The sequence below is a fragment of the Cornus florida genome, unplaced genomic scaffold, assembly GCF_030987335.1.
Source record: "Cornus florida cultivar Cherokee Brave unplaced genomic scaffold, ASM3098733v1 CherokeeBrave_3.0.0_Hap2_Chr01, whole genome shotgun sequence".
Taxonomy (NCBI): Eukaryota; Viridiplantae; Streptophyta; class Magnoliopsida; order Cornales; family Cornaceae; genus Cornus; species Cornus florida.
In genome coordinates, this window is record NW_026775571.1 from 97009010 (window position 1) to 97153188 (window position 144179).

General features: G+C 33.5%; 8 protein-coding genes, 1 long non-coding RNA gene and 1 pseudogene across 13 annotated transcripts; 2 read left to right on the forward strand and 8 right to left on the reverse strand.

Moving 5' to 3' along the window:
* Window positions 1–8761: 8761 nt before the first annotated feature.
* Window positions 8762–26998, forward strand: LOC132308180 (heat shock 70 kDa protein 16). 3 transcript variants are annotated; one of them, XR_009482395.1, is made up of 11 exons: window positions 8762–8998; window positions 9267–10511; window positions 18896–19108; window positions 20878–20973; window positions 21056–21208; window positions 23095–23295; window positions 23586–23732; window positions 23814–23942; window positions 24033–24163; window positions 25061–25318; window positions 26791–26998. XR_009482395.1 is itself a non-coding variant. In XM_059806202.1 (10 exons), exons 2-10 carry the CDS (start codon window positions 9342–9344, stop codon window positions 25161–25163), a joined length of 2343 nt encoding a protein of 780 aa, XP_059662185.1. In that variant the 5' UTR covers window positions 8762–8998; window positions 9267–9341; the 3' UTR covers window positions 25164–25490. The 3 variants fall into 3 exon arrangements, 1 of the variants encoding a protein (XP_059662185.1); XR_009482396.1 differs by lacking the exon at window positions 26791–26998 and adding an exon at window positions 26324–26763; XM_059806202.1 differs by lacking the exon at window positions 26791–26998 and having other exon boundaries at window positions 25061–25490.
* Window positions 26999–27084: 86 nt separating this feature from the next.
* LOC132308195 (protein DETOXIFICATION 40-like) lies at window positions 27085–34158 on the reverse strand. Its single transcript, XM_059806219.1, has 7 exons — window positions 33688–34158; window positions 32032–32663; window positions 30759–30815; window positions 30353–30591; window positions 28796–28914; window positions 28296–28382; window positions 27085–27326 (listed from the first exon to the last, which is right to left on the reverse strand). Exons 1-7 carry the CDS (start codon window positions 34003–34005, stop codon window positions 27252–27254), a joined length of 1527 nt encoding a protein of 508 aa, XP_059662202.1. The 5' UTR covers window positions 34006–34158; the 3' UTR covers window positions 27085–27251.
* A 15954-nt stretch (window positions 34159–50112) lies between these two features.
* Window positions 50113–51443, forward strand: LOC132308207 (uncharacterized). Of its 2 annotated transcripts, XR_009482402.1 has the most exons (3): window positions 50113–50269; window positions 50697–51011; window positions 51158–51443. It is a non-coding gene; the product is annotated as an uncharacterized LOC132308207 (long non-coding RNA). The 2 variants fall into 2 exon arrangements; XR_009482399.1 differs by having other exon boundaries at window positions 50113–51011.
* Window positions 51444–54153: 2710 nt separating this feature from the next.
* LOC132308121 (protein DETOXIFICATION 40-like) lies at window positions 54154–56918 on the reverse strand. The gene is made up of 7 exons (XM_059806151.1): window positions 56587–56918; window positions 55791–56422; window positions 55598–55654; window positions 55279–55517; window positions 54845–54963; window positions 54567–54653; window positions 54154–54406 (listed from the first exon to the last, which is right to left on the reverse strand). The coding sequence occupies exons 1-7, from the start codon at window positions 56902–56904 to the stop codon at window positions 54341–54343; spliced, it is 1518 nt and encodes a 505-aa protein (XP_059662134.1). The 5' UTR covers window positions 56905–56918; the 3' UTR covers window positions 54154–54340.
* Window positions 56919–60978: 4060 nt separating this feature from the next.
* On the reverse strand, window positions 60979–62155 carry LOC132278349 (protein DETOXIFICATION 40-like). The gene is made up of 4 exons (XM_059780146.1): window positions 62014–62155; window positions 61805–61923; window positions 61204–61290; window positions 60979–61041 (listed from the first exon to the last, which is right to left on the reverse strand). Exons 1-4 carry the CDS (start codon window positions 62153–62155, stop codon window positions 60979–60981), a joined length of 411 nt encoding a protein of 136 aa, XP_059636129.1.
* Window positions 61214–65077, reverse strand: LOC132308217 (protein DETOXIFICATION 40-like; annotated as a pseudogene).
* A 508-nt stretch (window positions 65078–65585) lies between these two features.
* LOC132308225 (uncharacterized GPI-anchored protein At1g61900) lies at window positions 65586–77279 on the reverse strand. 2 transcript variants are annotated; one of them, XM_059806246.1, is made up of 8 exons: window positions 76918–77271; window positions 74848–75027; window positions 74139–74744; window positions 73166–73411; window positions 73011–73022; window positions 71666–71809; window positions 71458–71502; window positions 65586–66024 (listed from the first exon to the last, which is right to left on the reverse strand). In XM_059806246.1, exons 1-8 carry the CDS (start codon window positions 76979–76981, stop codon window positions 65954–65956), a joined length of 1368 nt encoding a protein of 455 aa, XP_059662229.1. In that variant the 5' UTR covers window positions 76982–77271; the 3' UTR covers window positions 65586–65953. The 2 variants fall into 2 exon arrangements, 1 of the variants encoding a protein (XP_059662229.1); XR_009482406.1 differs by lacking the exons at window positions 65586–66024; window positions 71458–71502 and adding an exon at window positions 72679–72849 and having other exon boundaries at window positions 71681–71809; window positions 76918–77279.
* Window positions 77280–82771: 5492 nt separating this feature from the next.
* LOC132308238 (protein S40-5) lies at window positions 82772–83829 on the reverse strand. The gene has a single exon (XM_059806262.1). It carries the CDS (start codon window positions 83663–83665, stop codon window positions 83048–83050), a length of 618 nt encoding a protein of 205 aa, XP_059662245.1. The 5' UTR covers window positions 83666–83829; the 3' UTR covers window positions 82772–83047.
* A 41393-nt stretch (window positions 83830–125222) lies between these two features.
* Window positions 125223–127729, reverse strand: LOC132308248 (peroxidase 42-like). The gene is made up of 4 exons (XM_059806273.1): window positions 127459–127729; window positions 127083–127271; window positions 126228–126393; window positions 125223–125860 (listed from the first exon to the last, which is right to left on the reverse strand). The coding sequence occupies exons 1-4, from the start codon at window positions 127687–127689 to the stop codon at window positions 125451–125453; spliced, it is 996 nt and encodes a 331-aa protein (XP_059662256.1). The 5' UTR covers window positions 127690–127729; the 3' UTR covers window positions 125223–125450.
* Window positions 127730–134399: 6670 nt separating this feature from the next.
* LOC132308256 (peroxidase 42-like) lies at window positions 134400–137287 on the reverse strand. The gene is made up of 4 exons (XM_059806285.1): window positions 137013–137287; window positions 136630–136818; window positions 135552–135717; window positions 134400–135202 (listed from the first exon to the last, which is right to left on the reverse strand). The coding sequence occupies exons 1-4, from the start codon at window positions 137241–137243 to the stop codon at window positions 134793–134795; spliced, it is 996 nt and encodes a 331-aa protein (XP_059662268.1). The 5' UTR covers window positions 137244–137287; the 3' UTR covers window positions 134400–134792.
* Between the last annotated feature and the right edge of the window lie 6892 nt (window positions 137288–144179).

Consider the following 144179-nt stretch of genomic DNA (forward strand, 5'->3'; position numbering starts at 1 on the left):
CTTACCTCTCTGACAACAGGGACGAAACCGCAAGTATGTTCCACTTTCTGGGCAAAAAATGGATTCAACGTATTCTGCATGAAAAGACTTGGAACCTTCTCCAAACAATTGCAGAGCCAATTCTGGAATAAATCCTTACCAACATCTGAAGTCATGATAACCAATGATTTGGTAAAGTCAACTTCATTTCCTTGTCTGTCTATTAGACTACCATGTCTCAAGATGGGAAGAAGAATGTCAATGGCATAGTTATTGGCCTTGTCAACATTGTCAAACAAAAGAATACAGGAAGGCCTATTTCTAACAGCCTCTATAAGCTTCCTAACAAATGCATGCTCCTCATGGTTGAATCCACTTAAAACAATAAAAAATAAATAAATAAATACAGTAATATAATTGAATAGAAGTAAACAGATCAGTCAGCAAAGAGAATATTCCACAATTTAGCTACCTGGATCGAATACTAGGAATGCACAAGACACATCTAGCAATATGTAAATCCGTGTATTCTGACAGGTCGAATCTTATCACCGCGTCTCTGCTGTCAAACATGAGCTGCACAAGAACGCCAGCAATCACTTTTGACCTACCATGATGAGGACCCAGGAAGAGAAATGATCCAATGGGGCGGCGCTTCCTTAAATTTTGCCCAGACATCAACAAAGTATTGAAGATTTTATCAACAACATAATTATGTTCAACCATCAGTTTACTCAAATCTTTTTTAAGTGTCAACAACGGTGGCCGATAATTACTAAGAATCCAAGAAACAGGAAAGCCAAACGCAAGGTTTGCTACCTATACGGAACCATGGTAAAATCAATTTTTATAACAAAATAACATTAGGAAGCCATGCAAAGCCTAGGCAAGCCAAAGCCTATGCTGAAAAGGATCAAAGCTTATGCACTCTACAATCCTGCGTGAGCTAACAGTTAAGTCGAACTTGAAGTTATCAGTAGTTGTTTGAAAGAGTTTAGTCAAAGTGTCACAAAATTTTCTAAACTCTTCAGAAGAGGGAACCTTCTCCTGCGCTGATTCTAACTCCAGACGTTGCAGTAGCTCCATATGCACCTGTTTTAACATGCAAGTCTCCTCAAATCTTTGTCTTGCTGTCTCCTGCAACTGCTTCCACTACTTCAAATATCTATCCCACATCACTTCTAGATCTTTAATTTCTATCTCCAGCTGAAGCAGAGTCATGCATATAAACCAAACATATTAACTAAAGTTTGCTTATGCTTAATTTCAAACTAATGAGTGGTAATGTGGGGATAAAAGGACAGCTAGCAGGTACTTACATAACGAATAAAAAATTGGCTGGCATGATCCTTCTCTTTTTAAATTTCATTCAATTCAACACCTGAGCAATTGAGCATATATTCAACTCTATCCAAACAAGCCTCTTCACATTCACATTTGTGACAAACCCATGTCTGGGTCTCTCAGAGGCTTTCTCCAGCAGCTCAACTGCCTTCTTTCTCAGGGTCACCTCTGGGTTATTATCAAGGAGGAGGAGGAGAAGGGGAGGAAGGAGGAGGAGACAACGATGATGAAGAATTAATGTAAGCCCAGAAAATCAGAACACCTCCTAGCGGTGCTGCATGCTAGCACGCTCATCAATATGGACACCATACTCCATCTCTAACTTGACCTTCTCTTCCAATCGAATATTTTTAATAACTCGGTCCATCATCAGAATCGTATCAGGTGTGTTCAGCAGCTACAATAAAAGTTCCAAGCCAGAAATAGTTAACTTAAAGTCAGACTTGTTACACTGAAAGGACTTCAAGTTTCAGTACGACAATTATGATTGATCCAAAATTGTTACAGTTTTGAGAAGGAAATTTTCAGTTGTAGTTATTTACAACAAAAATACGTGAAGGGTTGGCAATTCATTTGGGTAAGCCTTGCAAAATGGACTTTTTAACACACAGACACACATATATATGTATAACAAAAACAGAAGAAAACCCCAACCCAACTTCTCATCTTCTGCATTCTTCCCAACAAATAAAAATCATACAAATATGAAACTAAATAAGAAAAGCAAAACGGCTATGACTAAGAGAAACTGTCAAACGAATGAATTGATAAAAAAATATATAGCGTTTCTAGTGGAAATACCGCGAGACTGAGCACAATCAGAAAACGACCGAAGAAACCCTAACACCTAATCAAGTATTGTATAACAAAAACAGAAGAAAACCCTAACCAAACTTATCATCTGTATCCTTTCCAACAAACAAAAATCATACAAATTTGCAACTACATAAGAAAATCTAAACGGCTATGACGAAGAGAAACTGTCAAATGAATGAACGAACTGAAAAATATATATATAGTTTCTAGGGGAAATACGATGAGACTTGGCACAATCAGAAATGACAAAAGAAACCCTAATACCTAATTAATTATCAGAAACGATGATGAACATGAATATACAAAGAATTACCGATTCTGCAGCCAGGGAACCCTAAATCGCCTTTACACTTCGGGTGACAGTGGAGAAAAGAAAGGATAATATTAGTCACGAGAGAAAAGAAAAGAAAAGAAAAGTGTTTGGATAGATATGGGAGAAAAGAAAAGAAAGGATAGTTATTCTTATTTAGATAAGATAGAAGAGAGAAAAGAAAAGAAAGGATAGTAAACAAATTACTTTTTTACCCTTTTATAATCATGGAACTTGAATGAAATAATAAATCATTGATTTGTGGAGGCTAATTTTGGTATTATTAAAATATTACTTAAAATTACTGTGTTTTCTCTCCCAGTATTCTCAAAATTAAAGAGAAAACAAATAAGAGATAAGCGGGGATAGTTATCTCTCCCTATCACTCCACTCAATACAATCTTACACTATCCTCTCTTTTCTTTTCTCTCCTTATTCAAAAAACCTGAATGGCCTTTACTCTTTATGCCTCGTTATGGTATATATATATATTATACGCGTCTGTGTGTTTTAACGAACATGGGCCCCTTGAGTGCTGAAACTATTGTGGGCTGCCCTAGTATTTTATTTTGATAAAACTTGGGTTGGTTTTCATTTGGAAATGGCTGTGAGCGGCCTGCCGCTTGTATAGTAAGGCCATTGGTTCAGCCACGTTGTTCAGTGTGCCAAGTCGGGTGGGTCCAGTCCAGACCGGCCTTTGGTATTCATTTGCAATGCAGATGAAAAATAATTGTTGAAATCTTTTATGCTTCTAATAGGAAGAAAACAAATAGATTGAAGGGAGAAAAAAAATAATGGATGAGATCTTCAGATTAGATATTGTCCTCATGATGAAAGCAGTAGAGGATTATTGACCGTCTTTCTATTAGAGATTGTATTATTTTCTCTTTTAGCTCAGTTGAATGGAAGAGAAGTAAATAAGTTGACATATTATTGTATTACTTAGAATAGAAGGGAAGAGAGAGTCGGGCTCTGAGCTAGGAATTTTACTTAGGGCCGAGCTTGTATTATGTAATTAATTTTTTTTAAAGATATTTAAAAACCAATTATAATATAGTTTTGTTTATAATATATAGTCTTTTTTTTTTTTTTTTTTTTATCCCGGCAAGAAAAAGTGTATAATATATAGTCATAGCACATATACCTTACAAACAAGGACGGAGTTATAATTTTTGGTCGGGGAGGCACATTATACACTAAATACATACAAATTAATATTTATGGAGTATATATAGATAAAGAAAAATAGGTGGATATATATATAGATAGAGATTGATATTTTTGGAATCAAGTAAATTAATAAATTACATATATAGAATATAATGAAATAATTTAAGAAAAAAAATTTAAAGAAACATATAGAGTATACAAGGGAAGGAAAAATTTAAGGGGAGGCATTTTTACACACTTTCAAAATATATACCTATTATTGAAATATATATATATATAATAATGAAAGGAAAAATTCCAAGAGGGACACGTGCCCTCCTGGTCCTATACTGGATCCATCCATGCTTACAAAAATTTAAAGTCATTTAAAGTCAGGCTTGTTACACCAAAAGGGCTAAAAATTTCAGTTTGACCATTATGACATTTCCAAAATTGTCTCACAATTTTGACAATAAAATTTTCTGTTGTAGTTAATTTAAAAAATAAACGGAGCAACATTGGGGAAAACCAGAAATGTTGGCAATTTGATCATGCCTGGAAAAATGGATTTTATAACACACACATAATACACACAAGTATAACAAAAACAGAAGAAAACCCTAACCGAACTACTCATCTTTTGCATCCTTTCCAACAAATAAAAATCATACAAATATGTTGGAAATGGTTTTATGAAAACAAACAAGACAAGTAATGATGCTTATTTAAGTTGAAATTTTATAATAGCACACCATATTTTTATATATGTTTGTTTTAAGTCGGGTATTAAAGTCGCCAATAATATCATTTTTCTATATATACAGAGAGAAAGTAGTGATCTATTTCTAGTTTTCAAATTTAATATTTATTAATACCACTGATTACAATGACAAAAGGTAAGAGCATCTCCAGCGGTATGTTAAAATACCCTTTTATGTAAAATATATATTGCTACTTATGATGTGTAAATTTTTTCCATCTCCCGGAGTCTGTTAAGATACATTGCCACATCACCAATGTGTAAAAAGGTTGTATACACGGCCAAATCAACATATTTCTTTTTTCATCCCTCTTTCTCATTCCATTAAAGAATCAACCATATATTAAGTAAGTTTGTAAAAGTCATGTGGGTCCTGGCATGATACATAATTGATTGTTATTAGAAGATATATTTTTACATAAAAGGTATAAAACAACAGTTGGAACTAAAATTAAATAATTCAAAATTTTTGTGGAACTAAAATTAAATAATTCAAAATTTTTGTGTAAATCATCATGACACATCAGATTTATACAAAAAAAAATATACTTGGAGATGCTCTAAGTACCAAAAAAAAAAAAAAATAGTATTTGAAAATCACAACTCACCACTAAATGGAAATTTTGTTTTCTATATATATATATATATAAAAAAATAAAAAAAAATAAAAAAATATTGTTACAAAATTGCCTCGGTCACTTAATACTAAAGTTGACATGGCCTAATCTTTTGAGTGAGAAAAAGAAATTGCAGAAGTCCAAAACATGAAGAAATCCTCATTTAGCCTCTCCTCTGGAGGGACACAAGAAATAATCATTGAATTTTAAACGAGTCTTTAGAAACAAGCATTTTTTTCTTTCAGACTCTACATTCATTCAATGATTTAAAGCATTTCTGTTCATATGCTAGAGTTGATAACTGGTATCTCAAAACCTAATAGTCATGATAAAATCTTTCAATTTGTTGTCTCCTGCAAATATTGTAACTTTGTAAAGTATACACAATCATTTGTGTTTTAAATATTATGTGTATACCCACGAGAATTTATGCATGCCTTTGATACAATATGTCTCTCTTTTTAATACAAGGGAAGGGTAATGTTGTATATTTTCTTTTAGATTTTTTTGTTATTTTGTTATATATAAAAATTGGGAAACAAATTTGCCGGAAATAAAACATTGAAGTGTGATTGAACATATGTCCCATATATCAGTAGAGGTCAAAATAATAAAAGCTAAACTATCCATGTGAGTATAATTTGCTCAAACCTTGTGGAGGTGAGTGTAATTTACTTTGAGATAATGTAGTAGTATATATATGATATCCACGTTGTTCAAATTTAAATAATCATTTTTCACTTAAAAAGATTTGTTATAATTTTGTTCTAATTCATTGTGAAAAATAGACACTGCACTTTGTCTGTTGCTCATTTTTCTTCAAACAGAAAAGCCCTTGGATATTCAAATAAGCCAGACTCCATATATCTACCTCTAGATCTTTTGGGTATCAATCGTGGTTGATGTGGAGAAGTTTTATCTGCATTCCCATTTGTTCATGGTTAGTTCTGGAGTTTACCTATTGTGTTGTCCATTGATTAGGGAAGCTTTTTACTTAGTACGAATTATATGAACCTTTATGTGTTGATGGTTTTAATAAAACCCTGCTTTGGTCTGTTTGAAAGTTTCACACATAATTTTTTTCGAACTCTCTAGCTAGACACTAGATAGGAAACCATTTGCATTTTATTTAAAATTTATTGTGGATGTTTCTGTGGTCAGACACTAAATTCCCTCCACATTTGTTTTTAAAAAATAAAAATAATAATTTTTTTATATTTTTTCCCAAGGGCTATATATAGCGGTTAAGGGTTGACGTATTTATAGATAATAAAAGAAAGGCCAAAAAAAAAAAATTACTAGTATTGTTTTTTTGAACCAATATAACCATTAAGACAATGTTTTTGTAAGGCAAACACACTGCCTTGACGGCAATAATATCAACATTGTGCATAAAAAGTAAACAAAATAATAATTATAATTATAATTTGTATTTTTTTTTCTTCTTTTGCCCAAAAATCCTTTTTGGCACTATTTTTGTTAACTAATCAATGTCTTAATGACTCTTAATTTCAGTATTGTTCATAGAAAATTGTTTTAAACACACACACACAAAAAAATAAAAATAAAATAAAATAATAAAATAAAACTAATTTTTGACAATTTTCTAACCCAAACAAATACTTATGCTCTGTTTGGTTAGAGGGATAAAAAAATTAATGGAAGGGAGAGGAGGAAGGATGGTGAGGCATCTCTAGGGAAGGGAAGATGTCTCCCTCAAATTTTGTTTGGTTTGATGGAATGGATAGTAGAAAAGATGGATGAGGTAATACATTATTTTTGTTTGGTCAGAAGGAAGTGAAATAGGGTTTTTATAATCTTTTTACCAATATACCCTCGTTATTTAAAATTATAAAAATTCTAAATTTATTTCAAGTTTATAGGAAGGTTAGAAATGAAAAATATATATTCTTGTTAATTGTTACTTTTTTCTCTCTCCTCTTCATCCCTCCTTGCTTCCTCCCTCTTTTCCCTTCCCTCCAACTAAACACGGAAAAAGTTGTTTTATCCACCCTTTCATCCATCCCTCCCCAATCCCTCCCTCCAAACAAACACAACATTAGAGTCGTTCTCTATGAAAAAGACGAATCGGAGTTTGAAGAAGGGGAAGGAGAAGGAGCCCTCGACCCGCAACAGATAGAGGAGGATTTATTCAATCACATAGTTTGGGCTCCTAGAATATGGCGCCCTTGGGGCTTTCTATTTGATTGTATCGAAAGGCCCAATGAATTGGGATTTCCCTATTGGTCCAGGTCATTTCGGGGCAAGCGGATCATTTATGATGAAGAGGATGAGCTTCAAGAGAATGATTCGGAGTTCTTGCAGAGAGCTCGGATCGAATCGGTGCAAGCTTACCATTGCAAGCTGGGTTGTGACCCATTATGCAACCCAAAAATTGGGCCCACAATTTGGCGACTCTCGTTGAACTAGATTGGATCGCCCAACTTCACCCTGGGCTGGCGTAAATTGGGATCCATAGCCCCATTGAACCTGGGCTTAGATGTCTTGATTCATCCCAATACCAATCCTCAACTAGGTAAGGTTTGGGTATTTATTTATTTTTACAATGCAAGAAGTGTTAAAAGTTACATTAGTATATGTAGGGAGTCGAAACTTGATGCTCAAAAATCCACTGGAGGCACTAATCGATTGGGCAATCGAGTCATCTGCAGGTTTGAATATTTATACAATTGATGTAAAATATGGCGCATCATTATTAAATACATTAAAAAATATATGTCAGGACGTTGGATTGTGTGTGAGAGCTACGCAATCTAAAGGCTAAGGAGTGACAATTTGTATTCTATAGAATGAGAAATTCATATCACTCATAGGGGTGCACTAAAAATCGATCAAGCCGAAAATCCAAACCGAACCGGACAGTTTAGTTTGGTCACGGTTTCAAATTTGTGAAACCATAAAAATACGGTTTAGTCATAATTTGAGGTCCTTTAGGACTGAACTGGACTAAATCAAACCGTTTAGTCATATATATATATATATATATATATATATATGTATGTATGTATGTATGTTAAATTATATATATAATATAATCTTACAATTCAAATCACTTAAAATTTTGTAGCAATTATCAATTTTACGATTCACTCTTAATTCTCTCACGTCTTTATTAGTTTATTAGATGGTTCTTATTTTTTAGTGATTTACAATGGTTGAATTTTGTTGGTTTTCTAAATTGTGGCTAAATATTTATCGTTGAATTAGTAATTCTGAATATATTAGGTTATTAACAATTCTGAATGTATTCACTTCAGTTTCAGAGTCAAATAGAAGAATGAATGAAAAGTTCTGATTATATTAGTAGTTCTGAATGTATTGATTAACTAGGTTTGTTGTTTTGCATTTGCGATTTTGAAATATTAATACTTTTGTAGGAGGAAAAAAAAAGGAACCGTGGGTTTAATTCGTTTGGTCAAATGGTTCGTTTAATTATAGATTTTTTAGAGTCGGATTAACTTGGTTCTAAAATTCTCAAATCGGTTCAAACCAAACTGTCTGCAACCTAATAACTCCTTAAAAATTTGGCAGTCCACACCTTGATGACAATGCAACACTACTAAACTCACATTTTCGTTTCTTCCTATAAATTTAGTAAGGTAAAAAAATTTACTTACAAAATAAATAATACTCCGTAAAAAATAAAAATTGACGCTATAATCCTTATTTTACCTTTCAAAAAAAAAAATCCTCAGGACGTCCCATGGTCCCACCATTACTTCAATGCTGACGTGCGAGTTCCCAAATCAAAAAGGGTGCACAAAGCACCAGACCCTCTCTTTCTCTACTCTCTTGTCCGGCCAACCTTTTGTGTTTACCTTTGCTTTTAAATCCAATAGCATCCTATACACAGATATATATAGACATGTATAGAAGTTTGTAGATAGATCTTCGAGAATTGTCCTCTTTAAATTCGCAACCACTTCGGAGACATTCTCTCTCATCCACCCCCTCATCTCCTCTCTCCGTTTCTAGGGTTTCCCTTTTTCTTTGTTCAACCAGGTATCTTTCTTCAATTGCTTAACTGATTTTGTCACAACATATTTTATTTTTTTTAAATTTTTAACAAATCACGACATATTGCTTGCTAAGTCACAATTATACATGTGTGTATGTGTTGAATAAATGTAATCTCTTACTCATATTACTGAAAAAAGGTAAATTATTTGATTTATTTAAGCAAATTCTGATAAATTTTATGAAATTCTTTGGGTTAAATAGGTTTTATCGATTCCTATGTGCTAATCATTGTGAAATGAATCCCTTATAGGTGTTGCCGTCATTTTGGCGTCTATTTTTGTTGTTTTTGTCAAAACTTGTGAGGTCTGTATTCGGTTCAGCTGAAATGAGTGTGGTGGGATTTGATATTGGAAACGAGAACTGTGTGATTGCTGTTGTAAAGCAGCGGGGGATTGATGTTTTGTTGAATGATGAATCGAACCGCGAAACACCCGCTGTGGTGTCATTTGGTGAGAATCAAAGGTTCTTGGGTGCAGCAGGGGCTGCATCTGCAACCATGAACCCGAAATCGACAATCTCTCAGGTGAAGAGATTGATTGGTAGACAGTTCAGGGAACCTGATGTCCAGGATGACCTTAGGCGGTTCCCTTTCGAGACCTCAGAGGGTCCTGACGGTGGCATTTTAATACATTTACGTTATTTGAATGAGAAACATACTTTTACCCCGGTTCAGATTTTGGCAATGTTGTTTGCACATTTAAAGCAGATTGCTGAGAAAAATATTGAGATAGCCATTTCAGATTGTGTAATCGGGATACCATCATACTTTACGGATTTGCAAAGACGTATGTATTTGAATGCCGCGGAGATTGCTGGGCTGAAGCCACTAAGATTGCTGCATGACTGTACTGCTACTGCACTTGGCTATGGCATTTACAAGACTGACTTCTCCAATGCAGGCCCAACTCATGTTGTGTTTGTCGACATTGGCCATTGTGATACACAGGTGGCTGTTGCATCATTTGAATCTGGACATATGAAGATACTATCCCATGCTTTTGATAGGAACTTGGGCGGGAGAGACTTTGATGAGGTTTTATTCAGATATTTTGCAGCACAATTCAAGGAACAGTACAATATTGATGTTTATTCTAATGCAAGGGCTTCTATTAGGCTTAGGGCGGCTTGTGAGAAATTGAAAAAAGTCCTGAGTGCAAATGCGGAGGCACCACTTAATATCGAATGCTTGATGGATGAGAAAGATGTTAGAGGTTATATTAAAAGGGAGGATTTTGAGAAGCTGTCGTCAGACTTGTTGGAGAGGATTAGTATTCCTTGTCGTAAGGCTTTGGCTGATTGTGGTCTGAGTACAGAGAAGATTCATATTGTTGAGCTTGTTGGATCAGGATCTCGGATACCAGCTATTACAAGGATTTTAACTACTATTTTCAGGAAAGAACCCAGCCGGACTATAAATGCAAGTGAGTGCGTGGCTCGTGGTTGTGCTCTTCAATGCGCAATGCTTAGCCCAATATTCCGCGTCAGGGAGTATGAGGTTTGTTTGTTTATACAATAATCAACTCTTGATAAATTATTTCCATATATGCATGCTGTTACTTGCTTTTGTTAGTATTTCCATAATGGATGATGAATATTTAAATGTTGATTTGATCTTGAAAATTTTAATGCCCTGCAGTATAGCTGAATTCATTCTTATTTATGTTTTTTTGTGCTGAATTCATCATCCTTGCCTTTCGGCCACGCGAATTCTCTTTTCCATTCTTTCCTATTATATACCATGCGTCTTCTAATATATAATTTTTTAAAATCATTTTTAATTACGTTATCCCACGTAAGTTTTGGTTGGTCTTTTTATCGTTCACCTTCTATGCAAATAACTCTTCCTCTTTTAACTGGTGCATCTTCGGATCTACTTTGTATGTGATATATATATATATATAGATAAGTCTATATGATTGTACGACCTAAGTCTAATTTCTCTAATTTTATCATTAATAGGCACTATTCCAAGTTTTTTCTCACCCGTTCATTACTCTTCTCATCTCTTCTACTCACTCTTATCATCTATCATAGCATCCTCATTTCCGCTTCATGAATGCGCTGTTCTTTTTCAACGCCCAATACTCTATTCCATACAATATAGCTGGCCTAATAACTGTCTTGTAGAAATTTTCTTTTAATTTATTTGATATTCCTTTGCCATATGGGAGAGAACCAGCTTTCCTTTTTAATTTATTAGGATGATGCTACTTCAAGGATAATTCAATGTCCATTTGCCATTACCAATGAACGGAAAATGTAATTTCATCATGCTCTTTGTTCCTAGTTATTAAATGTTAAACGTGAATCTTTTCTTTTTCCCCTACTTAATTTGTTTCTATAACCTGCAATAATACCCGCTATGCTGCCAGTTTGAGGGTAATTTGATATATCTATGGCATTCTAATTCTTTCCTTTATCATAAAAAATGGATGAAAGATGAAAAATTTGCGACAACCCTTGCAGCATTGATGAAGAAACCAAAGAAGTAACCTGAATCCGTGATTTATAAGACCAATTGGAAGTTAGCTGGCCTCAATTAATCTTTTGCAAGGAGTCCCATTTGTGGCACTTGATCTTTGCAGTTAGTACAATTATTTTCATACAGCTTAATTTGATTTTGTTACAACTTCTGTATTGGCATTGCACAACTCGTGTTCTCTTTTAATTATCAACATTGAAGTAACATGTTGAAATTTATTGTGGAAATTTTTACATCATTGTCATACTGTAGAGCACCTGATGTTACATCTGTGTTGGATTTCTTTTCGAACATCATGCTTTGGGTTTAGGGTCCTTACTTGATAGGGATTTTGGTGTCATTTATAAAGATGCACGAGAATATCTGGGATAATATACTGAACCAATAAATACTTGTACTATCTGTTGATATTTAATATTCTGGTCTTCTTGGCATAATAAATGATTTTTTTTTTGTGTGGAAGTTTGGATCGAGTGTAATACAGTGTTTGCTTTATTTTCAATGGTTGCAAGGATTTCAAAATCATTAATCATGTTGAAATACTTGTTTAAAGATAAATGACAAAGTCAAGAGGAGCATACAACATATCATCACTGTACCATTATAATTACAATCCAAATATGCATTTATTTTTTGTACCAATTTTTCTTGACATTGAAGTTACATTTTTCAAACACATAGGTTGTTTTACATGACATTGTTTAGCATTCAATGGTGGCAGATCTATATGCATATGTTTGAATTTATTGCATGACACAAAAGTAGTTTTTTATTTTTATTATTATATTTTGTTTATGTTTTGGTGTACATCCGCATGCAAGAGAACCTTAGAGAGTAACATGACGATGAAAATAACTTCAATATGATAATTTCCTTAATAAAGTCATAACTCTGTTGAATTTATTGAATAACACAAAAGTAGTGTTTTTTATTTTTATTTTTTTTATTGGGTAAATTGCAGTGACACCCTCCAGGTTTGCCTAAAAGACAGGTAGATACAACTTAGGTCATTTTTGGACAATGACACCTCCCAGGTTTGCAAACTTGAACAATGACACCCCATTCTATAAAAAAGAGCCAAACACAACTTTAATTGACATGAAATGTCTAATATGCCCTAAGATATATTTTAATTCTCTCATAAAATGACCAAACTACCCTCTCCTTATCTTTCTCTTTTCAATCCTATTTTTGCCAAACACAGATTCTCGTCTCTCTCTTTCGTAGCGAAGGTTGTGGTGAAGTTGCAGTGGTCGGGTGGCGGCGGCGGCGGCGGCGGCAAAGGTCATGGGTGAAGATGCAGTGGTCGGAATAAATAAATAAATTATAAACATAATATTTATTCATTGAAATTCCGAAACATATACCAGAATGGTGATTCTAAATTCTTCATTAAAGTTTATTAAAATGGAAGAATGATGATTGGAATGAGGTGGGTGTTTAATGAGTAATGTTGGGCAAATTTTGATATAGTTTCCATGGCTGTGGATCAATTTTATGAATTTAAAGAAGCTCAAAGCCCTCTTTCCAGAAATTTTAACATACAGAGAGTAATGGAATTGAACTTAAATATTTTTGAGTTGTGGTTTGACTGCTAAATATACACACACATCCATTTCCAGATTAAAAATTACATTAGGAAATAATAAATTCATTAAAGATATAGATAATTAAATTCTTACAAAAACTAATAGTAAGATCAGAACAGTTAGATCTAAGCCTGGGAATGATTAAGCCGAAAGAGATAATACCCAAAACATATAGTTTATTAAGATTGCAGTGCTGACAACTAAATATAGCATGGAAAAAAGAAAAAAAAAAAGACGGCAAATGGTGCTTAAACTGCAGTGGAGAATTGAGCAGCTAAGCCTAGCCATGACTTGGTTTCAGCAGGCTTGGAAGGAGGAGCAACAGATGAATTGATTGTCTGGTATGGCACTTGAGCTGTAATACTGTAAAAAAGCCAACACAGAAATATCAAGATCAATTTATGATCAATTTCGCCGCCGCCACCCAACCACCGCATCTTCACCCACGATAGCAACGTTCTCTGGAGAAAAAAAAAAAAAAAAAAAATAGCAACGTTCTCTCTCTATACTGTAAAACGTAATAATGTAATAAATAGCAACATTTAAAAATGTTGCTATTTATTACATTATTACGTTTTACAGTATAGAGAGAGAATAACATTTTTAAATGTTGCTATTTATTACATTATTACGTTTTACAGTATAGAGAGAGAACGTTGCTATTTATTACGTTTTACAGTAGAGAGAAAGGAGTGGGACGAAGGTGCTATAGAGAGAGAACATTGCTATTTATTACGTTTTACAGTATAATAATGATGCAATATTTTTTTATTACGTTTTACAGTATAAAGAGAGAATGTTGGCATTTATTACGTTCTACAGTATAATAACGATGCAAATTTTTTTTATTGGAAACTGTTAAAATATATATTTTTTAATTTGTAAAGGACCATTTTTAGCTCTTGTATTTAATATTATATTGTAAAAATACTAAATATAGCATATTTAACCATTTTTTATTTTATTTATTAATATAGAAATTATGATCCAAAATATTTTTATTTAAAAATTATAAACATAAAAATAATAACATTTACAAAACAAACAATAATAATAATAGGTAAACCGAAAACCCTAAAGCAAAAGGTAGGCCGGTAGGAGTAGGGTTGTTAGTTTGCCAAATCTACTTTTGCATTAATCCTTTATTTTAAAACTATAAAGAAAAGAAATTCAAAAAAATAATTAAGTAAACCTACAATCCTCTAGTAGGCTTGCCAAAAGCAGTAAGGGGTAGTTTAGGATGGCTGCAGGTGTGGTCAGGTTAGGTCAGACACATCAATCTAAGATCCGGCTGTAAATTGCCATAAACTTGTATCTGCGGCGTCACAGAGTTAATGGCTGTTAGTTCTTAAATTTACTCAACATGTAACGAAAAAATAATAAAACATTTTTATTTATCTTTACCAAACAAAAATAAATAGTGGTCTGTCCAATTGTAAAATAAATAACTCTAGGAATATTTCTGCCTTCGCTGCCACCACCGAGAAGAGAAGGTTGAAAGAGAGAGACGAGAATCTGTGTTTGGCAAAAATAGGATTGAAAAGAGAAAGATAATTTAAGAACTAACAGCCATTAACTCTGTAATACCGCAGATACGAGTTTATAGCAATTTACAGCTGGATCTTAGATTGATGTGCCTGACCTAACCTGACCACACCTGCAACTGTCCTAAACTACCTCCTATTGCTTTTGGCAAGCCTGCTAGAGGGTTGTAGGTTTACTTAATTAAAATATATCTTAGGGCATATTAGACATTTCATGTCAATTAAGGCTGTGTTTGGCTCCTTTTTTATAGAATGGGGTGTCATTGTTCAAGTTTGCAAACTTGGGGGGTTGTCATTGTCCAAAAATGGCCTAAGTAGTATCTACCTATCTTTTAGGCAAACCTGAGGCGGTGTCACTGCAATTTACCCTTTTTTATTTTATGTTTTGGTGTACATCTGCATGCAAGAGAACCTTAGAGAGTAAAACGACGATGAAAATAACTTCAATATGATAATTTCCTTAATAAAGTCATAACTCTGTCGTACGTTTTTGAATTTTTGAGAAATAAGTTGGACTGCTACAGCTTTCAATTTGAGTATCCAGCACAGGTAGATGGTCATGTTGACAGGTGTCTAGTGCCCCAATTCTATATGAGGTGAACTGTCCTATGTATGATAGGCTCAGTTATTTCTTTATTATCTACCAGACTCCTAATAGCCAAACATGTACACCTAATTTGATGACAAATTGTTCTGTCATATTTCTACATTTTTTTTTTTTTGTTAATACCCCCTAAATTGCATTGTAAATAATTTTTTCATATGTCACTGTAAATTAACGAACGAGAATAGTATAAGAACATGATATGGCTATTAGATGCATTCATATGCATGCAGATGCAAATTAATGATTATAATTAAATGCTCATGATTATTGTCTGGTTTCTGATCATTTGTCTTGTTCCAATTTATTTAAACCAGTTCCAATTTATTTAAACCAAAAACAAAGGAGACCAAATATAAAAAAATAAATTATCCTTCTATCTGCTAAAGTGCTCAAAGTTTAAGAAAACCTGTGTCAATTTCTTCAGTCATGCTATTTTTACTGAAAACCAATAGTCTAAGGTTTCAACCTCTTTTACATTTTTTTCTGCAATTTGTTTCCTCGCAACTTTGTAGATTGAGGTTGAAATGGTGTTTTTCATCCTGAGATCACAAAAAATGAGAAAAAGGAATTGGATAAATAGATCTTGGATGGAATTATTGGTATATCATTCCAGTCTTTGTTACCTGGACTCTCCTATTCCCCTTAACATACCCGTGTCGACATGATATGACATTGGTATCGGTATGGATGGGATGTGTCCGGCACACTTACCCAAATTGGACACCTGGATCATGTGTTCTTGATGATGGAAGAAGAAGAAAAGCTCAAATGTGATAGCAAAGAAGGGTTACACACTTCTGAGATAGATAGAATCTCTCCTTTTCACCGTATTTCATTTAAACTTCACTATTATTGAGTACATTTTTAAAGAATAATAGCCTCTTGCGTTATACTTTTATGTAACATACCATATTTTAAAGTATGTAATGTCCATGTACCTGTTTCCAAGTTTTGGAGGCATTTCAAGCCCTGTCGACTTATCTTAAGATTTGGGATTTGGGGAGGTCTGACATTTAGACACATACCTTGCTAATACAAGTATGTGATTCTAGGTTACATAGAGTCCAGTTATGTTACTGAATAGAGTTTATCTGGCTATATTTGCTGTTGGGCAATTAAGGATCCCATTACTGTCTGATATTGTCTAATAACATGCAATTTTATGTCGTAATGATATATGGCCAAAAAATTGGTGTTAACATCAATTTATACAAATCCGGACATAATGAATGTGTCAATGTCATAATTTATAAAACTACCATCAATAGCTATTCACACTAAATATATCAGTTAAGGCAAATTCATCCCCTAATGGCACATGTGATATTTAGATTAATGAAAATAATATTGCAGTCTTGTGCATTTGACACACTTGCATTTTCAGTAGATTGTTTATAATGTACTTTTACAAGCAGTTAAAAGTTGGAACCCGTATCAAGTTACCAGAAATGTTAATATTTTAGCAATTTTTGTTTTGGGACGCACATAAAAAACGTGATACACTTCTATACCAAAACATTATAATTAGAAATCCAAATATTATTTTCCTTATTTCTTCAACTAGTTTCCTTCTTTACGAGACTGAACTATGAAGACAAAGGAAATGAATTGAAATCTAATACCAACGGGCCAGTGGTCTAGCGGTATTAGCCTCTTACTTTCCAAAGGGAGGTCAGGGGTTCAAGTCTTAGTAGAGACGTGTGTGAGTACCAACTAGGAAAAAAAATAAAAAAATTGAAATCTAATAACTCTAATGTATTCAGGGAAAGCTTTAAAGGAAGGCCCATAAGACAAAAATAAATAAATTTATACAGGGTACACGGAGGTATTTTTTATTTTATATATATATATATTTTTGGGATTCCTAGAAGTAAATTTTCCTCTGTTGGAAGAAATTCAATCCTGCCCTTGGAAGTATTATAATACAACCTAACTACGTGATCCGTATGGTATACTCTTATCGTATCACATATTTTTTGTCTGTAGCTTGCCATCAGAGAAGGAACTACATGGGGCTGAGTGGGGGCATTCGCCCCCGTTGATTTTTGTTTGTTCATATTAAACACTTAGAATTTTGCTAAAATTCTAGTAATGGCTACAAATTGTTAATAAAACCCCCGTTATGGTAGTTTGACTTTTTATTTTTTATTTTTTTTTTCTTATTGTTTTTCAGGATTGCCCCTTCTCAAATAATTTTTGGCTCTGTCACTGCTTACCCTGCTTCCATTCCTCTTCCTTGTACCTCACCATCTGTGTTCTAAGTAACATAGGGCATTATTCTACAACTGTATTGTAAAATATTCATTCAAGTTTGCAAATATGTTACTATATTATAGAGATCTAGAGGCACTTCGAAGTTTGAACTTTGTCCACCCTGCTCTAGTTTTGAGCTAAAAATCCTGCTCAATCCTTATTTGATATGGATTTTGATCAGAGATATTCCTTTAGGTATTTTTTTTTTTGAGACACCTTTGGGCATCTCGTTGCTATCAATGTTTCCTGGATCATGCTTTTTTTGCTTCTATTTTTCTGAAATTGCTTATCATTTATTTTGTACAATTACCACTTAATCTAAAAAGCTTTAGATTTAAATATCTTCTTTAAAGTTCTTTCTGACTTGTTCTCTCTCTCTCTAAGTAACTAGTTTTGTCACTTTGAACTAGATCGCCAGAAAACAGTATATAAAATGGGGCGTATTTTATGACATTCCTGATTGAGAAAAAAGTTGAGTGCTCAATGTTGTTAGAGATTAGAGATTCACTTGCCTTTATTTTGATTTTTCTCATACTAGTTATTACTTTTTAAGAAAGTTATGTTTCTATTCGTGGTTGGATGAATTTGCTGCTAAGCTTCACCTCTGTATCTGAAGCTTATCCAGTTGCATGTAACAGAAGCAGCAGAAGCAATGAATATAGTGGCAGTGGTTTTGGTGCACATGAAGTTGGTACTGGTGGGAGTGCAAGATTTCTGTTTGAAGAATATATTTTTTATGAGTTTTGGTTACCTAGTATGGATGATTCTGTTCTGATTTCTAAATTGAAGTCAGTCCCTTTATGGCCATTATCTGCCTCCCCTTTACTGGCTCCTTTTTTGTTTGTTTCTTTTCCTTCAGTGAAAGGCAGTGATATGAATGATCCCTTGCTTAATAAATAACAGTTGGATTGAATAATATGAGGATATCTTAGAGGTTATGTCTTCAAATGTTTATAATGAAGTTCTTGTCTGTATACAGGAACAAGACCAAAACTTTTGGTTCTGTGAGCAACTAACATGGAACCCATTTCAAAATTGAAAAACTAGGGTTTTGACTGAAACAAAGTCGTTTCCAAAAAGTTTTTTTTTTTTTTTTTTTTCCCTCTTCTTTTCTGAGGAGGCAGTAACAAAATGCCGAACGAGATTTTGATCCTTGTCTGTACAGGGTAGAAAGTCTTTTACTTAGACTGAGACAACTAAAGTATGTGTTTTTTTTTGGATGTTTTAATTCTTTTCATTTCTCCTTTTCCTTGGACATTGGTTGAGTTTATTTGTATATACTAATACTCTACTTTTTTTTATTCTTCCTAGTTTAGTAATACTCTACTTGTTCTCATCTTTATATATATACATGTTGCTTTCTCGTATTTAACAATTCTATTTTTTGCATCTCATCATTTGCAGGTCCAGGATTCATTTCCTTTCTCCATCGGATTTTCGTCAGATGGAGGTCCAATCTGCACGCTATCAAATGGCATCTTGTTTCCAAGAGGCCATCCATTTCCAAGTGTTAAAATGCTTACATTGCATAGAAATAATACGTTCCAATTGGAAGCCTTCTATGCTGATCAGAATGAATTGCCTTCCGGTGTATCGCCTAAAATTAGCAGTTTTACGGTATGAATACCATTTATGTATGCCTTTTCTGTCAAATGTTTTAATCTGTATTCAGATTATTATTGTATTACTTTAAAGTATCATGCGTGTCTTTTGAAACAATTATATGTTTACTTTGGGTCTTTTTTGGTGTTGAGCAAATGCATAAAATTCTCTTCACATGATGATACTGAATGATTAGCATTTCTCAGTCATGTACTATTCCAATTCGTTTATTTATTTTATATTTTTTGGTAGGCGGATAATTTATAATATATTTCCAGATTTTACAACAATGCTTTGTTTTTCTTTTACAAAGGGGTTAGATGATTCTTAGAAAATCATCTGTAATGGGAGGTAATTGAGTTGTCTGCTTTGCACATGAAGGACCGTAATGTGTTGTTGTCTTGAAATTGTCTGTTAACAAGCTTTACTCTATGGATATGTCTAGAGAAAAGGAAAAGTCCTTTGGCATTGATGGGTTTCCTAAGCCAGGCTCATCTGATGAATTTGCTTTTTGGTTTAGTTTGCCTGGAAATTGACAATAGATTTTTAGCTTAGCAGTAGGGTTGCCCTCCTCGAAAGTGGATTTTGGTATTTTTTGGACAATGGTCAGGATTTTAATAATTGATTAGTTGCTTGGAAGAAAGTAGGTGCTTCCTTATAGATGTTGCACATGTAGGAGGAATAAAAGATCTAGATTCAATCGAGTATATGAATTGTATTGACCTAAGAGTTCTTAAGCGTAAAACTGATATAGATGCTCAATCAATGTCTATGAATTTTTTAAGTGAGAATAATTTTATAAATATAAAATTTGAGGTGCAACTTCTTAAAAGATTTTGTTTGATAGGCATGCAACGTAAGAAATGCGACGGTAAAGGTAAAATAAATCATGGTTTGAGCAGACACCAGTGAAACATTTTTGAGCTCTCCAAACAAATTATTTATTGATATGATATTGCTTTTAGCATTGGTCATCTGGAAGCAACATGTGTAACCTATTGGAGCTAGAACATAAAAATGAGTTGTTTCGACCAATAAGATGACTTTGAATTGGTCCTTTTATATTACGATGCCGAGTTCTGTGATATTGCATCATGCCTCTGAGTTACCAGAATGCTGAAGACTGCCTGTGATATTAAAAGTTGTTTTGACCAATAAGGATTGTTGGGATTTGATGCTTGGCTTGTTTGGGTTCCAGTGGGTCTCATTCTGCCAGAGAGCTGGTTGAGGCTTGGAGAGGGTGTTTTTGTGGGGGCCCATGTTCGTGATGCTTGGAGGGCTACGCCTCTCTGTGTGTGGACGTGTATTTGGCTTGACAGGAATAGGAGATATTTTGATGGGAAGGAGAGGCCTATTTCTTTTCTTAAGTTCTTTATTGTTCCACTCTTTTTTGTTGGGTCTCAGGTAGAGATTATATAAGTAAGAATTGTATAAAAAGCGCTCAAAAGGGGAGCACATCCCAAGGGAACAAACACAGGCCAAAACAGCCTCTACACTTTCAAAGAGGCCAAAAAATCAAGAATTTCTGATTAGAGTCCATTTATGTGACTCATTCCTTCCTCTCCCTTTCCGATTCATTTCATCTCCAAAAAGTTCTGATGATGATATATCAGCAAGAGACCTCTATTTTTGTATATTTCTTAAAATTTGACTATATCTATTTTTTTTTATGTAAAAATATTTTTCTTCCATGCGTTATATCTATTGGGCGTTGAGTATAGTTTGGGTACATTCTGCAATTTTCTTTTATTCGAAGTTAAGTTGATAAGTGACTGTTTCTGTAGATTGGCCCATTCCAAGTTCCCCATACGGAAAAAGTGAAGGTCAAAGTTAAAGTTCAGCTAAATCTCCATGGAATTGTTACTGTAGAGTCAGCCTCAGTAAGTATGGTTTTTGTTTGCCATTTTCAGTCATTTTTGGGAGATGGATGCTAATTCAACATGAATTTTATCATTCACTCAGCTTTTAGAAGATCACAGGGACGATTCTATTTCGAGGAGCAATGCTCACTTGTCTTCAGAGAAGTCAGAAGCTGGCAATCATGGTTCTTCTGATGTATCAAATAATGTTGAAGCTACCCATTTTGCACAATCCAGTGCTTCATCGACATCCACTGTAAGTTCTGTTGAAATTTACTGTTTGATATATGCTTCCAAATTCTATTTCGCATTTGATTTGTCATTTGTTTGGTATGTTGCAAAAACAAAGACACAGAGTACATACTTTATCAATATGGATTTTGCCTAGTTGTAAATGCTTCATGGAAACACATGGATTATGGTAATACATATCCCGGCAGTTCCTCTATTCAAAATCATTGTGTGTCTCACTATAGAAATGGATCAAGTTTCTTTCACAATTTTAAAATTAAAACTAGAAGTTTATATATATATATAAAATTTACCCTAAAAATACTATCATTCTAGGATTGAAGTGAAGATATTCTTTCCCAGACTATCCATTATGTGTATCAGCCAAGTATTTGTACACTGTCATCGTCATCATCTTTTTATTTTTATTTTTCCTGAATGGTGGTATTATATACAAAAGAAAATAAGTACAAGTGCAGAAGGAGGCATACCTCCTTTTACAATTCAAGAGCTACAAGAAGCTCAAATCCAGTACATGGTGGAAAAAAGAAAAACTGAATACATAAGCATGAATCTATTAAAACATAATTGTAAAATCTTCTAAACTAAGTTTAAGGTAAGATAAAACTTCCCAAACTATAGTTTTAGCAACAAAAGAGGCTTGATCTTTGCATCCATCATGAAGTACGGCATTTCTAATAGTCCAAATCTTCCAAACAGTAGTTGCAAATATAGCACTCAACACTTTTGTCTTAACAGATTTAGTGGAAGTTTGCAAACAAAACCAATCAACAACTTGCATCAATGACTCACAGATTGGTAGGTCCATTTGCAGCAAACAGAAAATTTCCTGCCAAATTGCCTGAGCATAAGAGCATTTGTAAAATAAATGATCATTTGCGTCCATATTCTTCCAACAGTTATGATAGATAGATGTTAATACCATCCCATGCTACTGCAAATTCACCAAAGATAGATTCCTGTTGTGAAGAATAATGCAAACCACCACAGCAACTCTAGGTCTGCAATATTTCCAAATTAAGGCACTCCGTTTCTGAACTTGACCTGTATATCAACAAGCATTCCAAGCTGCTTTCAAGGAAAAATTGCAATGTCTCCAAACAATACTATCTGTCCCAGAATTAATCTTAAGTCTTTGAACAGCCTCCTTTACTTCCACAGGCAAATACTCAGGTATCTCCCATCTGCCATCAATAATTATATCAGAAACCATAAGATTTCTGTCAACTTGTCTTAAGGTAGCAGCCCCAAATTTCTGTATCAGAGATTGATTCTCACACCAGGGGTCTATTAACAGTTTAAAACCCAGTCCATCTCCAATCTTAAACTCAACATTATCCAACACAATCTGTCGAACCCCTATCAACTGCTTCCAAATCACAGAATCACTATACTTTGTAATCATCATCTTAAGGCCACTCTCAAATTTCAGTTTTAGTCCAAATCTTTTAGATCAATTTCAATCCTTAACTAGGTGGGTCCTTTAGCAACTTACAGTGAGTGATAAAGGAGCCAAATGCTTTTCCATCAACATTTCTATTCCCATTATCAATATGTTCGGTACGTGGTGGGTGCATGTCAAGGGGTGTTGAGTGTTGGTGTCTGGTGCATTTCTGAACAGTCATGGCTCCTTTGGAGAAGTGCTATGCTACCTGGCATACTAGCTATTAAGGTTTCAGTTCAATTTTATGATACCCAGTCTTCCACTAGTGACTTGTAAATTCTGGGCAAGTTGGTTGCTGTGGTCCTCGTGTCAATTCACCATTTTTCATGTACAGTTATATCATGTGTGATAGTGGTGCCGTTGATCGAGCATATTTTTGTCAAAAGCAATCAATATAAAGTCTGAAGTTGGAAATGTAAATGACATGGTGTGATTTCCTTGTGCAGGCTGATTCAATGAGAAAGGACAAGGCCGTCCAGAGACAGGACGTACCAGTTAGTGAGAGTGTTTTTGGTGGAATGACAAAGGATGAGCTCGTACAAGCTCTAGAGAAAGAACTTCAGTTGGCCCAGCAAGACATAAAGATAGAGCAGATTAAGGATAAAAAGAACACCTTGGAGTCTTATGTCTACGACACGCGCAATAAGGTATGGCTTCAAATAATTTACTTATTATTCCTAACAAAAAAATATTTTACTCATTCAAGTCTTTTATGTCACTTTATATCGACTATGTAGTATTTCTTGAATACATTTGTGTGCACGCTTCCGTCATATGGAACTCTGCTTACTTTGCAACTCAGCATCACCTTTTTGTTTGTTTATATCCGTTTAAGGGCAGCTTGAATTGTTATTGAGTTGACTTTTTTTTGGTCTTTGGAACCACTTTTCTTTAATCTTATGCATTGGATGTATCAATGACAAAATTATATGAATAGCTCTTGAATACGTACCGAAGCTTTGCCACTGAATCAGAGAGGGAGGGGATTTCTAGGAATCTACAGCAGACAGAGGAATGGCTCTATGATGATGAAGATTATGAATCTGAACATGTTTATAATGAGAAACTGAATGATCTTAAAAAGGTGATTCACTTTGTTAATTTTACTTTTCGTTTTTTGGATTGTCTCCTAATCAAACATTTGACGTCTTCTTGTTTTCTCTAGTTGGTGGATCCTATTGAGAACCGATACAAGGATGAAGAGTCTCGTCCACAAGCAACAAGGGCTCTATTAAATTGTATTGTGGAACATCGGATGGCTGTAGGATCACTTTCAGCCATTGAGAGAGACGCGGTATATTTTTTCGTGTGGTTGATAATGATAATTTTTGAAAGATTTGATGGTCATAAATCAGTCAGCTATTTGGGCTTTTTTGCTTTGCAGGTTTTTCATGAATGCAATAAAGCAGAGCAGTGGCTGAGAGAAAAAACCCAGCAACAGGATTCATTACCCAAAACTGCTGACCCAATACTATGGTCAAGTGATATCAAGAGAAAAACTGAGGCTCTTGACGCGTAAGGCTCATATCACCAATTATCACCAATTTGTACAAAGATTTTAGAACTTCTAAATTGAAGTCTAACCTTGAAGATTCAATAGCAGAGCCTACTCATTTGAATGTGGAGAGCCGGAATTTTATATTCTTAGTTGTGGCGGCGGCGGTGGTGGTGGGGAAGGAACTAGTACTATATAATTAAAATTTAAAAAAATATAAAATTACCATAATTTATTTTTCTTGAAAATATGTCTTAATTAATATTCCCTCCCCCCCCACAACCCAAATTGTCTTAATTAATATTCTTTACAACATATCTATCATGAGGGTGCTCTCACTGGATTGCATCCTTGTAACCATTAGGTTGGGAGACTGACCTTTAAAGTCTTGCAGTTTAATGGTTATAAATGTAAAAAATGAGGAAAAACAACTTAAATAAATAGAGATGGAAAGTTAGTACGAAAAGGCAAAAAACAGAGAGAAGAACACACTAGCAGCAGATAAACGAGACTGTCAAGTATTGAGCTTCCTTCTCTTTTTTTTTTTTTATTTTATTTTATTATTATTATTATTATTTTTTTATATTGAATTCACACTGACACACATGAATGGAGCATTGATATGTTGTAGCAAGGACTACCACAATAATGGAATAAAAAGGCAATCAATGGACTTTGGAGGGTCCAAATGCAACTTTTTTTCCCCCAAACTCACCCTTAATAATTAGAACTAGGGTTCCACAAACTAGATTTTTCAAGAAATTTGAGGTGCCTCCGTCCCTGACCGAATGAATGATTCCAAAGGTTTGATATATCACATTTTGTGGCAGTGATCTAATTTTTTGCTCTTTCATACTAATCCTCTTCGCATTTCTTTCTTGGTGAGTCTCATGTGGCTTGATGAACTATATTTTCAGGATGTGCAAACATATAATGAGACCCAAGGCTTCACCCACAAAACCAGAGGACAGCGTGGACTCAGGGCAGAGAAGCAAGCAGGATGAGATGCGAGTAGATTGATGTACATAGATCTACAGAGACCTGTGACATGAAGGATTTTGAATTCGGAAACAATCAGATCAGATTCAGTAGATTGGTGTGGACTTTGCTCAAATTAGTAACCTATTGAGTTATCTTTTTCCTATCAACAAATGCAGAATCTCAACATTCTTCGGGTAAAGTAGCTTCCTAATCGTTGTCGGTCATAATTACCAATTTTGCCCGTTATCATGATCCCTCTCAACCTTTGTAGTTACTCTTCTCTACAATGTCTGTGTTCCGAGATGACGTTGTTTTACTTGCCGTCAGAGACTCTGTATTTGTTTAGTGTTTTTTTTTTTTTTTTTGCTCATAAAGATTTTTTTAGAGTTCTTCACATTTTCCTGATCTACCTTGTTTATACAGAGGATGAGAAAGCACACCATCTGATGTAACAAAGTGTTCTGTTGATTGTGCCTTTAGCACACGAAATACATCGACAAGTTTTTATTTTTTTGGTAAGGTTTCATTTAAAACTAAGGAAAGCCTTGTACAATAGGGGGAGGCCTGACCTCTGTACACCAAGGAGAAAAGCTAAAAAAAAGAAAAGAAAGGATTGGTCTACTAGTCCAATAAAGATTAGCATATTTTTTTGTGCTTCATGAAATTTATTATCTGTTGGCAGCGTCACTGTCAATTTTTTCATTCTGGTCTATCAAAATTGTACTCTACTGAATTTTACTTCTGCAAACCATTTATCCATCTTGTTCTTTTTTCTTTTTCATTTTCCTTTGTTGTGTTCCTCTATACATTTCGTGTGGTGCCAGCACAGTCTTTGCTAGATAGGATGTGCTTTCTGGAACGTCTTGTAAAGTGAGCTGGGTTTGGCAGGTTGGTTCTTCTTTGCACTCCTTAATTTTCTTTTTGGTTCAGTTCAGCCAGGCTCGTCCTACTCGGTCAAAATCTATGTTACAAAGAATGCTGCTTTGTCTGGCCTTGAAGGTGGGGACCAATGAGCCTGGCATGAACCAAAATAGTCAAATGCACCTTCTGAACCGATCATTGCTCATTGGTGCAACGGATGTATTTTGATGACATTGTAGCATAAACACATTTGGTTAAGAATAGACTGTTTTAGGTTTTATTATTCTGTTATATACTCTCTGATCTTTAGTAACCATCATTGTTTCTCCTTCAATTAGGAAGTTGCCACAGTTATGCTTGGAACAATTTGGCTCGGAGCCTGTGCTAGTGAATTGAGTGTTTGCTATATTCTTATTGTTGGTATAAACAGTTGTTTAACATTTATACAGAATATGTAAGCATTCAAGTATAAGGACTTGTCATTATGTCATGTTGATATCATGTTCAGTTAGTTCTTTCATTATGTCATGTTGATATCATGTTCAGTTAGTTCTTTCGAAAGCATATACCTTGAAGCTACATGAATGACTTAAACTTGATATATTTGCTTATTGGATAGTTTCTCTTACAATGTTGTCATTATTTATTTTGGGATGACAACATATAATTTTCTGTGCATGCAACATCCAATCGTAAAACCGCTTTTTCTATTCATCGATCATGACTTGTTTCTTTTGTGGTTTTAGTTTTTTAACGAGTAGTTGTTTCTCATCTTGTTCTTTATTTTCTGCTATGTAATCGCTAGGTGAAATTGTACACTAGGCAAAAAAGAGTCCACCTCTTCAGGTGAAATCCGAGGACCCTTTCGATTCGAGTTGGCTTGATGGCTTGATTTTAGTTGCAGTGTTGGATTTTTTCGGAGTATGACTTTCAAAAAGAGTTGATAGAACACAGGTTTTAAGTAACAATGCTTTTTGATGAATATAGAGTTGCAGATATGTTTTCCTAGTCTATTTTTGCTATATATCAACATTGATTTGTGAGTTGATTTGGTTTAGCTATTTATCTGTTTAGATCAATGACATGCAACAAAAGAACGGAATTCTTTAAAGAATAATCGGATTTTCAAATTAAGAAACTTATTAGAAAATTGCTTCTTGTACATATTATTTGCTTCATGAACTCTGAATGAATCAGAAATGACTCTATAATTGCTTAATGAATTTTCTAGTACGAGCGAAGTTTCAGATCCACGCAGTGGGTGTTTCAGTTCTTTAGAAGGGATTCCTCTTCCTCCGTCTTGTCTTCCCATTTATCCACTCGATTCCTTGCCTTCTCTACCTGAAAATTTCAAAATTTGTAACTTTCATGTCCAGTGATTTTACCATTTCACATTGACATTCTAGTCTCGTAGTGTTAATTGCAATAAGCAAAGCTAGGTGTTTCATTGAATGATGTTAAAAGCAACTACTATTATTGAAACAAAAACAATTTGAGGCTATCCTGTATTCTAATTTAAAAAATTGGATTTGATTTTGCTTTTTACCGCGGTTGGAGGTTTTCTCACCATACATTGTACAACAAAAGTTGGTGTATAAAAACGTACGTGTATGTATGTATATATATAAAACCTCTGCACACACATCACGTGCAACGTTGGCTGATTTGTCCATGTATCGTAACAGAACTATCAACTACAATTATATTTGCTATTGTTGTTGGGTGGGGGGTAGATAAAAATTGTTGGTTGAGTCTTTAAATTTTCAGTTGCCATTTAAATGTTTTGGGGCATAATAATGACCTTAGTGGAAGGAGACAATCCTCAATTTTGATGACTATTTGGTACAGAGTCTCACATTATTTTAACAGATTATTACATATAAATAGTGCTAATGACTCATATTTATCATTTAATGGAGTCAAAGTCTGATAGTTTCGAAAAAAATAAAAACATGAAAAAACACTATTTATTCTCACAGAGGTATCACATTTAGGCACATAGGTACCATTTTTTATGCATGCAGGTTCCACTTTTTGTCATCAGGTACTATTTTTTGTGCTACACAAAAAAGTGATACCTTTGTGAGAGTGAATAATGTTTTTCATGTTCACGTCAACATTTTGATTAATTATATTTTTTTGAAACTATGAGACTTTGACTTCATCAAATGGTAAATATGGGCCATTAGCACCATTTATATGTAAAAATCTATTATTTTATAGGTTGCTCTATGTGTATAGATATAATTATATATATACATATATCTAATTTCTTTACAATATTTTTTTGATTAATTTACTGGATGTTACCTCTTTGTCCCAGTCGGTCCGAAGAGTGACCCAGATTAAGATGATAGTCTGCATTCCTGTGCCCCCTATAAGCCCTGACCAAATTCCCTGCACAAAAACGTATAAAACAACCGCGTACATAATTTAAGTGTGATGAAAAGAGATTTCAACACGATTTAATACATTTGTTCTAAATTTTAACACATGTTAGAATTCTAAAACAGAAGTGTTGAAAATAAATTTAAGTATATTAAAAAATAACACTTAGGCCCAACATTCTAGCCGAAATGTTGGGTCCAAGTATCATCTGGCCTGAGATTGAAATAGCGGGATCGAGTTGTTTTAGGTCCAAACGTGGAGCCTAAGTATCACTACCTTAAGAAATTTTACAACATTCAACAGGAGAGGGATTAGATTTAATATGATTCATTTTGCATACAATGTATAATGTCTTTGAAGTTTTGTGAGAGAGAGAGAGAGAGAGATAGATATATATACATATGTATAATATATATATATACCTTAGCACCAAAGTCGAAATAAAAGCCAAGAAGTGAACCCAATGGAATTCCAACCACATAGTAACATCCAACGTTGACGTAAGCAACAAATGCTTGCCATCCACACCCGACAGCAACCCCTTCAATCATTTCACAAAAAAAAATCGAAAAATAATTAATGATATATCACAATCATAGACTTTGTAGTACTATGTGTATGTGTGTGAGAGAGAAAAAAGATAGATATGTCGAACAACCAGCTTGTGTACTTGGTAGCTAAGAGAAGACTATTAGCTAGCTAGATTGCTTAATTTATGCTATACTTTTATGTGATAATGTGGATTGTCTCTTTACTGTCTGCCAATTTCCAAATAAGCTGGACAAAACACATTAAAAGTGCTTTCCAAATTCCATATTTCATGTACTAGTTTTTAATATTTTACTAGTTAATTTTGGGGATTAGATGTTAAAGCACCGAGATCTCTTTTCTATAATAATTATATATTATATCCATGAAGTGCAGTGATAATCTATATATATATATATATATATATATATATGTCCTCTTCACTGCAATTCGTGCAAGAAAGCAAACACACACCACACACAGAGATAGGATATATATATTAGTACATTTGATGAATTTCATGCAGAAACTATAATTAATTATATATTGGAAAAATTCTTTTTATTTTATTTTATTAAGTTAACACGTGTTATCACGTGTAAGAGACTAATTAGACATAGGAAAAAAATTGTAAATTTTTTTAAAAAAACCTCTAGTTGAGCCACTGATTATTAATATAATAATTAAATCGAAACAAGTTAAAGGTCAGTGCGCTTGCCAGAGCCTGAACTTGACCTATTTGTCTGCGTGTCATGATTGAGAATCACAATGTTCAATGTCATGGGATAGCTAGCTAGACAAAACCAATTTGATCAGCTATTTACTTTTTTTATTAATTAAAGTAACATTTCAATCTTTTTCTACTTCACACACACACACACACACACACACACATATACACACACACACACACACACATATATATATATACACACACACACACACACTTCATTGTCCGTTCATGCGCTCATTGCATGTTGGAAAGTTAAATCTTTAATTAGCCATTAAGTTTTCTTTTATTATTATTATTTTTTAAATATTTTTTCAAAAATTAAAAGCAGGCCCACTCTGCTGAAACTCGAATTTACAACTTCCTCTTCGTAGATGAGACATCATCTCATACGGATTAAAGGCGTGATAAAATTACTCTAATTTGGTAATTGTAAATTTTTAAAATAAAATGCACGTGTCATATAGAAAAAAAAAATTATTTTATCATATATATATATGTGTGTGCATATGATAGGGTACTCTCGTAATACCGTACTATCTGAATCCTCCCAACCGTTGAATCATTCATTAAGTGAGTTTCACTAACACGTTTAACAGATAAGGTACTCGAAGGTACGATACTAGGGTATTCTAGAATTTTTCTGGATGCAAAAGTCAGATGTTAATCATTTGTTAGTATTAGATTGGTTGTATAAATGGTATTAGAAAGAAAGTCTCACCGGACAAAACAGGTTGAACACCATTGAGTATGATGGAGACGGCCAACAAAGGGGCAAGTTCGGCGACTGCATTGGCTACGGTTTCGCCACCGGTGAAGGCGTAACTCATGACATGGCGCAACATGAACGCAACAATGGCTAATATCACAGAGATGATGAGAGAGCTCATTGTCACCACCACAACCGAAAATGCAGCCGATTTTGGATGTCCAGCACCCAACTCATTGCTCACTCTCACACTGTATATATATATATATATATATTAATGCAATGTACAACATCGAGCAATTTTGATTCAACTAAATCATATTTTATATGACATAAAATTCAATAACACACAATAAAAATTATAAGAAAAATAATAATAATATCATATTTGGTAACATTTTTTTTGTTTGTAACTAACCTTGCGGCAGCATTAAATCCTACTGAAACCATGAACGCCCATCCAAGTATTGTCACGCTGCATTTGCAAATTATTAATACATTACATTAATTCATTACCATGTATCAAATTAAAGGAACAATCTAAAGCATTATAAATTGAAATTTCTTTATATATATGGCATTTACATAAATTTATGCTGTAATAAAGTCTAGCATTTATATATTAATTTTAACACGAATTTTATATATATATATATATATATATATATATATATATATATTTGAAGCTTTAAATTTTAAATTAATAATCCTTGTATATCAACTATGAAATGATAAATCCTTAGTTTTATGATTAAAAAGTCTTAAGAGACAAGTCAAAAATTCAGACGTTATGAATTTAACTCTTACCTGATGCATTTTAAAAGGCAAAACTTTGTGATGTTTAAATTTGTTATTATAAGACCCGAACAACATTTCATGTGATAATAATCCCAACACTCATCACAATCATCTCAATTTGCAAATGCAACAACATTTTCTAACAAATGCAAATGAAATTAGGATTGACATAAAGACAATTTGAATGTTAGTTGGCGGGATAACACCTCTGGCCTCAACCACGACCATATAAATACACTTACAGATTTTGTCCTCAAGCTATATATATATATACACTCTCTCTTTCCCTATAATTAAATTCTTTATGATGGTGGCATCTGTTCAGACTTCAAAGATAACATATATATAATAATATCATTATGCAAAAATTATATAACAAAATTTATCGCATTATATAATGCATGATCACAATTAACATGAATTATCACATGAAATGATTTTCTTAGGTGTGATTTCAATCAAATTTTGATACCAGCTAACGCGTATTACTTAAACACTTTAAAAAAAGAGAGATTATATCTTATTGATTAAAGTACAAGAATTCTTATGACACAATAATTATTGAAATCGTTTATAAAATCAATTTGACGTCGTAGTATTACTCTGATTCACAAGTAATGTGAAATATATTTTTGTTCGAATTTTGTAAAAATAAGATATCTTAATTAATGAAACATCAATTGAACAAACGGACTTTAATTCTAAATTTTTACAACATACGACGATGTTAATTAATGAACCATCAATACATAAAGAATTAGTTGATTGCTTTTTTTGTTTTAAATTTTACGTAGGAAGACAATGTAAATCAATTGATGTGTCATGTTTCATGAAGAAACTAAAACTAATGGTTCGTACATTCATGGAATGTAGAGAGAGAGAGAGTGTGTTACCAAACAGAGAGGGAGTCCAATGCCACCTCAGCATTCTGAAGCAACCCAGCAATCAACACCAATATCTGCACATACCAAGACTCCAGGCACAGCATAACCCCGGATGCAGTGGATAATTTCAAGAAATCCCACAGCCCAGAAAATGCCAACATCGAAAACCCAGTCCACGTGTGCTTACACCGATCACTCATCAGGATGTACACAAATTGTGCCACGACGACGATCCACCATGACAGGCTCAGCACCAGCGAAGCACCCAATAATCCCAACCCGAACTCGTACACCGCGAGCCACGTTAATAAAATGTTTACGAGAAGCGTGACCGTTGATATGATTGCACTCGGGGCCACAATGCTCTGTGCTTGCAAGAATTTCTGGATGGGAAAATTAGCGGCGTATGCGAATATTTGTGGGATGAGACCGTACACGAACAATGCTGCTGCGGACGCGATCTCCGTTGATTCACCGAGTAGTAGCAAGAGGGGCTTACAGAAAATGTAGATGATCATAAGTGGGACCCCAGCTACCATAAGGACGATCGTTGATCTCTGTAGATATATTCCTAACATATCATACTTGCCTGCTCCATAGGCTTGGCCACATAGAGTCTCCACTGCACTTCCCATTCCTAGCTGTAGAAAAAATTTATTATAACGTATATATATTTATTTATTTCACGAAACTCATACACATGCGTATATATATTTATTTATTTCACGAAACTCATATACTCACATTGTTCTTTTAAACACTTGAATTCTAGGTGTTTTAAGTGAAAAAAAGCCATTGAAATATAATCCTTGGTTTATTTTCATTTCTCGTGTCATATTTGATATCTTTAATAATTTTTGTAATAAGTCCATGATATTGAATGAACAGTTACTCCTAATTTGAATTACTTGATATATTTATATATATAGTCATTTAGATAAATAGGTGCGCGACCAAATACTCTAATCTAGAAAAAATTATTAGTTGGTTCGAGATTAATACCAATCAGAGCTTGTAATATAACTCAAATGTCTTACTAGCCAATGAGAGCGTGTCATGGACAGGTGAGCTTTTTGATTGCGGGGCGTGGTCTATAGGTGTTTATGGACTACGGATAAGGATTGTCCTATACACTCATTGATCATTGGATTGAATTTTTCCACTAATAACGATGCCATATCAATGATTGGTGAATGTGCAGAACCTCTCTTTTTCTGAAGAGGATCCTTGCCCGTGATCCATAAACATCTAACTAGTTATTGTAGTCTAGGGCACAAACACCTACAGTGTATAGAAGGTTGAGAACAATATATATATATATATATATATATATATATATATGCGCGCATGAACACTTATAGACATACCCCATAGATGTTTCTCATACACACACAGCCCATACATGTAAGTACTACCAACCATGTTAAACATTAATAACCTCAACATACATACATACATACATGAATACATACATACATACATACACACATACATATATATATATATATATATTAATTTACCGGGAAAAAAACTTCAATATATCTATTAATTGATATATTGATAATTTTCTTTTGTGTTGTTTAGTTAGCTTAGTTATTCAATCAGAGTCTTATACTTTACTACCATATATATACATATACATATATATAGGGAGAGAGATAGTACCATGACACCATAGGCGAAGACTTGGATGCCGGTGTTGCCAAGAGAGGCGCCGGCGAGTTCAAGATTGCCGAGATGGCCGCAGAAGATCTGAGTGGACATGGAGGTGAGATTGTTGACCAAGTAAACAGCGATTGCCGGAGCTGCGAGGCGGAAGAGGGTAACCAGTTCGACGGCGGTGGCCCGTTGGAGGCGCCGGAAGTAGGACAAGCTGGTATCAGATAGAACGTCTTCGAGGGCGGAGCTTACCGGCTCCCCTGTTGCAGATTGTTTGCGTTGCAACATGGGCTGATTGATCTCACCACCATCACTGTTCTCCATGCTTAATTCTCTCTTTTTCACTTTGCTAGCTAAGGCGTTTGCCTTAATATATATTGGCTTTTACTGCATGTACGTATAGGTTGTGTTTTATTTATTTATTTTTTAATAGAAAAAGAGTGACATGGGATCCGTTGGTTAATTTCAGCCTCTTATTATAGCAATGGGAATATAAAATAAATATTGATGAAGTATACAGGACAATTTGTCTATTCATTTTTTAGCATGTATTCACTCCTAATTATTAATGTGGTCTAATTATAAATGCATATCCTAATGTACTTAATCACCGATGAATAAGTATATTCCAATATTCATAAAATGAATAAAAGTCAGATCAATCATACTCACCGAATAATAGATTTTGTGCTACATTATACACACACACGCACACAGTGTGTGTGTCAATCACCTTATGGGGGGTAAGAAATTGGTGTGTTGAGAGCACCTTCTGGCCTTCAATTTATAGTTGTTAGGTTGTGTGGTAAAGAGATGATGATTCAATAGGCACGAGGGCACAAGTTTATTGATATATGTTGTGTTTGGAAATTAAAAGTACCTTTTGAAATTAAAATTTTGAAAAAAAATGGTTGAAACTTTGAACTAAGTTGTGTATTCAAAGTTTAAATTAATTTTTTCCTAATTTTAATTTTAATACACCAATTCAATATTATCAAAAAGTATATATATATATATATATAATTTTTAATATTTGTAAGACGCTTATATATATATATTATTTTTAATATTTGTAAGACGCTTATACAGTGCTGCCAAAATAACATGATGCTACTTGTATCGTTGCGTTCCAAAGTAATGCAGTCTATGCATGTGTGAGTGTGTATAGCTGTGGGAAAGAAAAACACAGAAAAAAAAAATAAGTGCGTGAATGGTATGTCATTTAGCTACAAGAAAATACAAATTTTTTTTTTTTCTCAAGGAAAGAAATATAATATATAATACAATTGAATTAGCTTGTGATTACGCCCTTCGAGAACAAAGAATATATGTGTTCAACCAAGGGGAAAAGAAAGTGGGAGTCAATGACCTGTGGACTCCTTGTCTCATAAAAAATAATTACTTTTTGTCTATGAAGTAAGTACACGGATACGAAACACAGATACGATACGACACAGATGTGGCGATACGAAAATCTTTAAAAAAATAGGACATGGACACGGCGGTGATACGCCTATAAAATGATATATATATAATTATATATTCAAAATATAATTACTAGAACCTTGCACATTCATTTTTCTAATAATAAACAGATATATATAAATATAAAATTGCAAATAAAATAACAACAAATAACATGACCAATTTTAATAATTTCATCTTTGTTAAAAGAAAAACATAAACAAGACAAAACAGAATATAAATGAAAAATAAAATTGATCCAAATTCCAAACGAAGATGTGTAGAAGAGACATAGTTGTAATGGGCTAAATATGTACATGAATAAACGTATATACTTTCAGTCTTTCACAAAGTCTTGTTCATGTAACTTTAAAAAAAAAAAAAAAAAAAATTGTTTTGTTCATGTACAGAGATAATTAAAGAAGATGAGAGATTGAGAGAGGAAGTGAGAGAAAATAAATTTACTGTGTAGTACTCTGTTGTCTGTAGTTGTTATTTTATTTTTTCAAAATTTTACTTTTAAACTTTAAAAAAATTACATTAGGTACCCCATTTATCTTAAAAAAAAAATACAAAATACACCTCACCGTGTCCGAGTTGTGTCCCCCTCGTGTCCACCTCGTGTCTGAGCCGTGTCCGAGTCGTGTCCACCCTGTGTCCAATAAAAAATAATTTTTGGGCACTTTACAGAAGTGTCGGACAAGTGTCTGTATCCGACATTAGTACGGGACCCCTGAGAGAAATGTTCGTGTTTCATAACTTTTTGGAGAACTAGCTTGTTATAATAAAGAGAGAATTTGAGTAGATTCTTTTCTATATCGTTACTGAATGACACACATATAAAGGGGTAATTACACTTATCTCTCTTAGGGTTAGGGGTAATTACAGTCGGTACTCCTCACGTTTAAAAAATTACACCGTCGTCCCTCAAGGTTTATTCCATCATAACACTTAGCCCCCTCAAGTGAAAGTCAACGCCGGTCAATGGCCATTTTTGATGACATCATCAAGTGAAAAACCACCTTTTCCCTTATTATAGTTGAAAAGACATTTGCACCCTTACTTTTTTATTTAAATTTCAATATAATAAAAATAAAAATAAATGATGAAGAAAAGTATTAAAACATCCAAATACATTGCCTCCTATATCCTATTAGAGCATCTTCTCTCAATCTACTCTCCATAACCTCTTTACCAGATTTATCAATGTACAATTTCCATCATAATTGATTACATATACATTTAATTGATTACAATTACAATATCGACAACAGTCATTATCCATAAAATGCAATAGCAGACCTTCACCACTGAACAACCACTTTGCAACTCCATCAACGATATAGTTGTCCATGAAAAGTCAGTACTTAGTTCTCACCTCACTGTCATTTGAAGCAAATTGTAAAGTGACTAACAATCTGTGCCCGCAATATCAAGGTTATAACATGATTGAATCAGTTAAATTAGAATCACCAAAACCAGTACAACACACAAACCTCGCAAGCATGGATTCGAATTCAGAACTCAAAGATTGGGGATTCAGAAAAAAAATGTCATCCGTCATCGCTGTTGTTTTCTCGGCCGCCGGCTTGCAAAGGAGATTTAAAAAATCATCGCATCCCTATCACAATTTATTTTTCTCTTTGTAATTTTGTAAAAGCCACCTCTTACAGTTGCATTACAGACACGTCTATGTTTCTATATAATATATATAAATCGTCGCACCGATCGATTCAATCAGAACAATCTGTCGAGCCAAACCCACACAGAGAGTATCACTCTCCCCAAACTCTCCATCGCCTCAACAACTGCCTCTCCAGTGGCTCCGACGACTCCACCGAGCTCATCGATCTCCGAAAAGAGAGAGAAATCAAGCCGAAACGCCACCTTACTTGCTGGAACCTGATTTGGCATGGATTCGTCTCCGTCGTCGGCTCTGTCATCTTCCCCTCACCTGAAAAGAAGCTCACAGTGCTGCCGAACCCCTCCACTGTGCTCTCGTACGCCGCATCTGGCATCTCTGCACTGTCATCCTATTATGTTATCCCTATTCTGTTAGGATAAAAGAGTAATTTACTATCACATATCATTAGTAATATAATATGGAGGGTATATTAGTATATTCACAGAAATCTCTAACACAACTCACCGGCAGTCACATTAGAGGGAGTCAGTGTAATTTTTAAGTAGAGTTATCCCCACATATAAATATATAGACATTCAATCGAATCAAGTAATGTATGTTTACAATCGCGTCAAAATGAAAGTTTTTAATGCGCTTGTAATTCAATTAGGATATAATTAATTCAATAATTAATAAAATATTATTAATATAAGTTGTAGCTTTGTAGGCCTACTGGGCCTACAATTCTTGCATAGATATAATATATTTGTGGATCCCACTATAATTTGTAATAGTTTGAATTTATTTCCTCACAAAGACCCACCACTTTAAAAAAACAGAGAAGTGAGGGTTGGTTTGAAATTGAATTTATTCTTCACAAAGACCCGCCGCTTTAAAAAAGATAAAAAGAAAAGAGAGAGAAGGGAAAGTGAGGGCCACAACTGCAGTCTGCCAGAATTGGCTGACTATACTGGCCTGTTTTATGGCTACTGTACATGACCAGCTGCCATGTATACACTGCAAATAGAAATTTATTTTAGGTTAACTTCAGGGACACTCTTTGACGTATGTCCAATCTTCAATGAGATTTTTTATGTTTGTAAAAATTCAATTTTTTCTCGGTCAATGGTCAAAGTTAGTTAGAGACAACTTTTACTGACATAAGCAAAAAAAATAAATTTTAATACCCAAATTAGCCCTGATTAAGTTTGGTTGTTGGAAAGAGAGAAGTCAAGCCACTTTTAGTTTTTAGAGAGATAAAGAGGTGGCCGGACCAATTGGCGCGGGTCAGCTTCACGCGACGGCCGGACTTGTCCACCACCATCTTGAGCTTGTTGACAGAGGCCATGAATGGGAGAGAGTTGCAAACAGGAAGAGAAAAGTTAAGAGGATGCTTGGAGCTGGCCGATCAGGAACAGCCAAATTACATGGCCTCGCGGATCACTAAACCACCATCTCTTTGTTCCATGGCCTCGCATATCACTACACCACCGTTCTCTTCGTTCATGAAACCCATTGTGGAGGCAATTTCAGTCGAACCTTTCTTCCTCGCTGTTTAGTCTCGGTATATCGGACTCCACCCTCCGCCGGTGTTTTACTGGGTTTACTTCTATTCGGCTACAGTCAAAGGTTAATTAGTTACCATGTCTTCGTTGCTTATGCATATGCAGTTACAGCTCTCCTTGTCCTCCCCTCACGTAATACCTTCTTTAGCCTACGCTTTTCGAATTTTCTCTTTCAACGATCCTATTTTACGTGGTCCAAATCATTCCCAATATAAGCGTCTCTCTCTCCTATAGGGTTTCAACATTCTCACAACCACCATATCCTCTTTACTCTCTCTCTCTCTCTCTCTCTAAAATTGATTTCTGGTTTGCCTTGTTCGTCTCCATCCCCTCCAATTCTCTGTGGTTTTACTTGAAACCTAATGTGTGTTTGTTAATTTGTCACAAAAATATGTGAACCCGTTTGGTCATTTGCGTTCTAGTGTTACTGTTTTCAATTGGGTCTCTTCATTTCCAACGATTTTGGGACCCAATTGTGTTATTCTCTCCTTGTTAAGTTTTGATTTTGATTATTGTGAGAAATTTACAATCTTTTGAGGCGATTTTTGTTCGTGTGAGAAATGCCATTAACAGATTATCAAGGTCCATCAGCTTCTTTGACTAATTTTGGCCGTACGATCCTGAGCATTCGTCGTGATCAAGTTCATTCCATGGAGAATAACTATGTTTAATTGGATGTGAGTAGGTATACATCTCAAATCATGGGATTCGTAGGCATTAATTACACTTCTCCAACACTTTCTTCGGCCATCAGCAACCTGCTCCTTGCTTTCACCTTTATTATTGCCATCATTTTTAGGTAATTTGTATTGTTGTTCATGATTGTAGACTCATCCATTTTCCTCGTCCATTTTTTTTTTTTTTCTGAAAATTATTTTACAAATACAATTCTATGTAAAATGATTAATTAATTTGTCACTTAGCATCGATTTCAATGGTTTGCCGGTGAGAGCTCAGAACTGAGCTTTGAAGTGGGTTCGTTCCGAGTTGAATCAAAACCCATCAAAGAACACATCGTTTAGGCATCGTCGCGTCGACGAGGCTCTGGCCTCTGGGATCAACCCGTGTCGTCCTTTTGATGCAATCATCGTCGTGAAGCTCGCCAGACCTATTTATGGAAATGGATTTTCGTTTGGTCACCAATTGGTTACGTAGGAAATGACAAAAAGGGTAAATTAGTCATTTCATTTAATTATTTTGCTTTGTCAGCCAACAATGTTTGACGGGGTCTGACTGAATTTTTACAAATGTGGGATATTCCCTTGAAGATTGGACATACTTGAGACGGTATAACTGAAGTTAACCCTTTATTTTATTATGGTGTGTGTATATATATATTTTATTTTGTTTAATTGGAAAAGGCTCACTTAATTTGTCTAGTAATAACTTATAAGCTACTACTAAAAAAGGATAAATCTCGTAAACTCTTCTCCTAATAACAAAGAAAGGAAACAAGCTAAGCATCAAAACAGGAAACAACAAATAGAGCCCTCCGCGCATAGGAGGGAGGGAAACGCAATCCAATCCTGGATGAAAGTCTCAGCAAGAAGAGCAATTCTACTAATAAGCATGCGCGCGGTGGTAACATTCTAAAGAATTTAATACCTTTGATTGAACAATTTTTGACAATATGTGATTAAAATAACAAGAACTATCTAGATTGGCAATTAAAAAATCCATATTCAAAATATCTAGTATCTAAGGGTGAATTCAGCTCAGCACATGAAAATCAATGTCAATCATAACAGAATTTATAAGGTGAAGAATGTTTGTTGTGGAACAACAGTTTCAACAAATATTGATGAAGTATACGCTATATATATATATATATTATTTTTAATATATGTAAGACGCTTATACAATGCTGCCAAAATAACGCGCTGTTACTTGTATCAGACTGACTTTGCGTTCCTAATTAATGCAGTCTATACATGTGTGTGTGTGTGTGTGTGGCTGTGGGAAAGAAAAACACCTAAAAAAAAAAAAAAACAAAGAAAGAAAGAAAAAAGAAGGGTAAAGTTCAGCCACACCTCTTAAGGTTTGACAGAAAGATATTTAGAGGAAACTTACTTATTTTTTGAACAAAAACACCCTCTGAAGGTTCAAAAATGGACAAAGACACCCATTTACATGAAAAATTGACCAAATTACCCTTTGACCAAATTACCCTTTGACCGTTTAGGAGACCTTTTTAATTTTACAATTTAATAAATTGGAGCAATCTACCCTCATGAATAATTTATGCATAAAAAAAAGTAAAAAAAAAAAATTTATTGTTTTTTTTTTTAACTTTATAAATGTCCCAACTTCTTAAAAATGTAGACGTCTAAAATGATTTTTTTATTCAATACATATATTTCAAATAAATTATATTTTGTTATTACTTCTTTTTTTCTTTTTTATTTTTAAATTAAGATGCTTAATTCTTTCATCTAAAAAAATTAAACCAATCTCTTTTCCTTAAAAATAAAAAACATGGTGCTAGTATAATTTTATGCATCTTAAATTATATATAAAATATTATGCATTTCTCAACATAAAAGAAAATAGGTACTAGTATAACTTTATGCATATTAACTTTTTTTTTTTTCTTCCTTTGTTTTATTATTATTATTTTTTTCCTTTTTATGTTGGGAAATGCATAATATTTGATATATAATTTAAGATACATAAAATTATACTGGTACCATATTTTTTATTTTTAAGGAAAAGAAATTGGTTTAATTTTTTTAGATGAAAGAATTAACTATCTTAATTTAAAAATAAAAAAGAAAAAGAAAAAAAGTAATAACAAAATATAATTTATTTGAAATATATGTATTGGATCAAAAAATCGTCTACATTTTTAAGAAATTGGGACATTTATAAAGTAAATAACAATTTTTTTTTTTTTATGCATAAATTGTTTATGGGGGTAAATTGGTCCAATTTGTTAAATTGTAAAGTTAAAAAAGTCTCCTAAATGGTCAAAGGGTAATTTGGTTACTTTCTTATGTAAAAGGGTGTCTTTGTCTATTTTTGAACCTTTAGGGAGTGTCTTTGTTCAAAAAATAAATAAATTTTATCTGAGTGTCTTTTTGCTAAATTTCAGAAGGTGTGATTGTATTTTACCCAAAATAAGTGAACGAATGGTGTGTCATTTAGCTACAAGAAAATAAAATTTTTTTTTTTTCCTCAAGGAAAGAAATATAATATATAATGTATAATATCATTGAATTAGCAGGCGATTACGCCCCTGCAGAGCAAAGATTATATGTGTTCAATCAAGGGCAAAAGAAAGGGCAAGTCGATGACTTGTGGACCCCTTGTCTCATCAAAAATAATTACTTTTCGTACAAAAGAGGGAGGGTTTCAACAGCTGCAGGGAAAAATCGAATTAGATTGTATACGTAAGTGGATAAGCAAGAGATGCGACTTACAGATCTCGATCTCAATCATATTGGAAAGTTAGGTATAAATGAGCTTTTTAAGTACGCTCTTCACAGCTTAATTTGTATTTGCCCTACATATACAGTCATACATACACACACACACACACACACATATATATATATACACTTTTGGGTTCTTTTCTTTCCTCATCTTCACTGTGTCTGAAAGGAACAGAAGATAGGATAATTTAAGAGAGGGAGATAAAAGGTGTAATTTGAAAGTCATTTCATACATCAAGAAAAATGAGTGGAGCTTCCCCTAAATAGCACTACACTGATATTTCGATAGAAAATATATTTTTTATAAATGACCCGCCGATAAGGTGAGAGACATCCACTTTCTTTGAAAAGAAACTCAATCATTTTCATTGTGACTGCAAGAGGGAGTGCCGGCAGATAAGATAGATCCTATTATTACTGGTTAAATTCTTGGGAGATACTATAAGATATTATGATGCGATCAAAGGGTCAAATCTGGTGATACCATTATTATTATTATTATTATTATTTTTTTAAAGAAGAGCGGACATTTTTATAAAATAAAATATAAAAGTATCATGATGTATTAACAAGTGTGCCCGAAATGATAAAATTTATTTTTGAATAACAAACATCACATTATGAACATGTATAAAGTGTTCGATTTCTAAAGGAATAAATGAGTACCTAGTAATCCTATACAAATTTCAGAAGTTCTTCTAGTTTTTTATTTGTAAATTAATATATTTGAGCTCAAACAATAATAGATTGGATTTTGTAGACTATGATATAGGGTTAAGTGTAAAAAAAAAAAAAAAAAAAACTCCTCGTATACGAAGTTTGTGCATAACAAGCCTTTACTTTCTAAAAATATGTATTTTAGTCCATAAAATTTGAAAAAGGTGAAAATAAGTTTAACTGACCACTTTTTAGTCAAAATTGACATATAATAAATTCAAAAACCCTTGCTCTTTTCTTTTCCTATTCTACCCTACTCTCCTACCCTCCACCACCACCACCACCCCACCATCACCACCACCACCACTCCTGTATATTTCTCGCCTCTCTTAATGGAACATTCAAATACTATGATTGAAACCCTAGGCCCACAACATTTTAAATCTCAAATCTTCCAAAATTTATATCCCTCTAAACTGTGCCCTTTCTACGACTTTAGACCACTGCCATCTTCTTGTATCTGCCATCCTCACCCTAATTTTCTCCTCTGGTTTTGTGGTTTGTGTCCATGGCCGTGATATAATGCAATTTGTGATCCACATGAATGGGTCATGTTCTTTCTATAGATAGGAGAAGACCCAGAACAACAAAAAAAATATATAAAATATTCAGGAATATATATATATATATATATGTGTGTGTGTGTGTGTGTGTGTGTGTGTATCAAACACAAAGCACCCATCGAATTGATCAAACTCAAAAAAATAACAAATTATCATACCCAAAACATACAAAAAAATCATAATTTTCAGCTCTAAAATCCCCCACCTTCAATTTTGTTCTCTCAGTAAAATACCCCATTTTCCATTGCTGAGAAAGAGTTACAGAGGTCACCGTATCCTCGTCGTCGTTGAGTCACAAATTGGGCTCCGACGATGGTGACTTACAGCGGGATGACACGCTGGTGATGCGTTTTCGACGTCGATGGTCGCAGACAAACTCTCTGGTTAACACCCATCTAGCATCGTCTCTATACTCTCTGCCATAACAAATCAAAGCCCATCCCCATTCTCCACTTAGCTAACTCCCAAATGCGCCTCAAATCACCGCCAACAATCCTGACGAGCTTGAGATTGATTGTCCAATTTCCTCTCTGAGGTTAGGAACAGAGGAGAGGGTCCGGCTACTCCCTCCCCTTCGAATTAGGCATTAGATGAATTCTAGGAAGCCCTGCGTATGTTGATGGAGTACTACCACGGGACTGTTCTGATAACTTCAGCACTAGAAGCAGAGGGTTCAAGTTCAAGGATTAAAGCCAGTTCTTCGCTGGAATTTAGTTCTGGTGTTTCTTCTACCTTGGCCCTCAATCAGCCAAGATAGAAAGGGGAAAAAAAAAGAATAAATTATTTAAAATGGTAATTTTATATTGCCTAATTTTTTTATATATTATTTCATTTATATTAGAGAGGGTATTAATGTTTTTTTATGTGAACATGGGTAATTGCACCAAATTGATAGAATAGGGGTTTTATATCACACAGGGACTGCTATGCACTATATCAACATTAGAAGGGGTTTTTTTTGTACTTAACCCTATGATCTATTGTCCCTAAATGGGTTTGGATTAAATTATTTGGATAAAAAGTTTAAAAAATATTTAGAATGAATGTCAACTGTAACTCCAAATATTATATAATTTAAAATTAATGAACTTGGCACTTAAGTTGGTTAGGAAACATTGAGAGAAGTTATAGGCCTGGTAGACAAAGGGTGAGGCGTCGATGGAGAGAGTTGATGATGGTGGTAGAGAGAGAGGGTGAGGCGCCAATGGTGGTGGTGGGGAAAGGTGGGGCATCGATGGTGGTGAGTAATATATGTGATCAACACACACACACACACATTAAGGGTGAGTTAAGAGAGAATTTAATAAGCACAACCCTTCCAGCATAGGATAAGAATCTAAATGTCCACATAGCCATTCTTGCTTTAATTCTTTGAACAAGTGTCTAACAGTCCCTTGCATTAATAAATGAAGATGACAGAGGTAACCTAAGGTAAGTAATTAGTAGTGTACCAGCTTCACACTGCAGTAGGGAAATGATTGAAGTCTTTTCTTGGCTGTTTACCCCTGTGAAAAAGACTTGGCTCTTCGAGCAATTGATTGATAAACCTGAGTATAAGAAAAATCTATCCAATGCTGAGGAGAGAATTTGAATAGAACCAAGAGATCCATGACAAAACAATAGAATATCATCTGCAAACATCAGATGTGTGAGTGACAGCTTACTGTATCTCCAATAATAGACAAAATTTGGATTTAGTTGAATGGCATTGTTGATGGATAAGGTTAGGACCTCCATGGCAAGGACAAACAACATTGGTGATAAGGGATCTCCCTGCCTAAGGCCTCTCTTCCTTTTGAAAAAGCCAAACATTTCCCCATTCAGTGAAATTGAGTAGGATGAGGTTGTGATACATTGTGAAATCCAATTAACAAACACCTCAGGAAATCCAAACAATAACAATAAATCCAGAATAAATTGCCAGTGGATAGAATCAAATGCCTATAAATCAAATTTAATTGTGCAATTGTGGACATGATTTGATCTGTGATACCCATTCAATAGCTCATGTGCCAAGATGATGTTCTCTGAAATATTTCTCCCTTTGATAAAGGCATTTTGAGGATAGCTAACTAGGGAAGGTAACACCTGGCTCAATTTATGTGCTAACAACTTTGAAATACATTTGTAAAGTAGATTACAACATGATATTAGCCTGAAATCATTCACAGTGGAGGGGTTAGGCTTTTTGGGCACCAGAGCTATGTAGGAACAATTTATTTCTGTAAGTATTCTCCCTGTTGTGAAGAAATCTTTGACAGCAGCAATGATATCACTTCCAATAATAGTCCAAGCATGCTTAAAGAAGCATGCATTGTATCCATCAGGCCCTGGACTCTTGTAGGGGTGGAAGGACAGTATGCAATTTTGAATTTCCAAGTCAGTAGGAATGGACATGAGAATGGATAGGAGGTGGAGGGGTGCTGACTTGGAGATGAGGTTGGAGAAAGAGTTCATACCTGGATACTCCAAGTAGCTTTGCCCCAACAATCCTTGAAAGTGGTTAAGCAATGCATTGTGAATATCCTGACCTTGAATCACATTCCCAAGTGAATCTTCAAATGCTTGGACCTTCCTCTTGTTGGCTTTAGAAGATAAACACTTCATGAAGTAGGCTGTATTCTGATCCCCTTCCTTAAGCCAGTGGATTTGTGCCTTTTGTTTGTAGAACATCTATTCTGCAAGACATAACTCTGAAAATTTAGCAGCAAGCTCCTTCTCATTCACTCTTAACTGGTCATCCACAGGATTGAGATCAAGGCATTTTTGGCAATGGTATGCATTGTATATGGTTTGTTGTGTTAAATACAATAGAGGATTGAACATGACAGATTGTTAAAATCGGCCTTGAATCTTCTACCTTTCACTTGGAGAGGTGGATCATATACTAACATTAAGTTAACGTAGTACAATTTTTGCTAAAATTATGAATTATTGATAACCGATAAGTTTAATATATTGTCGATATAATTAAATTTTGTATTCATTTTTATTAGTTTGTGACTTGGAGTAGACTTGATCAAGCCATTTATTTATTGTGGTACCAATATTAATCCTAAGCAATGGAACCATCGACGGATCTAGAAAATTTTGTGGGAGACAATAATGATATTTGTTAGTAATTTCAGTTGAAACAATAGTGGGATTTTATACGTGTGTATATATATATCAAAAAATGAAAGAAAAACAAAATGGTAGGGTATAATACTAAAAAAAAAAAAAAAAAAAAAAATCAGTGGGGGCAATTATATTGGGTCTGTCCCTAAATGGAATTATTTACGGTTATGATTTATTCACTATTGGTGACCTCTTTGTTCCACTCAATCAGGTAGTGACCCACAGAAAGATGATATTCCATGCACCAAACACATGCACAAACACCAAAGATTTTAAATTTATTTCGTATTTATGTTGTTTTTAGGAGTACTTAATTGATACTTAAGATTCGAAATTAAAAAAAAAAGAAAAAATTAATATAAAATTTAAATTAATTTTTTTTTTTTTTAATTTAAAATTCAAAACCTCGGTACTCTTAAATATTAGCATAAACACTAATCTAATGCAATGTAATTAGATTATTACTTTTACTGACCACTGAAACCGAAACAGAAAGAGATCCGACATCATGTATATATGTAATTACGTATGTTGAACAAATATATACAATGGACTTGGATACACACATTATGTATGTTTATTGTGTGCTGAAGAATATATTACACGTTTTGTAAGATTAGTTGTTCTGCTTCAGGTGCTTTGTCCGCATAAGCAAATTGCTTTAGAAAAGTTGTTGGTGGACTGTCATTCAAAGATAGTGTTACATAGTCAATAATACTATTTAAATATTTTGGATAGTATAGAATTGAAGTTTTAAAATTAAAATTGAAAAAAAAAAAATTTAGTTCAATTTTTTATATTACTTTTCTCCCAACTCCAATTTTATTAATTTTAATTTTAAAACTCCATTTTCATATAGCCGAACATAATCCCAATAAAATTTCAATTACTTAAAATCTAAAGATGCTATATAAACATATTTCTTAAGTCGATGTGTGTAACATGAGGTTTTGATTGTAAATGAAACATTAATTTATTTTAGGGCAAAGTCCAAAAACCCCCCTCTGACTTTCACCCTTTTTCATTAAACCCCCTTGACTATTTTTGTTCCAAAAATCCTCCTCAACTATAGAGGGGGTAACAAATTCAACTCAACCTTAACTAATGATGTAAAATGACTAAAGTATCCATTAGGCAAAAAAGCCATTTTTTCTCCTTTCCAATTCTGAGCTTGTTGGTGGAAAAAAATTCTGAGTTTGCTCTCTTTCATCATTCCTCTCTCTAATTGGGGTTCATAATCATCTCATATAACTAAAAAAAATGTGGACTGATCTATGTTCGCAACTTCCAGATAAATTATCTCTAGACTTTATTCTCAATGTGTTTTGCTCTCTCTTGATTAATATTTTTCTAGGATTTTTTTCTGTATGATTGATCTGGAAAGTTTTTTTTTTTTTTTTTTAGGTGTATACTTATTTATTTATTTATTTTCATTTGGTGATCTATTTGGTATCAATGTTGATGGAAGTATCAGTTTTCAAAAGGAAAAAAAGTCTGATTGTTTTTTTTTTTTTTTTTTCATTCCTCTATAGTTACATATGTATATTAATACTATATATAGGATACTCACAAATTCAATTTTTTGTTTCCGGTATGTCTTCATTTAGTTGATAGAAACAAAATATAAATTATTTATTTATTTATTTATTTTATTGCTACTCCTTTTTCTTCGGCCTCATTCAATTTAATAGAAAACCAAACCAATGTGAGCAAATCACACCCCTCTTTTGCTTCTGAAAAAAAAATAATAATAATAATAAATCACACCCATATAGCTGTTTTTTAATTTCGTATTCAATATGTATCTATATAAGCTTGTTTAATGCATTGTATTAGAATTATAGTTTTAGTCTATGTAAGTGCTTCAAACACTACCAATTGGTCTAATGGGTTTTGACTTTTGTGTACTAAGGTGTGTGTGTGGTTTTTTTATTTTTTATTTTTTTTATGCATTAAGTTGTGTTGGGTGTTTGTGATTTGTTGCAAAAGTTAGGGTTCATTTTTTTATACATTGTATAAAAGATCTATTCCATGTAGAACGTTATTTGAATTGGTATAAGATATTATTGTCTCAAAATAATTTGAAAAACAATTATGTCCACTTTTACATTCTCAGTTAATGTCCAGTTGATTCTGTCACCCCCTCTCTGAAAGTTGAGGGGAATTTTTTTGGAATAAAAATAGTTAGGAGTTTAGTGGAAAAGAGTAAAAGTCTTGGAGTTTGTCATTTATTTTAGCGCAAATTACACAAAGGATCCCTAAGACTTTCAACTTGTACTTATGAATAAAAGATGGCCACAATATAACAGAAAAGGTCCAAATTCACTACAACAAAAGTGACTTTTAGTGACGATATTTTAGCTATAAAATTTCTTTCGTCCCTAAAAATAGACTTTCAGGGATGAAATTCAAGCTCGTGACTATTTATGTATCTTTTTTGTGACGAATTAGATAATTTGTCACCAATTGGTGATAGGAAGGTCTATACAACGTCGTTTCGATTTCTTTTTATACTTATTTGTGACTAAAATCTCCCTAGGTAAAAAAACCAATTTCGTTTTTCCCCAACTATCTCCCCTCACTTTTCCTACTATGGCACTATTCTCTGTTCTAATTTCAATCAAACTCTATCATCCCGTCATTCGCTCTCATAGTATCTGCATCACCTTTTTTTTTTTTTTTTTTTTTCCCACTCAAACCCTAGCTTTCTCTCAATAAACAATTTATTATCCTGGAGTCTCCTCGTCACCAATCAGCTGCTCTTAAAGAGATAGAGAGAGTAGAACACTAGGTCGCCAATCGGTTACCCTCAAATCTTATAAATTCCACAATCTTTTTATGGAATCCCACTCAACTACTCCCTTCATATTCTCTTTTCAATATTTATTTTCTTGTATTAATTTTTCGATCTTGATTGCCTTCAATCTCTATCTAATATATGTTGAGAGAATTGCATAACTGAAATTCTACATGTGATTGGGTCCGACCATCATTTCATAACAGCCCAGGTTTGAAAGTTCCCAAATAATCTTTTCTAAAGTTCTAGTTTTTATATATTTATTTATTTTTATATAGTACGATATTCACATAGATAGAGTGATTATTACTGTAATTTTTTTCAATAAGTAAATAAATACAGTGATTATCTTGAAATTGGTTGTTCAGATTTTTTTTTCTTCTGATTTCATACCTTATTAGAGGCGATCAATAATTCTTGGCCATGGTTTGATCACAAGTTCTTAGCCCTTAAATCACTTCAGAAATTCCTCAAATATCTGTCAGTTATAATCTTCAAACTAAACATATTACTGTGGGACTTTACATGCTAGGGTTTTTTTTTTTAATTAGCTTTTAAACTCGTAATTTGGGCATCACATACCATTCAAATTTTTTTTTTTTTTTGTTAAATAATCATCCTTCACAATGAAATCCTATTGTTTTCAGTTTGGTATTCAGTATCAAGAATGCTTAACGAGAAATCTCAATGTAGCAATCTTGTAAGGTCAAATTACTTCTTCTTTCTTCTTCTTTTTTTTTTTTTTTTTTTTTTTTTTCTTTTCTAATAAGGCAGATTAGTTAGAGTTTTGCCCACAATTTCATGTGATTTTCTGAATGAGATTCACATAATGATTAGTTCTAGTGCCACGCAGTGACCGTACATGTGCAGTTTTGTGCTCAAGATAACTTAAGTTATTGGTTATGCACTTAATAGGCTTGTATCTTGTCTAATGTGCCTATTTGTGTGGTGAACTGAGTAGGCTTTTTTCACTTATATTTTACTACTGTTATCTCTAGATTTCATATTAATTTTAGTCCAATCACACAATTATTTTTATATGCATAGCTTCTTCTTCTTCTTCTTCGTGTTTTTTTTTTTTTTTTTCCAGCTAAAATGATGATTCTTTGCAAAGTTGGCTATGTTAGACTTGGTTTCCGAAACACAGGCAAGTAAAGTTTTTCAAATTCTTTTTATTTTATTTTATTTTTTGTCATTAATATGTTCTTTATGCAATTTGTATGTATAAATTTGATAACTAACGTCTTTGCAATCAGTGCAGGCTTCCCTCTGTTAGCTCTGCTTTGTCTACCTTGCTCATGATTACCTTTGTAAGTGACTCAAATAAGATTCAGGTGTTGTTGTTCACAGTCTATCTTCCACACTTTTATTCATGATTACCTTCATCTTGGGAATAGTTTTAATTGATAAAGAAGCTTGTTGTTGCAGTGTTTTATGTATGTCTTTATGAGAAGATTTATTTTTTTTCCTTACCCAAGATTTAATACTTTCCAACATAAGTTCTATGGTACTGAGAAATCCCATTCAGGAATGCTTTTTATTTATTTAGTTTCAATAACTATGTTCTTGTTAATGTTTATTGCTACTTTCTTTTTCTAACTTTTATATTAGTACTTTTATTTAAAATTAGGTTATGGTGTCAATGTATATACATATATATTCTTTACTACTCTCTTTTTTATCTTATTGCACGTGAAATATCCTTTCTCTTATTCTAGTTTCTTGTTTGCTTTGCAGAAATAGTAATTGAGTTGTTTGAAAGAGAACTAAAGGTTAGATATTCAATGTGGGTAGCTCTTACAATGAGGTCTTAGTCAAAGATGAAAGTAAATAATTCAATGTAGTTTTATTATTTTATCCTTTTTTTATGTTGATAATGTGCATTGCTTGGAGGAATTACTTTTAATCAAGTTTATGATTAGGAGAATATTATTTAAATTTTATAGTTTGACTTTCATAGAGCCCTATTGTTCCATTACAGAACTTTTTCCTGTGTTTTGTTGCAACTACTGGAGTGGAGTGGCTCTTGCTAGAATATTTCTGTATTCAAGGGTGAAGTGCATAAAACTAAATCACTCTTTGTTTTTTTGTTTTATTGTTTTGCCTTTGTTGGATCAACTTAAGCCACTACTGCATCACTCTTGTTTTATTTCCTTCTTGGCCCTTTGCTAAGTTGTGTATTTTCATTTTTGTTGCAGCTGCTAGAGTGGCTTCGTGCGGAATTACTATATTCAAAGGCGAAGTACAAAAAGCCATAAACATAGTTTGAAGAATTTTAAGATTCTAGAAGACTAGTGATAAGGGAACTTTGGGCGTTCCTCCATAGAGGGAGAGTTGGGAGAGAGTTGGGAGTTTGCTTTTATGTTTTAGTTTGGTCTTTTGTATTATACAATTGGAAATTTGGTTATTCAAATTTATGTTAATTTTGTATTTGAACTCAGAATTATTATGTATTTCATAATAAAATTTAATGTTATGTTTAAATTTGTGTTCCTATATAAAGTTTGAAATGTGTGGACCTGTGTTTCTATTTGAATTTTTTTTAATATTAGCAAAACAAGCAAGCAAAATTGGTTTTTAGCAACGAAAGATATTTGTCATTAGGTGAGTTAGTGACGAAAACTTTCGTTGCTAAATGGAAAACAGATGTGATGAAAAATATGGTTGCTTAAAGATATGCAATAGTAACGAAAATGTTTGTCGCATTTTTGTCACTAAAAGGCAAGCAGATGTGACGAAAAAGTATGATCACTAAAAGTCATGTAATAGTGACGCAAATTTTTTAGTCACTAAAAGTAGAGACAATAGTGACGAAATTCTCATTCGTCACGATAGATCAACCGAGACGGTTATATAGCAACGAAACATTGACGAATGATTTTTCGTCACTAAAAACTTCTAGTAACGAAAATTTAGCTTTTTGTGACGAAAAAAAATGTTGCTAAAGGTCACTTTTGTTGTAGTGAAATTAACTGTTTGTGGTTAGTAAATTGATATGAATTTACATTTTTGTCCTTAAAATTAAACTATTTGTTTAATAAAAAAATATAATATTTTTTTTATGTATTATTAAAGTTACAATTTTGCCTCTAAGAGTCCATCACCAAATTGCAAAAATCATAAAATTATCTGCAACAAAACCAATCACAGACCCAAATCCGAACCTCGACCTTTCGATACCATTATTGAGCCCAAACTACTCACAGGAATTGTTGGTTTTAGGCACCATAACAGAAATCAAAAGGTCAGATCAGCAGTATTGCTGAAGGCCAACGATGTTGTGACAAGAATGGATATCCCCTCTCGAGTCAAAGATGGAGCCGAATGACTCAACAAGAGTGTAGCCGTCTCGGCTTTTCGGGCGGTGCTCCACCGTGTTTGGCAGGCGGCGGAGAGGTCCGGTCGCCGGCCCGACGAGGTGAGGGTGGTGGCAGTGAGCCAGACCAAGCCTAACTCTCTCATCCGTCAACCGGTCATCGCTGTTTCGGCGAATACTACGTCCAAGAAATCATAGATAAAGCACCTCAGGTTCTCTCTTCCTTGAATTTTTTGATTTTATATTGCTTTGATTGAAACCCCTGGTTCTTGCAATATGGTGTGCAGCAGAAGACTTGATTTTGAAATTGTTGAATATGTGGCAGCTTCCTGAGGACATTGAGTGGCATTTTGTTGGGCATTTGTAGAGCAATAAAGTGAAACCACTTTTGGTAATGTACCAATATGATTGTAATTGTCACACACTCTTTCATGTCCTTACAATGTTTTGTAATGTTTCTCTGGATTATAAATATCCTGACTTCATAGTTTAGACCTATCTTGGTTATAGATTTCTTGAACTAATACCCCAATTTAGAAAATTATATAGAAATTTCGTCTAATATAGGATCTAAAATATATACTGGGCACTCAGATGCTTTTTTTTTTTTCGATCTTTACCCAATCTTTGATTGATTCCCAACCCAACTTAGTTCAAATCTTATTGGGTTATGCTTAGTAATTATGTAATGGCAGCGAACCTTTTTTATGCTCGTAATTTTTCTTTCCTTCTTGAATCTTATTGTCCTGGGAATCCCGATATTTTTTTAGTTCTCTCCGTCTTGAGCAAGAGGGGGCTCGGCGCTGATGGATGATTTTCCGGTGACTTGGCTCGGCGTTGTCCCAACTTCTTCCTCTCATTGGAAACGCATGATTCGATTGATGTTTAGAGAGAAAAAAGAGGAATGATGTGGTAGGGAAGATGGGGTGTACCGGGGCAAAAATGAAACTTCTCAAAATCTAATGTCTTTTAAATTTTTTTTTTTTTATTAAAATAAATGCTTTAATTGTAAGGTTAAAAGTGTAAATTTGTATTGATTTTTTTTTTTTTTTTTTTTTTTTTTTTTTTTTTTTATCACACTGTCAACATGAACCTTTGTATAATATTACTATAACTTTTATCTACATGCATAACATCGAAATCTCATGGGTAGCTTGTGTAATTTGCCCATTATTTTATGGAATGTTGGCGAAAATTAATTATTTTTTATTGCTTGTTTTTTACAGATGCAGTAAATGCTTGACATCCACACTAACAGATACGCCTTCATTATTTTACAATGACACTAAACAAAATTACACACACATTAATTGTCCATCATAAATATAGACGCAAACAAAATTAAATGCACATGGTCCAACAACCTATCCACAGTGTGTGTGTATACTGTATATTATATAATATTATATCGTCATGATTCACGCAATAGAGGCGAGGCTCAACTATGACAACAAACATCAGCGAAGTATTAGTGAACATGAATTCTAAGAATATTCCCAGTTGTTTGTCAGATTTCAGTATAGTTCCGAATTAGTAAAAAATAATAATAAAAAAGCTATGCTAAAATCATGAGTTATTCATAAGTTGAATTGTCAGTACTGTATAATTAATCTTTCATTATGTGATTTGCTGAACAATTATTATTAGTCTGAGTCTATATTTTTTGCAATATATTAGCATTGATGGATAGATTTGTACAAAGTTCACTTGATCAAGCCATTTATTTATTTGGGTACCAATATTAATCGTAAGCAATATAATTTATAGTACGGCAAAAAAATATGTATCTTTCCACCTTAATTTCTTCTTTTATCTACTAATCCACGAAAAATATATTAAAATAGAGATCGATGATAGAATTTCTGAAAGCTGGACAATTTTGAATGGGTGATGTGAGTGAGGAATGTGGGGCCATTACTCCCGCAGCCGTTCTGAGTTGTCTGATTTTGAATCGAAAAATAATTTTTCATAAAATAAAAGAAAAAAACCTAACAGAAAAACCATTGGCTTAGAGAAAATCAGATGACAATAAGTTTGCATGCTAGTAGCCATAAATGCTGCTAATTCAGCTGTTAAGCAACGGTTCCTCCTTGTCTTCCCATTTTTCCAATCGATTCCTTGCCTTCTCCACCTAAAAATTTCAAACATTCGTTAATTGAAGTACGCCAAATAATGTAATTGCAAAAAAAAAAAATGGTAATTACATAAATGTAGCGGTATTTTCTCTATTTTTTAAAATGAATGGTGATCAGATCGAGTTCAAATTTTCACGAAGGCAAACGATTAGTGACCTCTTTTTCCCAATCGGTCCGAAAAGTAATCCAAAGTAAGATGATTGTCTGTATGGCAGTGCCTCCCATCATCCCCGACCATATCCCCTGCACCAAAACATATGCAAAAACCAATCACTAATCTAAATTTATGTTAGGCATTTGAATAATTTTAAAGCTTTAACCTTACCTAATGGATTTATTCATGGAATAGGAATAAATATTTTCGATTTGAATTTTCATTCTAAATAGTATTGTCCGGATTATTAGTATAACTTAAATCAAATTTAGAAAGATACCTTAGTCCCAAGGTCGAATTTAAAGCTGAGAAGTGAACCCAATGGGATTCCAATAATGTAGTAACATCCAACGTTTATATAAGCAACAAATGCTTGCCATCCACACCCAACAGCAACCCCTTCGTCATCTCACAAAGTCACAAACAAATATTAAACTAAATGCACATACTCTTATATATATATATATTATAGTCATAAATATTAAGCAGTAAGAGAGATGTTCAACAAGTTGAAGCTAGCTAGTATAAAAAGAAGACTGATATTTGAGCAGATAATTATCTTAGACCTAAAATACATATTTAGACTTACATGTTTCAACTTTCAAGTAAGACGCAAGTTTATTCGTTAGTGTTTTAAGTTTAACTTATATGTTAGAATTAATTGATGTATGTTCAATCATTAAGTCTTATAATTAATTAGGTTTAGTTAGTCACCGGATAGAACAGGTTGAACACCATTAAGCACGATGGAGATTGCCAACAAGGGAGCTAATTCTGAGACTGCATCAGCTACAGTTTGACCATCGGTGAAGGCATAACTCAGGACGTCGCGGAATATGAGCACAACAACGGCCATGATCACTGAAATGATGAAGGAGCTAACATTCACCACCACAACGGCAAATGCAGCCGATTTGGAATGTCCGGCACCAAGCTCATTGCTCACTCTCACACTGTATGCATATACATATATGTACATTAATTGTCAAATCAATATTAATTCAAACCATTTGATTTTTGAAGAATAACTCACCTTGCAGCTGCATTAAACCCCACAGAAACCATATATGCCCAAAAAAGTATAGTCATACTGCATGTATAAATCAATACTAAAAGTTAAGACACGATATTTATTAGTACTAATATTTATGGTATTTATATTTATGTCTGAGGACCAAAAAAAATACTTATTGTGGTAAGAGTGGCCCACTTTCTTTTGTTCTTACCAAATGGAGAGTGAGTCCAATACCACCTCAGCATTGTCAAGCAATCCAGCAATCAACACAAGTACCTCGAAGTACCATGTCTCCAGGCACAGCATCACTGCCGATGCAGTGGATAATTTCAAGAAATCCCAGAGTCCAGAAAACGCCAGCACACTAAACCCAGTCCACGTGTCCTTACATCGATCACTCACCAAGATGTACACAAATTGTGCCACCACCACGATCCACCATGACAGGCTCAACACCAGCGAAGCACCCAGCAATCCCCACCCCAATCGGTACACCGCGAGCCACGTTAATAAAAGGTGCACGAAAAGCGTGACCGTCGATATGTATGCACTGGGGGCCACAATGCTCTGCGCTTGCAAGAATTTCTGCGCAGGAAAACAAGCGGCGTATGCGAATATCTGCGGGATGAGACCGTACACGAACAATGCTGCTGCGGACGAGATCGCCGTTGATTCACCGAGTAATAGTAAGAGGGGCTTTGAGAATACGTAGACGAGTGTAAGTGGGACCCCAGCTGCCATAAGGACGATCACTGATCTTTGTAGATATATTCCTAGCATTTGATTTTTCCGAGCTCCGTAGGCTTGGCCACACAGAGTCTCCACTGCACTTCCCATTCCTAGCTGCTCACCAAAAAATAATAATAATAATAATAATAATAATAAAATATTTTGTGAGGTCTATCACTTGTAGCATATGTACATGTTTTTATGTATACATTTATATATATATATATATATATATATATATAGATAGAGAGAGAGAGAGAGAGAGAGAGAGAGAGTACCATGACACCATAGGAGAAGACTTGGATGCCGGTGTTGCCAAGAGAGGAGGCGGCGAGTTCAAGATTGCCGATATGGCCACAGAAAATCTGTGTGGACAGTGAGATAACATTTCCGAGCAAGGAAACAACGATTGACGGAATTGCAAGGCGGAAGAGGGTAACCAGTTCGATGGTGGTGGCCAGTTGAAGCCGCCGGAAGTTGGACAAGCTTGTGTCTGATAGGACTTCTTCAAGGGCGGAGCTTGGCGGCTCAGCTGCCGATTTTTGGGACTGTAACATGGGTTGATTGAGCTCGTCACCATCGTTTGTGGACTCCATACTTTGTTCTACACTTTTTAATTAAATTCGTTTTAACGGAGGGCCTCTAGAACAGGGTGCGTGTCTGTGTATAATATAAGAGTATATTTACGTGTTATGGTCCAAAAAATATATATGGTAAAGTGCAAAAAAATCACATGATATACCCAAATAATATATATTTGTCTGTATAAAAGAAGGTAAGAGTGTACGACACTGATATACCGGCCAGTCAATAAATCACATTGAATGACGGAGTTATATATTATTTTTATTCATCGTAAAATAATTATCACATTTGAAAAATTAATATATTATTATTATTATTATTATTATTATTATTTGTAATATTCATAACATCATTTTTTTAAAAAGTTAGATTATCAAAAAGGAAAATTTATTTTGTGACGGAAAGAGGGTAAATGATACACAATATTTAATTAAATATTATATAATAAAAGAAATTACTTGCCATAGAAATGAATATAAAAAGAGAATTCATTTACGGTACTTCCAAAAATATAATTATTTTGATAAAAATTTAGATTCTAAAAAAAGAACACCTATTTTGAGACCGAGGGAGGAAATGATACATAATATTTAATTAAATATAATAATAAAAATTACTTGCAATAGAAATGAATAGAAAAAAGAAAATTCATATGTCCAACTTCATTAATATAAGATAAAAGAAAAGATGATTACCATACGTATTCTAATATTAAATTTGTATAATCAAAGCATGCAATTTTATTAATTTTGTAATCGTTACACAGATATAAGAAGTATGAATAGAACACAATACGGATTTGACAATATGATAAGTTTTTTTAAAAAAATAAGATACTAATACAGCATAGATATGTCATATATATATATATATATATATATATATAATATATTATTATTATTATTATATATAAATATTAATTTTTTAATATTATTTATATAATTATGAATGAAATCATTAATTTAAAACTTAGAGTGAGATGTTTATTATTTTTGTTTTCTTAAATTTTATATTATGTTTCTAACTAACACATAATATATTTTAGATTATACTTAATCTCATTTTCTAAAACTAAAAAAATATTCATAACGAGTCCGTCCTCTCCATGGCTAACCAAGAAAATAACATGGTATTTAATTTTCAAGATATTTCTAAATTCTAGTTACATACACATATTCGAACTGTATCTTAACACCCTAATGAAGCATGCGTTGCATGCATGTCAGATTGATTAGACTGATCATGTTCGTCGGGTTATGTTTGGTTTGTTGGGTTGGCTGGGTTATGTTGGATCGGATCCTCAGATTCCTAACTAGTAATATATAAATGGTAGTTGTCTGATTTTTTTCAGATTGATTGGACTGAGGGGTTATGCTCGGTTTGTTGGGTTGGATGGGTTATGTTGGATCGGATCTCAGATTCCTAGCTAGTAATATATAAATTGTATTAGTTGTCTGATTGCGGTTGAACTCTAGTCTTGACATCTTTATTCCAAATCTAACTTGAAACTCTGTTCAAACTGGCGCGCACAGAGACCTAATTTATGTATTTATTGAATGGGTAGTTTTGGACTTTCTATTTCGTTTAGACTCTGAATATCATTGCTCAGTTGATTTTTTTTTTTTTTTCTTAAGAGATTCGTAATGCATGCATGTCACCCTCTGGTATGATTGATTTATTCCGAACATGCTGTTTTTATTTTTATTTTTTATATGTATATATTTGTTAGTATAAATTAACTATCATTATACCAAGTATTTATCACTTTTAAGATAATGTAATTACCCTTGGGTATTCCAAATATGCTCTTTAATTTGGAGACATGCGATTAAAAGAGAAAAAATAGATACTAAATTAAAGCTAAGGTTTTAAAAGACAAGTGCAAGTAAATCGAGCTCTCAATCCATTTTTTTTTTGATAGTTGAGCTGTTAATTCTGTTAGCAGTTGGTTCTTAAAAATATTCTTCCATCTTGTACCAATCAACTCAAGTGGGTAAGTATAACAAGGGTCATTTGTCCAACATTGGATTCAGATGAAAAAATGATTGGATATAAATGAATGGATATAGAACATTACTCAATAGCATCTACCCGTTACAATAAGTCATATGGCTTGATGCCGCCTGAAGTATCAGGTTACGGTCTGATTTAGCTTGAGCGCAAACAATTGGACAGCAAAGAGCATTCTCTTTTGCAGGGAGATGGACTAACATCCTCATTCTACCAGCAAATGTGTGAACAGATTGGCCAAATGCTACAAAGATTTCCTTGGGCATGACATGAACAACTTCATAGCAAAAGTAAGGAGGTTCAGGAATCTATGACATTCAAATGTGGAATAGAGCGGCAATTATGAGGTATTTGTGGACTGTGTTCAAATGAGTTTGTGAAGGATTGGACAGAGAGTTATCTTAGAAGCATTTGGAAAATCAACGTACAAAATGAATGCACATGGTTTTGGATAAAGCTTTTGCAGAACAGACTGTGAGATATATATATGTTGGGGAAATTGTAAAAAATATATATTTTGTAATTGGCAATTTTTAGTATCAAAACAAGTCATAGTCGAGCTATAATTTAAGTTACTGTATCGGGATCAATAACGACTGCGGAATTGAAATGTATTCAAAGTTATCATGACTGAGATCATTCGAGAAAGGTAAGAACAACACTTCAGGAAGGAATCTAAAAAGGTTAAGACGCATTTTACATTTAATATTTATTTCAAACTTACCAAATATAGTGTTTTCAGGCTGAGTGAACTAGAAAATCTAGTCTGCTAGACTTGAACCGGTTCGAGGCTTCAAGGTTAGGTTCGAAATTAAGTTCTGCCTACCTTGAACCGGTTCAGCCCCATTGAACCGGTTCAAGATGTCCTGACAGCAGTCCAACTTATATTTTTCTGTTTCAGAATTCTTTCCTAGTTGTTCTAGAATTGTACCAAATTCTATGCACGAATTTTTTCATATTTTCAGAGGGATTAGGTCATTCTAAACTTTATATAAACCTTGTCATTTACATAAGTTTATTCATAACTTTAAGGAACATCAATTCTATATTTTGAGAAAGCCATTTGAGAGATATTTTTATACATGGCTTTTGTATACAAAATTCAGATTTATTAAAGAGCTGATTTTATTTTTTAGAGCACACACATAAACACAAGAGTGATTTAGGAGTGTTGTTCTCTATCTCATCGGAATTGGAGCATAATCGAAAATTCAGAAATTACAGAAAAGCAGAATTCATTCATTCTTCATCAAATTCAGATCTAAAAGAAAAGGGGTGAAACGATCACACTTGGAAGGGGCCAGAGCATTCGTGAAGTGTTGTCTGATCTATCTGCAACTCTTCTACAGAGATCGATAACAAGCTTGAGGTCGAGAGCGGTTGGACGGGGGAGTCGCAAAGCCAAGGATTGCCAGCAATTGATTTTTGATAGAATGATAGGGTGTGAGATTGAGTCAAAGTTTGGTATACTTTGCTTCAAACATAGTGGATCATTTATCTCAGGATTGCAAAGTCCAACGAGATTTTTCCTGTTACAATTGGTTTATTCTACCAATTAGGGTTTCCTCTCTAAAATTCTAGTATCATCTCTCAAACTCTGTTTACTTTACTTGTACTTTATTTTTTGCTTTGTGGTTTAATTTTAGTTTTATTTCGGTAAAATTTTAGTATTATTATATATATTCCACGCTGCGCACCAACTCTCAACACATACACTTAGCTCAAAGGTGTGTGATAATTGGCTTCCATGTAGACCTCTCTGCTAGGTATGTACCACTAACTCAACTCCTGGCTAGGAAGGGATGGCTCATCAACAAGTCTATGAAAGTCTCACAGCTCTTATCCGAAATTCAATGGACATGGCCTAGACATATTTACAATCTCATTTCCCTACACATACCTTGATATTCATCATAGGGGGTGTGACCGTGTGAGTATCAAATAATTGGTATGAAATGAATTTTCAATTCATGACGAAGTTAAGCGATGTAAAAGCACAGAACACAGTACAAAGATAAAACATTTCATCTTAAGAGGGTCCGGGTTCATGTATTTAGTGTATACTACTTCAGCTCTTAAAGCAAAGGTTCCTTCTCCTTGTCATCCCATATTTCCAGTCGATTCCTCGCCTTCTCCACCTGAAAATTCCAAGCATAATTAAATTGAATGTGCCAAATAATGGAGTCGAAATTGTTTTTAAATAATTCTCCAACATATTGTTGATTTTAAGTGTACGTATATACTGCTAATATTATTCACAGTTTTTTTGGGTAAAGTAGATATTATTCACAGTTAGTGACCTCTTTGTCCCAGTCAGCTCGGAAAGTGACCCACAATAAGATGATCGTCTGCATAGCAGTGCCTCCCATCATTCCTGACCATATTCCCTGCATGCACCAAAACATACCCAAAAACCAATCATTAATCTAAATTTATTTTATACTAATTACTCCTGTGATGCAATGTAATTATCGTGTCCCTTAAGGCATTGATACCTGAGAGTTTGATAGAGAAAACTAACCGAAAAGAATTTATACATCTCTTGAATGTATTGGATAATTTCAAAACTTTGATCGATCTTATTAAATATATCTATTTAAGGGATATTTATGTTTGATTTGTAACTCTAAGAATAGTTTTCTGTTTTCAGAAAATTATATAAAAAAAACTCTTGCTTGTTCAGTTTTCTGAAAACGATTCTCTGAAAACTCAGTTGTGAAAATGTGTATTTTCAAATAACTATCTTTTATAATTTTTTTAAAACAGTTTTATGTTATTGAATTCTTGAAAATTATTTTCAGAGTGGCAAACCAATCAGGGACAAAATTTTTAAATTAGTGTTCATTTTAAATAATATTGTTCCCATAATTGATATACCCTAAACTAAATTTAAAAAAATACCTTAACTCCAAGGCCGAATTTGAAGCCGAGAAGTGAACCCAATGGAATTCCAACAATATAGTAACATCCAACATTCACATAAGCAACAAATGCTTGCCATCCACACCCAACAGCAACCCCTCAATCATTTCACAAAGACGCCAACAGAATTAATTCATGCATGTTCGATCACCAAGTCTTATATTAATTAGGTTTAGTTAGTCGATCACCAGCTAAAACAGGTTGAACACCATTAAGCACGATGGAGACTGCCAACAATGGTGCTAAATCTGAGACTGCATCAGCTACAGTTTGACCATCAGTGAAGGCATAACTCAAGACGTCGCGAAATATGAGTACAACAGCAGCCATGATCACTGAGATGATGAATGAGCTTAAATTCACCACAACAACGGCAAACGCAGCCGATTTGGGATGTCCACTGCCAAGCTCATTGCTCACTCTCACACTATATATATATATATATACACATGTAAATTGTCAAATTAACATTAATTCAAATTAACCATATGATATAAAATTTATTCACGATCTCATCGTTATGCATTGTAAATTGGATATTTTTAAACACCCAAATGAACTGTAACTAGGTAGCCACTGTGAGGGATATAAAAATGGATACAACTTTAGTATCCTGAAAACTAACTTTTCTTTAAATAAAAAATAAAAATAACAAGAAAATCCTAGTCCAAATATACACCCTCTGTTAATTAGTGTGATTCACAAGCCACTAGACACTGCTGATTGATGACATTGGAATAAATTTTCGAACTTTTCATGAAATCATTCTCTCAATTAATGTAGCGTTTTTTTTTTCTGTGTTTGGTTACTGTAAATTTTTTTTAAAAAAAAAAAAAATTAAAATTTGACAAAAATAATTTATTTCATTAATTTTTGAGAAGCTATTTTACATAGCCAGTCGATGAAATCCGCATAGACTTTTATCAAACATTAAAAAATAAAAATAGAAAAAATATTTTACCCAAAAAAAAAAAAATACTACTATATAGAATGTATGCAAAGGGCGCCAAGAATAACCGACCTTGCAGCTGCATTGAACCCCATAGAAACCATAAATGTCCAAAAAAGTATTGTCATACTGCATTTGTAAATAAATAAATCAATAAAAGTTAAGCCACAATATTTATTTATTAAAATTTTGGTATTTACATGAAAGTCTTAAGAGAAAAAGAGAATTCAGTAGTAGATATCTTTCGCGTGGAAAAAAGGAGGATGATATTTATGCCGGAATAAGGTATAAGCATTTACTTAAATCACAAATTTTTGCTCACGATTGTAAAAAGAGAATTAAAGGGCCCTTTTTTTTATATCTAATTCTAGAACCCTATATTTTTAAATTTTTTATAGAGAACCAAGTAATAGAAAAAAAAATGTATTTGTTTGCTTGATGATTTTTAAAATTTTTTACAATTCTTTTCCCCACTCAATAAATTTTTTTTTTTTTTGGGCGACAAAGAATCAATTCACCTGTTTTAATAACTCTTTTTTTTTTTTTTTTTTTTTTTTTTTGACAACTAACGCGTATTAATGATTTACAAACTCTAATAGAATCACTAGCAAATTATATGTTGTTATTTAAATTCGGTTTTTTTTATATTTTTTTTATGTTTCATAAGAATCTTTTTTTTTTTTTTTTCCTGGTTCATAAGAATCTAATTCAGAATGCCCAATGTTAAGGTCAGTAGTTCTCTTACCAAATGGAGAGTGAGTCCAATGCCACCTCAGCATTGTGAAGCAATCCAGCAGTCAACACATGTATCACCGTGTACCAAACCTCCAGGCACAGCATCACTGCCGATGTACTGGATAATTTCAAGAAATCCCACAGTCCACAAAATGCCAACACACTAAACCCAGTCCACGTGTCCTTGCATCGATCACTCATCAAGATGTACGCAAATTGTGCCACCACCACGACCCACCATGACAGACTCAACACCAGCGAAGCACCCAACAATCCCCACCCAAATCGGTACACCGCGAGCCACGTTAATAAAAGGTGCACGGCAAGCGTGACCGTTGATATGTATGCACTGGGGCCCACAATGCTCTGTGCTTGCAAGAATTTCTGCATTGGAAAAAGAGCAGCGTGTGCCAATATCTGTGGGATGAGACCGTACACGAACAATGCTGCTGCGGACGCGATCGCCGTTGATTCACCGAGTAAGTGCAAGAGGGGGTTTGAGAATATGTTGATAATTGTAAGTGGGACCCCAGCTGCCATAAGGACGACCACTGATCTTTGTAGATATATTCCTAGCATCTGATGCTTGCGAGCTCCGTAGGCTTGACCACACAGTGTCTCCACTGCACTTCCCATTCCCAGCTGTGCATGGAAAATAAATAACATTAATAATAAATAATTATTACATATGTAATTTACCAAAAATAACATTAAATATTTGCATGTATGTAGGTATCATCATGTGGTGGCTTTGTGAGCACGAGTGTGTGAGCATGTGTAATAGATGAAACCAGTAAGCGGGCTATAAGTGCATAATTTTACATCGTCTAGTTGTCAAAGGGACGAGTGCTATATGTAAATTTAACACCCTTTTATAACATAGCGCATTTTAAAACCGTGACAATATTGTGTGAGGATTGTTACAGACCATTTTTATTTTTCCACTATGTTTATGTCTCTCTCTTTAAACATTCTATGCATGGTATCCAATGGCCATTCACTGAAAATGTATCATTCACTGAAGATAAACAATGATTGTTCTAAAATGAACACAAACGTAGATCTTATATGCACTGTGCATACACTCAAATATTCAATAAAGCTTATTCTAGTTATTAGGAACTGTATACTATAGATGTATATATATTCATATGTATATTGACAGAGAGTGTGTACCATGACACCATAGGCGAAGACTTGGATGCCGTTGTAGCCAAGAGAGGCCGCAGAAGATCTGAGTGGACGCTGAGAGAACATTGCCTAGCAAGTAAACAACGATTGCCGGAACTGCAAGACAGAAGAGGGTAACTAGTTCAATGCCGGTGGCCCGTTGGAGCCGCCGGAAGTTGGACAGGCTTGTGTCTGATAGTACTTCTTCAAGGGCGGAGCTTGGTGGCTCAGTTGCCGATTTTTCAGACAGCAAATTCTGTTGATTGAGATCATCACCATCATTAATAGACTCCATACTTTGTTAAGCTTTTAAATTCGTTTTAATTATGGACCTTACACTGTATGGACTGTGACTTCTGTTAAATACTAGCACGGAGTAAACAATTACCCACCAAAAATAAATTTGATAATCCATTTATTATTAATATAATAAAAAATAATAAAAATTCGTTATTTTAAAAATTTAGATTCTCAAAATGAGATTTGTTTTGGGATGACTTTGGTATTGATGGTAGTAAAAAAGAAAAATCAGTAAGCTTTCTAGAACAGTGAAAATAAGTTGAAAGACTAAAAGATCCCAAATGAAGCTCCAACGTTTACGCTACGGAACTCATATACCAAAAATGGCTAGTTGCAAAATAGTGATTGAAAAATGTCCTCATAGTATCTTGGAAGTTGTAAAGGGATCTTCCTCACATTATTTTATTTTGACCAAAAAACTTTAATCGAAATTTTAAAATTGATGTAAATACCCCCGACAGTACCAAATTGTAACAGAGCCGGACAATTGCCTGCCCGCTAACCTAAAAGTTAAGCTATTAGATAATATTACATACCCACTCGCACACAATCCTTGAACACTCCCTGGGACAAGAACTTCTATCATTATAGAGATCAGCCATGATGTATGCTATAGTTGAAATTAATACCATTCAGCTCTCTATGAACTCCAATTTTACATGACAATTTCAAGCAGTGATAATTACATAACCTAGCTCATTTTGTGAAATTTCTTTACAAAAAATTTTATTACACAGACATGCAAGAATGATAAATTAAATTGATCAGAGATTCGAACTTGAATTCACCTTCAACTGACATTCTCTCTACCTAAACAACTTTGTTGCATTTTGTACAGGTAAAACCTCCACAGGAATAAAATCCTCATTTGATTTAATTCCAGTTGATATATCTGTTCTTCAAGGACATCATCATTCTGGGCAGTGAACAGCTTCTCACTACAACGGAAGGAGTGGGAATGGCTCAATCAAGATTTACAAGACCATCATGAGAACCACAGAGGCACCGAAAAGAATAAGAAACATTAACTCCTCATTGTAAAGACCTGCAGAACATGAGAATGCGAAGTGAAAGATGAGCAAATTTCAATGAGAATCATAAGAAATCTTTATTAAAGGTCTATCAAAAACAAGTAACAATTCTATTTCACAGTTCTCCCCCCCTCGCTCAAGAACTAAAAGCGCTAGAAAAGGACCGTCATGATCGAGTGGAAAATTTTCCCAAATTCTGTATTCCATTCCCTTCACATTTTTTTTGTTGTTAATAAAACATACGATAGTGGTAGTGGTACTTTCTCGCCTTCTAAAGTAGAAGGTTGAGGGTTCAAGTCCCCAAAGGAGTATGTGGGTGTGTGAGTTTCTTGCCAAGGAAAAAATAAAATAAAATAAATCATAGAGTAGCGGAGAGCTAAACAACAATATGACGAGAACTTCAATATTCACTATCATAGAGATCATGATGAAGAAAGATCTAGCTTTTTATTTTCCCCAACCCTTGAACTGATCGTCATAAATCTGCAACACATGTCAGGATGACAACAGCAAGACATGCCAAAGTGATTGCAGTCTTATACGTGACCCTGAGAGGATGATGAAAACATTGGGAATTGTGGTGGTGGGGGCGGCGGGGGTGGTGTTATTCAGATTAGCTATAAAATACAACTTTAGACCAGCACTAAGAACTATTCTCAAGATCATCCATCTCAACCAATCACCAGTATATTGCTCCATATTGTCTAAAGTAATGCTAGTGCCCACTAATCTTCACGACCAACAGGTGCAATGCAAGTGAACGAGAATTAGCAGCAATTTGGGAATTTAGTCCGGACTTGATTGGATCCTCTGTGCTCAAGTTTTGGGCTGAATCCAAGTGTTACTTTATATTTGCCACTTTTATTTTTTGGGAAATTAAAGCAAACACACACACCGATTATCCACAATATATCCTAGTGGCACTTAAACTCACCACCTCCCCCTTTGGGGAGGAGAGATCATACCATTGGGCTAGAGACCCTTTGGTCATACTTGCCACATGTTAGTTTGCTGCTAGAGCAGTTTTATTTATATTTTCTTATATTTAAAAGTTAAGGGTATTTTAGTATTATGCATATTAGATAGATATGGACTGTATTAGCGGTTCATGAGTCTTCTTTTGGGTCAAATGATACTATATTAGGTTAATTGATGTAACCTTTATTAGGTCTAAAAATAATATTACCAGTTGAAGTGTCATATTCTTATTCTATTGCCGGCATCACCATCACCATTACCATGTCCATGATCACCACCACCTGTACCAAATCCACTACCCTCACCATGTCCATACACTTCACCGTCACCACCGCTGCCTCCACCTCCACCTCCTCCTCCACCACCACCCCCTCCTCCTTTGCTACCTATGCCACCACCTACACCATAACCATTTCCGTGACCAGAGCCAATATTACTGGAACTGGTGCCACTACCACCTCCATAGGGCCCAAAAAAAAAAAAAAAAAAAAAAAGGAGGATAAGTCCATACTTGGCCCCCCAAATAAAATTCTTCATCGGGCCTTTAACAACTTTAAACCCATATAAAAAAATTTAAGCCCAAATCCAACAACATATTAGTTGATATATACATGCTGTTGTCCTGTACACTTACCACTTTTGACTTGACTTTTATCTTTTAACCAAAAAGCGAAACAATAACAAAATATCAGCTCATACATCAAACTCATAGTTTAATTTATTTTAGCCCAACCCATAGGAATAAAAATCAGCCCTCTTATAATATAATAGAAGCCAAATTCAAGTACATCAAATATTTAGTTAGTTTATTTTATGTCCAACCAAATAATAATAAAATATCAGCTATGGTAGTATAATATTAGTCCCATATAATATGATGCTATATATTATATACATAATATAACCCAAAACTACATAACAAAGCATAAATTTGGGATGCACTACATGAAGCAACTGTCAAAGCTTTTATAGATTCTTGCAATTGGGGGGTGGGCCGGTAAAAATAAATAAATAAATTTTTTATTCTTCAAAGTCCTAATCCTATTTTTCTTTTTGGGTTTTTTAATCCTCTTGTATACATCGAATATACCTATGCATAATGATATATAAATGTAATATATACGGTATACTACATTTATTGATATACATTTATACAATATGTATATATAATATATACAATTATATATATATAAATACTAAGAAGTACGGACACGGATAAGGGACACAGATACCACACGACACGGACACGATGACACGGCAAATCCAAAAAAATTAGGACACGGAGGGGACACGGCAAATAATATATATATATGATGTAGTACTTTAAATATTACTGAGTGTTACTATTTTTCATCAACCTCACAATGAAAAAAAAACACACATCATAACTCATAACTAATAAACTATAAAAGAACAATGTTGCAGAGTTATAAAACCAAATAAAAAACAAGACATTAGAATAATAACTAGTATCATTTAATCACCATTGCAACTGTACTCCAAATACAAAAGCACAAACAGAAAGGACTATTAACATGCATGATTGTTTAACATTCAGGACTTTAGTATTAGCACTTAACATTCACAAAAACTTAAAAGCTAGTCCCCAAAAAAGATACAAAAACAAGTCATTGTACTATCATCTATTTCCATCCATTATTTGACCTAGGAATTTTACCATTTACAATACCAAAGGGGTAGTACAGAACAAAAAACAGAACATATCAGTATTCAAAAAAAAAAAAAAAAATTCTAGACGCGTTTCCGTGCCGTGTCCGAAAATTAAAAAAAAAAAAAAATTCTAGACACGTTTTTTGGTGTGCCCGACACGTTTCAGGGCGTGTCCGACGGTGTTGGACATGAATTCTTCGCCCATTTTGGCGTGTCCGTGCTTCCTAGTATAAATATAAGCACATAAATTAATATTAAATTGGTGTATATACTTTTAAACCAATCAATTAAAAAAATCCTGGATGCATGGATGCTAGCTCTTTTTTTTTTTTCAGTGGTAATTTTAAAAAAAAAAGTTTTATTTGGGCCCCACAACCGGAGAGTCCTGGCTCCGCCCCTACTTGAGAGGCTAGAGATATTATGGTGAGTACAGAAGCTGGAAGTGCTTAAGGGCTATTCTATACCTTACGTAATTACTCTATAAAATACATAATGGATTATCAATCTCAAAAAAATTTGAACCCTGAATCAGTCCCAAGTAACCAGGCCTTTTTCTCCTGCCTCTGGAAAAGGCCCCTCGGCAGTTTCTCTCACAGGCAAGCCTAAATGCAAGATATCTATCAGAACACTTACATTCCACAATTTTCAACAATTGAATCACAGAATTCATGTAAATTAGCACTTGTCAGACCAAGTCAATGTCCTAACCTTCTTGCTCTTAAAACCCCAACACTAAGGCCTAGTTTGGTAGAATGGAAATGGGAGGAAAAGAAAAGAAAGGTAATGGAGGGGAATAAAAAATTGTGTTTGGTATAAGAGGTTGGAAGGAAAGGAAAGGGAATGGAGGGTTTTGGAGGGAGAGAGTAAAGCTTAAATAGTAACATTTGCTATCCTCTCAAAAGTGGGAGGAAATGGAAGGAAAGGAAAGGAGAGGCTAATGTTATTTTACTAGTACCAAATTTACCCTTAAATCAATAAGATAATTTGTAATCCTTTCAGTACCTTTCGGCAACTGCTCTTCAGTGCATTATTTATGGGCTGGAAACAAGGTGGGCAATATGCATAAAAAAAAAAAAAATGCATCAAGTACATTATCCTAATTAGCATTTATGGTACCATTCTTCTCATCAAGTTTATCATTTTTCAAAGCATCCTAGCTTACTCTTTTTTTCTTTTGTTGGGTAAATGGTACTTCAGTTATTGTTGTGAAAGTTAGGTCATAGATTTATTTTGTAACATCATCAAAAGCATATCACTCAATATAAATAAAGTGTTAATTACCAAGTATTAACCCCATGAACAATGTAATACCATATATTTTTGTTAAGCTTCTTTATTTGGTATTATGGGTTAAAAAAATTGGTTCAAACTTGAAATGGTTAAAAACATGTTTGGCAGTGGATGTCATGCTCAGAAATTGCATGCTTAATCTATAAATTTGTTCTTTAAAATGTAAAGGGTATATTGGTAAATTAATTAAAATGGTTCCCTTTCCTTTTTTTCTCCAAACATGATTATTATTCTTTCTTTTCTTTTCTTTCATTAATCAACCAACGCGATAAGAGGCTATAACTATCCTTTTATTTCCTTTCCTTTCTTTTCACTCATAACAAATGTTATTCTTTCTTTTCTTTTCTACTATACCAAACATAGCCTAAAGCTTTTCATGACCCAAATCCACCAAAAAACCTATTTAGGCTGCAATATTACTTTCTAAGTTTTCTAGTGCTTTCCTCCATCACAATAGATTCCATAAATTCATATATGGCTTTCTACTTTGCTCATCTATCTGTATTCCTATCTAGAATAAGCAACATATTTTGACCAGGCATTCAAAATGTTCTCAACTACCCAGCCAGCTGATCACTCTTCATTGCGGCTGCGTTTAAGTCATGCTTGTACTCATCATGATTTCTTGACGGGAGACATATGGTATTATAGAGGTATCAGACAATTTTTCTGTACGGGAGAAGTATCTTAAGGAAAAAAAATATATCTTGAAGTCTGAATAGAAGAGAAACTCCTAATGATCCCCATTGCAAATAATGCAGCATATAGTTGGAATAGTAACAAAAAGAAAAATATATAGCATCGCTCTCTAATGTGGTATGGTCTGAATCTTGTGAACACGGCATCATCTAAATTTGAGTGGGATCATAAAAGATATACCATTAGAATTAGATTAAGTTAGACTGAACACACCATCAAATTCTACACGTCCGGTATAATATGCACCAAACAAGCATATCCAATAATTAAAGTTTATTATATAATTGAATAAAAAAACTCTTACTATGTACCTTTGAAACATTATTGCTTTAGAATGACCGAAATGTCTACGTTGAAGACTCTTATGTTACATAAACACATTAATTTACTTGAGCAAATATAAGAAGAGTATTATGAATATACTTGGTTGTTCCGAGTCTTTAGATTTGGGATTCGATATCCAACATTTGGACACTTACTCGCACCCAACACATTCACCAGAGTTCATGCATCTTATACATTTTGCATTCCAAGACAACTAATTTTTGGTAAGATGATTAATTACTTCTTACTCGTGAACTTAGAGTTACTAGATGACACGTTACAATACTAGACTTAACCTATTCTGTTAACAATCACAAAATATCAAGCAACAGTACTGAAGTTAATTTGCTTGACTGCAATCAATTTAAGTGACCCAGATAATCGATTGAAATCAACGCCCCAAGTCTTTCTTTAAAACATTGAAGCAACAAATAGAAACATACAAATAAAACTATAAGTCTGGATTAACTGATTGGCATGCTTACCACTTTGCCCAGATGCTGCTGCAGGAAGTGCTGGAATTTCGACAGCTGCAATTCCAAAAAGTAAATCGGATTACTTTATAAAAAAAAAAAGGCAAATCAGATAAAAATCGGTAACTATATCACAACTAGCAGAAACAAACTATCAATTGCGCAAGGAAAAAAATTAGGATGATCCCATCTAAAGAATAGAAGTAACAGGTCCACATACTTTTATTGCATGATGAAGCTCGTAATTGAGAAGGAGAGGGCCAAGGAGCGGGAATGTTATCATTCAAATCACAAAGAAAGCCAATCCCTTGAGATCCGTCAAATGTTGCATCTGATGGCAAGCTAGGCAAAAGGCATCCAGACTCTAGTGCATAAACACAAAAACAGAGGAAATTTAAATACAATCAAATAATGCAAGTTATTCATAAGATATATTGAGGAATATTTTCTAACAGCTAAATAACACAGATCTAGTTTGTAAGCAAAATCCACTTAACCAGAATTGAGTGTAACTTGAAATCTAATGAAAAAAAAAAAAAAAATCGAGTCGAGTCATAGGGTAAATGTAATACAGCGTTTCATACATTATACAAAGAGAGGAGGGAGGTAACTTCATTACATATCAAATTCAAAAAGGTTTCTACTCTATTCTTTCAACCTTTTGAACAAATATTCAAATTTCCGATTATTGTGCAACTATGACAACACAACGGCTAAACGTAACCACTGGGCCATTGGCCCAGGTGGTAACAGCTTTCCTCCCCAGAGGGGATGTAAGTGGTTCGACCTTATTTGCGAGCTAGAGGATATGCATCTCAGGTACATCCATTAGGAGATATGAAAGGATTAATGTTGGATCCCAAAGGACAAATGATTGATGTACCTATTGTATATGATTTAAAACAAGAAAGAGGAACCAAACAATCAAATCTACCCTCTTGCACCAGGTCTCCTAAAATACTGTTTTGTGTATTTATTGGTCAAGACTATATGAAAAATATGTAGTCTCCAAACAACCTACATGAATGAGACATACACTGGGTAGTATTTTAGCATTAGTGGTTATATTCAGTGTGAATGCACTTTTGGCTACACAAAAGTTGATATCATACATTCGTGCCCAACACTTTTTACCCATCCACATAAAAACCGTAAATTTTCCATCCTATATTTTACCAAGCATGTTTATGAAGTGCTTGTAACTTGTGCCAAAATGTTATAACTCTACATCACCTGAAACATTTTCACCTTTGACGTGATAGTTTCAGTCAGGCCAGTTCAACTTGTTTCCTCCTCTGACACATTCCACTCATTTTCTCCTCTCTCCTTTAGATTGACTTCTGGGAGATCTTACAACATTTCTTTTCACTTCTCTCACACTAGACAGTACATTTAGAGAACATACTAGAGAAAAAAAAAAAAAAAAGACCAATGAGCAAAACTATGCACATTGAAGATAATTTATGCTCTCTGTTTGGAATACGAAATCTCTAGCTTTTCAATAATTTATGGGGTTTTAACATAGTTCATAAATTCAATAAGGGACATAGAGGAACAAAAATTACCGTGAACTCCAACTGGTGCATTCAAATTGTAGATCCCCACATTACATCAACATTGCAAATGACAAAGGAATAGCATATTAGTATGAGCTTGAATTTATGCTATATTAAAAGGCTTTTTCTTGGCTCATCAAAGTGCCATTGTAAATCAAACAAACCTTGGGGAGAAAAATCCTTGAGGCTAATATGACAAAGGTTATATACATTTGTGGTAATATTTTGTTTTTGTAGTTTCATTCCAAGTGATGCAGCACAATTAAAAGCTTGCAAGTTGGTTATGAAGCTCTGGTTCTGCAAACGAGACACATAGCTATCCATCGAATTACAGCATGCTGTCTCATTACTTATCCCATTTGCACAGGCCTTAATGACGTGGCTCATGTTGGGGAAGACCAGAGGGCAAACTGAAGCACAAATGAAAAGAGATCAAAAAGTTAGAAACAAAAACAGAAGATGAACAAGGACCAGTGGGATTGACATTTTTGGGTAAAATCAAGTATATCAGAGAGAGAGAAAAATAAATAAATAAATAAATAAAATAAAGAGCTGAAACAATCTAGCACACCAAGAAAATGCGGAAAAATTACTTCCTTCTTGGGAAACTCACAGAGCAGTAGCAGATGTCTAGACTTACCAATGTCATTGCCAATTATCTGGAGGTAATGCATATAGATAAATGAAAAACAGAATGTTTCATGTTTACATATCCCCAGCACAGAAAGGCAGAGTCAAACAATCATAATAGCAATACTAAGCACTCTTATCCACGTAACTATGTCCTCTTCTGATCATCCGCCCGCAATATATTCTCCCATATAATTGGATGCTATGGAATAATTGATGAGGATTAATACTATCAAGTGAATCCTTGCCCCTCTATTCTCCCACCACAAAATAAATAAATAAAGACAAGAAAAACAGAAAACTGCACATATAAATTTGGTTGCTTTTTGTTTTATAATTAATTTATGTCGAGAATTTCCCCTACTAAATCCTTTTAATAATGCTTGAGCACCCCTATATGTGGCAATTGAAAAGGGCTCATCACTACAGAACTTCAATAATCCCCAAATAATCAATTTTGTTCAGGTTACAATAAAGAATGGGAGTTGTGTCCAACTCCCAGCTCACCTTTATTAAGCTTGCAATTAGATAGTCCTCTAAGAACTTCCTTTGCACGAGAAGGATCAAGCTTACTTGCCAGCCACCTGAGTACAATATTTTTACAATCGTGAACCCTAGTTGAGTGGTCAGACAATGCATGAGATCCATCCACAGTCAGAAGATCATAAGCCTTTAATGCAAGATTTCTAGCAGCTTCTGATATAGCATTCTGACAAGTTTGTTCACAACATTCATTCACAAGATCAATCTTTCCACAGGCAGCAAGAAGCTTAGAAGAATCTGCTGTGCTCTCAAATTCATTAACATCGTTTACTGGGCAGGAAGCTTCAGTTAGGTTTGATGGACGTACTGAGCATATCTGCCGCAGATTATCACTGGCACCCTGAGCCACCAGAACTTGCTCAAAATCAGAGAGACAGTGATTTGCATGGGTCCCATTTAAAGCAAGCATATTGGTATCTTTGCTGGATTGACCAACAAGTATGACTAGAGTGGCTTCCAACTGTGGACAACAGATTACATTAGCAAGATATGTTGCAAATACAGCCATACAATCAGTTGCTGTCATGCTCATCATACTTCCAACAGAAGCAAAGTCTAACGTACAGAGTCCTGCAAGGTAATTGAAAAAAAAAAAAAGAATGCAAGATATGATTTTGCTTTTCAACGCAAACTGCTATAGGAATCTAACAATATAGGAGTATGTTGAACAAACCTGATAACTTTGGGATAGTGCTATTCGTGAATGGTGTCAATGGTGAGGGTGCAAGAAGAGGAAGAAGGGGCTGAGGTGCCGCACTTGGGGAGTACTCAGGCAAAAGGGCATCTGCCCTTTTGTCCATTATTACAGTGCTTTTCATATATTTCAACGGGTTACAACAGGTTTCATGGATGCCTGCAAGGAGCATGGGTCAGTGAGAGATAAACCTGCATAGATTATTGATATTCTTATTGGGAAAAAAATGAAAAAAAAAAAAAAGAAAAGAAAAAAAAGAATCATGTAACTCTATCTTTTTATGTATTACATAAAGATATTATGAAACATATAAAGCTCATAAGAGAAAATGCAGATAGAAAGACATATGTTGTTTACATCACACAGAGAGAGAGGAGTTCCTTGAACACTATTATAATATTGAAAACCAAAACTATTTAAGGCAGTGGAACATCTATCCCATTATCTGGACCATACAGCTTGCATTCAGAGTTTAAAACAGTGCTTTCTTTTCTAGGGTCATCAGAGTTGAGCATTGTGATGACCTTGTGGGCGGGTGTGCCGTGGGCGGGTGTGAGAGACACTGTTAGGCTACCACACTAGCGAGCTACGGGTGCACAGTCCCACATCGCCTGGGTAGAGGAAAGGTGAAGTGCTTATATGTAAGTGTGTCATCTCCAATTGGTATGAGGCCTTTTGGGGTGAAGCCCAAGAGCAAGACCGTGCGGGCTCAGGCCCAAAGCGGACAATATCATACCATGTGGTGGAGCGGGTCGTTACAAGCATGTTTTGCACCAATCCAAAAAGGGGCTAACATAAAGGACTATTTATGCAATTTTTTTAAAATGTGAAACCCTAAAATGTGATAGTTTTCCACGTAATGTCAACCCAGACCATCTACAATGAATTGAAAGTAAATGTGGTTTGTGGATTCAATGATTTTGACACAGATCAGACCGGAGGCGCCAAATTTGCAACTTAAATGCCGGATGAAAAAAAAGAAAAGAAGAAGAAAGAAAGAAAAAAGAAAATAAAATGAAGAAAAAGGGAAAGGAAAATGATCAAAGTCTGTCAACCATGAGGCCAGCTTATGGTCCTCCAATAGAATAGAGGTTTAAATGATGCCTTTACCATGATACATATTATGATTGTCCTCATAGGATGACGGCTGAGGCAATTAAGTGAAAAAATGCTAATCATACAAGGATGAACAAAAGATAATTGCACAATGCAAAGCAGCATGAAAAAACAAGTATTGCTAGTCACCCCAACTAGTTGGGGGTAAGGACCGGTTGTCAAGTTGAATTAACTACAGATAAGTATTAAACCAAGATCACACTTCACTCAGTATAATTCTTTTCTAATTCACTCTTAGCACTATTTCAACAATTCTTTTTCATTATAACCAGACCATATTATTTGCACAATTTGCATACTAGAACTTCAGATTGTTATTAATACAAATCATTCTCACAGCAATGAAATGTAATGTGCAACCACAACTCTACTAGCAAGGGAAGAGATTAATCAAACCTTGCCCTGATGTACTTGACACATTATGAACATAAATACAAACTCTTAAATTTTGAAATAGTAGAAAACAAGGGAAAAGGTAAAATGAAACATATTGTATCCTAGTTCCGAATTTGAAACCCTAAAATTGGCACAATCACATTACAGTGTCCTATCAACCTGGACATAGAAAAGCAAGATAAAGATACCTTAAACAAGCAAGCACATAATGCATTAACATACTGAAATTTACCACCCAAAAAAATAATAATAATAAGTGCCAATTTTGCAAAACAAAAGAAAGTAATGTTAGACTTCCAATGAAGGAATGTCAACAAATTAGAAATTGAAAATCAAGGCTTATCCAACTCAAACCAAAGCCTAAGCACAACAACGCGAATTGCCAAAATCTACCAAACCCATTTCCCAAACCCCTTCTATAGCACAAAAATTCTCAAATAAAGCAATTTCATGATCACCCAGTTGATATATACCACAGATCGTGCAAAAAAGAAGAAAACCCAGGAAGGAATGAACAAATTAGGCATGAATACTCACAAAGAAACAACAGAATCACAATGAGAAGATTGAGATTGGGATGGTGAAGCACCCCCTGTATCATGCCTGCTCTGCTGCAATAGAAAGACTTATTTTCCAAAGAAATTGATCAAAACGGTGAAACAACAACACATAAAGAGGATAGAGTGGTTACAAAGTAATAGACTTGACCATCAAAGAAAGAACACAATAGATGTAGAGAGAGAAAGAGAGAGGTGAGAGAGAGAGTTGAGGCGCCATGAATGAGCTGCTAAGTGTGTGGGAGAGTGGGGACAAAAGCAGTAATCAGCAATAGCTGTCTGCATTAGAGAGGACCCACTGAGAGGTTGAAACTCAGATACAACACACACTAACACATTAAATTCCATCAATTGCCTTTCCAAACCATACTATATAAATTTGATATGTTAATGCTATATATATATATATATACACATACATATATATTTATTTATACTTCCAGTGATTACTCACACGCGTGGCACGTGAGAAGGTGGGGGTTTTACAGCCTATGCCGTTGTGTGGTTATCGTGTGTCTGACAGATTGTCACGCGCCCCTTGATGTTCAACCAAATCTGTGCTGATGTAGGTTTGCAATTAATTTTAAATAAATAGAATAATTTAAAATTTTTAATGGACTTCCCATGAGATTTGTAATATGAAAAAAGTTACTATATTTTATAAAGTTTCATAAGTAAAGAATAATATATGCATCTTGTCAATAATATCTACTTGAACTCAACGGAGACACTCACATGGATGCTATCAATGGTTGTGAATCTCGTGATTAGGAAGGTCAACCCTATTTCTCAAATATCCAAACCATTCTTAATGATAATCAAAGCAAAATAAATATATATATATATATATATATATATATATATATATATATATATTCCGTACATATTTTGTCCCAACTCTAGTGAAGAGCTCAAACATGCTTAAAGTATCAAGACAGTATAATTTTGGCACAGTTTTTTTTAAAAAAAATTGCAAACTTTAATATTACCTCCGTTTCAAATTAAATGTTCTGTTTGAAAAATCGTGAATCACGATTTTCAAACATGATATCTTTTTTGAAACAGAAAGAGTATTAAAATTTAAATAAGTATCAGACTAAAGAGAAAACTACAAGTAAAAAAAAATGTCCTCCTCTCTCCTCACTCTCTCCCTAGTTCAAGAATCAAAACTAAATTACACATGGCATAATCGCATTTTCTTCGTCTAATATATGGTGGCATTGTAAATTTTAAAAATAAATAATGCAAAACAGGTGGATAAGTGTCAAATTTTATGAATTTGAAAAAAACCTTCAAAGGTTATATATATATTAGTTTTTTGAAACAGTAGGAAATCAAATATAACAATAAAAATTAGTGGGGGAATGTATTCAAGTTATCCGAATCAGAAACTAACGGATGCTTCACATGCCAATGCAGTCTCGATCAATCTTGCGATGGAATATATATAATATATTTATATTGTTTCCTTCTTTTGTCCCAAGCCAATTTCAGACATGAAAACTTCTCTTACATGTATAATCCAGACTTTCCTAACTGGGTCGTACTCGCCTATGGACGCCTAGATCCAAACCCAAAGTCTAACGCTAACGGATAGGTTTAAGAAATTTATTGGATTTTGAAAAATTGAAACTCTCAACATGCAGTCCATTCAAACCAGTATTGGTGGATCTACAAGCCCAATTGCGAGAGAACCAAAAAAAGAGCCAACCATCAAGGCGTCTAGATCCATCACTGTTCCCAATCAGGACCACTTTTTAAAAGTTATACATCATGGGCTCATAACACACACACAAACAGAAGGAAAGCAGAGAAAAGAAAGGAATTTCATACTTGGACTAGGCTGATATGTTTTAAGGACTGACTTGGGCTGAAAAAGTTTGGCCCGGTTCTAAGATGGGTTATGGTGGAGATCCAATACATTGTTAAGTGGATTATAATCAGAGTGATGGCCCGGCCCGGCCAGTAATTTATTTCTTTTTGATCAATAACATATTCATTTTGATAACCCAAGGTCGCATAATAAACCAAGAGAAGCTACCACTAGGCCATTATTAGCCATAGACCCAATTTGAAAAAAATATAACTTCTACATCATAAATTTAGTTATTAAAAACAATTATATATAAATATCTCATCACTTTTAAATTATCTCTTCATTTTTTTAATATATTTTTTATATTAGAAAAACCTGTACATTGACCAAATAACTTGCATGTTTTACAAAATTCAACGTCTCTATTGATATTCAACTCTAACTAATATCAAGTCATTTTACTAAAACTCTCCCACAACCTATTTTCAACATCCATCAAGTGTAAATTATTGCATAGTTGTTATAACCTTTACTTGAGGTAAAAGAGCTTACACTATTTTTACTTGGTAAAAAGAAAAATGCAGGTGTACCAAGGACACCCAGTGACTATTAAGAATTTAAAAGTTAAGAATCAAGTTTGATTCTAATCAGACTCCACAATAGCAGGAGTGTCGCACATTGGAATAGTCCTAGCAACACCCTTTAAAGCGATTAAGTTCATTTTATAGTTTTTTTAGAGACTTAGAAGAGTTATTTATGACAAGATAATTTTAAGACTTTTTCATTATTATTATTATTATTATTTTGGCATTTTGCCCAAATCATAATAGAAAGTTACAATGTCCAACATGTAATAATCATGACTCCACGAGCAACAGAGCATTATCCATTAGCGAAGTGTAGCCCCTCTGTTTGAACTTTGGAGGGTTCCTGTGCCGGGGCTCCATGCAACCCACATTGAGCTCTATGTTGTGCATCAAAACGACATGAATCCTAGTCCTTCCCCTCCCTACTAGCATGCATTAATTAGACTCTCTAGCAGCTACACAATGCTCTTGAGAATGAGACTGAGAACCAAAAATTGGGCCGGCCCACTTTGTAGTCACAGCCCTTTAGAACATATCATCACTGCTCCAAGTCGGGCCCACTTTGTAGGCACACAAAATTGGATTTCCACTTCCTAAAGTAACACATCATGGGCTGATTAAACACACACAAAAAGAACAGAAAAGAAAAGAATTCCATTGGACTGGATCTATTTACACCGAAACTTGTGTAATCGTGTTTTCAAGGCCCAATGACACACTGGACCAGAATCGAGATACAGTACATTATAATTTGATTAGCTTCGTAGTGGCTAGTGCTGGCCTAAGTCACATAATTTTTCTCAATGACTATCACTCTAACGCTCCACCAGCTCTTCTACTCTCACGCTTCGTGTGCTTCTACTCTGACTCCCACTACGTGTGACTTAGATTTTATCGCCCCTGATTTATGTGACTTTGGTACTGAGCCGACCAATAATTTATTTACCATAAAAAAAAAAAAAAATAAAAACCCACTTGCATGAGTGAATAATGAAGTTTGGTTTTATATTTATTTGATACTGAGAGTGGGGCCATGTAACTATCAAAAAGTCCTTGTACATTGATGGGTGGAAGGACTGAAGCAGTGGCTAAAACCAGTTGTGAGCCCAGCGAAAAAGACTAGTGTCCTTTTCCTGGAAAAGGCAAGCCAGAAGGGTATATGATATATCCACCCCTTGATATGGTATTCCAGCTTTCATTTTAGTACGTACACCTCTCTCTCTCTTCTTGGTCACTGTCAAAATTTGTGCCCAATATAAACCATCCAAATATCACCTTCCGCTAAAAGCAATTTCGTTTTTCTAATCTTCTTTGTGAATCCCACTTTCTTTTTGTCCATATTGCCCTTTGATAACCAAATATTCGAATTCAAACCATCATATCATTTTTATTTGGGTGTTTAAGGTGTCAAAATTTTAACGGAAAAAGCAGGACCATGAAATTTTAATTTTTTTTTAGTATTTTATACTTATTATTTTCTTCTTTTTGTATTAAATACCTAAAATTTTTTAAAATTATCCCTACTAAAATTATAGAAAAATTCTACTATTGCCCTCTTAACACAAGCCGCCCCTTTGCATAATCTCCTAGGTCCGTTCCTAAAAAAAGGTACATTTATCATACAAGTTTGCTTCCTCCTCCTCCTCCTCCTTTTCTTTTTTTTTTTTTTAATAAGTGCCATCATTTTTATTTCAACAAATTTTAAATTAATAAGATTTTTGAATTAGGGTCACATAGGGTGAAAACAAATAAACAGTATGTTTGTATATAGAGATAAAGTTGTGTACATTTAATCCCCTCGAAGTTTGCCATCATCATCTCCCTAATGACAACTAGACCAACAATTTTTTTTGTCTTTTTCTATCAACCGTTGATGTTAGTATGTACTTCTTTTGATTGCGAGGCGGGGTAGGTTATGTCACTTTTATTATTTACTAAAATAAAACTAGCACAATATACCCAAATTGGGTTGATAAATAAGTTGACACAACTTTTAAATTACTAGGTGGTAGATATTTAATATATTAACGAACACTTTCAGCAAAGTAACAAGGTCTTAAAAATATTAAATATATATTTATAAAATTTTTAAAGATACATATATAATCGGGGGCAGGGGCGGGTTTACCAATAAATTCGTCCCGTCCCAAACACACTTTGGGTTTTCAATTATTTTATCATATTTATCCCAAATTCATTTAAAGAGCTACCAAATCCACCCCATTAGGGCGCGGAACGGGTCGGAAGAAATTACCATCTCTCGTATCACCAGAGACAGAAAATAACGAGGAGAGAGAGGGAGAGGGGGGATGATTTAGGGAGTACTGGTGAGGAACACCGAAGAAAGAGAGGGAGAGAACGAGTTAATTGTGTGGGTACTATTCCTTATTAGAAAGCTGATCTAGAAAATATTTTACGAATCATCGCCAAACACCAAAAAATAAGACATAAAAAAAATATTTTATAAGAAAAATATTCTACCTTCAAACAATCGTTGTTTGAAGCCTTAATTTTCTTTTCAACTTGTCAAAAAATACACACACTCAATTTTCCTCATGCGAGGCTCGGTAATTGACACACACTTTTGCGGCCCTTGGTAATTGACACAAACTTTTGCGGCCGAGATTTTGAACACAAGACTTTTTTCAAGCTTTATTGAGTTCACGAATCACGACTTCTTAGAGACCTGGACTATTACGAGTGTGAAAGACACTTCTATTTTAAAAGCACATTACTCAGTTCTGATTCTTCTTATTTAAAGAAGAATTCTGGAACAAAAAATAAAACCTCAAACTCATGTCGGTGACACTAATATTTAAGCATCTGAACCTAGGTAATGCTTTTCTTGTTTCTTAAATTTTATAAAGTTAATTGATCAGTCTATGGCTTCAATATGCACAAACTTTTACCTAGTCATCTTAGAGCGTGCACAAAGTGCAGCGCATCAGCTTGAATGGTGTTTTCGCTAGCGCGCAATTTACCAAACCTCGAAATTTATTCAAAAGGTTTAAAGTAATTCGAACGTACTTACAAAAATTGATAAAACTTAAATAGTACAAGCGTTTATATGTTTAAAGAAGAATGTTAAATATAATCGTGATACTACGATAAAGGCTGTCCTTAAATTTATAGATCCGTTAATAAAATCCTACTAATTTTTGCATAGTTGGCTTTGTAGTGGAGGTGGAATTTACTTCCTTTGAAAATCATTTTGGGGAGGGTTTGAGCCGTCTCCTTAATTTTTTCAAGAAAAATTCGGATGATTTACAACCACATTTAGCACACCTCGTGTTTTTTTATGTAAATACTAAGTGGCTAAAAATATTCCATTTTATGTTGCATTCCGTGTGACATTCAAAAACTTTTCATTTTTGTCGGTTTCAATTGGACAAAGGTTGTAATGAGATCAAAATTTCATTAACACCACAATATGTGAAGTACATTCATTTTACTAAAATTATTAAAATACCCATTACCTATTAGACACAAATTTTTTTTCTCAAATTTCAACTCAGGACAACTTAGAGAAGAAAAGAGCAAGTGCTTGGGCTCAATCGCCACCGAGTTCACTCGTCCAAATTTGAGTTCACTCGGTCGAGTCATCGCCCAAGAAAAAATCCATACCAGTAACCAAATAAACAATTGAAGTTTCATTTTTTTGGGTTACTAACAATGATCAACCATCGAACCCATCGGGAAAAAGTGGTCTAACCATCGAACCCGGTCTGACTCCACACTGCATCCCGAACCCGGCTCATGTCCCGACCCTTTAGAGTCCGACCCACACCCTCAAAAACCGAGTTCCGGCTCCGTGCATATGCCAAATACTCGTGTGGTGGAACCATCTCCGACTCGCGATCGTCCATACCATCATCCGAGTCATGCAGCGATTCAACTGAGTCAACTCGATAAATCTTTGACCAATCGGGTACGTTCATTGGGGCCGACGCTGCCATGTGGAGTCCACGTGGAGACGCAAGGCTGTCCTGGCTCCGATACTGGTGCACGATCCTAGACGACGCCGTTTTTCCCGAATTGTCAAACGCCAGAGACAGCCCACCCACGTGGCGGTCTTCCCGGGAAACGCCCCGGCGGCTCCTGACACTCACGCCTCCGTTACTCTCAGGAGTGTCGCGTGGACTCCACTCGCTGTGCGAGCCGTTCATGGAATGATCATCGCCGTTGACCATGTCGTCAACCATTGACCACACATCTTCTTCGCCCAGCTCCGATCCTTCCGTCACCGCCCCTTGGCCGTGACCGTGACTATAGCTACCCAACAAGCGCTCGCTCCGGCTGGTTGTCAGTTTCCGACCTTTCGCCATGTATCATCACCAAAACCTCCGGTCACCGACGTCACAAATATATATACATCTAATACATATATGATATATAGAGATATATTCGTGTATATATATATATAATATAGTTTTTGTGACTATAGCTCCATTAGAACTGCGTCTTAACATAAGTAATCCATGAAGCGAACGCTTGTATATATAAGAATTGAAGATTCCACAGAGGACCCCACTTTCATTTCATTTGAATTTGGGGTTCATTTTGTCTGCATTTCATAATGCTACAATCAGGACAAACATATATTGGTGAGAATAGAAGACAGGCACGAAAATGTAAATGGAAGGCAATTGGCGGGAGTGCAGAGCCACGCGCGTGATCAGGCGCGTTGGGACACGTGCGAATTACTAGAAGGAAAAGTGACTCAGTCAAAAAGGAGTCTCCCCACACATGATTTTAGCTGATGTGGACATTAGATTCACCTGTCAGTGGTAATTTCAGTTGCGATTCATTTCATATATATATAATTTACTAGCAACAGCTAAATGTTAGTGAATTGATCACAACGTATATACAAATGATTATGGGTTTGAACAATTTTAGCATTAGATAGGGGAACATAGAAGGAAATTAGTGTGTAATGTGATAGTCTATTTTTCATTTTCACTCACACTCCCATGTCAACAGTCGGATAAAGCAATCAAAATTAAACGTGTGATAAAGTTATTAGAAATGCCTTCAAAAAACATAACTATTTTAGCAGACAGTGTTTTAACGAGCACAACTAATATCGTTCTGAAATTTAAATATTTATTATCATTTTTTTAGACATTTTCAGGACATTACGGATAATTTTATAATTATTATTTTTTTACGAGAATGGGATTAAATTCAATTTGAAAAATTACGAGTATAACATTTTTAAAAACAGAAAATAACAAACATCTATCAATAAGTTCCAACTTAGTGATTTCATTCATAATTAAAAGTATAAAACAAGAAAAAGTTATTTATATATATGTAGAATAATATATTATATTATTACTTTTTAAAGTATTCATATTACATTTGTGTCTTTTTTTTTTTTTTTTAATTATGTTTAATCATCATGTCCGTGTTGCATTATATACTTGTCCTTTATCCGTATTCCTGCTTCTAAATTTTTTTATAAATAAGTAAAATATATAATAACTAGAATATCAAGAAATGGAGAGAGATTTCATGAGTTTGAGAATAAGACAAATGATTAGGATGAGATCACTCGTTTTTTAGAATTGATAAATAAAATATTTACAAAAATTATTTTGCTTTCATGTTGAATTTTCTGAGAACCACTTTCAAAGAATTGTCTCATTTTTCAGTCTTGTAATAAAGATTACTTTATGACACAACCATGTTGATAAATAAAAAATAATAAAAAAAGAAAAAAAAATTAATAAAATAAAAATAAACTTTACTATACATATGTCAAAAATTGATTACACCATCAAAGATTATCCGCATCAGATTTCATTCTTTTCACTAAACCTCAATCTTGTTTGACTTGATTATATTCATCTGAACTGGTCCTTTCAAGGGCCGAGACATGGACACTGCCAATAAATGTAGGTCCCACTCAAAAGGGGTCTCCATCAATGCCACGTGGCTAGATATTGACCGGTTGAAAATATATAGATATACAATATCAATTGATTAGGTGTACATAATTGATTGCAAAATGGGATTAGTTTGAAATGAGCAAAAATAATTAGGCAATTGTGGGAGGGGGGTTAAGAAAATCAAAGTCTGTGATGAGTGCACATTCGACGGTTGAGAATAAGTGGTGGTGGGGACAGCATGGGTCCCACTAGTGCTTGTACCTTTTGAAATAAACAATTAGCCTTGTTTTCATTCACCATCAAAGGCCACTTCACATCACAATCAAGGTCTACCCCCTGAAGGGCCCAAAACTTAATCAAGGCTATTGTTTTCTACCATGTGTGTGTGTGTGTGTGTGTGTGTGTGTGTGTGTGTGTGTTTTTTGTTTTGTTTGGGTTTATTGCATTTCACTATGTTTGGTTGTTTGTGATACTGCAGTAAATACTAAATACCATGTATGATAATAGGTGAAGAGTATTTCTCTTATTGAGGACCCTATCATGCTGGCCCTTCGAGCGCGGGGTTGGGACCCTAATCTGCAGTGACCGGACTTGGGTGTTGGACCCCATTCACTGGTTGGAGTAATTGCCAGATGCGGACCCCTTTGTTCCCAAGTTGGGCTCATGGTTACAATTAATCAAGGATCCTATGTTGGGGGTCTGGCCTTTCAATGTCCAAACAAGTGGAACAACGGAACCACAAAGCTTTATACTTTAAAAAAATGATATAATTGACGACAACTTTTATTCGACTATACCATCGAATTGGTGTGATAATTAATAATTGATATATATAATTCGAAAAGTATTTTCATTCATTTGAAGAGTTGACAAGAATTCTTATTGAATTTTATTTATTGGGGGTAATTCATAAAAACTGGTCGATTTTTGTAACAGTACTTTTATATTTTTCTTGTGTTCACAGTTTGCAAAACTTATGTCTCGCTATGAGAATTATGCCTTTCTCCAACATTGAAGACTTTCTAAATGTAATAAAAAATGGTGATTCAAGTGATATTGAGTATAAAACACACTTGATTCATTCTCCTAGAATCCCGTATTGTGTAGATTTTGTCCTCTTTGTATATCTTCGTATTCAAATTTTTTAAAACAATATTTATATAATTAGGAGGTGTCCACACATAAAAATATCAATAATTACTTTCCGAAATGATGTGGAGGCGTCACACAACCCTCCTATGATTAGGTTAAGACCGCAAAAACTACATTTAGAGGCAACCGATAAAACAAGTTAACTAAAATTTTTTTATTACTCAATTTAAAATTTTAAGTTTGGTAGCTGATTTTGTGTTGGTTCAACCTTCAATTATGTGCTATAGTTAATCTACTAGTATATGTCTTTTCTGTTAAAAAAAAAAAAAAAAATGTCCATTATGCTTGATAAGTTCAACAACAAATATATATATATATATATATATATATATATATATATATATATTCAAGTGCTTGATATCGTTGTTTCTATATATTTATTTGCTTAGATCATATAGCGCTTCTGATTTTACATGTTTTGACATGTTTAGGGATTGTTTTGTCAAAGCAATTATTAAGATAGTGAGAATTTTGTTTGCTTGTCACACGATGGGATAGATTATTAATTAAGCTAAAGAGTTAAAGTCATACAATTCATATTGACAAAACACCACTTAAAAAATAAAAAATTTCTTCCCACAGTATAAATTAACTTAAATAATGGAAATAATCAACCTCAGTCACTATGTAAATAATGTCACGCCACGGACCTTTGCTATATGATATGATGTATACGTGTGTGTGTGTGTATATATATTATATACAGACAGTTCTATATGGTATATATATATACACTCCATTAAACTAAAAACAAAGAGGAAAATAAAAAAAAGGAAGTGGGACCCAGACTCGTGTCAGTATATGGAAACATGACAGACCAAAGGCACGAACCTTAATCAATAGTAGTAGCTGATTTCGTCATGCGTTAGGAGTGTTTCCAACGGCCATTGATGCATCCAAGATTTGGGTGTTCCAGAATCAGAATCTCACCTGCTACCCACCAAGAGATGTGCCTGTGATCTCATTCATTGATTTCCAGATAGATACATTTTTATATTGTGTGACTGATTGCATCCTATCATTATCTTAATCCCTTTTTTCATACATATTAACAAAGAATTAGTATAATAATAACTCTCCACTTTGCATTTTTATACTTCACTTGCACTTTCTTTTGTTTTTTTAAATATAGCCCACATAATTAAACACTTCCATGATTAAAAAAAATTTGGGTATCAAAAGTTTTATACTCTCCATTATTAGAAAAGTAATTATGTTTCTCTTTTATTAAAAAATCGAAACTAGTTACAAGAATACAGTACATTGAAACTAGGAAAGCAATCAAGAAATCGAAGCAAAAAACACAAATATTCGTATGGTTCAAAGGCAAAGAGCAAGATTTCATTGTACGATAAATAAGAGAATATTACAAATTTCAACTTCTAAATTTTCCTTTTCTCTTTATTCTCTCATTACACACTATAAATCTTAAACTGAGTCTACAACCAAAAAAAAAAAAAAAAAGTATAAATTTTTTCGAACCAAAACAAATTCGAGTCACAATTTCACAAGTCCTTTATCGTACCAAACAATTTTTTTTAATAGTAAAACAAATATACACTTCTTTTTATCCACATTCGGGCTCGAACTCCCCTCTTTTACTGTGATTGATTTCAACTCACTTGCAGAGGTTGTAATTCACCCACACGTGTAGAGCACATGCTTCGTTAGGTACAATGTATTACAGTGGTTTCGAACTTTATTAATATATGAGAAAATTAATTATTTAATTAGATACGGTGGATATTAGGTTTAAATGCGATTGTACTATATTATAAATGTATATGTGCAATGTGAGATGGGACTATTAGTTTAATTGGTTACTTGTACGAAGGAAGGATCACATAATTTTGATGGAGGATTTGTGGTTTAGTACTGTCAGAGTGAGCCAATGGGATGTGAATCTTACACGTGCTATATGGGCGTGCAAAACACTTTCTCGATGAAGATTCCTAAGTGGGCTCCACACTTCCAACTGTTTCAATTTTCCAATTTAATATCTAAATCATGATTATTTACCAACAAAGTCCTTAGAAAGAAATTAGGGTACACTCACATTCCTTGAAATTTTAATAAATTACATATGAATTTATTACTTTGATTTTGTAAAAAGTGTGAAAAGTCAATAATATCCTTATAATATATTACATGTTACACTTTTGATCAACATGTCTCCAATAATTAGTTAAGAATGTCATGAAATATATATGTGGCAAATCTTACCAGATGTGTAAAGTAATAAACTTACTCATATATAATTTATTATCCAAACTAGAAAAAGTTCAATGTTATCTACCCTAACTATAAATTATATACTAATTAACTACAAGAACTTAATGAATTAACATTAATCATTTGGGTTCACATTAATTTAAGTAGACTGTCGAGAACAGAGATGACATAGTAAGTTGTTAGTATAACTTGTTTATACACAAGTTTTGAAAGTTTTTGTTATGAGCATGCCAATGTGCGGTATTTGTAAAGAACTCACTCGTTTTGCTCTTTTGTTATTAAAAGATGTTTTATCTCTTTAATTATGTTTGACATTGTTTATTGAAATCGTATAAAATCCAATTCAGGTATGGTAGAATTACTCTTAAATGGTATATTCTTTGACTAAACACATGGGAAAAAGTCGGATATAAAAAATAGAACGACTTGGCCGCTCTTCTCCGTGAGTCATTTTCCGAAATTACACTCAAAAAGAGTGTTTTCGAACTATAATCATGGGCTACATATGCATAAACAAGAACATAAATGTATATATACAAAATACACTTAATTATACACACACATACATACAAATTTGTGTATTGGTAACTTAGGTTAAAACATTGGAGGAGAGAGTGAGTGGTGAAAAGAAAGGAGTGATCGCTTTCCATGAAATCAAACGGAAAATGTCACAATCGGGGTGGCGTGGCACTGGAGGAGTCCACCATGCAACACCAAGAATGAGAGAGCAGAGTGGTGGTGACTGCTGACTATAGAGTGGTGGCAGCTCAGCTCAGGTGGTGGGCTCATTTTTATCCACAGGGCTCTAGCCACGCGTGACACTCTACAGAGCAAAGCTCACAGTACACTTCTTTCAAATATCTTCAGTAGGCCTATCCATCCAAACGCCGCCTTAAATTACATATGTGCCCCACCTAGCTCCTCCCACCACAGGGATCGATCATATATATATATATATATATATATGTATGTATGTATGTGTATGTATCAGTATTATGCTATTACCCTTCAACACAATAATTTGGTTCAGTATTTGTACTATTTACCCAATAAAGTCAGGTGCAAATTACTAAATTAGTTTGATCTTGAGTTTACTTGTTCTGAATTTTATCTATACTTCAAATCTAAAATAGAATAAATACATAACCATGCAGGGTCATATGGTTAACTTTGGTTTTATTGGTTCCAGATGTTTTGTTGAATCACAGGTCAGCATGTCTTGCTTTGATCTTAATTTTGTCATTGCAAAACTATATATATATATATATATATATATATATATATATCTCACAGAATATTTCTGTCCTATTGTAGCTCATTGATAATTGGTCATTGCCACACGTAAATTCATCTAAATTAGTGATTTTTTAAGAAAATGATAAAAGTACCAAAATCGTTATTATTATCACATGATATGTCTTTGTAAGGAGAGGTACTTGTCATTGTCTATCATTAATTAAGAGTCTTTATTAAAAAGAAGAACGAATAACAACCGATGTAGTAATACTCAAAATCTTGTCAAAAAGTATTTTTTCGAATTGCACAAAATATACATAGGTGTTTGTAGGTGATTGGTACTTTTAAAATTGTTGGAAGTGCATAATTAGCCTATAATCATCCCATCAAATATTATCACAAAGATCATCAATGGTTATTTTGGAGCATCCTTTTCAAGTTGAACAATTGGATAGCCAAAATTCAAAGTGAGAAACAATGCATTAATTATATGCTGTCGATAGCTTGTCAACACCATTGCATTCAATTTAAAGGAAAAACATAAACCACTTTTAAAAAATGTCCATTTCTCAAACAGGAATGGCGAATTCTGGTGGAATTGTCTATTCAAAATGTTTTGGCAAATTTTTTATTTTTTATTTTTGGCTACATTTGTTTACTATTGAGACAGGTTTTCGGATAGGTTTCACATAAATTAAACCGTTCTGATTAATTATAAGAAAATATATAAATAAGTATGATATTACTAAAGTCATTTTTCCTATATTTATTTTTCATAGTTTTTAGATTTTTGTTACAAAATTAAGAAATTCAACTTGAAAATTTACTATAAAAAATTATCTTGAATTTATTTTTCAAAATTGTGTATAAGAGATTGACTCAAACCTGCCCTCCCTCGAGATGGGACGGTATATGACAAATTTGTAAAAGAAAAAAATTTCCATCACAAGATGGGATGGGTTTGTTGTCGTCTCCAATTTATCATCAATTACAATTATTTGATACAAATATAAAAAGTTGATATATTATCGTGTGTGAGAATGAGATTAATCAAGTGCTTAACTCAAGTAATATTCTCTTCTATTTATAAAAAAAAAAAAGGAACTCCCTAATAAAAGAGTGTGTTTGTAATTTTACTCAAAAATAGTGTAATGATACAAAAATCAATTAACAATATTACTTTCAGTATTTATTTATCAATTTATATTATCACATCAGTAAGATACCAAAAATAGATCGACTCACATAATTCGAGTAGGAGAACAATCAATTTATTCAAAGTTAGATTAATTATGAGATTCCCTCTATTTTGATATACACACAATTAAGTAAGGATATAATTAATTTATAAAGAATGTTACTATTATTATTATAAGTTGTAATTATGTGTATATATATATATATTTAAAGATTCCTATTACTATTACTGGTCATTGCAACCAATCCAACTATATTAATTTAAACCCACTTGAAAGAATCTTGCACTTCCGAAACCAAAATGGGAGCCCACTTTTTTTGACCACATTTCCCCCATTTGGGTCAAGCTCCCTCATCCCTCTCCACAAAACATCAATCACTAATGTTCTTTCCTTTTGAGCTCATCCATTGAAATTGCTTATTAAACATATACATACATATATATATATATAAGTAATTATTCCTTAAATTAACATAATCCTAACCACGGGTATGATTGGCATTATAATCTTTTAGACTATTGGTCCTATAAATTTATGGACAGTAAAGGATGATGTGAATTTCATAATGTTGATTGAAACCCTAGGTAGGTCTTTTAGGCAAGTGGGTAGTCTTATCTTAAAATTGATGTTACATAAACTGCACTAGTGGTTTCCATAGCTAGCTGTTCCTGCAATTGTTGTTACAGTTAATTCCAGCTACAATGATGCTTAACTGAAAAACGACATTGTGATGTCTCAACTTGTGGTACCAGTGCTAGTGTCAAGTCCTTTTCTTATTTTAGGTTGGGTTTTGTACAATCATTAAGTATAGCACCAGAGGCCTTGTTTGGCTATATGAGAGAAAGAAAGGAAATGAAATGAATGATTTGTTTGGCATCTTAAGTTATGTGATTCAGAATTGTCATGTGCCCCGTCACTTTCAAATTAGGACTAAACAAAACCTATGGTATTCACAAACTATATATATATATATATATATATATATATATATAGATGTATTCTTTTGTTTTATTGAATAAATTTATCAACCCATTGGAGAATTTACTTTTTCTAGTGCCAACCAAAAATCCTTCTCATTTCAATGCTAGTTTCTTGCCTACTACAGAGCTACGATCTTATTGGTAATGAATTGGGATCAAAATATTCGATGTCTATGCTTTAATAGTACAAGAATTGAAATACAATTTAGATTTCGTCATGTCTAGTCCATGCAGAGTAAAATGGAGTCTTAGGCTGAGAGAGATTTGTGCGTTATTTTTCGTTCATTTTTGTTTTTAGGGGTTTCAATTCAGAGGTCGGTAACAAAGATGATTGGTCCTCTGAAAGTGGATGGTCCAAGTTGTGTCCGAATGTACTGGTACTGCTAGATGCATTCAATTGGTATTAATTTGTCGGGTCACTGTCGATGGGCTTGTCACAACACAAATGAAAATGTAATAGAATCTAGAAAATATAAAAATTAAAAACATGAATAAATAATAACCTAGCCACAATCATTAAGCCTTTGTTCACCAATTTTGAGGGATTTGTCACAACACAAATGAAAATGTAATAGAATCTAGAAAATATAAAAATTAAAAACATGAATAAATAATAACCTAGCCACAATCATTAAGCCTTTGTTCACCAATTTTGAGGGATTGATGGAATTGGGGATGTTATGAATTAAGAGTCGGAGAAGAAATTTAGGATTTGTTTGGTTTGTAACTCGGAAAATAGTTATTAAGAATTTAAAGAACAGAAAACTGTATTCAGAAAATAATATAAAAATAGAATTTTTTAATTATAGTTGAATTTTAGAAAACTAAACCAATTAGAGTTTTTTATATATATAAAATTATTATCATAATTACAAACGAAGCAGACTCTTACTTCTACCTCATTTTTGTGGTTTAGTTGATTTTTTTTCTCTTGCAGTTCCATTTGATTCTAGAGTATTTATTATTTGTAATACCTTAAATTTTAATAATTTCTTCCTATTATGATTAAAAAATTACTTTTATAATAAAACAAAATTATATTTGATTATGAAAAGTTTTCCAAACAGAATCCTTTGAGTTTGGAAGCTGAATACAAAATAAACTACTACTTTATTATCAATCACTCACACTCCATTGTCGAATCATAAATTAACTTCAAATATGTACATCAAAAATTATGTTTAGCTTTTCCTTTTTCTTTCGTAAGATTTTTGTTTTTAGGGGTGTCAACTCAGAGGTCCGTAACAAAGATGACTGGAGAAACGATTGGTCCTTTGAAAGTGGATGGCCGTAGTTGTGTCTGAATGGTATTGGTAGATACATTCAAATGGGATTAATATGTCGGGTCACTATAGAAGGGCTTATCACAACTTGGATAAAAATGTAATAGAATCTAAAAAAATAGAAAAATTAAAAACATGAATAAGTAACAACCTAGTCACAATCATTAAATGTTTTTATAACTGAATTTTTAAAAAATAATTTTCTAAGAAGTAAATGAAACAGAATTTTTTTTACACAGAAAACTGTTCTCAGAGTTACAAATTAAGCACTCTTAAAGTAACTTGCTTAATTTGTAATTCTAAAAACAGTTTTCAAAAATTCAAAAAGTAGAAAACTGTTATAAGAGAACAATCTTTTATAATTCTTTGAAGATATATATTTTTATAACTGTTTTTTGAAAACTGAATCAAACAAAATTTTTTGTACTACTTTGTGTTTTTTATTTTCTGAGAAAAAAAAACTATTTCTATAATATTCTGTCCCAGTTTTGTGGTTTAGTTTGGCCTGATTTCTTTTCTCTTGGTAGTTTCATTTGATTCTAAAAAAATTATTTTTAGTAATACCTTAAATTTTAAAAATTTCTTCCTATTATGATTTTTTTTTTTCTTTTTCCTATTATGATTTAAAAATTACTTTTATAATAAAACAAAATTATATTTGATTATGAAAAGTTTTCCAATCAGTATCCTTAGAGTTTGGAAGCTGAATACAAAATAAACTACTACTTTATTACGAATCACTCACGCTCCATTAATCATAAAGGTTATTCAAATATGTACATCAAAAATTATATTTAATTTTTCTTTTTTCTTTTTCTTTTTCTTTCGTGATATAAGTGTGTAAAATTGATGAACTGTACTAGAACATATAAGATACAAAGTTAAACCAAACGATATACAGCCCCAATGGGCCACTCAAAGGAAGGGCTATAAGCTAAAGTGCTCAATACAGACTAACAACAGGCCAGAAATCCCAAATAAGCCCACCGAAGCAAATAAACAAAACAACTAGGCCCGAAAAATATAATTAAAAAATCTAATATAGTAATAAATAAATAAGAGAGGCAATATTCGTACTCCACTTTTCTACGTTTGCACTCCATTCTTAAATGAGATAGCAATTCTAACCCTAACTTTATAAATAAATGATTATTATTTTTAAAATGATACAACTGTTTTTTCATATTTATTCTCTTCATCTCTAATCTTTAATATTTTTGATCTCTTTTGACAATACAAAACCCAAGGAGTTGGCTTAGTTGGAAAAAAAAAAATTAGATCCAAGGTTGAATACTTTTTTTTTGCATGACCAAAGAAGAAAAAGAAAAAAATATCAAAAATATATATATATATATTATGTTGAATAAATAGTCTTTTCTGACCGGACCCAAAAAAAAAAGTAACCATTCAAAAAATTCTCTCTTTTGACAAGAAAAAAAAAAAGCTCATAAAATATATTTATTGAAGAAATTATCTCATTTGTCAAGATCCAAAAAAAAAACAAAAAAACAAAAAAAAAAAAGAGGATTAAAAAAAATCTTTTTTGATAAGACCAAAAAATAAAAAATGTTATTTCTATTTGTACACACAAATTTTGTAAGTCTGCAAATAGAAACAAAATATGGAGAAAATAGCAATTTGTTAATTTGAAAAATTTGAGTACAATCCTCTGTAATATTATTCTTTACAAAAAGAATGGTCCTCTGATTCGATCTGTTTTTTGTTGTTGGTTAGACCCAAGGGTTGCACGAGCTTGTTCTTAAATCACCGTGGAATTTGATGAAGAACGGCACGTCGTTGGATGTGCTTGATGTTCTTCACTTTTGGGTGTGGATTCTGAATTTGTGTCTCTGACTTCTGAGTCTCTGGATTTCTGGACTTCTGAATTCTGAATTTGTGTCATTTGTTTCTGAACTTCTGAATTCTGAATTTGTGTCCTTTGTTGAATTTGAGGAAGAACGGCACGTCTTTGGATGTGCTTGTTGTTCTTCGTCTTCAGAGAGGAGAGAATTTGTTGAATTTGGTGAAGAACGGCACGACTTTGGATGTGCTTGGTATTCTTCGCCTCTAGGTTTGCCCTCGGGATTTCTAGCCCTATGAATTTCTGATTCTTTCAATTTCTGGACTTTCTGGATTTCTGAGTTTCTGGATTTTTGGACTCTGACTTTTTGTCCCCTTTCTCCCTTTGTCCAGGCCTCTATTTATAGGCTTCTGGGTTGATAAGATGATGACACGTGTCATCTCCTGATAAGGATACAATTATAACTGGGGCGAGCCAGTTATATTATGATAATTATCCTTAAAAATAATTATTCCAAATATATTTTATTAGGAATAATTATCTTTTTATTTAACCATCTGTGCTGGGCTAATTAAAAATTTTAAGTGGACCAAACTTGGGCAATTAAATAACTTAATTAAACATCAGGCCCATATTTAATGGGTCCATTTGTCAACACCAAAGCCCACTAAAATTTTAATGTCTATAAATTGCACCCACTTTAAGTCCTAAGTTTGACAGGATTTGTCTCCTTTTTCAAATGGAACTTGAAGTATCCAACTTCTTCTTCTTCTTCTTTCTTTCTTTCTTTCTTTCTTTTTTTTTTTTTTTTTTTCGCATTCCTATCCAACTTTGAATTGTAAGATTTCCTCTTTTGCTTTTCTTATCCAACTTTGGATTGGAATTTTACTTTCCTATTTGAACTGAATTATACAAATCCTAATACAAATTGGAGATATTTTGTTGCCTATATATACCATCAATGTTATAGGGTTTGCCATCAATTCTAAAGTCTCTGAAGACTTGTTAGATTGCGGTCTCTACTTGAACACATAATCGGTATGATTTTTCTCTCTCTTTATTTTTTTCCTTGTTCAAGCTTTTTTTTTTTTTTTTTTCACGAATTTTTTTTTTTCTTCTCTCTTTTTCTTCCATGCATTTTTTTTTTTCTATTCCTTTTTTTTTCATTTTTTTTTTTTTAAATTTTTTTTTCAAATCATGTTTTTTTTCATGCTTTTAGTCCCTCTGGGACCCATTGTTCCGTTGGAATCTATTTAGTCCGTCAGGACCCATTGTTTCTTCGGAACGCGTCTAGTCCGTAAGGACCCGTTGTTCCTTCGGAATGCATCTAGTCCGTAAGGACCCGTTGTTCCTTCGGAACGCACTTAGTCCGTAAGGACCCATTATTCCTTCGAAACGCAACTAGTCCATAAGGACCCATTGTTCCTTTGGAACCAAAATCTTCCATGCATGTCATTCCACACTTTTGATTTTTTTGATTTTTTTTTTTTTTTTTTTTCAGGGGATGCTAGTCAACCATGGTGTTTTCCAAGAGTTTCAAGCCCTATACTATCACCGTTTTAGAGCGAAAACAGACTCTGAGAGGTCATGCCACCAGCACAAACAATGTCGTCAGCAGCCACAAATCGACTCGGAGAGCAACGAGATATGTAGATGTAGGGCGGCTTTACTAACAGCTCAGACAACATTATCAACACTCGTTGCCAAAGTGTCTTCATCAGCCATGGATCATCCAGCAGCCATTGATAGAGCAAAATAAACTCCAAGAGGTCATGCCACCAGCACAGGCAGTGTTGTCAGCATCCACGAATCGACTCGGAGAGCAACGACAGATGTAGATGGAGAAAAGTTTTACCACTAGCTCAGACAACGTTGTCAACACTCGTCGCCAGAGCGTCTTCATCAGCCATGGATCATCCAGTAGCCATTGATAGAGCGAGACCAGACTCCGAGAGGTCATGCGACCAGCACAGAAAGTGTCGCCAGCAGCCATAAATCAATCTAGAGAGCAACAACAGATGCAGACTTCAGACAGTAAGAACAAACTCCAAGAGGTCATACCACCGGCATTGTTAGCCATCGTCACAGCGTCTTCATCAGCTATGGATCATCAACAGCCATTGATAGAGCAAAATAAACTCCGAGAGGTTATACCACCAGCATTTTTAACCATTATCAGTTTTGATGATGATTTCAAGTCGAAGCTCCACCAAAGGATCTGACTCAGTGTGTAAGTTTACTCATCCACCAGACACCAGTAGCCACTTGACATGAAGTTACCGAGTTACGCAAGTGTGCTTGTGCATATTTGTCTCGAAAATAGAACTCTGTTGCAGATGCTGTAAGGATATGATAGACAAAGCTTGCATGCCTATGCCTCCGTGTGGTGATTTGTTTTTACTTCAGCAATATCTTGGCGATGCCTTGGTGGCAAGTCAATTTTATTTATTTCTTCCAGTCATACCTCGATGACGAACAAAATATATATATATTTTTCTTCAATGATAGCTCAACGAAAATATTTTCCAGCAATACCTCGACGGTGAGCAGAATTTTTCTTGGCATCTACAATCTGGCGACGAACCAATTTATTTCTTCGCAACTACACTTTGTCAAATCAAAATTTCCTTTGTAGCTACAATTATGGTGAGAGACCAAAATTCTTCTTTGCAGCTATATTTTGGCGGTGGGCCAAATTTCTTCCTTGTAACTACAATTTGGCGACAGACCAAAATTTTCTTTGCAACTACACTTTGGTGGCATGCCAAGTTGAAAATTTGTGACGAGCGACAACAATATCTTGACAGCAAGTGAAGTTGACAAATTGCGACTAGCCTTTTTAATATTATGTGACAAGCACACTTTGCCATTTTGCAACTTTAAGGAGGTTTTGTTTTTTTTTTGAGAACTTAGAATAAAATCCTAAGTTGCTTATGTACCCTCAAAAGAGAAAGGGATCAAGTCATCACGTAATTCAATAAAGACACATTTTTTTTTTCAAAAATAGTTTATACTCGTGTCAAGGAGTGTCAGTTTTTTTCTTCAGGTAGACAGTTAAAACTCGTGTCAAAGAGTATAATTTATTTATTTATTTTTTTTTTTGAGACAGTTTAACCTCGTATCAAGGAGTTCTTGATATTTTTTTTTTAGGTAGATAGTTTAAACTCGTGTCAAGGAGTGTCATTTTTTTTTTTTTTTTTTTTTGGGAGACAATTTAATCTCGTATCAAGGAGTTCTTGATTTTTTTTTTTTTTGAGACACTTTAAACTCGTATTAAGGAGTTCTTGATTTTTTTTTTTTTAGGTAGACAGTTTAAACTCGTGTCAGGGAGTATCATCGACAGTTTAGGCTCGTATCTGGGAGCACCATCGACAGTTTAGGCTCGTAACTGGGAGCACCTTAACTTTAATAATTTTCTTCAACTTTGCAAGAATCAGACGTCAATCTAAGCTTATACTGGAGGGCACGGACTATCTCGTCGTCACTTTGATGATTTTCTTCTTTGTTTCCTTGACTTAATGCCCCCTGTGATTTTGCACTTTCGGTTGAAGTCATTGTTGTAGCATGGTGCATTTCTTGATGCAAGTCTTTCGAGATTATGCTTATAATAAAAGATGAAGCTATTTCGTCATCCGAGTTCGGAAGTATATTGTCTTCTTCTTCGGACTCACTTATCTCATCTTTTTGAAGGTTGTCGGATATATCAGGAACATCTTCTTTAGCACCATGATTTTCTATGCTAAGCTCCATGTCGTGGGCTCGAGTAACAAGCTCTTCAAATGTGCGAGGCTTAATCCTTTGTAGGATGTAAAAAAGCTCCCAACGCATGCCTTGTATACATGCTTCAACTGTAGAAATTTCAGACAAACGATCCTTGCAGTCAAGACTTAGAGCTCGCCAACGGTTGATGTAGTTAACCACGGGTTCATTCTTCATTTGTTTTGTATTTGTAAGCTCCAACATACTAATAGTACGATGAGTGCTATATAAACGGTTGAGAAATTCTCGTTCCATCTGCTCCCAACTGTCAATACCTCTAGCTTTGAGGTCTGTGTACCAATCAAATGCATTCCTTTTGAGGGAACGAACGAATTGCTTGACAAGGAGATCTCCGTCTATACCAGCATTGCCGCAAGTCTCTACAAAGTGTGCGACATATTGCTTGGGATTGCCTTTTCCGTCAAACTGTTGAAGCTTTGGAGGTTGATACCCAACCGGCATTTTTAAAATGTCAATTCTTTCTGTGTAAGGCTTTGAGTACATGTGAACACTTTGAGGGACGCCATTGTATTATTCTCTTATGCAATTCACTATCATGTCTTGAAATTGTTGGACATAAAGTAAGATAACAAAGGCAACATCAATTGTTGGATTGGCGTACACGTCATTTTGATTATCAATTGGAGTGTTCTCTGGCATGGAATTAGAATGAGGAATTCGGCCTTTGCTTGACTCAGCATTGTCATCACGTAATTTTAACTTTTCTGTCAGCGAGGTAATTTTGAGATCTTGCTCCTTGAGAGAGTGTTGTAATCTTTAAATTGCACGAACCATAGTCGTCAATTGCTCTTCATACGAGGTAGTACTCGTCATTAAGACTGGTACAGTGATGGAGTCAAAAAATCTTTGGCCTTGGGTGGACTAGCCTTGAACTTGAACTTGTGACTGGAGTAACCTTTGAGGTTATAGAAACCTTCCTCCTTGCCCCCAGCGAGGTGAAGGCGGTATGAGTTTGAGTTGTTACTTTGACAGATTTGGCAGAATTGACTCTCATCGCATCGTGCTGTCTTTTGGCAGGAACGAATTATTTGACCATGCTCCACATCATTGAACTTGCAGAGGTGTTTGTACTACTTGACGAAGTTATAACCTTCTTGCCACCTTTTATGATGGTATTGATGTTGTTCGTCTTGACCGCGATGTCTTTGGTGGTGTTCTTGCTCTTTGTCTGAATCTTGTTAAAAGTTATAAAATCTAACGATGAATTTATTGAGGATTTGATGTAGGAGAAAGAGATGAGAGGCAGAGGATGTCCCACCGGGCGTGCCAAAAATTTGTACACACAAATTTTGTAAGTCTGTAAATAGAAACAAAATATGGAGAAAATAGTAATTTATTAATTTGAAAATTTTGAGTACAATTCTCTGTAATAATATTCTTTACAAAAAGAATGGTCCTCTGATTCGATCTCCTTTTTGTTATTGGTTGGATCCAAGGGTTGCACGAGATTGTTCTTGAATCAACGTAGAATTTGATGAAGAACGGCACGTCGTTAGATGTGCTTGTTGTTGATCACCGTGGAATTTGATGAAGAATGGCATGTCGTTGGATGTACTTGTTGTTGATCATCGTGAAATTTGATGAAGAACGGCACGACTTTGGATGTGCTTGATGTTCTTCACTTTTGGGTGTGGATTCTGAATTTGTGTCTCTGACTTCTGAGTCTCTAGATTTCTGGACTTCTGAATTCTGAATTTGTGTCATTTTGTTTCTGGACTTTTGAATTCTGAATTTGTGTCTGAATTTCTGAACTTCTGAATTTGTATCCTTTGTTGAATTTGAGGAAGAACGACACGTTTTTGATGTGCTTGTTGTTCATCGTCTTCAGAGAGGAGAGAATTTGTTGAATTTGGTGAAGAACGGCATGACTTTAGATGTGTTTGGTATTTTTCACCTTCAGGTTTGCCCTCGGGATTTCTGGCCTTCTGGATTTCTGATTCTCTCAATTTCTGGACCTTCTTGATTTCTGAATCTCTGGATTTCTGGACTTTGACTTTTTGTCCCCCTTCTTCCTTCCTCCAGGCCTCTATTTATAGGCTTTTTGGGTTGATAAGATGATGACACGTGTCATCTCCTGATAAATATAAAATTATAACTGGGTCGGACCGGTTATATTATGATAATTATCCTTAAAAATAATTATTCCAAATATTTTTTATTAGGAATAATTATCTTTTTATTTAACCATCTGGGCTGGGCTAATTAAAAAATTTAAGTGGACCAAACTTAGGCAATTAAATAACTTAATTAAACATTAAACCCATATTTAATAGGTCCATTTGTCAACACCAAAACCCACTAAAATTTTAGTGTCTACACTATTAAATAAATTATTTTTTTTGACAGAACTCATAAAAAATGACCAAAAAAACAAGTTACCTTTTTGACCGGACTCAAAAAAAAAAAAAAAAAAAACCTCAAAAAAATGTTAACTATGTTGAATAAATTATTTGTTTTGTATATATATATATATATATATAAAAACACAATATTGAAAAAATTGACTGCAAAAAATAAAATTATCAGTATACAATAAATTATCTTCTTTTAGAGGACCTCGAAAAAGAAAAAGAAAAAGAAAGTATAGCACATGAAAGAAAAATATAGTAAAGAAAGTAAATAAGGTAAAAAAGAAGAAGTTAAAGTTGTATAAATGGTAATTATGACACTATAAAATAAGAGATATGCATTAACGAATTCAATGACATTTTTGTTATTTCTTTTAAAACAAAAGGTAAGTGTAGTGAAATTGGAGAAAAATAAGGTGCGCCTCCCAATAAATAAATAAATCAATATGTAATATATACTAGTTACTTTTCAATACTTGTATCTATCATAGTTTTATAGAAAAAATTACATGTCCATAAAAATGGATATAATTCGTTTTATTTATTCAGGGGTAAAGTGCAAAAAACCCTCTCAACTATGTCTAAATTTGTAAATAACCCCCCTGAATTATGTTTTGTGCATAAAATCCCCCGAACTATCACATTTAGTTACAAAGTGCCCAATTGTCTTACCTATTTTTCATTAAATGACCATAATACTCTTTCTTATTGAATTATACTTGATATAATTTTCTTGTTAAAATAAATTATTGAAAAAATTCATATTAATTTGATGAAATATTCTCCATTAAATTTGCATAAGTTTGCCTTTAATTTTTTTAATTAATTATTTAAATAAATTTTTTTGAAACAATTTAAGTAATTTCTTAATTTTCATGAATGTATTGCATTAAAAAGAAGATATTTTTTTATTTACATAATTTATTAATTTTTCATGAATATTGTTTGAAAAAAAAGATATATTTTTATACTAAATTTTTTAAAGTGAGTATAATAATTTTTATTATAATAAGTTAATCATTTTAGAAAATGATAGCTACAAATTTATTTATTTATTTCCATTTTTATAATCAATTGATACTAATTATAAAATTAAGGTAAATGGTATAATTAATATTTAAAAGAGAGAAAATATAATAAAAAATAATTTAATAAGAAATGACAAATTTAATAACAAAAGGTAAAATAGTTTTTTGTAATGTGTTTGTCCTTAATTGTAACAAATCAATAGTTTAGGGGGGCAATCTTTAATTCAAGGGGGTTAGTTACAAAAAGCCAATAATTCAGGAAAGTTTTTTGCACTTTACCATTTGTTTAGATACTATTAAAAAAACTTTAGCATAAAAAAGTGAAAACAAAAAATATATAAAAAATCTTTTTGTTTAAAAGTTTGCTATTAAAAATTCGGCCCACATTTATTAATTTCTCCTCTTGTATCTTACTAGAAAAATAAGAAAGTATAGTGTATTGTAGAGAGATGGATGATTTTAGAACATTGAAAAGTTTGCAGAAGTTTGTAATTTGAAAAAGATTCTAGAATGGTAGAAGGTTTGTTGATATGTAAATATTTAGGTAGGAATTTCTAGAAACTAAATCTTGACCATTTATTGCCAGGCATTGCATGTGGATTAGGAAAGAGATGACTATATATTAGTGAGAGGGTAAAGGTTTCATTTGAAACAACGACCTCCAAACTCTAAGTTCCAATCGCCAGCCATATAGTCATCGATGATTTTGTGTAAGTAGGGGAAAGTATGGGTATGTTACGTGGTACAATGGACGTAAGAGAGTGTGTGGGGAAAATTGATTTTAATTCGTATATCTTGTATTTCAAAATAAAGACAGTGGTAACTGTTTAAGGACATTAGTAGATGTAATTTGTTGAAAAATTAGGTATAATTAATACACTATCATAAGTTTAAAATTCATTCATCAAATTTTGTTGTTGATAATAATATTCTGAACTTGTATGTGACCCCAAGTCACCTAAATTACTTTAGTCAAAAATATTTTAATATATATAAAAATCTTATTTTATAAGACAATATTACTCTCCTTTGTTTATTGACTATTATTTTCTCCTCCTCTTTCCATGTGTCTATATATATAACATATATAAAACTAATATTCATTATTTATTTATTTATGTTTTTCAGTCCATTCTATATATATATATATATATTTATATCAAAATCAATCATTCCTATCACTCAGTGTGATTATTCCATCAGCATTATACTTATTTCTTTTTCTTTACTAAATCGTTCACAAAAGAATTTACTTCAATTAAAATTTACAAGGGAAAAAAAAAAGAAAAAAGAAAAAAGAAAACGAAGAAAATGAAATAATGCATAAGAGAAGATTAGCTATATACAGTATATGTTATATATAGACACCTGAAGAGAATAATAATCCATAAACAAAAGAGAATAATATTATCTGAGAGTCCTCTTTGGAAATACACTCTTTACATAGATAATATACATAACAATGTAAATACTAAAGATATGTGATAAATATTTTCAGTAAATTGCATGTCTGCAATTTAGCAGTGTTCAATTATAACCCCATTTCTAAATTTGAGCCATTCAAAAAAACTTGTTTGCCACTTTGCTATCACCAAATAAAAAATCTCTCGTCACACTTGTTAGGAAACGTGCAAGTTTTTAAAACTTTTTGAGGGATTTGCAATCATGGATCTTGATTCATCACATAGAGACAAGTTTTATGCAAAGATAAATAAAAGATGATGTATAATTCAATGAACAGATCGAATACTTATATCAAAGGTCTGAGTAAACCTTTTGAACTTTCCTCTAAAGTGAATGTTCTCACTTATTGTAGATCTCTTTAGCAAGATCCTTTCTCCTTCTTTTTGATTATTATCTTCCCTTTAGGAATCACCAATATGCCTTGATGAATGACCTTGGAATCTAGGCTGGTGGTAGCCTCCTTTAGAAGAGAAAACAAAACCCTAAAATCTAGAGAGAGAAAGTGTATTCCTTTTTCTTATTCTCCAAGTCACACCTAAAATATACATGAACTCATGTATATATAGGCAAAATAAAAATAAGAATAAGGAAACAATAAATCATTCTCCATCTCTAATTCAACTTTCTCAATTCTAACATGACTCCAATATCAACTTGGGCTATTGGTGAGAATCCTTTTGGGCTTACTATTTTATTGGCTCTTATAAATTAATAATTGGTCCGGTCCATTAAACCATGGACCCAATTCAATTAATTCATAAATTAATTTCTACTCCACTAAAAGAAATTAATTGCACTCCAATTAAATAGTAAATAACCTCTAAGTCAATGTTGCACTTTGACCCCTCTATGCTTAATTATTTATCGGATAATTAAAGTCATCAATCCGACAACATAATTAATATAATTATTTTGTTACCTTTGATTATTTCCGGCTCGATCATAATAAAATAGTTATTTGACAAAAATAATAATACTTTATTAAATAAATATATATATAGAAAACATTTGTCTAAAATATATGAAGGCCTTCGAATTTAATTTGTGATCAACCATAATCAAAACAAAATAAATACAAATAGCACTGATGCAAATATTGAGAATATAGACCTCTAATTATTAATTACATAACTATCCAAAGTGTCGATCTAAGGATCCCGAGGTATCCGCCGAACAAATCAAAGTAATTATTAATTAATAAAAGAGTCTATACTTCTCTCATGCTTGAGAGTCAAAAGCCATGACTGTGATAGAGAACAATTGCATACGACAACTCTCGCAATATATCTCAATCTATCGTGGACTCGGTTTAAGTCTTAACTAATTAAATGTCCGTCCATAATTACCGACTTTAAACCATTTATGATTACTAATTTATATCATAATATTAATTGCCATTACATACATATATAAATATATTTTGTAATCAAGCGGACACCATCAATTCCATAAAGAATCGAAAAATAATACATTCCATTCACCAATTGTATAATGCTTTAATAATAATATCCAGATAAGAAACCATAACTTTTACAATCCAAAATTAGAATTTGCTATGCTAGGGTACACATATCCTAACAGCTCCCACTTGCACTTATAGCCAATTCAAATCACATCTAACTCCTATGTTCTCCATATGACGATCAAACATCTAGATCGGTAAAGCCTTTGTGAATGGATCAGCAAGGCTATGTTCCGATGCAATCTTGGCCACAAGTATATCTTCTCGTTTTACTATATCACGAACCACATGATGTTTCCTCTGAATGTGTCTTGTTCCTTTATGAAATTTTGGGTCCTTGGTTTGGGCTATAGCTGCACTATTGTCACAATGAAGCGTCATAGGCCGATCTATATGCTCCACAACCTCCAGTTCAATTAGAAAGTTTATCAACCAAACAACTTCTTTTGCTGCCTTAGAGGCTGCAATGTATTCTGCTTCCATGGTTGAGTCAGCAGTATAACCCTGCTTGACACTCTTCCAACTAACTGCCCCTCCATTGAACTTAAACACATATCCAGATGTAGATCTCCTGGCATCTGGATCTGATTGAAAATCAGAATCCGTATATCCGACTGGAACCAGATCATCACCTCCATAAATGAGCATTAGATTCTTAGTTCTTCTAAGGTATTTTAAGATATTCTTCACAGCTGACCAATGATCAAGTCCAGGATTGGACTGATATTTACTGATAATCCCTACAAAGTAGCAGATGTCCGGTCTGGTACAGACCATGGCATACATGAGACTACCAACTGCCGAAGCATATGGTACCCGCCTCATTTGCTCAATTTCCTTATCAGTCTTGAGAGACTGGTCATTAGAAAGAGCCAACCCATGTCTAAATGGCAAAAACCCTTTCTTAGAGTTTTCCATTCCAAACCTGATCAGAACTTTGTCAATGTAAGACTCTTGAGACAAGCCTATTTTCTTTTTAACCCGATCTCGCATAAGCTTGATCCCAAGAATATAACTTGCTTCTCCAAGATCTTTCATCTCAAATTTATTGAACAACCACCTTTTAACTGATGACAATGCTTCTAAATCATTACCAATGAGCAAGATGTCATCAACATATAAAACGAGAATCATGATGACATTACCCTGTTTTTTCTTGTAAACGCAAGGTTCAAACACGTTTTGTTCAAAGCCAAATAATTTGATTGCCTGATCAAAACAAATGTTCCATGTGCGTGAAGCTTGCTTAAGTCCATAAATAGACCTATTCAACTTACATACACAGTCCTCACGACCTTTAACCACGAAACCGTCTGGTTGCCTCATGTAGATGTCTTGTTCAAGATGGCCATTTAAAAATGCCGTCTTAACATCCATCTGCCATATCTCATAGTCATAATAAGCACTAATGGCCAAAAGAATGCGAATAGATTTAAGCATTGCAACTGGTGAGAATGTATCCTCATAATCAATACTTTCACGTTGAGTGAAGCCTTTGGCAACCAGTCTAGCTTTGAATGTCTCAACATTCCCATCCATTCCTCTCTTTCGTTTGTAGATCCACTTACAACCAATGGGCAAAACCCCACTAAGAAGTTCTACAATATCCCAGACTTTGTTAGAATACATCGATTCCAACTCTGATTTCATGGCATCTTTCCAACGATTCGTATCTATATCGGTCAATGCTTCCGCATAGCTTACTGGGTCCGACTCATGCTTATCGGGGACGGCCTCATAGACCTCACCCAAAAGTGTGAGTTTTTCGGGTTGGATGATAGTCCTCCCACTACGCCGAAGGACTGGTGCAGGAATCGATGTACTAGATGATGGTAATTCAACATGGACTTCTTGTGTCTCATCATTCTCAGTATTTATATTAGGTGTGTCCACAGGGGGTATATCTGACGTGCCAACCATCTCCTCTAACACTATCTGGCTACTAGGTTTGTAGTTCATAATATAATCCTCCTCCAGGTAAACAGCATGAGTGCTGACAATAACCTTATTGTCCCTAGGATCATAAAATAATCCACCTCTAGTGCCCTTAGGATAGCCAACAAACAAACATGCATCTGATCTTGCTTCCAACTTGTCTGCCTGTTTCTTTCGCACGTGTGCTGGACACCCCTATATATGCATGTGATTTAAACTAGGTTTATATCTAAACCACAGCTCATATGGCTTTCCTGAAACAGACTTGGATGGAACACAGTTCAAAATATACATCGCTGATTCTAAGGCTAATCCCCAAAATGATAAAGGTAATGTAGCAAAACTCATCATAGATCTAACCATGTTAAGTAAAGTTCTGTTTCTCCTTTCTGCCCTCCATTCTGTTGAGGGCAGTCAGGTGCGGATAACTGGCGCACAATACCCTCATTGACCATATGATCCTTGAACTCCCCCAAGAGGTATTCACCTCCTCGATCAGATCGAAGTGTTTTGATAAGTTTACCTAATCTACGCTCTACTTCCACCTGAAACTCACTGAATTTTTCATAAGCTTTTGACTTGTGTTGCATTAGGTAAATATATCCAAAACGTGAATAATCATCAATGAAAGTGATGAAGTACTCAAACCCTCCTCTTGCTTGGGTGTTCATGGGACCATACACGTCTGTGTGCACCAACTCTAATTGTTCTTTGGCTCTATATCCTTTGGCCGAGTAAGCCCTTCGAGTCATCTTTCCTTCAATACAGGATTCACAAGTTGGCATAGGCTCCTCTGCCTCACAAGGTAATAAATCTTCTTTAACCAACATTTGAATCCTATTTTGATTGATATGACCCAATCGTAGATGCCAATGATACAATGAGTTTGGAGAAACTACTTTTCTTTTAACATTCAATCTAGATGAAGTTGCATTCAATTCATAATTTTGCATTTGATATGAGCTAGGAGTTAAAACATATAGATTATCTTTCAATGCACCAGAAGTTATAACACAACCATTTAATTTAATTAAAACATTTTTTCCAAAAGTAAAAATATAATTTTTGCAAACCAACGAAGAAACTGAAATTAAATTGCGCCTAACATTTGGCGCATAAAGACAATCTTCTAAAATAAGACTCCTCCCACTATCAAACTGCATATGAACCACTCCCACTGTTTTAGCTTCCACCTTGGCATTAGATCCCATATGCAAGTATATCTCTCATTTATTGAGGCTTCTGGACTCCTGGAATCCCTGTAATGAATTGCAAACATGATTAGTGGCTCCAGAATCTATGCATCAGGAATCTATAGATTCAACCACATTATATGCCTCAACAATGAATATACCTTTTCCTTTGCCTTGTGTGCGAAGTGTTGGGCAGTTAGGTTTCCAGTGACCTGGTTGACCGCAATGGAAGCAGTTTCCTTCGCCTTCAACCCGTACTTTCTTCTTTCCCTTATCCTTTTGGATTACTTTGTTTGGCACAACCACAGTTTTGGCACCATCCTTCTTCTATTTCTTGCCCCTCCTCTTGGGCCTAAAAGTGGATGGTCCAGCAGACTGAGTGTAGTTGATAGATACACCCTTGCTTTTGTTTATCCCTTCAAAGGTTACCAACTCATTCAATAGTTCAGCGAGTGTGTACTCAAGCTTATTCATATAATAATTAACCCTAAAAGAGTTAAATGAGTCTGGCAATGAAGCGATAATCATGTCAACCTGAAGTTCACCATCCAAGTTGCATCCAAGGATTTCCAGTTCATTTAAAAAACCAATCATTTTTAAAGCATGTTCCCGAACTGAAGTACCTTGGACCATCTTAATAGTCATCAAATTTGTCATAGCATTTTGGCGTGCACTCTTACTAATTTGCCCAAACATTTCCTTAAGGTTCAGCATGATGTCTGCAGAAGTGAGATATTGAAGATGTTGACTTTGGAGTACATTCGAGGGTGAAGCAAGAATGTAGCACCTAGTCATCTCATCTGCTTTATTCCATTTCTTAAAAACTTCATGCTCCTTAGGAGGATCCTCAGGCAAAGGTGGAGAAGGTCTGGGAGTAGTAAGCACATAATTCAACCCCTCATATGTGAGTACAATATCTAGTTACCTTTTCCAATCGATATAATTAGGTCTAGTTAATCGATTTTCTTTTAGTATGTTTGCAAGTGGACTGAATGGACTAGTCATGATAAATCTGGAAATAAAAACATTCATACAATAAATAAAGTGAATAATAATAATCGTGCAAGTATAAAATAATTAATTAATTGTGGGTCCCTTAACCACATTGCATGAAAAATCGGACAATCAATATGCCAATAACTTATCCGGTTGGCGGAATTCATTATTACTTATTGACGAGAATAACTCATTATTTTCATATCTCTTTAGACAATGCCTTATCTATATATGAAATAATTCCCGATTAGATTTAGCCTTTCTAAAATCACCTAGTATAGACCACTCCGTTGGGGAGCTAATACTATTGATTTTAGATTGAGTGTATAGCATAATTAATGCTCCAACGGAAAGACAAATATTAAATATATTGCCATTAATAGCTTAGACTCTTTAAATCATGCGTAGGGCCTTATTTTTAAAGATCTAACTATAATGGTTATTTAATAAATAAATTTTCGTGAGACAACCATTCTCTTAATCTAGACTCTTTAAATCAAGCGTGGAGCCTTATTTTTAAAGATCTAATCATAATGGTTATAATTACGAAGGGCATGGGGTAATGTATAAAAAATCCTCGCTCCCACTCAATTTTTAATAATATAAAACTAGGGTTTTCAATTCATGATTTAATGCATGCAAAACGCCTTGATTTTAATCCAATTAAATTTAGAAAATATATTAATTTTAAATGATTCACTAATCTTTAATTTGAGGCAAAAAATAATTTACAAAAATAATTTTTCTGTTTCCCAATAAATGCCCTCAAATTAATTAGCAATCTAATCCAATTTATCTTCATAACTTAATTAATATAAATCAAGCCATTTAATTAAAAATCATGGATCCAATGCATGAACAATTATAATAAACATTAAATTATTCTATGCATCAAATAATAGACAGAAACAATATAAATGGCCAATGGATTTAGCTTTTAACATTTAAAAACTAGTCTTGCTATACGGGCGTCCTTCAACTGTCTGTAAACACCCATAGGAAGCTTGTACGCGTCAGGAGAAGCAAAACGCCGCTTGGAACGAGCCCGGAGGACCCCACACGCACTGGCACGCGCCTAGGGCAGGCTGCACGCGCTCCCACGTGCCGGCACGCGCTTAAGGCGTGTGGGATGTGCCCTCACGCTCTCCCACGCGCCTGGGGCGCGTGGGACGCGTTTCCACGCACCTTCACGCGTGTGGAGGGTGATACACCCTTGGCTGGCGCGTGAGATCCACGCGCCAGCTTGTCCTCTCCTTGCCACTTCCTGGCGCGTGTGGAACACGCGCCAGGCTCACCATATCCATGCCACACCTGATCCGGGCCACCTCCGACGCCCCTTCTTGCCGCCAACGAAGCTCCGGTCACCGGAAAAACGCCGAAAAAATTCCAAAAAATTCGGAAAAATCTCAGAAAATTAAATTAAGCCTAAAAAAATTCCCAAAAAATTCGGAAAAATTCTAGAAAATTACTGAAGCATAATTTAACCCTTTCGGACCCTCTTGAAGCTTCATAGCATCCTTTGATGAATATAACATGGCTTTAATAAATACTTACAATTTGAAATACAATGGAAAAAATTAAATTATATTATTGAATTTTCAAACGGCTAAAATAAAGCCTTAATTACATTCATCCAAAAATAAAATTACATTCTATGTACCTATAAGCTTCATCCATGACCCAAACACACATCATCATCCATTCACAATTATACATACATCATCATGTATTAATATATATCAACATAATAAATCATATTTCAACACATATCAATAATTTTATATATGTATATACGATTTGGATCCATGAATATGATTTTTATAAACACATGTTCTCTAGTAATGAATCAAACCATGTGCTCTGATACCACTGTTGGGAAACATGCAAGTTTTTAAAACTTTTTGAGGGATTTGCAATCATGGATCTTGATTCATCACATAGAGACAAGTTTTATGCAAAGATAAATAAAAGATGATGTATAATTCAATAAACCAATCGAATACTTACATCAAAGGTCTGAGTAAACCTTTTGAACTTTCCTCTAAAGTGAATGTTCTCACTTATTGTAGATCCCTTTAGCAAGATCATTTCTCCTTCTTTTTGATTATTATCTTCCCTTTAGGAATCACTAATATGCCTTGATGAATGACCTTGGAATTTAGGCTGGTGGTAGCCTCCTTTAAAAGAGAAAACAAAACCCTAAAATCTAGAGAGAGAAAGTGTATTCCTTTTTCTTGTTCTCCAAGTCACACCTAAAATATACATGAACTCATGTATATATAGGCAAAATAAAAATAAGAATAAGGAAACAATAAATCATTCTCCATTTCTAATTCAACTTTCTCAATTCTAACATGACTCCAATATCAACTTGGGCTATTGGTGAGAATCCTTTTGGGCTTACTATTTTATTGGCTCCTATAAATTAATAATTGGTCCGGTCCATTAAACCATGGACCCAATTCAATTAATTCATAAATTAATTTCTACTCCACTAAAAGAAATTAATTGCACTCCAATTAAATAGTAAATAACCTCTAAGTCAATGTTGCACTTTGACCCCTCTATGCTTAATTATTTATCGGATAATTAAAGCCATCAATCCGACAACATAATTAATATAATTATTTTGTTACCTTTGATTATTTCCGGCTCGATCACAATAAAATATTTATTTGACAAAAATAATAATAATTTATTAAATAAATATATATATAGAAAACATTTGTCTAAAACATACGAATGCCTTCGAATTTAATTTGTGATTAACCATAATCAAAACAAAATAAATACAAATAGCACTGATGTAAATATTGAGAATATAGACCTCTAATTATTAATTACATAACTACCCAAAGTGTCGATCTAAGGATCCCGAGGTATCCGCCGAACAAATCAAAGTAATTATTAATTAATAAAAGAGTCTATACTTTTCTCATGCTTGAGAGTCAAAAGCCATGACTGTGATAGAGAGCAATTGCATACGACAGCTCTCGCAATATATCTCAATCTACCGTGGACTCGGTTTAAGTCTTAACTAATTATATGTCCATCCATAATTACCGACTTGAAACCATTTATGATTACTAATTTATATCATAGTATTAATTGCCATTACATACATATATAAATATATTTTGTAATTAAGCGGACACCATCAATTCCATAAAGAATCGAAAAATAATACATTCCATTCACCAATTATATAATACTTTAATAATAATATCCAGATAAGAAACCATGACTTTTACAATTAAAAATTAGAATTTGCTATGCTAGTGCACACATATCCTAACAACACTCTCATTTTAATCCTATCTCAAAGCCCTACCAAATGCATAAACAACACATCATGTGAAGTTTATGAAAGTAAAATATGTCAAGGATCACAATACTTAATCTTGTTAAACACACCCCAGAAGACAAACAACCATATTCTACACACACACACACACACACGCACACAAGTCTCTCCCACTTGCAAGTTGCAACCCTTGAGTTCCAAGGTTGCACTTAATATTTAATTGTCTTAAAAAAACGGAAAGCCAGAGAATCAAGGGGGTGTGTGCATACTCATTATAGGGCTCCTTTACCTCACCAGCACATTTTTCACAGAAGTTTACATGACTAGTTTAATGTTGTGTGTCTTAGGCTTCCCAACTTTTCAAAACTAGGGCACTTCCCAAGTGAAAAAGGACATGCAACCCTCACTATAATCATAAAAAGCGAGACCTACTTTGAGATATACCATGCATTTTTCTTTAAATTAACACATTATGAATACAAACAATTACAAACATATAATTTTATTACGTTACTCATATTTAAATGGCCGTCATAGAAAAATCATATATCAAAATATATACCTTGAAACAAAATTATACTAGCTATCTGGTGTGATCAAAATGGTTAAATGAAAGGGAATATAAAAATTTAACTAAAACTTGTCATTTATTATAAAAATTGTGTTAGGCATAGTTTGGAGAGTGCAAAACCACCATTTCAATTTTGTGAGCCCCACAATGAGTCTCGCAAAGGGCTTAGGATATGTAGTAACGATTGCACTTAATATTCTCTTAATTGTAAATGAAATATGATATGAAATTTCGACTATATGATTATAGAGTAATGATAGGCAATGCGAAAATTCTCCGAATCTAATTTGACTAAGTCACGTCAGAATTAAAAGAGAAAGATTCCCCTCTTACATGGTATAAATGAAAAGAAAAAGAAAAAAAAAAGAAATATGATGCTCTCTTTCCCCTAATAAACACGAAAATAAACACTCTCCAAAATTAGATATATACAACACTTTTCCTCAAGCGTCACATTTTATAAAATTATTCTCAACTCATACTTTTTCTCTAAACAACAAATACATTTTGTAGAACTTTAATAAAATTTCCTTAATAGAAATTTTAAAACAATAAATATTTATATTTAGTTCATACAGAGTATTGTACTACTGTTTTTGTGTAGTTCTATGAATATTTATTTATGGAATACCGAAACAAATAATTTTCGGTTTGTAATTATTTTTTTTTGTTCTCCCCATCCAATTTGCACCCTTTTTTTAATTTTATTTAAATACCATTTAAGATGGGACTCTTTCCTTTTTAATTCTTACAGTGACTTAACCAAATTAAGTTCGGAGAGTTTTTTCTCTTTAACCTTGCCTATTATTACTCATAATTATATCATATGGATACTATAACTAGATGGACCTCATTATAGCTTTAAGGACTGATATGTCTTTTAACTGCATAGATTAATGAGGGGCACAAGCAATTGTTGCCCAAACCAATGGTTTAGTTTAAAATTAGAAGGATGGAATCCAAAGTTTTAAGTCTCATATTCCCCTGACACAGTTTGCATTAGAGACAAGCTTTTAAGTATACGATTGCACGTGAAGTTGTATTCTATATATAGTTTGTACCGCACTAACCCATATTATATGCACGTGTGCACACATTTTCTTTACATATACCTGGGAAAAGGGGTCACGGACACAATAGTCAAGAATCTAAAACTAGACTGCAAATTTCGACTTCTTTATCTGTAATCATCACCTGTGGCCATTAATTTGGCACCGACGTGTATTCATAAGAAAATTTCAAGATATATTTTTCTTTAATCGTCGCTTTTAGACCATTAATTTTGGAAATAACCCACTCTCATTTTTGATTGATTAATGTTCGCACTATTCATCCACCAAGATTTCAGTGTTGAGATATCATTTTACCAGTCTCATTAATCAATAATATCTCATTGCATGAATTAAAATACATTTATTTTAATTAATTCTATTATTATGTGTCAATATTTTAATTAATTGGTAATTTTAGAATGGTACGTATGTCAATTTAGCTCAACCGGCCTACGACAAGACTGGTTTGGGATCATTCTAATAGAGTTAGGGACGAATTTGAGAGAGAGTTTAATAAATATATAAAAATATATTTGATTAGCTATAGTTTTTATTTTTATGATAATTTTAACAACATTTTTATTACTATGATTGTTAAGTATTTGTCTATACAAAATATATATATATATATATATATATATATATATATATATATATATAATGACGGTATGAACCCATATTAATCTTTATAAGGGATGGAGCAGGGTGAGTTTGGGAAGGACATTTTATTTGTGGGATGAGTTTGGGTTAATGTTGAAGTTGTCGAGCCTCAATTGCATTAACGTCAATCGAACTCTGATTAAAGTGGGTTAGATCAAAATTGTGAAAGCTTCAAGCATAGGGGTTTTGATTTCCTAAATTGGGGTTTTCATTCTTTGAAGTTTGTGTAGACTTAAAAGAAAAGGTTGACTCTATATTACTGTCCCCTTACAAACCCTAGGGTTAGAGGATTGGATGGTGCAAGAGATTGAGAGAGAGAGAGAGAGAGAGCAGATCTTATTATGTTTTTTCCTTTTATTGATCGTTTGAACTTAATATTTCCAATTATTAGGGTCCAGAGTTGCTTCATCTGGAACCCGCTCTATTGATATCTCTATTACAAAAACATTAAAATCTTTTTCATAAATATCATGATACTAAGCATACGTAATCCTTGTGTGTGTGTGTGTATATATATATATATATTTTTTTTTTGTATAAATATGATATGTCAAGATAGATTTATAAAAAAATTAAATTATTTATTTTTAGTTTCAATGATTATTTTATACATTTTGTGTAAAAATATATACTTCAATAACAACCAACTATATATCATCCTAGAATTCCACATAACTTTTAAAAACTTACTTAATATAAGATTGATTTTTTAATGGAATGAAAAAAATGGGAGAGAAAGAAAATATACTAATGTGGCATATGTGGGAAACGATGAGGGATTGATTGATGTTTGATTCAGATTGATTCGATCCAGTGTGGTGCGTGAAGATGAAGCTTGATTGTTGAAGGCGGAATCAAGATCGGTGAAATTGTTATCTGCCTGGTCGAATCTCAAATCCAGTTGATTTTGAGAAGTTGGCGTTCAATCTACGCAGCTCTGATTTGTGCTTGTTTTGGTGAGCTGTGCGGTCGAGAGTTGCTGAGATTGCTGAATTTGGCAAGTTCGCCGCCGGAGTAACTCAGATCTGGCTAATCACCATCGAAATGTTTGAAGTGTAATAAAACTCAATTTAGAGAGAGAAAATTATTGCATGACGTGGTACTGTATCTTAACATATTATTAGAGATAAATTTTTTTTTTTTTTTTTACATATGCGGTGTATATTTTACACAAAATGATATGAAATCTTTGAAGCTTACGACAGTTTATGTGTGTGTATATATATATATATATATATATATATATATTTTACCATATTAAAGACATATGAATATGCTAGGCCCTATAATAAGAAATTGGTTAAGTTAGGGGGGGAACCGTTGACACTCCGCTGGCTTCCTCTTTGCCTGTGTCGTATTGGAGAAGTTTTTTTTATTAAAAAAATATATTTTTATTGCTCTAATATCATCAACCTCGGATGCTCCCATTATTCTGTTTTTTTTGGGTGCCAACTGCCAACCCATCTATTTTCAATTTTTCATTAAGCCATCCACCATGTCACCCTTATTAACATAAAATAACCAATTTGTGATTTCTATAATTAATATTTACTTGGACAAGCATTTTATATGTATGTTTTTTGCATGTGTATATATTATATGATCATCATTTATTGTATGAAAGATGAGAAGACTTAAAAGGACTTAAGTGAGGTTGTAGAACCTAATATGCCCTTTAATCCATTAATTTTTGGTCTGCCATAAGGTCATGTAGCCATTGCAAAGCTTATTTTTAGAAAAATGACCATGAGATGTAATTACTCCAAGAAACTATTTTATACTAGTATAATTTACGTGGAAAGAAAATATTTGATATGCATAGGGTGAAAAATTGAAAATTAATATAATTATAAAGCAAATTTAAGAAATCTATTTATTTTTAAATGAAAATTGTAGTGTTAGATATCACCTTCAATCTCCCGTCTCACATGCATTATAAATTTACTTAACACATGCAATATAAATTTACTTAACTATTTATTCATTTGTATAAAAATGACTCCCGTTCAACATTGCTAGTACAACACATTATCGTTGTCTGACCTCATGATAAAGTGGGACATTATAAAATTACGGATATAATTATTACATAAATAATGTAAAATTATTTAGCAAAAGCAATGTAAAATTATTGTATAAATAATGTTAAGATTGGAGTCTAAAAATATGTGTGTGTGTGTGTGAGAGAGAGAGAGAGAGAGAGGGAGAGCACGTGGTCTTGCATGCCTCATCCGTAGCCGCTCTCCTTTCTTTCCGTACAAAACTGAAACGAAAATCATACTAAAAAATTTCCTGATTTTCCGATCACAATTCTCTCTCTCTACAATATAGTCTTCTTCTTCTCTTAAAACTTCTCCTTCACACATACACACACACACACATATTATATATGTAACATTTAATTTGACTAGCACAGTACAGTATAAACCTTTATGCTCTGTTTCTCTTTCCTAACTCTTGAAAAAGAAGGCGAGAACCAAAAAGTCATAACTCAACAATCTCTCATCTGGTTTCTCTCTTTGCTTCTCATGTATATCTCTAATCCATTGATCAACATATTGAAGCCCAGTGATCAACTTATACCTCTGTTCGAAACCCACCTTTTTTTCTTTCATTTTCTTCCTTGAACTCTTCATTTCACTACACACATTGCACTTTCCCTTCATGGGTATTTAATATCTCCATGATTTTTTCGTCTTTGTACCTTGTTTTTTAGATTTTGGGTTGTGGGTTTTGATTGGTCTTGACTTATAATTAAGCATTTATTTTGTTGTTTATTAATGGTGGAGCTACAGTCCTGTGCTAGCTTAGTCAATTCCTCTGCATTATGTGCTATAGAGCAAGAAGTGAAAGGAGAGAGTGTGAGTACTGTCATTGAAGAGATTTCAGCTGAGTTACAAAGAGAAAGACAGAGGAATGCAGAGCTAATGGAGAGAATATCAATACTTGAAGCTCAAATACAGGAGAGAGATAAGGACTCTCTTCTCTCAAATCTACAAGTATGAATATTGCTCACTACATATTTGCTTTTTTTCAGGCTTTGTCTTCGCATGTTTCTATAATTTTTGATTGCATGAACAATGTTTTAAGTTAAGGATAGCCCAGTTCATATTTGTTGTTTTGGCTTGTGTTTGATCTGTTTCTCCATTCTTTTGATTAAGGATAGCCCAGTTTTTTTTTTTTTTTTTTTTTTTTTTTTTTTTTTTTTTTTTTTTTTTCACATGAATGGATTTAATTTAATTACCAAAAATGGTTTGTTCAAGAGGCCATCTTCCTTTTAATTTTAATTGATGTGTATTTGGGTACTTTTGGAATCAAGGTAAGGATTATGTAAAATTTAAAGACCCTCCCTAGTAAGCTATGATCGCATTAATATGAAAATATATTAACTATTGTTTTTAAAAAAAAAAAAAAATTTCTAGATTGAACACATTATGCAACTAATCTCTTAAATCTCATTTTCACCTGGATTGATGTTCACTCTTGGTCTCTCATTTGCTACAAACTCAATTAAGGTCATTGATCAATGGTCTCTAATACTAAAAGAGAGTATGCAATTCTATGAAATTCCTGTATAAGTCCAGAATTAAAATGTGGGTTGGCATGGCAATTAGCCAACATTGGAGTTTTCCTGCAGACAAGACAAATACAATGATTTTTGTTTCTCAATAATGATAAAAGTAACAATCAGTTTTTATAATACAAAAAGTTTTAGATATAAGTTCATAGATTCTCCACATTGATCCATCTATTTGAAGAAACATGATCGTGTTATGTATGAACCAAGAGAAGAAAATAAAATAAAAACCTTGTTCATGTAGACAATCCAGTTGTAGAGGATGAAAGAAAATTCTTCAAATGTAACCATGATTTGCAAAAAAGTAACATATTAGGTTTGGAAGACAAATGCTTGGACAGGTGATAAGTTATATATTACACATGATGTCACTGTAACATAATACCTATGATTAAGCATCTTTGTTTCTATCTTTCTGTGAATTTGTCAGTTCATCTGAACTTTGACGGAATTGATGGGCGAAGGTATTTAATGGTAGATGATAATGTTGATTTCTTGTCATAAAGTCTGGGGAAACTGGTTATATTTACAATGGCTTAAGAGTTGGACATTATTATTTATGATTCTAGAAATAATTACGTATTTATGTTATACAAGTATGGATCGAGGCAACTTTGTTTTGTGTTTGGAGGATGAGTTTTAATTTAAGGTAGAATTACTTTTTGATTCAATTTACTAAAAAGATAAACTAGGCACCAAATTTTCTCTGATGTTTGGTAAAGACATTTTAGGTTTAAGAAAGGAATCATGAAAAGATACTCTTGTGACAGGGTTCTATAAATATAATTTTTTTTTTTTTTTTTCCAAAATGAATCGTAAAAAGATATAATAACATAATAAAGGACATGTACAAGTACAACTACAATGAACAAAATGTAGGAGAAATGAATGAAGGGATCAGCATTAGACCCTGCATTAATTTTTTTTTTTTGGTCTGCTAATTGATTAGACACATCCAAGATGGATTATATGATGATTGATATGAGCTAATTGTTGTTGATATTGTTTAATTGATGAAACTAAAGAATGACTAGATGCTATACTAGAAGTCTAGATGGAAGCTCCATAATTTGAAGGTTAAAGGAGCAAAACTGAATATATAAAGAATGTAACTTTGGCAAAATTTTGAATACTCTTGGTCCTAGACGCATATTTGCACCAAAGACCACATATTGTTGGACCTTTGTTCTTTCTTTTCGTTTTTTTGGTTAGGAGTGAACAAGAAGTTGTTGTAGTCCCCAATGACTTTTTTGGCTGCTTAGATCGGTTTTTTATTTGGACCTGCAAATTTATAAATTATCATTTTTAAAAGATGATAATTCATATGGGATTAAGGCAAGGATGATGATGATGATTGTCAAAAGATCAAGATACAAGAGGGAAAAAGACAAACAAACAAAAAAAGAAAGATCATCAAAAGACGATGAGGTTATCATATTACTCTTGTGCTACCTATTGAGGTCTACTGTGCATTAAATGTCTTAATTAATTGGCTTCATTACATTGCCTCCTAAGAATGATCCTATTTCACTATAAGTTTCATTGAGCATAGACATGATGTTCCCATTATGGACCACTCTTAGATATGTTTTCTAACTTAGATATGTTTTCTAACTTTGAACCTTATTTGGCTTGTTTTTGCTTACATCACTTTCGAGTATCAGTAAAATTTTGTTCGAGTTGTATGTCATCTGGATATCTATCATATCAATTGAGCCCCTATAACCTTGATTACAACAAGTGATTACATTTTTTTATCCTTCTTTATCTGACACTTTCCACAAATATTATTGATGTTCATTTATTTCTTTTGCTCTCTCAGGATAGCTGTCCCAGTGCGAGGGTAAAAAGCTTCAAGAAGTTTAAAAGACAAAAGATAGAACCAAGTAATGAGAAAATTGAAGATGAAAACATTAAAATGGTCTCACAGATGAACCATGATAGTCAATGCATGCAAACTAAAAACCCTAGTCTAGAAAACGGCCTTGTTAACTGGATGAGCATGGATGACACACAGTTACTGCATTTTGAAAAACTGAAAGATGATGACTCTGCTGCAGACTGTGATGATACAGATGAAAGTGCTGATGAAGATGATGAATACATTGACGAGGAAGATGTCGGCATTGACCATAGAGATAGAGAAGATGGTGGGAATATAAAAGCTGCTAATGAACTACAAGAATATCTTCATGAAGGTGTCAATGATGGGATGTCTTTAAAATGCTTGGAAAGTTCCTCTTGTGGTCAAGGTGAGACAACGTTTGCACATATGAGCCAAGAAATAAACGAAAATCAAAGCAAGGATGGTGTGCCACCTAACAGTATGGTACTCAAAGAGCATGACAAAAAAGAAACCAGAATCGTTGGAGAACACCAGACATTATCAAATATCTTTACTTCTGGGCTGGAGGTTAAAGGATCCGGGATCGTATCATTGCAAAAAAAGCCTCCAAAGCTGGCTTTTTGTCCAAAAGAAGTTAAACGAATAATTGAGTCAGAAGTCCTTTTACTGAAAAATGCTCAATCTCACACCATCAGGAAAATCATAGTTTTTGCATCTCTTGGTATAAGGCATGGTTGTGAAGATATGTATGAGCTAGACTTCAATCATTTTAGCATTTTAAGGAAGGGAGAGCCATACGTGTCTCCGAAGAATCCAGGGGTAAGCCTACTTAATATTGCAGAAATTTATGCCTATAAGATCTCTATCGTATTATATAAATATAGTTGCTAGAAAAATATGAGCCATTATTATCATGAATTGTTAACAAGTTCTCTGACTATCAGAGTTTATCCTCATAATCCCATTTTTGTTGTTGGTGCTATCATTTCTACAATGTGTAAGGAAAGTATAGAATTAATCACCTTAAGATGATATCAATTAATATTTTATATTAATTACTTCTATATTTGTTATATAAACCAAACTAAGCCTGAATCTTGACTATGCTTAATGGATCTTAATAGAAAACTACATCTTGGATGAGAATTCTTTGATTTGGTTGTCAACAGGAGATCACCCTGATTCTCATCTGAATGGACATGATTGTAGTTTTCAGCCTTTAAATGTCTCATGAGTCCAGTGTTTAAATAGGAACTAAATTTAGATTTTATTTTATTTTATTTATTTATTTTTTATTTATAGCATTTTAATGAGTTTGTTTTTTGTAGCACTTATGTAAAATAAGGATTTCTCAGAAAGGAAAAAAAAATATAAAAAAAAAAAGAAGAAAAATTCAGTTCCTTTATGATAGGTGATTATGGCGCTCTCTCCATGTTATGATGCATTCTGAGTTCTAAAATGCTATGTGAAATACAACCAACTGTTTAAACTAACAAGTTGTCCTTAATCGTTTGTTGTTCATTCCTAAAATAATAAAATTTGTTTGTTATCAGGAGCATGTTTTGTATGAGAATCCTGGAGTTCGAAAGAGAGTCTTCTACCCAAATCGCCAGAATCCAATTTTATGTCCTGTTAAAATACTTGAAGACGAGAAGGCTATGCGCCCATCTGATACTAGTTGTCCATCGTGCTTATTTCTGTGCATTAAGTATGGCGGAAGGACAAGAAACCTCCCCCAAAATGAGTACGTACCATTTCAAATTTTAATTTGCAGGCCTCTAGTTGTACCTGCATTCAGTTTTTAGCATTGTTGGTTTCTCATTTTCATTACTGTAATTAAATTGAAATATGTTCCAAGGATGGAAATACTATGTTCTGGATATGCCTGTGTGTGTTGCCTGATACAATAATGCTCACCACGCAAGGTCGGCAGTCTTTTCACTTCAAAAAGGTTTTATTATTGATCCACACCAGAACACCAAGAACTTTGTCACTTGTTTCCTAACCAACTGTGTTGAAAATTTCTTTCAGAGCCTAATCTAGGATTTTTCATGGGTTGAATTGTTCCAGATATGTCAGGCAGCACATGGGAAGAAACAAATTGAAGTCCTTTGGGCCAGTTATGTGTCGAATGGCAATGCTGGTCCACGTTCGCTGTGGAAGCTTCTTCTTCAAGGCTTTGGGCATCACACTTCTATTCATGGCTGGTTTTCCTGATGACCTGGTTCAAAAAGAAACCAAATATAGAAACTTGGACCTCCTTCAAAAGTATTACAGGTATACAACATTGAGTACACGTAGGAAATGACTTGTCACAGAATAGAATAGTAATTGTCATTGTAGAACGTTACATGTATTTCACATAATTATCAACATGGTCTACTATAGTGACCAGTCTTCTCAAATTAATCAGATGGCCATAACAAATATTTTGGATTTTGCTAAACCATGAAGAAGAAAGATAAATGGATTGCATGATTAGATTTGTCCAGGAGGCATGGTCTCCTCTGAAAATGTACAACCAGAATGGTGCCTTCCTTAACATACAACATTTCTATTGCAGGACAGACCAGGACGCTGAAGGGGAGGAGTTATTTCTTCGGCATCCTATGACCTGTGATGCTGTAAGATCACAACTTTTTTTAATTCACATATCAAGGTGTTTTTATTCTACAATTGGTCAATTGACCTGTTTTCCTTTGTTATATAAGAAAATTCAAAAGCTTATTGCTACCATGTTAATTATGTATATGTTCTGTCATTGAATGAACTGGCTATATGTTGGTTCACATTACCCAACAACAGTCACTAAGTGCATCTATCTTGAAAAGTCATTTGAGTAATTAAGCCATTGCCGAGGCAAAGATAGTACATCATGTTGTGCAGTTCCTAATAGACCTTACACTACACTGTGATTGTTGTGATGGAATAAAGTCCGGAAGTTATGTGTGTGTCTAGGGATGGGGAATGTATTATTACAATGACATTGATGGAATGCCCCCTGTTTGATCAGTGATATTATGTTTAATGAATTGAGTCGGAACTAGTTTAGGTTTCCTTAGAGATAGTTCCTGAATTGCAATTTGTGTGTTATCTTTCAACAGGCTGGTCCCAATTCTCAGCAGTTCAGGAAGACAATCTCGACAAAATCAAAAGGCAAGAAACAGATGAATTCTATTAGCAAGCCTCATAATTCTCAAAGAATGTCAATTGTACAGTCTGCTCCTTTGAGCTCTGCATCTCCGAGACAATTTGGGCTAGTGGGGTATACCTCAGTTCAAACTCATGCAATGGCAACAATTCGGTCCATGCCATCCGAGACTCCTGCAGATATGCCACCAATCTCAAACCCTCTGATCAGCACATGTCCTAGAGTCCCCTACAATAACCAAACTCCATATGCTATATTCTCACCACATCCAGCTAATGCTTTTATGCCCATGATGTATTGGCCTCCCCCTAATGCATTCCCTCCTAGTCCTTACCCTTCGTCCTACAGTTACCAATCCTTCCCTTCTGTTGGAAATTACATTTCCATCCATCCACAACCTCACTACAGCCATCCCACATGCAATCCTTTAATCCCCAAAACGCTAGATGGCACCGGGAAGGACAATGCAGCCTCAGAGGAAGCTAGTAGTGACTCCAATAGCAGTTCAAGCAGTACAGAGCTGAAAGAAACATGAGCAAGCTGTCAGTTAAAAGTCCGGATTCATATGTGAGTTCTTATGTAAATCATCTTGCCTGCAAAAAGGTTTTTGTAGAATGGAACATTGAACTCAATGCATTCTTGTGCTTCTTTTTTAGAGAAGGTATGTTCATTCTTAAGTTTGTGCATCTCTCATTACTACAAAGCAAGTGAACAGTTAAATCATGCATTTGCTGAGCATATTTACAGGAAAGGGCTCCTCATTTTATAAAATATCTATTGAGCCTGTAAATGCTATTACCTTTGTTTTCTCAAGTCTCTGTTTGGTTTGGAAAAAAGGGAAGGTTAAAAAAAATTATAACTTATAGAGAAGTTTTTCCCTTTCTTGGTTGTGTTAGAAAACTGTTGGGAGAGTAATATATTAAGGGGCAAAAGAGAGTTTCTTCAAAGAAACTGGATTTCCTTAAGACACTGTAAACATGGGAAACCTGTGAGTAAAGGAAATTAAATTCTTCTGGAAACACAGCTTCCCTTGACTGTTTATACAATGTCGGTAAAAAATTTACAGTAAAATTGTGTTTTTATGGTAATAATGAACTCTTTAGAGTATTTCAGAAGCTAGAATGGGAGTCCTAGAAACCTTTTTGTCAAAAAAGTTGATATTACATTTGAAAGATTGGCAATTGGATGGCTTGGAATTCCTTGATCTTTTGTGACTTAACACGCCTATTCACTTTTGCTCAATGTGTAATCCAGTACCTTAGGATAAGCCATATGATTGTGTCTCTTGTGGAAGGTGGAAAATGATATAAAGCACAATCAGTACATCTCCACCACTGCCATCCAAACTATTCAAAATAATTCAGGAAGGTGGTGCCCAAGTGCCATTTCTTGATGCTTCGATATTTCATATACTTGATACAATGATCATCTAATTCTTTTACTTGGGAAAGATGTCGTACGTCCTGTGCGTAGGAGATGGTGAAGGTCGTCCTTGAGAGAGAGAGAGTGGTCCCTACAATATAAAATGCAAATGGTCCAAATCTTTGCTTATGCAAGGGAATCTTATCTTTTATATAGCTAATTTGTTTTCTATCCTTTTTTAACCTCTTGAGTGGACCTAGGTTGTTTTTTTTCATCATTCTTATTTTCTTGGACAGGAATCAGGATAGGTCACATTCATTGAATTAATTCCAATACAAACATGTAGCCATCATTAATACAATACAAGAGAGAGAGAGAGAGCAATACATGCATATATAATCAACCTTCATGACTATAGTTCATGATGGTGCACATTACAGCCATCCATCAACCCATACATAAATACATCAACCGGACAGCAAACAAAAGCAGAAACCTACACTAGAAACAGTGCATGCAACATGGTCATCATGACCATCTTGATGCCACTCGTAAAAGCTAAGCGCTTTTTTTTATTGTGGACTCTCAACATCAGCTTGCTTCTCTAGTTATGCTTGTTGGCAACATTGCACTGTTTTCTGATCTCACCCTTTGTGCCAGTGAGTGGATTGTTCTCAGAGAGAATTGTTAGGGCTCTTGCAAACTCCTTGAAGAAGTAGTCATTGTCCTTTGCCATTTTCTTCACGTAGGGCTTTGTTCTCTTGTCCGTGGCTAGTTGATGATCCACTATCAACAACCCCTTGTTGTCCAATATGTTCCTGTAGTAGTTGTTGTCGAAGATCATCGGCGTGCCACGGTCATTTCTCACATACTGCACTGCCCTCGGGTCCGGGATTGCATCCGGGCACTTGTGGAGCATGTGCTCAACATGGTTAGGGTTCAGCACAGGGTCCACCTCTGGGTATAAACGGTGCACCAACTTCACACAGTGGGTTCGCCCCACGCTGTGGGAACCTATGAATCACAATTCCAACGACAAATGGTGGAAAATTTTAGCCATTCATGTTGCTTCAATTTCATATGCAAAATTATTGATATAATCCCATGTCACATAACTGCTAGTTGTAATTATAAATGACATCTATGTTGCCGTGCTATACATGTAAGCTGTTATGTATATGACAAGTCATGTACCTATTGATAGTGGGCTCTAATGGGACATACAGTACCACACTGCAAGTTGTACTCATATGTGACGTCCATTAAGATATGTAATGGTCCCATACATTTAATGTCTATATATATATATATATATGTATATGTATAAAACATGTATGTGATTGTCTATGTATGTATGATGACAAATGATGATGTATTATACCTAGCAAGGCAACAACTCCTGGTGTGTCAATACCCATAGCTCCAAACTTGTCAAGGACAACAGAGATGCTCTCATTGTGGTCTGGGAGGTATTGCTCAAGCAAATCTGCTCTGCTCTTCCTACCATCTCTTCTTCCGGTTTTAAGGGGGATATAAGGACCTCCAAGCTGCATAAGAAATTCCAAAATGTATTAAAGTTAGTATGCTAATAAAATTCTCATAACTCATATAAAATATAGAAAAACTGGCAGAATAAAGCTGCGTTTTGTTTGGACTGGCCTAACCACAGTGCTTTCTTGGACAATTTTTACTATATATGATTAGTTTTTATATTCTCAAGAGAAAGAATTGCTAGGATTTGCTTTAAAGTGAAGTAGATAAGAATTCTTTGTCAGAGACTAGGAGTCACATACAGTTCAACATCAAAGAGCAAAGTCCTTGTTCAAACACTAAAAAAAACCATCTATCAGAGAACTGAAGAACAAACTCACCCATTTAGTTAAACAAAATCAGGTGACTACAATTGATGTAGATCTAGTTCAGATGCAGACATAAAGAGTTCATATTGAGATAACCTACATTTAGATCCATTTTAGTTTGGATCCTCTGCTGCAGTACAGCAGTGTACTACTGCAGTGGACGGTCCAGATCATTCATACGTGTGACCATAGCACAGATGTTAGTAATCCCGACCATTAGACTGTTACAACACACGTGCAGTAACACCTAAGGATTCAAACACGAACATAGTCTCTAAGAAGAAAACCTAACGAGAAAAACAGTGTAAATCAAGAAATTGAATATACAAACACAGACTAAGACCGTTAAATAAAGGGTAGAGAGAAATTGTAGTTACCGAAACAACGCCCTCCCTTGCAGACAAGACAAGGATATCTGAACAGGAAACAACATCAGGGCACTCTCTCTCAACAGCTGCTTTAATTTCATCAAGATACCTAAAGTTTCTGAGCCCAAAGCTCCTGTCTGTCTCCTTCTCAGACAAGCTCCTCCTTGTTGAGTCCAACAGTAGTGAAGCATCACATGACTATACCCACAAAACAAAAACACACATTTATATCCGCATAAAAAACGAGTTAGCACAGTGCACGAGGCTAAGCTGCAGTCTTACCTCCACATACGAAGATACTGTTTCCTTATAATTTCGAACCCGTGACTTATATTCAAGAAAGAAAGAAAGCAAAGCAAAAGGAGTAGTTGTGCAGTATACATACCTCAACAGCACAGTCATGGAAGATGTTTCTTAGCCATGAAAATGCAGTGTTCTTGTGGCGCTTATACAGAAGCTTGACTTGTTCTCTGATAATGTCTTCCGCTTGAGGACACGTATCTTTGTAGAAGTTCATAACCAGACCTGGGTCCTCATTCTCATCTGCAAAAGCAGACTTGAGACACACCACTGAGAAGGATAAGACTACTACGAAAAAAAGAGCTTTGGAACCCATCTCTCTATGTTTGAATTGGATCACTTGGACCCTTCTTAAATAATGAAAAGAAGAGATGAAATTGCAATTATAAAACTGTATACTGACACTTTATTAATTGGTGTTATGACTGTCTTGCTCGTGACTTCTTTTTTTTTGTTTATTTATTTATTTTTAACATTTGCATTTTCCCTCGTAGCATTCACTGCAAAAGAGAATTAAATCACGCGTATTTAACTATTTATCTATAATACTGTAACAGAGTTTAAAGTTTTTTTAATCTGAATTTCTCTCCTATTCATTAATTAGATTGTACTTATATTACATTAACCCTCGTTTTCATTATATTAAGCTGTAATGTTATTATATTGTATTTTTAAAATCGTCGCTTTCGATAATGCAATCTTTAATTAGATTGTTTATACAATATGAAAATCTTATGCACATTCAGCGTCCATGTGACACTCCTAACTTATTTTAAGAAATATATATATATATATATATATATATAATGATTGGATCATATATGTGTGTTAGTGTCGGTGTCCTGTGACAGGCAGTGTATTGTAAATTTGTAACTTATTAAGATCTTACCCGAAACTTGCAAAATTAGTCTCCAGTAATTTGACTGCAAAATGAAAATATTAACATAAATAGGGAGACTGTTTTCAGAAATTAAATTTGCATTATAACTTATCTGTTTGGTGTACACTTCATTACTTGTCTATTTAAGGGAAGCTGTTGGGAGGGACCATCAAGGACCTTAAAAAGTAATAGTAGCTAAATTCAACACACATGCGAGAGAGGTCGAAGCGAGGACGTACATCTGTCTCACTCCATTTATTAAATGGACACACATACAGATCGGAGAGAATTAGATTCTCCGATCACGAGTCATTTGGTTGATCACTTCAGTCATAACACTATATGTTCGGAAAATTATTAGATCATTCCGAATTGATATTGGTTGTGTTCCGCGCATTGTATTAGTACGATTTAAATAAACTCGGTTTTAGTACACGTACGCACCTAATATTTTTATATTTTTAATATATATATATATATAATATCTCATGAATAATGTTATCTGAAAGGCATGACAAGAGTTATAAACTTTTCACATTTAATTATCAAATTGAAAGATGGATTAAATATTTTTTTTTAATTTTTTTTATAAATTTTAAGAAATAGTCTCAATTTAATAATTAGATGTAAAGAGCTGATAATTTTTATTCTTATAACATTATTATTCATATTTCACTAAGCTTTTCAAGTATATGAATTTTTTCTTTTTTAGTAAGAATTTTGATTAGGTTGAATCATATGATTAAGACGATCTAATAATTTCTCTTCATATCTTTAAGAATGGTGATAGTAATTAGTGAAAGAATTGTAGTGAATTGCAAAGGTTTTGACCGGTTATTTACGTAAAATTCAAGCGGGGAGTTTCCAACTCTCTTATTAATCCGTGTTAAAATTACTTTCCTATCCTTTATCCAATCGGCTTCCGTACAAAAATTAGAAAAAAGAAGAGCCATCATAACTTTCACCTTCATACTGGGGTAACCCCAGGCATATAAATTAAGTTTGACATGATTACAAAGGATGAGTTGGCCTTTTCAAACTTTAGCGAGTTGATTAGGGAAAGACACTTGGAAGATGGGCTAATTAGGATGTGACTGATTTAAAAGATCACCCATCAATTTTAAACATTTGGCAGCTTTGAGGATATTTTCTTTTTTGTAATTTCACATGGTTGTTCGAAAATGGTAGATAGTGCCATTTTGGCTGGCTGGACATAATTTGGAGAGATAGTGCCATTTTGGAGTGAGGTGTTTTCATAACTCTTCTTGTACAGGTTATCATGTAATAACTCTTCTAATTTTTGGTGAGTTATTTTACGTCTCACTTAATAGATTTAACTTTAATTTTAATCTTAATTTTTGTTGAATATTAAAAAATATAATTTTTTGAAAAAAATATTTTACTTTAAAACAAAATGTACAAGGGAAAAACATTTCTTCAGGCAGTGTAGCAAAATGTGGCTCATCTTATGAAATGGATGAACAAAAAACCTCCCTTTTTTTTTTTTTTTTTTTTTTTTTGTTAACGTGAGAACCCTCGTAATTGGTCGCTCTTTGAACTTATAGCTCGTAGGTAAACTCTCGATTACGATGCGAGTAATATGTAAGTAAAAAAAAACACTCCTGTTAATAAGTGACAAAGTTCAATTAGTGTTTCTTCTGCTCCGCAGGTGTGAATGTTGGTACCCATGCTATATTAATTATGATAGGTGGGAAGTTGTCATCAATCTTGTATAAAGTATGCAAAGCTCGTTACAAGAGGACACCATCATAGTTAAAGAGAGGAACACTATTATATTCTTAATTTCTTATAAAAAGGGGACATTATAATGTAGGTTGAAGGACTTTGATTTGAGATAAACAGTTTGAAAAATGCTCCCAAGCCCAAAGATCGACTCATTGGCTTAGTGGTGGTACTTAGCTAGATGGGCCTTTGAATGGTTAGATAATTATTCTGTGTCTCAAAATAAGTGTTCTGTTCACATTTTTGTAAGTCACGATTTTCAAAACAGGATACTTATTTTGAAACAGAATAAATATTATTTTTGATATATCTAGGCAATAACAAAAAATATGAATAATGCAGTGTAATGGAACTCCAAACAATATCTTAAACTAAATAAAGACACTCACAATGGAAGAGAATGACACCAAAAAAAAAACAACGAAGTTCTCTCACCTTGAAAGACTAGGACACCATAATAACGTGGGGGCGCATAAATGTTTAGCATGGATATTGGATAATTTAGTTGGCCAATGTGATGATTCAACAAATCTTAAATTTCGACTTTCAAGTATGACTTTCTCTAACTTTAATTAATGAATAAGAATTACGCGTGGCTAATGTGTTTGTAAGAATTTTAAATTTCAATTATAACTTTCTCTATACACCAAGAAAAAAGAGAGTATGATTTTTTCTAATTTTAATTAATGATTACGAATTATGAGTGGTTAATACATTTGTAAGCGAAAAAAAAAATTTGTAAGAATTAAAGCAAGGTTAACATTGAGCTACTAATTCACCTGGTACAACCTTGTCTACTCATGATTCGCCATATTAGTCGATACGCGACATATTAATTGGTTCATAACTATTTTTCCATATCAATCGATACGTGACGTATTAACCGATTCGTAACCATTTTTCAATGGTCCGATACTGTTACATTTCTCAATGAATCGGTAAGTTTACATCGATATTCACTTGAGTCCGTTACACGTACCGCAACTGCAAACCATGCTTCTACTTTGGAGGGGTGTGCGTGAAGGGTTCAAGCAAGGGCAGAGCCAGGATTGTCTTTCAGGGGGGTGTAGTGTAATTGAAAAAAAAAAAAACCCATACATCAAACTTCTCGCTAAACAAAAATATCAAACATATAAATAATTATTTGATTGCAGAGAGTGTACAAAAAAGAACGAGTAGTGAGGAGTTTAAGACATTTTTAGATGCAGAGGCCGAAGCTTTTCCAAAGCTCTGCCTCGCTTGAATGAAGTCACCACCGGAGGAGATGCATTTGGTTTTTTGGCAATGCAAATTTGTTTTAGGTTATGACTAATTTTTAGATAATGGGTTTATTTAAATAATTCCCTTGCTCTGTGTTATGATTCCCTTGCTTTTACACTGTCCAATGGTCACCTTCTATACCGGCTTTTTGGTTATACAACTTTAACCTTTTGAACTTTGTAAAAACACAAAATAATATATTTTATATTATATGACACTTCCAGAAAATATCACCCCATCCTATCACTAATTTGTGTTTTTTTTTTTGTTTTTGGGGGTACCTCCGCCCCTAGGTTCAAGCCCCATAACGGGCATGTATGGGTGTTGTGGGTTTGTACTTCTAAAAAAAAGAAAAATTATGTTAAGTAGAATGAGAGAGAGAGTTGTACTTTTATAAGGGGTAAATTACACTGGTTTTTTTTTTTAAGATTTGAACAAATTACACACAGTTATATCATTGAATTTTTATTACTTTGATCTCATAGCATTTTTTTTAAAAAAAAGTTTTGTCCAGTCCTTAACATATTCTTTTCAAAAAATGATAATTTTGTCATTGTATTATAAGAAAAATAGATAATAGGCTTATATATTGAAATATAATATATTATTATAAATAAAAATATTACTGACTTTTAATATTCAAAATCTTTTCGAAAGCGAAGGAATGGATTTAAGAATACTCAAAATAATAAAGATTAGACGGTTTACTCCTACTCAAATTTGCCCAAACTTGTAATTTACCCGCCCATTATTCAATTGTAGTTTTTACAAGAAGTATTTATAGAAAAATTGGAGAGTAATTGGCTTAAGCCAAGCTAATAAGGTGGACCACATTGAGGAGCAAGCGAGCCAGAGTGAACACCGACACATTGTAATTCTTTTGGGCCCCACTTGTCACTCAAAGTTAAACTGAGCATGGGCCTAATGAAAATTATAAAGAAGTAGACATGACAACGGACCGACTTTGGGCCCTTCATCTCCCTCATTTAATACCCATTTTGTCATTTTTGCCCCCAAATCGTTTTTCATTCCATTCCTGTTTAATAATTCAAGTACGTCGGCATCATGGTAATTCTTTGAGCGTGACGATGGATGAGACTTTCTTGATTCTGCCCCAAATTTGTGTGGATTTTATCTGTGTCACGCATTCACTCCAACATATTTTTATTAATGGTGCTCTAGTGGTGTCGGATGAGAGTCAGAAACTTTTTGAATACGTGAATACGACTTCAACAGGTATTAGATGATATTTTAAATAATAAATATTTCATTTTCTGTTCAGATACGACTAATACATGGTATAAACATGACAATAATAGGTTTTATTTAATGTAATTTAAAATATATTTGTTTAATTAAAAAAAATTATAGAATTTAAGAAAAAAAATTATTTATATACATATAAATATTTATTATATTAACTCTTAAGGAGTTGGCCCAGTAAAAAAAGCTTGGGCCCCGGAACTTCATTAAGTTTCAGGTCTCAAATTCGATTTTTTTTAAGTGCGAGCAATTCCTTACCCTAGTTATAAAAAATATATATATTATCGTGTCGTACCTATATGTAGACTTATTAATGGATCTGATTCTGATCTGAATCAAATCTGATTAGTCGGATATATATGGATTGAATAAAAAATTCGATAACCCAATTACAATCTGAACTCGATAACCAATTAGCCTAATAAATCGAATACGAATTACACCGACCCGACCCAAATAAAATTATATATATATATATATATATATATATATATTATATTTTATGTATATCAAGTCATCTATCAGACTTGTATTAGAGGTAACAAAATATACTAATATTTTATATTTTATGTATATCAAGTCATCTATCAGACTTGTATTAGAGGTAACAAAATATATATATATATATATATATATATATATATATATATATATAAAACATGTTTTCACCAACATATTAATAAATCTCTTAATATATATACTAATAATGTTATAATAATTCATTAACGAAGAGTAAATGATTTTTTTTTTCTTCTTTTCCTTTCATATTTTATTTATTCTTTGTTTTCTATCCATTTTTTTTTAAAAAATTTCTAATTATTGTTTTTTTATTCTCTTTTGACAGTAATTTTTTTATTTTTTAATAAAAAAATACACCGTTCAAGTCGAGTTATCAGATTGGATATCTATTTATTAATAAATCAAATATAAATTTCACTTAAAAAAATCATTGAATTATCAATTCGGATTGAATTGAGTAAAAGACTCATCAAATTAATCAGATTAAATCTGATCCGAATTCGATCCGGTCGAGACTATATCTAGCATCCAAGCTTCGTAGACTCCATCACTAATAGACAGACAACTTTTGAACAAATACAATCCATAACCCCGCGTGATGATTGGGGGGCCGTCCGTGTTGCATTTACTTCACATCATACTTTGCTGTCTTCTGAAACTCTCTCAAATGAATGGGGCAAATGATGTACACATCCTTGGATTTCCTAAAATTTTCAGAACCGTATGAAGAAAATGTTTTACCTAACTTTAATTTTGTCGCACATAACTAGTGTAAAACCCCTCAAATCACATTAACTTCACATCAATCAAGGAAATATATTTGAGATTAAAAAATATTATATTTTTATTTTTAGTATTTGATTGTCGTAAAATATTTACAAAAAAAAAAAAATTAAAATTTAACAAAATAATTTATCCATAAATTTTCGACAAGTTATTTTACATACCTCGCCCAATAGATTCGATCTCAACCTCGACGCGACATTTACTAAATACCGACAAAGTAAAAATAAAAGAATATTTTACCTGGAAAAAAAAAAAAAAAATTTACAAAAAGAATATTTTACATCGAAATAAACGGAAAGTAAAATATATTTTTTATTTTTTGGTATTTGATAGTTGTAAAATATTTACGATAAAAAAAATATATTAAAATTTAACAAAAATAATTCATTCACTTATTTTCAGTAAATTATTTTATACGCTTTACTTGATGGATTCGACGTCAATCTCGACTTACACCTAAACCTTTAACAAATACCGAAAAAATAAAAATAAAAAATATTTTATTTATAAATAAAAAAATCTTTTTCACAAAAAAAAATTTTAGGTCGAAACAAACCGAGCAGAAAAGCAAGACAGAAAAATAAGTTTACGGCATTTAAAATAAGTCACTATATACAAATAAACCGAACAATTCATGAAAGATCCATCACATGGATCTCCCAATAGTGTTTACAAATACAAATAGTTGAGATGCAACAGTCACGGCTAATGGAGCAAGATATACCGAGAGAGAGCATTACATTCATATAGAATCAACAACCATCAAGACTATAGTTCATAATGGTGCATCATATACCATCAACCCATACATAAATACATATACATAACAACATTGACCTGACAACAAACAAAAGCAGAAACCTATACTAGAAACAGTGCATGCAACATGGTCATGACCATCTTGATGCCACTCTTAAAAGCAAAGCCCATTTTTATTGTGAACTCTCAACATGATCGAGTGAGCTTCCCTAGTTATGCTTGTTGGCAACATTGCACTGTTTTCTGATCTCACCCTTTGTGCCAGTGAGTGGATTGTTCTCAGAGAGAATTGTTAGGGCTCTTGCAAACTCCTTGAAGAAGTAGTCATTGTCCTTTGCCATTTTCTTCACATAGGGCTTTGTTCTCTTGTCCGTAGCTAGTTGATGATCCACTATCAACAACCCCTTGTTGTCCAATATGTTCCTGTAGTAGTTGTTGTCGAAGATCATCGGCGTGCCACGGTCATTTCTCACATACTGCACTGCCCTCGGGTCCGGGATTGCATCCGGGCACTTGTGGAGCATGTGCTCAACATGGTTAGGGTTCAGCACAGGGTCCACCTCTGGGTATAAACGGTGCACCAACTTCACACAGTGGGTTCGCCCCACGCTGTGGGAACCTATGAATCACAATTACAACAACAAATGGTGGAAAATTTTAGCCATTCATGTTGCTTCAATTTCATATGCAAAATTATTGATATAATCCTATGTCACATAACTGCTAGTTGTAATTATAAATGACATCTATGATGCCGTGCTATACATGTAAGCTGTTATGTATATGACTTATGTACCTATTGATAGTGGGCTCTCATGGGACATACACCACTGCAAGGTGTACTCATATATGACATCCATTAAGATATGTAATGGTCCCATGCATTTAATGTCTAAATATACATATATATATATAACATGTATGTGATTGTGTATGTATGAATGAAGACAAATGCTGATGTATTATACCTAGCAAGGCAACAACTCCTGGTGTGTCAATACCCATAGCTCCAAACTTCTCAAGGACGACAGAGATGCTCTCATTGTGGTCTGGGAGGTATTGCTCAAGTACATCTGCTCTGCTCTTCCTACCATCTCTTCTTCCAGTTTTAAGAGGGATGTAAGGACCTCCAAGCTAACAACAAGTTCCAAAATTTATTGAAGTTAATTAGTATGCTAATAAAATTCTTATAATTCATATAAAATATACAAAACATGGAGGACCAGTAAAGGTGTGTTTTTTTTTTTTTTTTTTTGAATGGCCTTACCGGAATGCTTTCTTTGACAATTTTTATTATATCTTCTTCATCTATAAATTATTTCTAAGATGCTATTTTGGGTTATTTTTTATATTATCAAGAGAGCAAGATTTGTTTGTATAAGTGGAATAAGAATATTCAAAAGCCCTTTTGAAATTGGTAGCTTTAAAGGGAAATAGATAAGAATTCTAGTCATAGACTGAAAATTCATATTCAGTACAACATCAAAGAGCAAAGTCCTTGTTGGAGTTTCAAACACCAAAAAAAACATCTGTCAGAGAGAACTGAACTACAAACACACCCATTTAGTAAAACAAAATCAGTTTTTTTAGTACAATTGTTGTAGATCTAGTCCAGATGCAGACATATAGAATTCATATTGAGATAAAACCACAAGTGCGAGCAGAAACGGATTTAGAAATCCATACGAGGAAAAAAATTTATATAGAGAGATTTTTTCATAATTTCAGTGGGAACAGTTTTAAAATTTTATGAATATAAATACAAAAAAAATATAAATTTAAGGGCATAAAATATAATAATAAAACAATTCAGTAGGGGCATATGCCCGTACTGAGCCCATGGTACATCTGTGCCTAAGTACTGAGTACGAGTGATACGAACGGTCAGGCTGTTACAACACACGTGCAGTAACAGTTGAGGATTCAGACATGAACTTAGTCAGGATTCTCTAGAGAACAGATTGTAAGAAAAACAGAGTAAATCAAGGAGTTGAATATACACACAGTCTAAGATTGCTAAATAAAGGGATGAGAAATTGAAGTTACCGAAACAACGCCCTCCCTTGCAGACAAGACAAGGATATCTGAGCAGGAAACAACATCAGGGCACTCCCTCTCAACAGCTGCTTTAATTTCATCAAGATACCTAAAGTTCCTGAGCCCAAAGCTCCTGTCTGTCTCCTTCTCAGACAAGCTCCTCCTTGTTGAGTCCAACAGTAGTGAAGCATCGCATGACTGCTCCCACAAAACAAAACACACATTAATATTCACATAAAAAAGAGTTAGTCCAGTGGACGAGGCTACCCTGCAGCCTTTCCTCCACATACGGAGAGACTGCCTTCGTTATCGTTTCGAACTCGCTATTTATATTCAAGAAAGAAAAAAAGAACGAAAGCAAGACAAAAGGAGTAGTTGTGCAGTATACATACCTCAACAGCACAGTCATGGAAGATGTTTCTTAGCCATGAAAATGCAGTGTTCTTGTGGCGCTTATAGAGAAGCTTGACCTGTTCTCTGATAATGTCTTCGGCTTGAGGACATGTATCTTTGTAGAAGTTCATAACCAGACCTGGGTCCTCATTCTCATCTGCGAAAGCAGACTTGAGAGACACCACTGTGAAGGATAAGACTACTAAGAAAAAAAGAGCTTTGGAACCCATCTCTCTATGTTCACTGATACTGAATTGGAGCACCTGAATAGTTCTTAAATAATGGAAGGAGAGATGAATTTGCTAATATAAAAAGTATTTGCTGACACTTCTTAATTAATCGGAGTAATGACTTTAATTGGAGTTATGACTTTGATGCTTTGGCTTTTATGACATTTGCAATTTTCCTGTAGCATTCACTGCCTTGAGAGAATCAAGTCACGGGTATTTATTACCGTAACAGAGTTCAAAAACTAATTTTAATGGATAATAGTTTTCAAATGTATCAATTTGACAGACTATTCTAAACCCACAATTTCTTTCTTTAGATCGGTTGAAGTCAAAATGTGGTGAATGAGTCTGTGTAAGCACGTGTGCAGGTGGCACTAGGCTACCACATTGGACCAAATGTAAGTACATAAGTTCACATTGGTAAATAGTATATATAGATTCAGTACTTTTTCATAACATAATACTTTTTAAAATCGTAATAACCGTGAATTTATCAGCACTCTAAAATTAAACGTGTTTAACAACTTATCGAATGGTTCACGTGACCATGTCCTTCCAACTTATCGAGTGGTCCACGTGACCATGTCCCTCACTTGTGTGATAATGCCGCGTGTAAGAGAAGCGGGCCGTGATATGTGGAACAGAGGATCTGGACCCAGACTCTTTATGTTGACCGGCTTCATCATAACATCCATCTCCTCCAATCTTTTTACCCTTCAAATTTTAATGTGATTATATTTTATTTGAAAATTGTTGCTTTCGATAATGTATTCTTTAATTACATTGTTTATACAATATGAAAATCTTATACACATTCAGCGTCCATGTGACGGCGCTCCTAATTTATTTTAAAGAATATGTCAAAGTTGATGATGTAACGAAAAATAAAAAAATATATATATAAAATAAAAAAGACTACAAGATTTTCATATATAATAATGTCAAAATTAATTTATGTTTATATAAGTGTGTCAGTGTGGGTGTGGTGTGACAGCAGTGCATTGTAAAGTTAGTACTATCTCCAGTAACTTGGCCTGCAAAATGAATAGATAAACATAAATAGGAATAGTCATTTTTAGAAATTTGAATTACTATAATTTATAGCTTATCTGTTTGTTGTACGATTATATTTAATTTTCTATTTACTGAAAGTTGTTTAGAGGGAACATCAAGCAACTTAAAAAGTAATGAATAAATTCAACACACATGTGAGAGAGCTCAAACTGAGGACATCTGTCTCACTTCACAATTTAAATGGACACAATTAGATATTATAAGAAATTATTGGATGGCCCTCGTTACAGCTCATGTTGGAAAATTATTAGATGGTATGTGCTTCCCTTCAATCACTACTCATGTTCAATTTTTTTAATATTTTGTGAGTAATGTTATCAAGAGTTTTTCAAATTTAAGTCTAAAATGATAGATGTATTAAATAATTTATTTAATTTTTTAAAAATTATAAAAAAAATTTATCTCAATTTAATTATTAATAATAAAAAGTTCGTAGTCTTATCACGAAGGAACTCTTATCACGAGAAATTTTCATAATAATTATTTCTATTTTATTAAACTTTTTAAGTATACATTTTTCTAATTAAAAAATTCTGATTGAATCAGAACAGGAAAACATCTAATAGTTTCCCTCCATGTGCTAAACTGGATTACCTTTAGTATGAAAATTAGCAAAAGAAAAAAGTTATGTTACCTTTCACTTTCAAATTGGGGAAACCCAAAATAAATTAATTTTGCATTATTACAAAAGAGGAATTTGCTTTTCAAAACTTTTACAAGTTGATTAGGAGAAGATACAAGGAAGATGGCTAAATTAGGATGTGACCGATTTAAAGATCCACTTCTCATGATTAAACACTTGGCAATTTTGAGGACAGATTTTGTAATTTCACATGGCTGTTCAAAGTTGAGTGACAAAGTTGAAGATAGCCTCTCATTGTTGAAGATCATTAAGTGACAAAGTTGAATTTGTGGGTATCTACGATATACTATATAATTGTGGTGGGTCAGAAGTTGTCATCCATGTAATATAAATTATGCAAAGCTCATTGCAAGAGGACACTAATAGTTAAAGAAAGGAAGACTATTATATTCTTAATATCTTATTAGAGGGGACAAAATAATTTAGATTGAATGACTTTGATTTTGAGTTAAACAATGAGAAGAAGGCGCCCCCAAGCCCAAAGATGGACTCATAGGCTCAGTGGCACTTAGCTATATGGCTCTTTAAGCTTTCCCTATATACCCTCTCATTGGATTTGTAATTGGACATTGAGATGTTAAGGGCACTTCTTCTCTTATCCTCTTTATCGTAAAGTTGAAATGAATTGATAGTGTAGAGTTTGATAAATATTGTATATTAACACTCAATTCTGTTCGAAGGTTGGGGTTTGAGGGCTTGCCCACGACTCTAATTTTTGAAGGATATTTAAGTAATTTTCCTACTTGTCATTTTGCTCTAGTACGATGGTATATATTCATTTTGAACTCTCTGTATCCACTGCTGTTTTTATTATTATAGTGAAATCTCTGCAACCCTTTGGACGTAGCCTTGAATTTTGGGTTAACTACGTAAAATTTTTGTGTTCTTATTGTGTGTGTGTTAGATCTCTTTATTATATTTTTTATTTAATTTCGCAACCGTTTATTGAGTGTTTTATTATTATTATTATTATTATTATTGGAATACTCTTGTTTTTGGCTAGAAAACTAAATTATTTATCAAAATATATGGATAATTCAATGACGTGAAACTCCAAACACTTTCTCAAACTAAGATGACATTTTGACTAAAATCTTAAAGTGGTCTGATTATTAAAAGAAATTATTAGCTCCATATCAATTGCAAGGAAGTTATATATATTTTTCATTCTTTTCATTTGCAAATTGAAAGAGTAACCTTTGGAAATGATTCTTGATCTAATATGTTATTCAATGAGAACATGAATTCATTATTATTTTATAATCTACCTAATATATGCTTAATTAGACTAATATACAAACTTTAATTAAGTGGGGGTGCATAAAATGTTCTAACGTTGGAGTCGTTACCTTACTCGCAAAATGTATAAGAGTTGAATGTCTCTGATTTTCATCCGCTATATCAATTTTCTTTTAAGATGGACAATTTAGTCAAACGATGTGATGATTCAATAAATTTTATATATTAACTTTTAAATATGACTTTTTTTTAACTTAATTAATAAATAATTATTGTAAATACGATTTATGAGTGGTTAATGCATGTGGAAGAATTTTAAATTTCAAGTATGACTTTCTCTAACTTGACCTAACTAATGAATACGAATTATGAAGGCTTTAATACATTTGTGTTGTACTCGAAGTCATACAATCCTCCTCAATGAGTATCGCTTTCATGCTCATAGCACGCCCTGCACGCGTTTTTGCTCCTATTGCCGCTATTTGTGATTTAATTTTGTCACTTTCCTCCTCCCATTTTTGAATTTTTTTTTTACTTTCGTTCTTACTTTACGTGACTAGGTTGTACTCTTACAATGGTTTTATTGGATTGTTACTTTTGATAAGTACATTTTGTACGTGGTAAAAAATGGATAAGCCAAGCTGATAAGCTGGACCTGGGTGTGGAGCCTGCGAGCCATAGTGACCACCGACACTTTCTATTCCTTTGGGCCCCACTTCTCACTCATAGGCGTTGCTAAGCTCGGCATGGGCATTTTGGTCATTTTGTCCGAAATTGTTTAGCCTCCTTCCCATTTCAGTTTCTGTTTAAATTATTTTTCTCCATCCTCCCTGTCCATGTCGCACCACGCCTTACTCAATTATTTTTTTAAAAAAAATTATTTTCAGTGTTTTTTTTTAATAAATTATTAATGAGAGTAAATTCAACATAAAAATAATGTTTTTGCTGTAAGAGTGTTTTAAAAAAATGAGAAACGCATTTGGAAATAATATTTTAAGCGTTTTGTTTTTAGCCCGTGTCACGCTACTATTATGATTTTGGGTCATGAATAATTGTCAAAATGAGAAAAAATAATTTTTTGGTATTTTAGTTTTGGAACGTTGTTTACAAAATGACTCATTTGACATGCGTTTTGTTTTAGGCATTTTGTTTTTGGTTAAAACAGAAACAACGTTTTTGCTGTACGAGTGTTTTGGAAAAAAATCGAAAAGTACGTTTGGGAATGATGTTTTGTTGTGAAATGTTTGGACCATGTTGCGATATTGTTATGATTTTGAGTCATGAACATTGTCAAAATAAGAAAAAATATTTTTTGGTATTTTAATATTAGGCCACTGTTCACGAAATATTTTAGTACTGTGTAAAATAAAATAAGACCAAACTAAACATGCTTTTGTTACCAAAATTGACAGTAGCCCAAAAATAAACAAAATAACACCAAATATACTTTTGTTTTGTAACCAAAATTAACACAACGCATGCCACCAAACGAGAAAATTAGGAATTGACATGGGAGAATACAAAACTCAATTAATATACTTAATGAGAATTCAATTACTGTAGTATATTTTAATATATTTTTAAATAAAGTAGACCGGTCTGACCGTAAATTTGGAAAAGAAAAAAAAAATAATCTATGCGTGATCACATCGATTGAATGAAGTTAATTATTTTCTCTGTCTCACATTAGAGGTCCATTTTTAGAAATGGGAGTTTTTAAGGAGACATAACTTTAATGCATTGTCTCTTTTTAAAATTATCAATTTGTCCCTTCCTAATTTAAATATATATAATTATAAAATTTGAATTTTTTAAAAAAGATAAAAGATAATGATGGAAATATAAAATTTATTTGTTTTGACTTTTAAAATGAATACCTAATTTAGAAGATATAAAAAGAGAATAATAGATTATTAATATAAGACTGAGGGAGTACAATAAATAGAAACTCGGGTTACTGGGCGGGATTTCAAAATGGTACAGAGTACCAAAAACTGAGATTGACTGTCACTGCATTTAAATTTCTTTTCATTTCGGCTGCAATAAACGTGTGTGTGTATTTTTTTTCCCTGAAATGCGCTGAGCTTGTAAATTTCTCAATTTTACGTCAAAATTTTATGTCAAAACCACCTTTATTCAGTTCAAATAATGCTTGATTTGAATATGAATTTATAAAAACAGAATCCAATTTATTAATTTTATTTTTAAAAAATAATATATATTCTCATAATAATAGAATTTTGACGTTATTCTATACTACATATCCAACACAATTAAAGAAGTCAAAAAATTCTGTCAAATTTGGCCTTATCAGATGCTTATCTTCCACATTCGTACAGGAATCCATAAAAATTAATAGCCATCTGAATTGGGTAACATGCTCATTCAACTCACACTGATATATAAATACAGCATATACATATATATACATAAAAATTTCAAGCTACTGTTCATACTAAATGGCAAACTAGCACATCATGTGAATTTGGATGCATACTTTCAGATATTCATGTTCAATTTAGTACCACCCACCAACTTGAAATCTGGAACCTGGTGCTTGTTTATTAAAGAATATCCAAATTGCAGTACAACGTGGCGTTTTGTACTTCAGTGAATGGCTATGATCATTTTACATAGGTAAAGTGATCATAGTCGTTCAATGCAATAGAACACTGGTGCTGTCCTTGCTCATGAAGGTGAAGCAACATTCAATAATTCAGTCCTGGGAGGTGCTGTCCTCGCTTGTGAAGGTGAAGCAACGTTCAATAATTCAGTCCTTGGAGGTTGGGGGTTGATAGAAATGGGTGTGGGGTTGGCATGTTTGATGCTTGCCATGATAGCTTTAAGGCTTGGTTTTGAAGTTGGGACTTCTCAAATATATATATATATATATATATTAAATTGTCATTTTATTATTATTATTATTATTTTCAATTTTTAAACAAAATGTAGGACCATCCATTTATTTTTAGTTTCCAAATGCCGGCACTATGTTCAAGTTCTAAACCAATTGACTAAAGAATTTAAAGAACATTTTTTACTAATTTCTTAATCTATATTTTTCCAGACTCTAATTCCAAAACCATGAGCAGCTAAATTTTATAGTTACCGTGTCATTCTTATTCACCCACTGATGGTTCAATAATAATATGTAATTATAAAATTATGAAAGAGATAAATAAGGATAATAATTTTTTTTTTTTTTTTGAAATAAATTCAGTCACCTTTCTTGTTTTCTTTATTTATTATTTTCTTAATTTTATAATTATAAATTATGTGTGTATTTATAATTGGACCACAACTGATTAGGCAAATCTTACCTAAATTATATAATTCAAAACACAAAATTAGGCTATATATAAGTAGTGCATATATATATATATATATCAACTATTATTATGATATTACGCTTCGTATGAATAAATTTCTAGCTGGATGTACAAGGCATTATTTTCGTGTGTGTGGGTGTGTGTGTATATATATATATATATGCACTATTATTATGAAATTACGCTTCGTATGAATAAATTTCTAGCTGGATGTACAAGGCATTATTTTCGTGTGCGTGTGTGTATAAAAGGTATGATTAATCTGCCATATGGACAATCAAATTATATTTTAATTTAAGGCCCATCTCACGACGACATTGAGTTGTGGGAATACATTTTGAAATTTGCAACATGAAAACCCAGTCCTTCAGTTCTATTATATTGGCTTAATAAGTGTGTGTATATATATATATATATTTATTTATTTATTTTCCTGTCTAACACGTCTCGTGAAGCAAAATAAATATATGAATATAGTAATAAGATTGCAATTTGCAACACGGAATTGTAGGGGTTAGTCTTGACTCAATCTAAACATAAACATAATGAAACTAGACTCAGTTCAATTGTCAACTCACACTATGCGTGCACTCCAAGTTTAATCCGTTTTTAAGTATTTAAATTCTGATTAGAAAATATCATAACGGAATT

Excerpts from the sequence above, each read along its gene's own strand:
- LOC132308180 (XM_059806202.1), top strand. The coding sequence starts at position 9,342 with ATGAGTGTGGTGGGATTTGATATTGGAAACGAGAACTGTGTGATTGCT. Across the intron at positions 19,109-20,877 it reads CTAAAATTAGCAGTTTTACG|ATTGGCCCATTCCAAGTTCC; the intron begins GTATGAATACCA and ends CTGTTTCTGTAG. Across the intron at positions 23,733-23,813 it reads AACTGAATGATCTTAAAAAG|TTGGTGGATCCTATTGAGAA; the intron begins GTGATTCACTTT and ends TGTTTTCTCTAG.
- LOC132308195 (XM_059806219.1), bottom strand. The coding sequence starts at position 34,005 with ATGGAGAACAGTGATGGTGGTGAGATCAATCAGCCCATGTTGCAACGC. Across the intron at positions 32,664-33,687 it reads TCTTCGCCTATGGTGTCATG|CTAGGAATGGGAAGTGCAGT; the intron begins GTACTATCTCTC and ends TTTTTTCTACAG. Across the intron at positions 28,383-28,795 it reads ATTTCGACTTTGGTGCTAAG|GGAATTTGGTCAGGGCTTAT; the intron begins GTATATATATAT and ends GTTTTTGTGCAG.
- LOC132308121 (XM_059806151.1), bottom strand. The coding sequence starts at position 56,904 with ATGGAGTCCACAAACGATGGTGACGAGCTCAATCAACCCATGTTACAG. Across the intron at positions 55,655-55,790 it reads TTGGACTCACTCTCCATTTG|TATGACTATACTTTTTTGGG; the intron begins GTAAGAACAAAA and ends TTATACATGCAG. Across the intron at positions 54,964-55,278 it reads TGTTCAACCTGTTCTATCCG|GGGTTGCTGTTGGGTGTGGA; the intron begins GTGACTAACTAA and ends GAGATGACGAAG.
- LOC132278349 (XM_059780146.1), bottom strand. The coding sequence starts at position 62,155 with ATGGCTGCTGTTGTACTCATATTTCGCGACGTCTTGAGTTATGCCTTC. Across the intron at positions 61,924-62,013 it reads TGTTCAACCTGTTTTAGCTG|GGGTTGCTGTTGGGTGTGGA; the intron begins GTGATCGACTAA and ends GAAATGATTGAG. Across the intron at positions 61,042-61,203 it reads GAGCTGACTGGGACAAAGAG|GTGGAGAAGGCGAGGAATCG; the intron begins GTCACTAACTGT and ends TGGAATTTTCAG.
- LOC132308225 (XM_059806246.1), bottom strand. The coding sequence starts at position 76,981 with ATGATACAGGGGGTGCTTCACCATCCCAATCTCAATCTTCTCATTGTG. Across the intron at positions 71,503-71,665 it reads AGCTTCATCATGCAATAAAA|CTGTCGAAATTCCAGCACTT; the intron begins GTATGTGGACCT and ends TTGGAATTGCAG. Across the intron at positions 66,025-71,457 it reads AGCAGCATCTGGGCAAAGTG|GTCTTTACAATGAGGAGTTA; the intron begins GTAAGCATGCCA and ends CATGTTCTGCAG.
- LOC132308238 (XM_059806262.1), bottom strand. The coding sequence starts at position 83,665 with ATGGCGAAAGGTCGGAAACTGACAACCAGCCGGAGCGAGCGCTTGTTG.
- LOC132308248 (XM_059806273.1), bottom strand. The coding sequence starts at position 127,689 with ATGGGTTCCAAAGCTCTTTTTTTCGTAGTAGTCTTATCCTTCTCAGTG. Across the intron at positions 126,394-127,082 it reads CAAGGGAGGGCGTTGTTTCG|CTTGGAGGTCCTTATATCCC; the intron begins GTAACTACAATT and ends TTTCTTATGCAG. Across the intron at positions 125,861-126,227 it reads AGGAGTTGTTGCCTTGCTAG|GTTCCCACAGCGTGGGGCGA; the intron begins GTATAATACATC and ends TGTGATTCATAG.
- LOC132308256 (XM_059806285.1), bottom strand. The coding sequence starts at position 137,243 with ATGGGTTCCAAAGCTCTTTTTTTCTTAGTAGTCTTATCCTTCACAGTG. Across the intron at positions 135,718-136,629 it reads CAAGGGAGGGCGTTGTTTCG|CTTGGAGGTCCTTACATCCC; the intron begins GTAACTTCAATT and ends ACTTGTTGTTAG. Across the intron at positions 135,203-135,551 it reads AGGAGTTGTTGCCTTGCTAG|GTTCCCACAGCGTGGGGCGA; the intron begins GTATAATACATC and ends TGTGATTCATAG.